Genomic DNA, 144,179 nt, shown 5'->3' on the forward strand with positions numbered 1-144,179 from the left:
ACAAACTCTATAAAATTGTCAAGATGTCTAATTCATAATCATTGTTTATAATATGACATATTACATATTATGTATGATCAACTATGTAATTAATATACCATGAGCTGTTGATGAGTTTGTGGTAATAAAATATTTAATGAATGGCTATTATCTATTTTGAATTTATTGAACCATAAAACTAATTTTTGACTCTTCACATTGAATAATCCGCGAAGCGGATTATGTTAAATGTGAAGAGTCAAAAATTAGTTTTATGGTTTAATAAAATCAAAATAAATTATTGCCATTCATTATAAATAAATTTCTATCAAAAATAAGGCTCAAAATAATAAAGAACTTTTATTTTATATTAACAATAACAACGTACACACATGTTGGCGTATGAATACACAACGTCAGAGTGGGCGTGTCGCCATCAAAATTGACAACATTGAAAATAAAACTAATAATTTTAACCAATCAGAAGACAGTAAAAACACCAAATTTATTTATTTACAAGTATTTGTATTATTATGTAAACAACTTGTGGCATCCGATTTTATTGACAATCCACAAATTATTATAGGCATATAATGTGTATCTATGGTGTATTCTAATCATTTCATACTCAGACACTTTGTCTTCGAATTTTTCCCCCTATATACTTTTTTTAATATAACCAGAGACATATAACACATTAAGGTATAGAGGGGGGAAAAATCTGAGACAGGTACGTGGTGCCTTTGATTTCATACCCTTGAACAATTACAATCAGGGCAAAATATAATAGCAGGTAATGATTTAATGTAGACTTATAATTGTTCATTTTAATGAAATTGGTTTTTTTTTCGTGTTATTAAGTGGAATTATGTATTAAGGAGATATGTTTAGCAGACGAATACACAACAACCGGTTTTTTATCAAAGTACTCAACCAATCAAAGGTAGTGTGACATTTTCATACCTATAAACCGGAAATAAAGACACACCTGAAAGAAATTGTGGAAGATATAACGTAAGAATGGTAAGAACACTAATATTAAACTATGTAGCAAGTTTTCAATAAATAAGTCCATAAACTCGCGAAATATACGGAAACATATTACACAAAGAAGACATCAAAGCAAATTATTTACCTGTAGCTACTTACCTTGGTCAATATTTGATTACACTATTTACCTTTTCAGTTTATACTGTAAATTGTAATCATGAAATTACCTGCAATAAACAGTTATGTAATAGGCCATGTACACCCTGCTATATACTTTTTTTGTATTTGTAGTCGAAGTTTTCACAGCAACAGCTAGAGGGTAAGTTCTTGTATAAGTTTCTGGACACCGTCAGTTTGGACTATTGAAGTAAAAAATGTGGGATTTCAAATCTTTTGTTTGTATAGGTCATACATTTAGGTTGTGATTAATAACACTTGGAATATGATATCCCAAATGGGGCCAGTAAAGTAGCAAGTATATAATATAAAGACCTTTTTGCCTGTTTGAAAATCAGAAAGCACTCTGACATAACTATGTATCTATATTTTTGAAATTTAGAAAAAATATTGACATACTGAAGGGTTTCAAACTTATTGAATTTAGTGTGAATTGCAAAAATCAGCTTCCTTTTGAGATCATTAAAGACATTTTCTGGATATGAGCCAGGATTTTAAAAATGTGTAACAATTTTTTTACCATTTATAGACTTTTTTTATTGTTTTCTTGAACATGTTAAAGTAGTGAAAATATTCTAACAAATTCTTCTTTTCGTCCTTTTTTTCTACTTACATGTTAGATTTGGTAAACAATTTTGAATACCATTACTGATTAGAAAATTAAAACAAATGTATATGTGGCCAAATAAAAAAGTATGTGTGGTTCCAGTTACATCTTAAAAAAGATAATGTAGGTAGGTAGGGATTTTTTTTTATTTTATGTTTTATTTTTACATTGAGTCTAAAGACTGGAACCACACGTATATTTTTATTTGGCCTGTACATAATTTAGATCACTGTATACACATTAAAATACAATGTATGTGTGGTCGTAATCAATCTTAATATATGGAGCAATCCTGATATACAATTTTTATTACAGAGCTGAAAGAAGCATTTATTATATTTGACAAAGACAATGATAAGAAAGTGAACATGAAAGAATTAGCAACAATTATGAGATCCATTGGCTTTAGTCCTACTCAGGCAGATTTACAGAACATTGCTCAGGAATATGGAGCTTCCCATGGTAGGTACTGGGTGACAGAAATCACAAATATTGAATAGCATGGTTACCATAAATGTATACATACCAACCAGAGTAACCATAACTTATACATCCCACCCTGAGAAACCCTAACTTATACATCCCAGCCTGAGAAACCATAACTTATACATCCCAGCCTGAGAAACCATAACTTGTACATCCCAGCCAGAGTAACCATAACTTGTACATCCCAGCCAGAGTAACTATAACTTGTACATGCCAGCCAGAGTAACAATAACTTGTACATTGCAGCCAGAGTAACCAGAACTTGTACATCCCAGTCAGAGTAACTATAACTTGTACATGTCAGCCAGAGTAACAATAACTTGTACATTGCAGCCAGAGTAACCATAACTTGTACATCTCAGTCAGAGTAACTATAACTTGTAAATCCCAGTCAAAGTTACCATAACTTGTACATCCCAGTCAAAGTAAGCATAACTTGTACATCCCAGTCAGAGTAAGCATAACTTGTACATCCCAGCCAGAGTAACAATAACTTGTACATCCCAGTCAAAGTAAGCATAACTTGTACATCCCAGTCAAAGTAAGCATAACTTGTACATCACAGTCAGAGTAACCATAACTTGTACATCACAGTCTATATAGTTTTTAATAACACAATATTATTACAAGGGTTTGTAACTTCCCCCCCCCCCTTTAATCAAAGTGATGGAAATATTAGAAGAGTAGTTTGAAATTTTTCATATTAAGGTAAGGTGAGGGGAAATGATCATTAATAAAGCACTATTGCTGAAAATTGCATTAACATCAGGTCCTTAGAAGGAAAAGTGCTTTTCCAGTATGAGATTAAAATGAGCTCATTTAATTTAATAATATGGGTCTCTTAATGTGCACAATTTTATTTAAACTGCAGTTAATATCTTATCAATATAATGTTGCCTGAGGCTGTTCTGAACATGTTTAAAAAAAACCAAAACAATTGCCAATCAAAAATTCTTCTAGTAAATGCTTCCGACTATCATTGTAAGACATAAAATCTAGACCAACAGCTAATAACTTTAAAGTGTCAACAAAAATAATCTAAATATGTTGTTTTGGGGCATTTTGTAAGTTGAAAAAGAGGTTATATGACATTGAAGATTAAAAAGTTGTAGCCTGCCTTTTGATTAATTTTTAAAGTATTTCTCAAAACAGGGCATTTAAAATGTACCTTTTCAATGTATACAAATTAAAAAAAAACTTATTTTATTCTAAATTGTTGATTAATTACAGATGATAGTATTGGAAATTTATGAAGTAAATTATAAGCCTTACTTGAATAGCTTTTATATATTCATATTTATATTCATATTTCATTTTTTTAAAAGATCTTTTTAATCCATTGATCATTAATCATTCAGACATAATTTACAGAATCACTTTTATAATATGTATTGTAGATGAAAAGTAATAGGCAATAAATAAATCTATCATCCATATATATCAAACATCTAATATGTACATTTGTATATTCAATTATGAGGTACGATATTTGTATAATGAAGGTTCTAATTATGTATGACAGGGGTTGATAAGTAATGTGGTCAATTTGATTGACAGTTTAGGAGGTTGGGCATTGTAATTAAAGGTCCACCTTGTCTCTGATTGTTTGGTGATAATGACAGTTGTCAATCATTATAGTATTGTATCAGGAACCAATTACCTAATCAAAATGTTATTAAAAAGCCTGCACATCAACAAACCTTAGTTAGATACATCCTTGGATGAACTGCTCCAACAATTTACCTATTTTACAGTTCATATGTGTATTATGTGCACATATATGAGAACTAAAGGGAACTATATTTCAGTGTGAATACATTTAGTAACAGTAGCTAACCTGTCGTGTTGTAAGTAGGGGCGGGTCCAGGTAAGGGCGTAATGGGCGTACGCCCCCCTTTAAAAAAAAAAAAAAAAAAAAAACTATCGTTATAATCTGCTAGTATTGTATTGAATGATGGCAATTTATCATATTCATTATTTAAACACATACTCTGATTTCTTTTTATACTGATTCCCCAATTTGATGGGTCATCATCAACCGTAAAATTTCGTTTCTCGGAGTCCGGCGTGTTCAACTCTGCGATTAGTATCCATTGTTGTTGATGTGATAAAGAATTCGCATTTTTTTCTGTGTTCATTTTAGGTTTTGCGTCAAGGTACATGTATACTAGAAATATGTATATTTCCACATTAAAGCAATACTCAGAACGAAAGAACTTTATTCTTCAGTGTTTATTTGTCTTGTATCATGTGTGTCGTTCAACGAAACCCGAACTTAATCAAAAATAGATTGATTACTTCATAATTTGATGCTAAATTGTTGAAATTCAGGAGCTTCTGAGCTTCCCCATGGACCCTCAACCGTAATCACGCCTCTCGTTCATAAAATCCTGGCCTAGGTATTGAAATGTTAAGTTACTCCTTATACCCTTGAGTTTGGAATTTCTCGTTATTGGTCTACTGCTGTTAAGATCCATCCAATCATTTTAATATACCAAAGACAATTAATGGAGAAAACTCGGCATAAAAAATGTCACACCCTGACACTTTAACTATAAAATATACATGCTCCAAGTCAGGAACCGTTACATGAGTGCAATTCTCTATTATTTTATGTTTTTAAGCCAAAAAAGGTCCAAATTTTTTTTTATTCTACGCCCCCCCTTTCAAATATCCTGGACACGCCCCTGGTAAGGGAGGCCAGTGCCTAAGTAAAGATTTAGAACAAGTTCTAATCTTTCCAAAAATCAAATGGTAGCTCCTGTAGAGATGTATTGTAGATTTTTCTGTACTCGAAGGTTAATGCTTTTAAAATGTAAACATATAAAATATTCTTCAATCCTTCATCTGTAATTTGTTTTTAAACTGCCTGGTATTTTTCTTTTATTTGTTTAGATGAATTAAAAATACATAACAGGATCTATTTTTTCTGAAATAAGTATTATTTTAAACTCCATGGTATATTGTTTCCTAAAATCTCATTTTTCCCTATTTTAGGTAATAAATTGTTTGACTTCAATGAAACACAAAGTATTATTTCCAAACGTGCACCTCCTCCAGAAAAAGAAGACACAATCAGGGACTGTTTCAGAATTTTTGACAAGGATGGCAACGGTTATGTCAGTGCTTCAGAACTCAGACATGTATTGACAAATTTGGGAGAACGACTAACAGACGAAGAGGTGGATGAAATGATTAGAGAGGCTGATATAACTGGTGATGGACAAGTAAATTATGATGGTTAGTATATAGGATATCATTTCATCATTATTTAGCACTAAGAGAAAAAATAGTACTTGAAGGGCTATACACAGTTAGTCATATGAATCAGAAATGTACCATATTTTGTTTCGAAGTCTAAATTGAAATATGAAATAAGAAGATGTGGTATGATTGCCAATTACACAACTATCCATTCAAGACTAAAGGAATAAGATGTGAAAAATTACAGGTCACTGAATGACCTTCAACTATAAAAAAAAAAAGCCCCTACATTACAAAAATATACATGTATTAATTCAAAGGCAAAGACAGTTTTCCTCAAGACACTTTACATTTTATGAGGCCAACACTTTAGAAAGCTGCAGTGATTATTTCATAAATCTTAAATAAAGATAGGATGACTATAATTTCGATTACATGTAACATGATTTATTTTTGTTATTTTCAGAATTTGTAAAAATATTAACAACTGGAAGATAAAATGGATCGACAAACTTTGACATTACATATTATAGTGGTTGTGTTCTATGCAGATTAGGTACTACACATTTGACCAATGGGATGCATGCAAACATTTTACTGCTGCATTATTTCAATAGACATGAATCTTTAATGAATTCCATTCAGCTTTACAATTGTTTTTAAAAATTATACACAATTTTTCTGAGGTGAAAAAAACAAGATCTGTATTTATTGCATTGTTTTTATATATATTTTACTTTATTAATCATTAAATATACAAGACATTCACTGCTTCTTTATATATAGTTCATTATTGCCTTGACCTTAAAAGATAGTTCATGTGACCATAAGCAATGTACTTGTACTTTTGTAAATTAGTTTATTAAACATCATTTTGTGCTACATTGTTCATGTACTTGTTAAAGTCAATTTTAACAATTTTTGGTCAAGATGGAGATAAAAGATGAATATTTAAATTTTAGTAGATATGTAGTATTATCATATACTTAGACTAAATAACATATGATTTTTACTGTATGATAATAGCATAAAATTAACGTAAATTTCATATTTTTCTAATTGGTGTTTAGCGGGCTGATATGAAAAGTTTATCACATGTTTGAACGTTATCACATGCCTTTCCATAACGTTATCGCATGGCATTCCGGTGATACTCTGCAAATTCCGGAAAATACCATGCGGCTGTTGGGCTGATATTGAACCTAGGCTTATAATACAAGCGATATGAAAAATGCCATGTAATAATCTGATAATATCAATACAAGTACACAAACATACATGGGCAAGCAATGATTACTAGCTTTGAATGTTTCCTTTTAACTTCAAAATTGAGAAAACATCATGCACCTCTGAAATACATGAACTATATTAATTAATTGATTGTTGGTAGTTAAAGCAACAATAAGCTACTTGTCTTTATCATGGTGGCAGAAGCGGAAGTAAATACTAAAAAAAGGAAACAAGTATTCAAAAACCTGTATTAACAGCTAATTGTGGTTATAATAAACATAAGCAAGACTGCAATTGTTGAAATGCCTTGTCTGTTTTACTTCTGATTTAATTCATGTTGAAAATCCGTAATCACTACAAGTATTACAAACTCAATATTATCAATGATCCATGAAAATGAGCCAAATATAGCGGTTCAACCATTTTCAGTACCAGAAGAAGATCAAACCACAAAATCTTAATATTGACGCATGAAAAAGATGGTCAAAGTCATATGAAACCTGCCAGACAGACATGTACAATTATTCAATACAACAAATATACTTCACCTATTGCTTATAGCCTGAAAAATAGACCAAAACCACATGGAACATTGTTTAATGAACCATGAAAATAAGATCAAGGTCAGATGAAACCTGCCAGTATTACATGTACACCTTACAATCATTCCATACACTTTATATAGTGAACCTATTTGCGTATAGTATCGAAGAAAAGACAAAACCTAAAATTGAGGTCAAGGTCAGATGAAACCTGCCTGTCAGACATGTACTACAGTACATCATAAAATCATTCCATACACCACATAAATTGACCTTATGCTTATCATAACTGAGGATTAGACTTGGTCATGTATCTTTAACCTTGATCACTCATCCATGAAATAATTAAGGTTGATGTCAGGTGAATTGTACGTGAAAGACAAGGAATCCATATACCAATAAAATTGAAAATGGAAATGGGGAATGTGTCAAAGAGACAACAACCCGACCATAGAACAGACAACAGCAGAAGGTCACCAACAGGTCTTCAATGCAGCGAGAAATTTCCGAACCCGGAAGCGTCTAAATATAGTTACCATAATACTCATAATGAGAAATGATTTCACTTAATACAAAAGCAGTAATTGTTTTTGTGTCACTAAAAAATATGTGGTCAAGGACACTGAACATATAACAAAGGGAAACTTCAATAATACCTTGAAATACATGTGTTGCATAATTCTTCAACTCTCATGGCAGGCAAAACATTATGGATTTTTTTTTTAGAAATTAGACAAGGTCGTAAGATGATAAAATAATTATTTTTGAACTGATAAATTATCTAATGTATCTTTAGTTCATATATTAATTTCAATAGGAAATAACATGTAACAGTTCCATTTTAATATTCTTTTATTACCTTTTCCACTCATAATCACTATTTCAACAATATACGATTCATGGTAATGCTATACATGTGAATACATAATACAAATTTACATAAATCCCCGATTTTTACAATATAGCAAATAAATGCTACAACCTTAAAAGGCATGACAGAATGCATTAATATACAGCCAATGATAACAATTTATTAAAATATTTCTATAATACATGATTTATAAAGTTTACACATTGTACATGTACCACAAATTTTTAAGAAATGATTTAACAATGTTGTATGCAATGCTAAATTCAATAGAAAAGAAAGGAACTTTTATGATAGTCAAAGAAAAATAATTTGTTTAAAACTGAAGAGGAAAATATTTTGAAATGATTTTGCCCTAGCAAGAACAGAAACAGACATTGAAAAGGTGAGAGTACAAAGTTAACACAATTACTCCGATCCTAATAAGCTGTTGAAGTATGTGTATAATCATACTACAGATGAAGAATTCCCAAATAACTTTAACTTTATAAAGCATTTAGCACATTGACCATTTACCTTTACCCATAAACAAAACCATTTCACAAAGGAAGCCCTGTATGTGCTTCATTACCATTCTTGACATAGTGATGTTTGTATTCAAATTCAGACAGTAAATTTCAAGATATGAATTGAACAGTATTTAAGTATCTAAACAGATATAAGTAGATGCGGTATGAGTACCAATGAGACAATTCTCCATCCAAGTCACAATTTGTAAAAGAAGAAGTAAAACTGCAATCTACTGCTCACTGATGATACCCACGCGAAACAGTTCAGTAAAAAGGAAGTTGTTGAGTGATGAATAATTTGAAAACACATCACACAGTATAGATGACTTATATAAATCCTGAAACCAAATTTCAGAAATCCTTGTATTGTAGTTCTTGAGAAAAATGTGACGAAAATTTTCAACTTGGCTATTATGTGTGAAATAAAAGTAGTGTTTCGACTCGGTAAACAGGAAGTTGTTGAGTGAGGAATATGAAACACATTGCACGGTATAAACCATGAAACCAAATTTCAGAAATCCGTCAAGTAGTTCCTGAGAAAAATGCGACCAAAATATTCATGGGACGGACTGACTAACAGATGGACTGACAGATGGATGGATTAATTAATGGATGGATGGACAGAGAGAGGTAAAAAAGTATACCCCCCTTTTTTAGAGCAGGGGTATAAAAACCTGTTTTGCCTGAAAGCATACATTGGGCTCAATGTTATCATACTTACAAAAGCACTCCTTCAAGGATGTTTAAACAATCATCTCCGTATGAAATGAGATGAAAGATTGAACCAATCAATTACGGTAAGTGAAAAGAATTATCAACCTGACCTTTTACTTGGATACTGACTTCATGAGATGAACCTTTATATATATTTGGTTAATGGTTGTATATTTTGCAGTTCCCAAACATTTATGTAAAATTAAATATAGCCCACCTATTATGACTGACTTTTTTGCAGTTTAATACTGAAATATTCATTAAGATCTAATTTCAAATCTGTAGGAAGAATTTATACTATAATTTAAATAAACATAATTAAGGGCTGTCAATTAAGCCTTTCTCAATTGTTGAGACAAAGCATGAATATTTATATATAATGCAAGTGCTAATGTACAAAGGCAATCTTAAGGTATGAAATTAAGTAAACATAAATGAAATCTGTACCCACAAACTTAAAAACTGGCATCTATGGAATAACATTACTAAGAGAGTATACAATATTAAGTGACATATGTACAGTACTGTTTAACAGTGTCAATGAACTAGGATGCACCAATTATTTAGTTTTAAAAGTGTCATGCAGTCACTGATGGCAGTGCTTGTAAATCATAAATAACACACATGTCTGCTGGCTTAAAGAGCAGGAGAGAGCAGAAGAACAGGTTTTACCAGCCATGATTTTAAAGGGATATAAACTTTTACTTGGAAGTTTTATCAAGTTATTATATTATTACTGACTGTTTATGGTTTTGTTTTGATATGTTAAATAAATTTGTATTTTAGTAACAGTTTTGGTTAGATAAAATGGGTGTGATTACTCATGAGGTTATTCAACAAAATATAGTGTCATACTCTAAAATAAATTTATCTGTATTAAAACTATGTAGTTGTTTATTTATTTATGAAAAAAATCAAACTACAACTGTTCTAGCACCATTTTTGCCATCAAGGAGAAATTGCTTTTTAAAGAAAACATGATGTTTATAAATTAAAATACACAATGATGAAACAAGTGCAAATGTTTCTTTTTTTACTTACATTACAAACTGGTGAGGTCTAAACACTTCTATTTTTTTGCAGTTGCTGCTTTTAATGTAGTGAAGACATTATGCATTTAATGATTACCCTATAATATATAATATAAAGTTGAATGAATTGAAATACATGATATGAATGACCTTGTCCCCCACTACTAATCAATATGCCATATATATAATTCAAACTAGCACCTGTGATTTACTTACTAGCAATATATATATATACTTTAACATCCACATATACCACTCCACACAATGGAATGTTATGTTTAAATATTGACTCAATATAATAATATATATCTATGTAAAACATAACAAAAAAAGACAAAAAAAAATTCATTCATGAGACATAATTAGTTTCTTAAGTACAAAATGTCGAAATTTTTACTGTCAGAAAAGAAGAAATAAATAGGTGGGAGTTATTTTAAGAATGCTGTTTTTTGAAATTCTGAACACACATTAAAACAGTAACTTTTCAAAAATGTTAAATCTATAAGAAAATAAAGAAGTAAGAAATACAATTACATTAAAAACACACACATCAAACTTATATTAAGTTTTTTAAAATTGCATGATCAAAATTTTGAAAAATATTAAATCATTTCATTATTTCAGTACTATTCTAACACACTCAAGCTGCAAAAAAACAAACTTAACACTAAAAATAAGCATCATCAAGAAATCTGATAAATTATAAAATAAACTTGCAAATAACTAATGGCACATATCAATTTTTGGTTTAAAACAAAAAGATGAAAAACAATTTTGTATTGAAAAAATTCTTTCAGACATAAATAAATCATTCAAGTTAACGAACAAATTTATTTGAAAGTGGACGAGCAGTAAACAAAATGAATTACAGATTTATATATATGAGAACACAAATTCTCTTCAACTGGCATTAGAATTTATATTGAATCAACTTCAGCAATAGTTACAAAGAACTTTGCAATTAAAACAAAAGCACCTAACTTACTTTTTACAGTAACGTTATTGGTTTTATTTCGTAGAAAAAAAAAGATAGGAATATAAACAACACAGTAATTACTATGTACCCCTGATTTAGTAAGAAAATGTATCATAAACCAAGAAATGTACTGAACATACAAATATTATGACATTACAGTGTAAAATATGATAATAAATTTCATCATCTATTTTTGTTGCACATTAAGATTTTCATTGTTGCACATTAAGATTTTCAAAAGCCAAATTAGTCTATCTTTAACACTTAAATTCATGAAACATAGAACATTAGAAGAAAAAGCAACGATAGAATATAATTCTTATTCAAGCAAAACAAAAGTAATGGAATTTATGTTGACAGCATCTACATAAACAAGGCATTGAATACAATAAAAATTTCATAATGCATATTTACCTATACATAATACAACAATTGCATAGATAACAACAACACAAAGATAAGGTGAGATCAAATAACTCCTATCATTCATTCCATAAATTGTATCATCACAGATAAATAATCACATTTATAATATTAAAATCTTGATCTGACTCAAGTTTGAGTTCAGAGCATATCAAGGTTAATATGAATGGTCATTGATAAAAATTTGCAACACACTGTTACCTAAACTGAAATTAATCTGCTTCTTTGCATCAACTTTGTAAGTCTCATCGTATATGGCTTGCGAAATTTAAATACTATATTTCAACTGATATATTCATTGACCAATTCCCCAAAGATAAATTTGACCAGATTGAACTCTACTGCCAATAGATTAGTACTAAGGGGGCTAAATGTGTAAATCAGGCCAATCTTAAATATAAACTTCTACAGCCTTCAATAAATTGGCATCATTTCAAAGTTACATTTCTACATAATGTTTTTGTTTAATCACAAATCAATAAACTTAATTTCCCTCTGAACCCTGTTATCACCCAAAGGCCTTACTATCAGGCTCAAAAGTCTGATATACTTGAAGATATTTTAAGGGGTTCAACTTAGGCATTGATACAGATCTAGAAATAAGCAGAGCAGATACAAAAAGAAAGGCTGAACAAATGAAAACTAAATCCTTTGTCACTAAAGTGTAAATGATAAGTTAAGTTATACCTTTAATTGAATGTTGACCAACTTTCAACTAAATGTAAGCAATAAACAAATAAATAGTGTGTTTTGTGTAGCCTAATTAACTATCAAAGTTATATAGGCTTTATTTTTTTTATTTTTTTTTTCAAACTAGAGTTTATAAAGAGTTTGCATATTTATCTAGATCTAAGCCCACTATTCACAATGGTCACTCTAACCCTATTTATACCTATTAATTTCCTTACATTAAGCTGTTGGTAGCCTAGGTATCTACACATTTTTTAATTTCATTCAAAACTGATCATTATTTTTTTTAACTTATTTGGTTTCAGCTGAATGGAATAAAAATTGCATTCTTCTTTATAGTCTTCCAATTATTAAACCTATGACATTAGACAAACAATAACTTTCTTCAAAAACAAAATTAAATCAAGATTTACCTCTTACAATAATATCATGCCAATAATCTACCTTATTACATTACTCATTTCGCATGAGCTACAAGATGACATAATGCTGAGCTACAAGACTGAGTGTTTTAATCACTGGCCTTTGAGTTTGACAGCAACATAAGTGACAGCCTATAATACTGCTATCAAGATTAAAATATCATACTACAGTAACCATAAATAAATAAACATTGAGCACTGACTAGAATAAATAAATGTACACTTCTAATTATCTTTTCCATGTGTAAATTTCATTAATCATCCATTTTTGTGATGCTTTACCAGGTTCACAGCGTTGTAGAAGTAGTTTTCCATCAGTCATTCCTTCAACACACTTATCATGATGTTGTTCTCTGATCACACCTGTATTCTGTTAATTAAAAATAAATATTTCAATTAATTGTTTTATAAATATGAGATTGAAGGTAGCTACTTTTAAGAAACTTATATTAATCAAATATTATCATACATGAAAAACAAAAACAAATAATCTTTAAACTATATTTAGGAGAACATATTTATGTAATAGTACATACATTTAGTTATCAAAAGTACCAGGATTATGATTTTATACGCCAGACGCGCGATTCGTCTACATAAGACTCATCAGTGAATAGCAGTGATCTGGAAGGTTTTTTTCACTATGGGCCCAGGGCCCCTCAAAAATAAATTCAATGGGCCATTTTAAAAAATGATGGGCCATTTGAATTGACTTCTGTAAAAAAAAAGTATCAGTATATTTTGGCAAAGAGGTGTTGATACTTACCTTTATGATAATAAATAAAATCATGGATATTGTTCCTGTGATTTTGTAATTTCAATTTCAATGAATATACAATAACTTCTTCCAACCCCAACAATATTTTAGTCAACCTTTATTTACAATGTTTAAACTGGTACTGTTGCCTTGTTCATGTTCATGTTTTTTTTTTGTACAAATGTACATTAAATTTGGGTCTTCGTCGATACCATACTTATTCCAGACGTTATTGATCAGAGGACATTTCAGGCATTTCCTCTGCACTTCTTGTATTATTATAACTTCATCAGGGTAACAAGAATAACAGTATAGAGTACCATTAATTCAAAGAACATAACAACAAATCGCTGAAGTCATGTTTACAAAATGTGAAAACGAGCCAAAGACCAAAAAATGACAAGGACAGTTAAGCGTCTTTTATGGAGACAAAAACTATATTCCTAAAAAGTCTTTGAGGTACGTTCTTCAATCGAAATAATAGCAAGCTAAACTAAATGAGATTATTATTAGAGTTAAATCTCATCTGTGCTAGCGAAATTTTACAAATTTAAAGTTGTTGTTAAAAAAATATATCATGAATGATGGTTAATTACGTTTTTCGGGTTTATCAGTTAGACCGCATGGTTCTATTATTACAAGAGGAAAACACTCAGGACGTTAAATCGCATGGTTCTATTATGATAGGGAAACACCTGAGACGTCCAAAAAATATATAGGTGCTCCTATTATTGGAGGAAAATTACACAGTTGTGTACACACACATGGCGGCACAGAACACGATCGGAAATTCATTTGACGATATCTAAACGTTTCGAAACGAAGTGAAAAATATCGTGCACCACGTGGGCGCTTACATTTGTCACTTTTTGCGCCATTTCTTGTCAATATGCGCTATAGGCGCAGGGCGCACGTCTTTCCCGATCACTGAATAGAAATGAAACCTTGCAGTAAGTGTGCTGCAGTAAGACAAAACAGGTTTTACTGTGAACAATTTCTGATTTACTTCTTTGAGAATGAGGAACAGAAATACAAGATGGGGGATGCTCCAGAGAAAAGAATTACTGGAACTTATTCTGACACTTAATTTGGCTGCAATCTTATTTTTATTATTATTTTTTTCTATTTTTATCAGGAGGGGGCTCACCATCTGAATACGCCCTTGCTGAGTAAATGCATTGAATATTATTTTATTGCACTAATAATTAGGAGATAACTGTAGTGTTTTAGGCTTGACTTTCATAAAACCTAGATTTTACTGTTGAAAATTGAGTTTACCAAGCAACTTGTACTCTTTGCATAATGTTTGTATAAACATTATGAAGTTGGCAATGAAGCTTTAACCTTTAATACTTGACCAGATGAACAAAACACATCAATGGCATATAATCTTACCTCATCCCAGCTCCATGGACCAGTGGGCTGTACATCACAGAAATGTAAATGTAGTGTTGACCCTCCTGATGCCTTGATACAACGTTCACCAACACCAATCTGACCTTTAGTATTCAATCTGAACAACTAGGAAACATAATAAAAACAGTTAACATTTGTATATTTGAATCAGGTATTTTATGATCTTTTATGACAAATCATTCCATCAAAATTCCTAGTTCTAACTATACATTTAATTTCCTTAAACTTTTTTTGAATTTTGTTATTATTAGGTTCACTGAAAGGACATGTAATTTTACATTTTAATAATAAAATTTTCAATGAGAAATAAAAATCTCATAGAAATTCAACGTCTGACTTTTATAATTAACATATTAGCATGTTATATAGCATCTTGATTTGTAGTAATTTTGTACTGGAAGTTCTGAAGAATTATGTCTATAAATTAATGCATATATTACTGTCTTTTCCATATCCAGTACACACTATTGTGCTGGACCCAATCGGACAACACGTGAATAAGAAAAACCAGTTCTAAACTACAGCTAATAATCTAAGCGTAAGCAATATCCAATGATATAAAATAGTCAAATATCCCATCTCTATGTATCAACAGCATTAGCAGTTACAACAAAGCACATAGTAATTATCCAAAATAACATAATTTGCAACAAAATATTAGTATGATATCTGTTTTTATGTTGAATATTTATTTATTTAAAGAAAAGAAACATTGGTTTTACCAACTTGATATAATCTTTTTAAGTTAAACCAGACTAATTTTCTATACTACATGATTTGCCATCCCACCACCTTTAACTGCTCTTGTTACCTTTGTGTTACTCCACTAAAGACAGATGTTATGTTAGTAATGTAAACATTATTCTAATAAATCACTGAAATGACAAAGATTTAGTGCAAGGTCATCCAGCTTACCAAGGTCACCTCTATAATGGTAGCCTTGTAAACTGGATGACAACATATAAATACACAAAATTGATGACTCAATGATCAGCTTAGTTGTGTGTTTTACAATCCATCTATATCAGTTTACAACAGTTCTTCTCCCAGACATCTTGAAAAAGAATCAGAAAGAAGCAGATGAGAGGAAACAAGAACTACATTTAGTACCATTCTGTTACAGATGTAAAACTCACATAAGAACCTGATTATTAAGTCACATGGTCACATGATCTCATCCATTTTACCTGGTTACCACCATAGTGATGACAATAACTTTGGCCGATAGGTCCACCTCCCACTTGTTGTCCCATAACATCCCAACACTTGTTACTTCCTTCCAACTTGAACTGAAAAATAAAGAAAATACATTAAACACATTGCAGATATAAACCAATCATATATGTTTCATAAAATTTCAGCTAGAATTGTACACAGGAGAGTGCTAACCATGCAATTTTCCATATAATTAAAATTTCCAAGAGGCATTACTCTTTAGAAAATAATTGATCGGCACTGATTTTTGAACTCATTCACCACATTGCTGATATAAACTCATGATATAATTATTCTGAAAATATGTCAAGAATTGAACAGATAAAGGAAAAGGATGCAATTTTCCATATAATTAATGTTTTCAAGGAGCATAACTCTTTTAAAAATAATTGATCCCCACTTATTTTCAGATTTGTCCAAGATATTGCTGATATAATCCTATGATATAAGTTTCATACAAAACTGGAAAGAACTGTAAACATGAGAACAATAACCAGTCTGGATAGATAAACACTCAGTATTTTTATGTTCCTGCAACAATTCATGTTGGGGACAAAAATCAAAATGTTTATGAACTATATATATATATATTCAAATGTTCAACAATGTATAAATTTTCTAAAGGATTATCAGTTATATGCAGATTTTTCCAAAACCACAAAAATTATAATGTTTCATCTATCCACAAAAATAAATTCTTACTTTTAAAGCTGTTTACTTTGTTAAAACAACAGAATACAACAGAAGTTTCAACAAAAAATTAATCAATCTGGAAGAGTCTTAGACATTCTATTGTGACAATCACATGTAGCTGATACGATTGTAAATAACTTCAGCACATGTAAGGTATAAAGTTCACTTAAGGATTTGAATGCATCCATTGTTTGGTTATTGCTTTAATTTTTTTTCAGATTTTTTTAAGCTAGAAGTTGTACAGGTAACTTCAATATTCATTTGTAAGATAAAAGATAATGTTAAACAAACCTCTCCCCAAGCCTTGTTGGGAGGTAATGGAGGAAACTTTTCATAAACTTCATAAGCTACATTCTCCATAAACCATTTAAAACTTTTACAATTGTGTTCCTTTTTAAACTGTAGTTGTTTCGATACATCTCCTATAGGATAACCTCTCACTCCTGGTTCCCTGGTGTAGAAATATTCTTGAAATTCTGGATCCAGCCAAACTGCAACAACTCTCATGTAATTCTAAAAACACCAAAAAAAACAATGGAATATGTGATGAAAGTGTAAAAAACATTTTCTTCAAAAGAAAAATACAAAAGATTTCAAAAAGTGATCTTAACTATTTCTAAGTTGTTGTTTGTTGATGTGGTTCATAAGTGTTTCTTGTTTCTTGATTTTTTTTATAGATGGGACAGTTAGTTTTCATGTTCGATTAGTTTTACACAAGTCATTTCTATGACCCTTTATAGCTTGCTGTTGGGTGTGAGCCAAGGCCCCTTGTTGAAGGCTGTACTGTGACCTATAATGGTTTACTTTTACAAATTGTGACTTGGATGGAGAGTTGTCTCATTGGCACTTACACCATATTTCTTATATCTAGTATCTGATAAAATATCAAAGACTTTCAAAGATAAAAATTGTTTCTACAACTTTTAGTGCAGCCTTAATAGACTAAAAAGTTATACTTTTTTAAATATACAGAAACTCACCAACTGAATAACTGGTATTTTAACATCAACTTTACCAAATCCATAAGGCATATGGTTTCTGTAAATATGGCCAACTCTAGAACACGGAACCCATTCTATACTACCTCCACACTGCCATAGCTGAAATATAATGCATACATAAAACATTTTTATTTCAAAATTATAAATCTAATATGAATTTTTTTTAATGATGAAGTCGGATAAAGTAGTCGTAAGGAATTTGGAAAAAAATCACTTGTATCTGTAGATTGTAATATTGTGCTCGTGTGTTATTTCACTAACATTAATAAGGTACTTGTTATAGACTGACATGATTTCTAAGCACCATCATATATCATTCTATTAATTTATGATATCGTAGCATGATATATTCTTATTTTACCTATAAAATACGAAGGACATGTTACTTACAGAATCTGAAAAAACAAACCTAATCACAAAAACATAATGTCAACTAACAACCATTCTATTTAGTCTTAGATGCATGATTTTTTTATTAGTTGTTAGTGGCTTTGAACTAGCTGTCAGATAACTGTGAATACTCTCAGATCTATTTCTAGTGTCTTTTTGTTGTCGAGGTATACAAGTACCCGGCCACGTTCACTTGTTTTTTGTCCATCTGATGAGTTAAGCCTTTTTCAACTGATTTTTATAGTTCCTTTTTATGTTGTACTGTCATACCACTGTCCCAGGTTACATTATGTATGTATGTGCCTACCCAAGTCAGGAGCCTGTAATTCAGTGGTTGTCATTGTTTATGTGTTAAATATTTGTTTTTCGTTCATTTTTTTATATAAATAAGGCCATAAGTTTTCTCATTTGAATTGTTTTACATTGTTATTTCGGAGCCTTTTATAGCTGACTATGTGGTATGGGCTTTGTTCATTGTTGAAGGCCGTACAGTGACCTAAAGTGGTTTATTTCTGTGTCATTTTGGTCTATTGTGGACAGTTGTCGCATCGGCAATCATACCACATCTTCTTTTTTATATATACATCAAATTAAGTTGACCAATTTACTTATAGTACCTATGAAACAGAAGCAATCAAGAAAATATTAACCAATGAGTCATGAAAATTAGGTCAAGATCAAAATAACTCTGTCAGGGAGCATCTGTATATAAGATAGTTATCAAAGAAACCAGGATTATAATTAAGAAATAGACCATCTTTCTTCTGAAAAATGAAACTTTATACAAGAAGCCTAGTCCATTGCAACATTTCTATGTTTTTGCATTATGCAACATTTATTGTAAGAGAAACAAATTGCATCTTCAAAACATCAGAAAAAATCCTTGATTTATAAGATTTTTTAATACAAGTAATATGAATAGGAGTTTGGTTTACCTTAAATGACAATTCAAAGTTTTCTCCACCCCAGATCTTCAATCCAGGATCATAAGCTCCCATCTCAAAGAAATATTTCCTGTCCATAGCAAACAGCCCTCCTGCATGTGTTGGTGCTCTATAAATAAATATAATAATCTATAAATATATTTATCATATTATGACACTTTCACAATAACTTAACTGGCTAAGGCTGAAGATACTTCATTCATCTATTATTTCAGTTTTGAAATTTTACATACACAACACACTAAATTACAAATTATTTTAATGGCTAAACCTATACTACTTTGATGTACAGTATATCCATAAGAAAGCAAAGCAAGACCACAATATAACCAAACAACAAAATGAGATTTTTCAGCTATGGGCAATCCATTCTTCATCCATTTGAATAAGCTAAAGCCTGTGAGCACCAAAGGACAAAGATTGTTTCGTTTTACAAGTTAACTTAAAATTTAAAACTGCATTGTATTATTAGTATCAAAACACATTTAGGCAATATTTTGAATTGGGAGTTATCTTCCATTGTCCAAAATTGTGATTGAATATGTTTTTAAATCAGATGTAATAATGAGATATAATAAGGATCAATGGATTTGAAATTTATTCATATAATTTTTCATGCATAAATGACAGTGCATCGTAAGCCTCTAAAGGCTGGTTGGTATAAATATACATGTTAATTGACTGCTTATGTTTAAAATTGTAATATATTGTATTTCATGTATATGTACCAAGTTGTACTTTAAAATAAAAATATCTGTCTATCTATCTATCTATCTATCTATATGATTAACTACACATATGAAAAAGAATGTGTCCATAGTACACGGATGCCCCAATTGCACTATCATTTTTTGTGTTCAGGGGACAGTGAAATTGGGGTCAAAATGTCAAAAATTTAAAATTAAAAATAGATAGATCATATCATAGAAAACATGTGTACTAAGTTTCAAGTTGATTGGACTTCAACTTCATCAAAAATTACATTGAGCAAAAACTTTAACCTGAAGTAGGTCAGATGGACTAACGATCAGAAGTACAAACGGACAGACAGACCAAAAAAACATAACGTGTTCACACAACAACGAAGAAAGAATTAAGAAACTATTACAGTTATAAATACATGATACTTACCTATAAGGTTCGCTGTTATGTTGTCTTCTGTCCAGTTCTTGTTTAGGTACCTGACTCTCCTTATATAGAAATCCCCACTCAAATATACCTCTGTGATGTGTAGTACTATATACAGGGTGGTACCCAAAGTTATCCCAGTCAATACCATCAATAGTTGGTACTGCCATAATAGTTCTGTAAAAAAGTAAGAGTCAAGTATCCTTTTTATGTGATCTATATAGTACTTAAATGGGTAACAGTACTAGAATGGTTACAATGGAAATTATCAAAACCTAAAGAAAGACTAATGTTATTATTTCTCTGTTTGTCTTGAAATTTCTAAGGATCATTCAAAGCATTGTTCAAATGCTTATTTTCTAAAAATAGAAATAATAACACATGCTATAGAGCATACTTCTTTATAATCTTTGAAATCAGCAATCCCATTGACAGGTACTTTTTAAAGAAGTAGATATTTACATTATTTTAGTTTTAAGCTATAATTTGTAAATTTATGTCTGTATTGTTCTTTTCAAAAACAATTGTGTAAAATTTCTCTAATGATAAGCCAACACACGCTTTATAAAAGAGAAATATTAAAGGTCTCTTCTGCATTTATTATCAGGATATTAACAATCAATATCACAGTTACCTCCCCTGACTTACCTGTCATATTTAATTCTAGCCAGCAGAAGGAACAAGCCAGTTTTTATTACATTCAAAGAGAGCATCTAATAATACAATGACATCCGCAGTGGACAGCTCAGCTCCTCTAGTTTTCATGATATTGACAATTAACATAATAGTTACCTCCCCTATCTTACCTGTCATATTTAATTCTAGCAAGCAGTGGAACAAGCCAGTTTTTATTACATTCACAGTGAGCATCTAAGAATACAATGACATCCCCAGTGGACAGCTCAGCTCCTCTTGTTCTTGTACCAATCAATCCCATTCGCTCTTTATTTCTGAATAACTTCACCTTTCCATTAAACTGTTTAATATATTCCTCTAATTTGCCTTTTAAATGTTCTGCGTAATGATAAAAGAACAATGGTTACAAACAGAAGTTTTATAAATACAATCAATAGTACAATTTTTCCAATATTTCTTAGATAATGTCAAAGTTTTCAGATACAAAACAGAATATTTTAGTTTCAGAAAACCTGTGTTTTTGGCATCAAAGCTAAAAAAATATCAATTAAGCAATTGTTTGTTCTGTCTTCCTTATGTTTTTCTATTTAAGCAAATGCACATTTTTCTCATAAATTAATAATTCTGACATGATTAGTTTATGATTAACAAGTGAAACTGCCAGCTACTGCTCACTGATGATACCCCCGCTGCAAGTGGATAATATTAATAGTGTAAAAATATGCAAGTGTTCGGTAAACAGGAAGTTATCGAGTGATTACTCTGAAAACGCATCACACAGTAAAGTTGACTTATATAAACCTTGAAACCAAATTTCAGAAATCCTTGTATTGTAGTTCCTGAGAAAATTGTGACGCAAATTTTTAACTTGGCTATCTTGGGTAAAATCATACAAGTGTTCAGTAAACAGGAAGTTGTCAAGTGATGAAATCTGAAAACGCATCACACAGTATAGCTGACTTATATAAACACTGAAACCAATTTTAGAAATCCTTGTATTGTAGTTTCTGGAAAAATTGTGACGAAAATGTCAACTTGGCTATCATGTGTAAAATCATACAAGTGTTCGGTAAACAGGAAGTTGTCAAGTGATGAATCTGAAAACCCATCACACAGTATAGCTGACTTATATCAAGCCTGAAACCAAATTTCAGAAATCCTTCTGGTGTATTTCCTGAGAAAAATGTGACGTACACGGATGTCCACACTATCATTTTCTATGTTCAGTGGACTGTGAAAATCAGGTAAAAACTCTAATTTGGCATTTGAATTAGAAAGATCATATCATAGGGAACATGTATACTAAGTTTCAAGTTGATTGGACTTCAACTTCATCAAAAACTACCTCGACCAAAACAACTTTAACCTGAAGCGGGACATACAGGCGAGCAAACTAACGGACAGATAGACGAATGAATGAACAGACCAGGGCTTCCAAAACGGTCATATATTCCGGTCATTTGTATAATGTCCGGTAAAAGTCCGGCTGGTCAAAGCATGAAACGGTCATATACTTTTTAGTTTTCAAGGCTTTTTCGGTCATTTTTACATTATTCACGATCTTTTTGACCCAACCTTTTGCCTTTAACATCATCACATTTCCGGTCATAAATGTGACATGATGATTAATTACTATCAAAACAACACCTACTTCAATACTTTCTAATTTTAATCAAGGCTAATTAGTAGTTGGACAGCTGAAATCTACCTGTTCAGGTGACAGGTGATCTATGTTCAGTAACGGACATCGTATAAATTGATCGGTTTATTCACTATTTTTTTCTTACTTTTCAGTGGTTTGTTTCTAATTGATTTAGTCCAAAAGATTAAAATTATTAGAAATTAGTTTATCAACATGATTTGATGAAAAATTTAAAAAGGTTTTAAATGAAAAATCGTCAGAACTACGTCGTATGAACTAGTACACGTGTGCGCATGTGCACAGGTGGGAAATTTAATTATGCATCCTACATTTCTTCAAAAATGCTAAAATTATCATTGATACATGTATCTAACGTTCATTTCAAGTATTTTGTTGAAGAAATAACGTGGAAAGAGCTTCTTCACTCAGTCGTGCTTTATAAACATACACGGATTTTACGTATCCGTTTATGGTCCATGTTTTACCATTGTCAAGTCAACATCCGGTTGACCTCTCCGGTTAGAACAATGTGAAACGAAAGTAAAGTTTTTGACAATATCATTTTGCACAAATAAAAAGTCTAAGGCAGATATGAACACGCTGATGTGCACACTTTGAATGATGCACTGCCAATTTAACAGTTACATCCGTACATCAAATTCATATCATATCAAAGTAAGTTTAAATTTTTTTTTTTAATGTTATGTCAATCATTGGAATGGCCATCTGATTACCATAATTGCCTTTTGTGACCAAGTCTTAAGGGATTAAAATCGGGATCAGATATGAAATGTCCGGCTGGCTCAAATATTTTTTGGAAGCCTTGGAACAGACCCACAGACCAGAAACCATAATCCCCATAAAAGGGGCATAAAAATATGTGTGTATCCTGTATATTCAAACCTTTTTCACTAAAGTCATCAACCATGACCACTTCATGGAGAAGATGTGGCGGTGAAGTGTCGATTACACTGTGTACAGTTCTGACCAATGTGGACCATCCTTCATTATGGAATACCAGAATAACACTAGCTGTGGGAAGATCTTCTGGGTACTGCCAATATTTACATCTGAATGTTTAAAGTTACAGTTTATTCAATATGATCAAGAAGTCTATATCATACAACAGGGTGACAATGGGAAGGTTGTTAACTCACTTAAATGCATCCAATCACCTAATAAAGGATTACTGTTTGAAAAATTAACTCAAATATACAACTTATATCAGTCAATGAATAAAATGTAGACCAGAATTACCTGCTGTTTATAGTAAGCTGATCCCAAGGATGCATTGGTTCATAAAGTTATATGATTGTTGGTCATTTAGTATATTATCAGATACCTGATATGAAAATACAACTTAACATGGGGTTAAAATTTCGTGGTTTTGTCTCTATATAATATTTCATGGGGATTAAATGAGGTTTTCATTAAATGGAAGTGATATTATGTGTAGGTTAATTTTCGTGGGGTTTTAATTTCATGAATATATTCTTTCCATAAAATAAATTAAATTAAATCCTCCACGAACATTTTTGCTTTTACAGTATAGAAATGGTGTACTGATATAAAAGGTTTCTATACACATAAGCTCCAAATAGAGCTTTCATTAGTAGAAGCCATATTAATTATTGTGCATCAGCGGCGAAAAATGTTAAAGCATAAAAATAAAGTAAAGTATATGCCAAAACACATAAATAACATTTTAGGGGATTAAGGAAAAATTGTATATTTCATTTTGTGGTTTTGCTAAGTTTGCATATGTTGTGTACAAGTTGTAATGTTGGTACAAATTCTAATTTGTACAGATATTTTGTACAATCTACCGCTTAACACAAACGGATGATGCAAGCACACAGTCTTTTGTTTTGCATTTTCTGTCATATTTCAACAACTTCATGGTACAGTCTAAAACTGAGCATTGATACAAACACATTATATGAACACAAGCAGACTTTTTACGGATATGATTTTGGTATAAGGAGAAAAATAACATAAGAACTTAAATCATTCAGGTATCCTTATTTACTGTTTTAGGACAAGGAGAATAGCACTTAATGTTAGGTTAAAGTATATAAATTTGAAATTAAGACATTAAACCGATACATTTTAGAAGATAAACTTTTATCACCTGGTGCAAGAAGGTGTGTATCAAAAAACTTATAACTTGTATAAAAACCCTGTACAAATTATAATTTGTACAAACTTACATCTTGTAAACAACACATACAACCCTATACAAAATTACTACTCTGTGGAAAATTTATATGCGTGGCTCATCAGAATCTAAAAATTTGTATTCCATGAATAATTATTAATCCACAGTACATAACTTACTCATCTAGCCTAGTATCTGGTATAGCTCTATCCATGGCAATTTTATCACTGTTTACCATATTAAAACCATACTCTCTAACAGACTGGTCAGCTCTGAGTTTCTCTTCCATACTGGTATATACAGCCTGTCCACCTTCACCTGCATAAAAAATGTTAAATATTTATTGGATAGGGGGACAATTATAATTTCCTACCTAGCCCATGGTTTATATATATCTAAAATGAACTAAATATTAAAGATAGGACTTACAAAAAGAAAATGAAAATTTTATAAAACTAGAGGCTCTCAAGAGCCTGTGTCGCTCACCTTGGTCTATGTGCATATTAAACAATGGACACAGATAAATTCATGACAAAATTGTGTTTAGGTGATGGTGATGTGTTTGTAGATCTTACTTTACTGAACATTCTTGTTGCTACAATTATCTCTATCTATAATGAACTCGGCCCAGTAATTACAGTGAAAAATATTTTCTGAAAATGTACAAAAATTTCCAAAAATTTATGAAAATTGTTAAAAATTGACTATAAAGGGCAATAACTCATTAAGGGGTCAACTAACAATTTTGGACATGTTGACTTATTTGTAGATCTTATTTTGCTGAACATTATTGCTGTTTATAGTTTATCTCTATCTATAATAATATTCAAGATAATAACAAAAAACTGCAAAATTTCCTTAAAATTACTAATTTGGGGGCAGCAACCCAACAACCAGTTGTCCGATTTGTCTGAAAATTTCAGGGCAGATACATCTTGACCTAAAAGACAATTTTACGCATGTCAGATTTGCTCTAAATACTTTGGTTTCAGAGTTATAAGCCAAAAACTACATTTTACCCCCATGTTCTATTTTTAGCCATGGCGGCCATCTTGGTTGGTTGGCAGAGGTCATGCCACACATTTTTTAAACTAGATACCCCAATGATGATTGTGGCCAAGTTTGGTTAAATTTGGCCTAGTAATTTCAGAGGAGAAGATTTTTGTAAAAGTTTACGAACGATGGACGACGGACACCTAGTGATGAGAAAAGCTCACTTGACCTTTCAGGTCAGGTGAGTTAAAAACATCTTTGCTCTTCTCAACCTTGCCATCAAACCCTTGTCTTCTATACACATGATATCGATTGTATATCTGTAACTGTCACCCAATGTATCTTTCTCTTGAAGAATAACATGACAGTGATTCATTAGAAATACATGGTACAGATTAGCAAGTATAGTACACTGATAAACTATGAGTGCCAGGCAATATCAGATTTACAGTGATCAATACTGAAGATAGAGTTATCTTCCTTTTATTTAGAGATATGATCTTGTGTAAGAGTCTACTGCAAATGTTTATAATCAGTGTTCCTTTCCTTTTCGTGTGTTTTAGCTATGCATTTTCTTATTTTCTGTCAGGGATGCATAACCTATATCCTGTGTTTTTTCTCATAAAAGTTGTTTTTCTTACTAACCATGCTAACCAAGGCTACTTGAAGCTGTTTTTTGTTTTGTTTTACGGTATTAAACTAGAATAGGTGATTTTCACTTGTCGTCATTACTTATCATAATCGCCAATGCTTGGTTTTCATTTTTTAAGATATTGCCTGCAGGTATTAAAGACGTTTTCGTCATTCCCTGTCTAAATGTTTCTTACCTGGACCACTTTTAGCTGGTTTCTCTTTGGGCTCAAAGTTACCCAATACACCTGGCTTCAGGACAGCAGTAGGTCCAAACTTCCTCTGTGGCTCGACTGGCTTTAAATCCTTAGCTTCCATTGGATTTTCTACCACATTTTGTACCACATCATTTTTGACAGGAATTCCAGTATCATGATGAACTCCCTAAAGAAATCAGAAAGTGCACATCAATTAGTTATAGTCAAACTTCCTTTTATCATGAGTATAAGGAGACAAGTACAGCCAACAATAATAATAAAGATTCTTGGTTTTACTTTAAACATATTTTTAGTGGGAAAATATTGCAAATAGGAAAAGACACAAGCGAAACAGACTTTATATGGAATCTTCACCATTGAACATATCTATCAATATAATGAAAAAGAACATGCAAGTATCATTTCAGAATTTGCATAAATTGGACAGAAATAAAACTGGTAGAATATAAAGAACAGACGCTGAACTTTGATAAAGATGTGCTGCAGCTGGTGATCACTTTTTACTTTCTAATCAGTGGGGATTTCTAATTTCATGTGTAACATGTACAATGTATAATACCTTTCTTTTACGCATACGTTTCATGAGAGCTTCACTTTCGCTACTGCTACCTTCTAATTTACTGATCAGAAATGGTAGAATAAAAATCAAGGCAAGCACTGCCACTCCAATTTTTATAGCCGATTTCTTTCTAATGTGACACCTCATTTTCACCTGTTATTATCAATTTCTTGATCTGAAAAATATTCAAATAGAAAAGTTATATATTAGCAGTTGGAATAATTATAATTTGACAAATTCAAGTGTTAAAATAGTTTATATCTGTGCAAAAAATCTATGTTAGATGTTACATCCCAGCTCATTTGTTCTAACAGGGGTGATCTGAGCCGGATCACCCCTACCAGATCACCCCAGTTTGAGTGTCTTTGTTATGCATGCTTTCCTTCGTTCTGAAACATTTTGGCGGGAAGGACACATCCACTGTAAAACTTATAATTAATTATACGGAAAAGACTATGTATCCAGTGTATATGCTGGGACTCGAACTCAAGACCTCAAGCCTCGACTCAAGCCTCGACTCAAGCCACGACACATACCACTACAGCAGGACAACTGGATATATGCGAACAGTAATTTAACATACTTAACGGAAGCAAGATCTTTTGATAAATGGGTCGAGTTGGCAGAACTTTATTCAGTGGGGTTTAAACCTTTTTCGTTAATAAGTGAGATATCAGACTGATTGTTCAATTTGATTTTACACTTTTTTTAAAGTAGGGAGAGTCGGTAAACAAGAGTGTGACAATTTTTTTTATAAAGTGGCGATATAGTGTGGGCCGATTTGCAAGTGGGGCGAGTTGACATTGTTTGATAACTACTCATCGTGTTCGGGGGTCACAAAGGTTATACATCATATAGTAATATATAAAGTATATTATAATGGTTGTGTGGCGTTCTAAACTAGATTTTATGAATTGTAAATGGTTTTTCATCTAATCTAAAACAGCTGGGATGTAAAATAGTTATCCCACTCAGACTTGGTGTGTCATCATGGGATAACTATTAAATACTGTTGTTTATTTGGTGAGTGGTAATCTCTATACTTTTGAATGATTTGTATTCACTCAGTGTTCTATCTAAGATTCAAAGGCAGAAGTAATGGTCATCCCATGAGGACATGGTGTGTCAGTGTAAGATCACCAAGTCCTTATGGGATAACCATTTTACGTTCCAGTTGTGCTATATTAAAGATAGATGAAGGACGCTTTATTATGATTTCTTGTTTGAAAAGGGACAACTTGATCATGTTTACAGATAAAGAATTTAAATGATTAGAGCATGTAGTCAAATCAAACGCAATTTAGAGCTTACATTGTATGTTACTTGGTGATGGGCATATTGATTTTAAGTAAAACTTTTGATATTCAATTTCAATATAACCAAAATAAAGTATAATATTTTATGAAATTCATATACATTCATGACATTGTAGGATGAATGAAGGTATCCTGATTATATTGACTAATTGTCCTTTTGAGAACCAATTTTGGATATTTATTGTAAACCCATGGTGGTCTGCGGACCACAATTACCATTTTTATAATTTCACAGTCAACAAATACAGTCTAGAGTCACTGTCTGTATTACTTGCAAAATTTTCATAAATCTTACAAATTTATCTCTTCATGTTCTATGCATTTGCATTTTAAAGTACAATGTAAAGAAGCCCAGTTGAAAAAAGGTAAGAAATAAGTGCTTTTGAAGTAAAGCCCCTTGACATGAAATTGTCCATATTTTGAGTTAGAGCTGGTACGGGAAACAACAAGTTACCAATCGAACTGGTAGATGGAATAAATCTGAAGGTAACTTTAAATATTGTAATTATCATGTTTATGTCTTTGTAACGAGATTGGTGATGAATTTCATTACCTTTTGCAGTGTAGTTCTTTGGTAAATTTTCGAGTGCAATATTTGGATACTTATTTCTTGCACAGAAGTAACATACTAAAGTTTGGAAAACTATTTCAGTTTAAAATAAACCAGATGATCCGCAGGGCGCAGCTTTATACAATGTACAACCGCAGAGGTCCAACCCTGAACGGTTGGGGCTAGTATGGACACAACATTCAAGCTGGATACAGCTCTGAATTTGGATTGTGATTAAATAGTTGACACAACATAGGTTTCTGACACAGTATGAATGTGGTCTAATGAACTTAAATTTTTTTTTTGCTTTTGAGCAATTCACTATGCTGTTGAATATTAATCCTCTCAACAACAAAAAATATTTGAAGAAATTTTCTTTTTAATTTCTGAAATCTGAATAATCTGTACAACTTGTCCAAAAAAGATATCAAAATAATATTTTATATCTTATCCTTGTACATGTAACCATTTAATTCATAAAGTCATAAGTTTGATCACCTCTAAAACTTTGATATAAACTTTGGTATCAAATTTATAACCAAGGATTTGTACGACAGTTCACTTCCGACTTTAGACCTGTTTCTTAGATAGGTCAAAAACAAAAGACGCTTGCTTTTGTCAACAAAGGTGCCATCGATCTACAAACTGTAATGACCTCAAATAAAAATATATTAGAGATCGCAATATATTTCAGATACAATTATTTTATGCACAATTATACTAGTAATTCTCAAAATATTAGGCATGTCTATGTTTAGAGGCGGATTTAGGGGGGGGGCCTGGACCCCCCTTTTTGGGGAAAAAATTGGTTGCTTATATTGGGAATCACTGAAGCGTGACTCGAGCGGGCCCCCTCTTAGGTCAATCAGTGGGTCCCCACTTATGAAAATTTCTGGATACGCCACTGATGTTCAAACATATAAAAGGAAAATTCAGAAAAATATATTAGTAGGTCGAAAATACAAATATACACCAGGATATATTATAAAATTCATATGTACAAAAATGGTATGCCCAAATTTTTTCCATTATGTTTGCTGTTTTGATATAATTACATTTATAGTACAGTCTCATTGGGGGTCATTAACCTAATTTGTATAGGATAGATTTATAAACAGTATTCAGTAACGGTCTCACTTATTAGCGACAACAAGAATTTTAGCGACAACAAGCGTCAACAAGCGTCAACAAGCGACAAGAAGCGACAACAAGAATTATTTTAGCGACAACAAGCGACAAGAAACTATTTAGCGACAAGAAAACATTTTTTTTTAATTAAAATGAATTATTGCAATAAATATTAAAAGAATATGCAAAAGAAAATAATTTTAGCGACAAAAAAGTTAAAATTGATAGAGAAAAAGAAACATTATTTACATAATATTTTATCATCTATTATGAATAACAGCCAGTATTACGTTTAATTATTGTATTATGAGATTACTTTTCCTTGTGTTTTAGAACATATTATTTATCTTATAATTTGTTTTTTAACTCTTTTCGTGCAATATATATTAAGCTCGCAAAATGAATTATTTGTGCATCATTGTCCTGAAAATATTGACACAAATTGTGAAATACAAAGAACTGAAATCAAACAGGAGGAAAAGAAAATTGAAATGTGAATGTTTTTAATCTTTTTATTTGTTTATTGCCTCATCAAACGATATATATCATGTTTATGCATATTGATTGAAGATGAAAGGAAATTAATGACAATCTTGAGTTTTCAACAGGTGTTCATTATTTACAATGATTGTATATTCTGGCGCGTGTAATTGTATAGTCTGACGCGTGTACAAAGTTGAAGGTGTTAATTGGATGTTATTGTAGCAATAAAACAGGGGACACGCGACTCGTTAATCTCATTTGATGTTCCACATGTTTGCTTATCAAAATGGGACCACCATGTACAAAATGTATAAATATTATGTTAGATAGGAATGTACATATTACTATATAATGACTAAAAATAATTAAAAAAAAATTAAAAAAAATATATGGACCCCAAGGTAAAACCACGTCCTCGTCGTGGGGTCTGGAAACACGATTAAATAATAAAGATGGCAAAGCGTGGTTGAGAGTTCTATAAATAAAGCATCGAATTGACATAACAAGAGTACATTTAGAGCATAGTATTAAGCAAATGAATCAAAATATTATATTCAATTATGTCCGCTCCATATATATCTCCATTCGTTTATTCATACTTTGACTTTGATGAAAACAGATACATACATTATCTTATACATATTCTTCATATTTAAAAATAAAAAAAGAAGCTCAATCTCTTTCTTCTTCACAAATGTTAAATTTCTTCATCTACCAATATACTAAATATAAACTTCACAATCTCTTTCTTCCTCACAAATGTTTCATTTCTTTGTCTATCTATATAATAAAACATTTTAATTAGACATATCTGCTCGTAAATTAAAAAAAAAAAATGTAATTCAAATTTCTTTATATCTAATGAAAAAAAATGTTTTCTTGTCGCTAAATAGTCTTCTTTTCGCTTGTTGTCGCAAAAATAATTCTTGTTGTCGCTTCTTGTCGCTTGTTGACGCTTGTTGTCGCTTCTTGACGCTTGTTGTCGCTAATTAGTGAGACCCTTCAGTAAAACTGTCAACGTGGCCTGAGCAGTTGCTGAAATGTTCTGTCACCCAAGTGACAACCTGCTAGTTTCCTCTTAAAGAAAACCCTTCAACATGAAGTTACATGCTTTTGTAAAAAGGTATGCCCTTAATCTCATTATTTTTACAATCAAAATTGTTCTTTTGACGAAAATTTAAAAAACACAAGAAACTTTACCGGAAACAGGTTACTGTTTACATCAAAACTGAAGAGGTAATACAAGGGAAGTAATCCATTATTAGAATCATTTTCATACGCAATTATCAAGTATTTTATAGTGTCTTACTATACAAATCCTTGGCAATACTTTTGTTGGTAATGATTTAATTTGGTTTTTTTGGTGTTTTAAAGCCACTTTAAGTACCGCTTTTTGGCTGTTTCGTGGCGCACAATTTAATTGGTTTTGATAGGAAAAGTTAAAGTGATAATCCTAGTCAATTAAGATTAAGTGGAGTCGAGTGCACCAGATTCTTTATTTCTTATAAAACCAAGTTAATGATACAAAGAAAGATATTTTTACATATAATAACATACATATTTTGCGCATGACAAGTTTGCACAAAACGAGCAACAAGAATGAGAGATTGGTGATCAACCCGCACGAGTGGGGTTCGAACTCACAACCTCAGTGTTGCCGGTTTGCTAGTGATTACAGTAATAACTACTAAAACTAAGGGGATTTAAATAGTATAGAAAAGTCAAGTACGACTAAAGAAGAAAAAAGCTTAAAGTCATATGAAACTTGCAAAGTGACCTTCGCGTAACCCGTCTCGTAAAAATCCGAAATCCGGTGATCGCAATACGCATGGATCTGTCACTGAAATAAGCTTATATCTGATTGTACATGTTAAACACGAGCTCAGTATCCATGCATTTTCGTTGATTGTTGACAAACGGGAAACAATCGTTAAACTTCAGCTTCAAAACACGAACTTTAATTATCTGCCATATTCTTTTCACAACAACACTGACCGATTGAAAAAAATGACTATTATACGAAATTTATGCGAAAAAAAAATGATAAAATCGTGCACAGAAGACTAAGTTGATGGAGTATGTATGCATTGGTTCAAGAATTGGAATAACATTCTTTTTCACGATTTAAAACAACACTCAACGTTTAGTTCTCTGCTAGTTATTACGATATTCTTTTTATTTGTGTGGCGTTTTTAATCTTGGCAACCCCACAGTGACAGTTTAAATGTCTATAACACCATGGCCGACACTCGGCTAACCGAGAGATTGGTCGGTTAATCTATATTGAGTATGCGGCTATATCGGCGGTTGGTCTAATCGGGTTGGCTAAAGTCTGTTAATCAGGTGTTATCGAGAAAATCATTGAAAGTTCAGCATGTTTCATTGTATAACTTTCTAAATATATTTTCATCATAAAAAGTATTCATGTCTAACAAAACAATTCAATGTACTGAATTCAGTGGTGTAATTATTATTTTTCTAGCTTCGATGTACGATCTATAAAATGAAAAGGCGGGTTACTCATCAATAAATTTATACACATTTTACACACATAAAATGTACACAAAATGACACAGTGGTTAAATTTACTTGCATTCAATATTTTGAACATCGAAAAAAGAAAGGCATTATGTTTGTTCACCATATTGATATCATTGTGTGAAAAATCTACACGAAAATCTGTATTTTGGTGACATAAATCAATCTTTATTTAAAACCTGGTCTGTTAATGGGTCAGATGTATAAAACCCGGTCTGTTAATTGGTCTGTTAAGAGTTATGAATGGCAATAAATGTATAATTTTATTGCTATATGGGGTGTTATCGGATCAAATGAGTAGGCTCAAGACGAGCGGCTAAAATATACGAAAACAACACATGAGCAATGAAACATAAAATATACGGAAACAACACATGAAATTGAAAATTGATAAAAAGTGGTTTCAAAAAGTGTAATATTAAAGTAATATTAATTTCATCCAAGAATGATCGCATATATCATGTTGATTCTGTTTAATTGTCATGAACGACACAAATTTGTTATCTACATTGGTAACCAGTATATAAATCAGAGATAAACGTCGTAATTTACCTAAACATCAGTAAGTAAAATATATTGGGATGACAAAATATGAAAAATAAAGAAAGAATAATGAGTAAGATAAATAAAATGTAGAAAAAAATGGCATAACAATTTAAAGAATACAGAAATTAACAATACCCCTAATCCGGACCCTCATGGTATAGACGAGAACCTGGATGAAAACGCAGAATATAGAATAATATATAAGGACAGTAGAGAGTGATACATTGCTAAAAACGAGAGAAAAATAATACTTGTTTAAGAATACACACATGAAACACCGATGGCTGTTGAAACAGTAACGGATTGCGATGTACTTATATTGGTGACAAATTCTAGAAGTTTACATGCGGACAACTATGGTGGCAGGTTAATGCCATTTTGCGTTTTAGCGCTTTAGCGTTTTCGCCTTACATATTCTATATGGCGAAAACGCGAAATTGCGAAGTCGACTTCGCGTTTTCGACTTCGCGATTTCCCGTTTTCGCCCTATAGAATATGAAAGGCGAAATCGCGAAAACGCGAAATGGACTTCACCGGCCACCATAGACAACTGTAGTTCTCCTCTGCACTTATGTAGAAAGGAACTAAACGGAATGAAATGAATTGAAACTTAAAATAACCAAATGTAACTGCATTCGCTCCTTTCCGTTTACTTCTTAGAGTGATTTGTAAACAACCTATGATTAAGTAATAAAAGAAAAGAACAAATTGGATGATGCTGACGAATTAGGGTTTAACGTCCAGTGACAAATATCATGTTCATATGTGAACGAGAACACGTTATATGTACCCTGTGTTGTATTAGAAAGACACTTTCAGTCGGAATTGAGAACGTGCTACTTCGAACAGACACAAAAATTAAGGCCGATTGAAAACGTCAATAAAAAATTCATGCATATTCCAGAGACCAATCCATATCACGCTATATTGAAGTGACACACCCTTTAATAAAATGAAAAGAAAGTCAAAATAAAAATGCTCTTTCTAGGATACTGTGGCACCGTAGTGTCATTTTTGTTTACTCAGGAACATCTCATTCTTAAATTTTTCAAGGGGAAAATATAAAGGTAGCAAAATTATTGTCGTGGCTAAATAACTCTTAACTGACACAATTTCAATTGACCAACCCATTAACAGACTTTATTCCCATAATTTTCACTAAAACGTGGTATTATTCACGTTATTTTACAATTATGAAATATTTACTAATGTCAATTAATTTTTTAGAACCACAGTACTATTTTTTGTCCTTTAAATGATATCTAAATTTGTTTGTTTTGCCTTTTATTAAAAAAAATTGCTATGCGTATAAGCATAAATACTACATACTTGCGCGAGCCTTTTAGTTTTACTGAAAACTGCGCAGATTAAGTAATGTTTTTACAAGAGCAAAATGTTCTATGATAGATATCATTTTGTCAGACACTTTTCTTTTTTTGATTTGGTTCTTATAAGATGCCAAAAATCTGTATATTTAATAGAGTTTAACATTAAATTAAGCGTTTTACTCTTAACAGACGTATAACCAACCCGATTAACAGACCAATCGCCCATATAGCCGCATACTCAATATAGATTAACCGACCAATCTCTCGGTTAGCCGAGTGTCGGCCGTGAACACGTACGATATAAAAAGTGGGCGTTACAGACGAAGGGCTGAAGTCAATTGATAACCTGAGCGCGTCAAGAAATGGTCTTGTCCATACTGTAATGAAAATGATTCTATTTACGTCGTAGAACAGGTTCACGGAGTCCATATCATATAGGCCTTCGTGATACAAAGCCGAAATTGTATACTAGTATTTAATACAATTCCACTTGATGATATATTGCGGATAAATTACATTTTAATAGCGACTGCAGTGGCGGATCCAGGGGGGGGGGGGGGGTTTCCGGGGGTTGGACCCCCCCCTTTATTTTGGCCGGGACGATCAATGCATTTGAATGGGAGCATATAGTTGGAACCCCCCCCCCCCCTTTACTCTGGGTTGGGAACCCCCCCCCCCCCTTTTTAAAATGGCTGGATCCGCCACTGGACTGACAAAAGTAATGAAGAAATGTCTGTGAAGTTTTCGAAAATGATAGGAATAACAAGCTTTTAACGTGTTATAGTAGTCTCAGTAATAATTCATTAATTTGCAAGGATGAACATTTTCCTTGCAAATTAATGAATTATTACTGAGACTACTATAACACATTAAAAGCTTGTTATTCCTATCATTTTCGAAAAACTTCACAGACATTTCTTCATTACTTATATATACTAATGACAAATCAAAAGCTGCTTGTTCTATACTCCAGTGACAAATGTTTCATATATGTTCAGGACGAGAACAAATTAACAATGTATACTATAGGTAACGTCCTGCAATCTGTGTCGATCGTTATGATGGGAAGCCCATTTGGAATGTCAATGAAAATTATGGTATATTGGATATGGGTAGGAATCTAGACATGCCACCTACGGACCCCGAGAGAGAGAGTGACACACTATGTTTCCATTCTGGACCAAATGCTGAAGTGTATTAAAAGATCAAATCCAGTTAAATTCAATCATAATTTGCCCGTCATGTGAGATTGTGATATCTGTTTTTATTTTAATTCTGTAATATATGATTGTGGCCGGATTAGATAATTAGATTTTTTCAGAATTTCCAGAATTGACAAAACAGATACCTAACATGACGGGCAACATATGATTGAGGCTTTACTAAGTTGGTCTATTACCGCAAACGTTATCATAAAAAGCTTCTACCAAAGTATAATAAAAAGTTATATAAAAGTTTGACAAATTAGTTTTTGTGTAACAAAAGTTTGACAAATTAATTTTTGTGTAACAGACCCGCAAAAAATCTACTTGTTAAATATTTAAAAAAAAAAAGAACTAACTTGTCATAAATCAATTAATCAAATGGAGAATTATTTTTTTTAAGTTTTCAAAATTTTGCCTTGGATTCTTTATTTTGGTCATAAAGTTAAAAAGCTTCTGTTTAATTTCCTAAAATTCCATAAAGGTTTGACATAGAATTGAATTAAACTGAAAAAAATAACTACAAACCACTTAAATATTTATAAAAGGTTTTAAAGTTGTGAATGCAGAAATTATCTTGAAGATCCTCAATTGAACGAAATTCGCTAAATAAATTTAAAAGGCATTTAGGTATAACCTAAGAAAACACCGGACGAGTTGCATGACCTGGAAAAAGCTTGAATTTTTGTTAAAATTCTGTATTGTACTGATAAATGGACTCATTTTTTACGTCAACAAATTTATAAACACTTTTATTAACACTTTAATACTGACAGCAGTGATCAGAGGCGAGATACAGGGTTCCTTTGAACCCCTTACGCATATTCTTGTTCAGGCAACTTTGGTTCTATAGCTCTTCACCTGTTTCGGTTCTTATACATCCTTGGCTTTCAACAGACAGTTAATTCTTAAGATTCCTATTCTGATCAATAAATAGGTCACCAAATGCACCAAGAGAATTATAGACGTTAATACCAAGTATTTAATATATCTTGATTTTAGACTCTACCATATAGTTTAGTTGACAGCTGTTCAGAGAAAGAAGTGACTGAGAGTGTCTGTACTTTCCAGGATATAAGTTTTAAAGCAAAAGGTATGTAGGTGTGATTAGAGCATGCAATATTGCACTATACATATATATATAGAGAGGTCGCAAATGAAAACTTTTGAAATTGTTGTCAATTTTGAAAGGAAATCTCCAAAGATAATTACCACCATAGTTCCAACTGCTGACATAAGTTACAGCTAAAATAAAACAAAATTAAATAAGAGACGAGAAACTGACTATCATGATGAGAATATGGGAGGGGTAAATAGTTTAAGTCTCACATACATCACAATATTACATAAAAATGTGTTGGTATTTATCAATAACAACATGTTAATATAAATGTAGGTCAAACTTTTTTAGAAGAAATATAAATAGCATTGACATTGTTTGCGTAGATACCACGGCGCAATTAACTTTCTTTTCATTCTTCTGTGATATCAGCATGACCAGGTAAGTTCTTAAATTTTACTTATTTCTCAATTTGTTCAAATTTTAAAGTACTTTAATAAACAATATTTGTATATTATCTAAAATTGTCTCACAAGGAAACAAAAATCCTTCAAAATTGAATTAACAATGAAATAACTATTTCATGCTCACGAGGTTTCATGTAAGAAACTGAAAATATTTGAATGAATTAAATGGAGAAAAAACGATCTCTATTTTTAATGAGGATTGTGTGGGAATAATATATATCTCATAACAGATTTGAGGTAAATTGTTTTAAAAAACTAGAGGTTTTAAGCAGTGCAAAGGTTACTAGACTTTATTCAGTTTACAGATAGTTGTAGCCGGATGTAGTAGTACATAAAGCTATATGGCCTGTAGTCAGTAAATTCTAACCTGACACATTGCCTAGCACATAGCGATAGTAACATGAGTAAGAGACTATTCGATATTTTTACAGCAACTTATTGTACCATTATACATACTCGCTCGAAATGTACAAATGTATAATATGTTCGTTTTTCAGTTTTTCAGTCAAGGTATAAATTTAAAATAAGCACTGATATACAATGGTATATGTATATCGATTAAAATGGATCTTTTTATACATTCTGAGGTAACATATTGCTAGGATTTATATGTTTTACATTTATTATTATTTCGCCGACTGTATAGTAAAATCCGTTTTGTGACTCATCCCAATCAATTATATTTATATGTTAATATTTTTAACATGTAAACAATCTCAAACAAAATGTAAATGGCCTTCAGAAGGTAAGTTATGATACGCTTCAAAATACTTCTACGTTTGAATGAAGCTTGGATTAAGAATTAGATTACAACATATTTGGAAAGAAAATTTTACGTTTTTATAGTGCATTATATATATATATATAAGCCTATTAAGAATGACGGATTATATCAAAATATGATACATATATGTTATTCTCTATAACATTTGTGATGTATTTGCTGTATTAGTACAAGACTGCACTACACGCAAATACATTTATCAAGGTTTAAGAGGAATCTATATTTTACTTCTTTTCCAGTTCTCACTTTTCAAAACCATACATTTATATTCCTCTGTTTTCACTTTGAGCTTTACAGAATATGACCCGACACGTAATCGATTCGAAATCAAGAAAATAAGACTTGAAAGTTAAAAAAATAAATACACTAACAATGACAAAACTATATTAGAACTTAAAAGTAGTTACATTTTTTTTGTCATTTTGTATGCTGTGTGTGCATGGTGTGGCTGTCAAAAGTCTAGAAAACGGCAAGTTAAGTGGTCGTCGTTGGTTATCGTCCGTCTGTTTGAGAACTCGCAGTTATTGAATCGACTTTAAAGCCAATAACAACTGAGAAAAAAAAGACAAAATTTAAGTTCGCATTTTGTCATGTCGGTGTTTTTTTTAAAGTTAATCGTGTGCGTTGGTTTAAGTCATTGTTGAAGCCGTGCAGTTCAAGACAAGTGCGTGCAGTGCCCTATAATTATTTACAACCACGTCCTTTGGTCCTTTGATATAGAATGTTCTCATTGGCAATCATACCACTTCTCTTTATTTTTATATTCAGTATTATATTCAAACTTCTATCTAACCCACGCCTCCTTCTTTTCATAGTTTTACAACCACACGTATGCAATGGTACGTTACCAGTGACAATGCACTTTAACTTTGTTAACAACGTAGACATGCTCTGGTACCAGAAATCTATTCACCAAACTATATAGATATAGATATATGTATGTGTTTGTATATGATTAGATTTTTCCCTAGCCGATTGCTTGTGTGTTTATGTGTATTTCAATCGGTTTATCAAAGTATCCTACTTTTTTAAATTAAAAGGAAATTATATATTACAAATGCATCGAGTATTAAATGACATATATGTATTATATATATGTATATATTGCATATAATTGCTAACATACATAACTTATTTGAACATTAGTGGGTAGTTGTCTCATAAAAGAAGACAATAACAAGAATATATTGATTAAAATGATAAATAGATATAGATCAAATATTCTGCATCCAGCGTTTTTGCGAAACCAGAAAACCGAGTTATTTTTAGGAGTACCGAAATTTTGTAGGCATTTATTGGAAGTTGTTAGTTTGCTGTATAGCACTATCAACACACAAAAAAGACCTGGCGGAATTGTGACAATATTGACCACTGTGACAGTGTCAATTGTAAGATAAATTAGATAAATTTATTTTATTAAAGTGTCACGTATTGATCTTACACAATAGTAAAATATTTACACAAGTACAATCACATGAAAAAACAAGATCAACACCCAGCCTAAAAAGACTTATGAGACACTGTTATATACATATAAAACAGCTCAATCACACATTGTAAAAAAAAAGGAAATAATAAAAAAAAAAAGGAAATGATAAAAAAAATCTCATGTTTTTATCTTGAAAACTTGATAAATTAAACGGACTAATATAAATTAGATTTTAAAGAAATTTAAGACTGTTATATACACCTAGTTTAAAAATTGCGTCTAACAACTAAAACAAAAGTATGGGTAAAACTGCGATAAAAATAAAATATAACTGTACGTATAAAGATGACAAATATTCAATTTTACATTTATTTCTATTGTTTTCTATTTATATATTTAGGTAACACAGAACCGTCAAGTACAAAGAGACAGAACAAAGCTGCATGTTTATCAAATGTTAATATCGTAACAATAGAGAAAAGTAAGTTGTTCTGTACAGACGGAAGTTCTGAATTTGATTCAAATTCTAAAAGAAATTGAATATGAACTGTTTGATCTGACCACGCAAGCAAAAATCAGACAGAAATATTTTCTAAATGGAACTTAGGATTTGTAAAAGAACTATCCGATTGTCAGATTGATGTGTAATCTTTATAAGTAATTTATATCGAAATTAAATAGCTTAAAACAATGAAGCCTGAAAAGGGCCAAAAATTGAAAATATCACAAATTTCATGTTTTCGAAGCAATATTATGATTTTTTTCTTCATCGGGAATGCTCAAACCTAAACATTCATACAAACGTTCCTAAGAAGTGATTGACACACAGAAACAGTTGTTCCTAAGAACTGATTGACACACAGAAACAGTTGTTCCTAAGAACTGATTGACACACAGAAACAGGTGTTCCTAAGAAGTGATTGACACACAGAAACAGTTGTTCCTAAGAAGTGATTGACACACAGAAACAGTTGTTCCTAAGAACTGATTGACACACAGAAACAGGTGTTCCTAAGAAGTGATTGACACACAGAAACAGTTGTTCCTAAGAAGTGATTGACACACAGAAACAGTTGTTCCTAAGAACTGATTGACACACAGAAACAGTTGTTCCTAAGAAGTGATTGACACACAGAAACAGTTGTTCCTAAGAACTGATTGACACACAGTTGTTTGGGTAACTGTTCATCCATAATTAATTATTTTTTAGCTCACCTGGCCTAAAGATATGGTGAGCTTTTCTCATCACTTAGCGTCCGTCATCGTTGACTTTTACTGAAAACTTCTCCTCTGAAACTGCTGGCCCAAATTTAACCAAATTTGTCTACAGTCATCATTTGGATATTTAGTTTAAAAATGTGTCAGACGACCTCGTCTGCCAAATAACATGACTGACATGGCTAAAATTAGAACATATGGGGTAAAATGCATTTTTTTGGCTTATATCTCGGAATCTAAAGCAAAAGTTAGATGATTGCATCGTTTATTGATTTGGGGATGTACGGTCTGGTCTGGCTGCCAAACAGTGTCCGTTCATTAACACGAAAATGCTTTGACAAATCTTTTCAAATTAGATATGTAGTTTCCTGTGACTAAATAAAGTAAAGTTCAAATTTCACGATTTTAGCTTTTCCTGTTGTTGTGGTTGTAGACCTTTCAGATATTTATTTTATTTTATTTTGATTTGAGTTATTTCCCTTTGAACAGAAATGGTGTAAAGTAACCTAAAGTTGTTAATTTTTGTGTCATTTGGTCTCTTGTTTATTTTGAGTAATATCCCTTTGCACAGAAATTGTGTAATTAAGAAGTAAATTAAACTTTTGTTTGATTTCATCAAAAATTTATTTGTGGTTCTTTGATATGCTGTTTCTAACAATGTACTTATATTTTTGATAATGAACATATTTGCTCACCTGCATGTTCAGAGTTCGGGCTCTGCAGGAAAATCCGGTTTGCTGTCCCTTTGACAGACACTTGGCTAACATTCAATTCGAATTTGTTATTCGCATTTCCTGTCTGTTTGTATCAGGTTTTTTCTCCATAAAGGTGAGAAGTAACCAGAAGTTGTCAAATATTGTCCCATCTATGCAACACGAATGTGTATCATCGCAACAGACATTATGTGATGTGGAGAAAGAGAGGGAAGAATAAAAACATGGTATAATTCTATATACTTAGTCTTGTTTTATTAACATACTACCGACATTTCTTTGCAGATTGGTATGGAATGTTTCCAAGGACTTTCCGACCGTGTGAGGAGAGTTTTCTCAGAGACAGTCCAGCTGAGACTACAGCCTACGTTAAAGGACTCTGATGTCCCACAGCTGTTCAGGGAACCAGGTGTTATCAACGGTTACAGAAAACCTCACCAACCATTCCGATATTATCTGATCAGTCTTTTTCAAATTCACAATGAGACTGTCAACGTTTGGACACATATTGTTGGTTTCTTTGTCATTTGGTTCACAATGGCAGAATATTACGAAAAACTTGATTTCTGGAATAATAAACATTCATGGGCTATGTTAGTTCTAGGATGTTGTGTTCTAATCGCTTGCTTTGTCAGTTCTTGTGTACATCTTTTGCATTCCAAGTCAGAAATTTGGCATTACAACGCATTTATGATTGACTATATCGGCGCTTCTCTATACGCGTACGGATCAGGTGTCATGGCATTTTACATATGCTCAGACCGAGAGACATACTATGCTATTGAAAAATACTACTTTCCAATTCTATGGTTTTATTCATTATTCAATTACGCTGCTATGTGCTTCGCTAAGGTTTACTACGGTTGTGATACACACAACAGGAATAGGAAACTGATAATGGTGACTGCCATGGCTGGTCATGCGATAATGCTAACGATACCAATGGGACCAAGATACATTAAATGCTATATGGATGAGACATGTAGTCTTTCATCTTTAAATCACCTAACACGTTGTTATATTCTCTTTGCACTTCAAGCCTTTTTCTTTGCCAGTCATCTTCCGGAGGTTTTGAGCCCAGGAAAATTCGATATTCTTGGACAAGGACACCAGATATTCCACGTGCTCTCGACCATTTGTCAATGCGCACAATTCAATGGAATATATCACGAAATACACACAGGTCACGCCGTTCACGGTGATCCTGATCTCCCACACTTGATATTTTCTACAATTATGTTGATAATTGTTCAGATTGTTGTGATGCAGTCTATGCGAAAGATGATTCCAGTCAAATCGACTAAATCCAGCTAGATTAGTATTTAGTCGGTGGTGCTAGATTAATCTTCAACAGCTTCCAAAACGACTGTTTGACTTCATAATACTTCATATAGAAATGTGTTTCACGAGCAAGACAATGCAGTTAACAGACATATAAGCTTACTTGCAGTTTTTCTATTTTTAAAGGTGTTTTTTTTTCTTTCGCTTCCTTGTGTTTCAATTTATATTTTTAAACGGGTTTTTATATATCTTTGCCTTGTCAACATTGAAAGTGTAAAAAAAGTAAACTATTTGGTTGACTGATTCGATCCATAAAAAACTCATTCTAATACAGGTAACAAGAGTGCACACGCTGAAATGTCTCGCCTTCTATACTAATCATTGATATTATGTTGATAGTCCTAAGTATAAAGCTAAGCTTTATAACAACTGTACCATAAACTTAACATTAACCAAGATAACTAAACAAAGACTAATAAACCTTGAAAATGAGGTCAAGGTCAGATGAACCATGCCAGGCAGACATGTACAGCTAATAATGCTTCTATACAACATATATAGTTGACCTATTACTTATAGTTTAAGAAAAATAGACCAAAACACAAAAACTTAACACTGTGCAATGAACCGTGAAAATGAGGTCACGGTGAAATAAAACATGCGCAGCTGACATAAAGATCATAAAATATTTCCATACACCAAATATAGTTTACCTATGACATATAGTATTAGATAAAAAGACCAAAACTCAAAAATTTAACTATGACCACTGAACCATGAAAATGAGGTCAAGGTCACATGACATCTGCCCGCTAGACATGTACACCTTACAATCATTCCATACAACACATATAGTAGACCTATTACATATAGTATGAGAACAACAGACCAAAACACAACAATTTAACTATAACCACTGAACCATGAAAATGAGGTCAAGGTCAGATGACACCTGCCAGTTGGACATGTACACCTCACAGTCCTACCATACACCGAATATGCTAGCCCTATTGCTTTTAATATCTGAGATATGGACTTGACCACCAAAACTTAACCTTGTTCACTGATCCATGAAATGAGGTCGAGGTCAAGTGAAAACTGTCTGACAGACATGAGGACCTTGCAAGGTACGCACATATCCTATTACTTATAATAAGAGAGAATTCAACATTACAAAAAATTTGAACTTTTTTTTCTCAAGTGGTCACTGAACAATGAAAATGAGGTCAAGGACATTGGACATGTGACTGATGGAAACTTCGTAACATGAGGCATCTATATACAAAGTATGAAGCATCCAGGTCTTCCATCTTCTAAAATATAAAGCTTTTAAGAAGTTAGCTAACGCCGCCGCCGGATCACTATCCCTATATCGAGCTTTCTGCAACAAAAGTTGCAGGCTCGACAAAAACGATGATTAGCATAGGTTTAACCTTTTAATGGGAAATCAAACAGACCTATCAAAATCTAAAAGCACGACGTGTTCGCTTTCTATTTTTGTTTATATCGGGTTATATGACCATCGACAGTCTTCGATAGTAACCTCTGTGATTAATAAGATGGCGTCTAGACTTAAATAAAGTAGACGAAATGTTAATAGATATTATCGAATCCATGCATCGTAAATTGTTTTAAGAATTTTGATATACGTTTTAGTATGTTATAAATCAATTATAAGTATTTGAGTCAAATCGGTGAAAATGATATTGATAGTTAATGCATCTATATTAGTTTGATCAAGAAATGTTATTTTTCTTCATGTTTTTGCGCAATTGTTAATAAAAATGTACAGGAAACAACTATGTATATACTTTTTCAATGTTACGAAAGTTCAATGTGAAGCCAGCAAAGAACAAATATGTCTTTTAGATAAATTCTTAAAACATGGTTAGATTTAGCATATCAAAGTACCAAAAGAATTAGACTTTTGATACTATCAAATTTAATTTTTTAAAGTTAAATTTTGGACCTCAATGTAAACCAATGAATTAATTGATAACGAGGCCTAAAATCTGCATTCTGAATACATGGTCAGATTCGGCACACCAAAGAACCCTACATATTGCTTCTTCGTTAAAAATCAAATAAAGTTTAATTTTGGACCCCGATTTAGACCAATGTGAAAACTTGGCCTAAGATATAAAAAAAAATCATAATCCAGACTTTGACTGAAACCAAATTCAAATTGGTCAAGAAATAAGCAATTTATAGGAAGTAAATGTATGTTTTTGGCTCCCAAATTCCTTAACAGCTATGCCAATAGACCCCCAGAATGAACCCAACCTTCTTTTTGTGGTATGGGACCTTTTTGGTACAATTTCTATAAGATCAATACACTTATTTTCTAGTTATTATTTGGAAACACGAAAACTGTTCATTGACCAATGAACCACAACAATGAGGTCAAGGTTGGATAAATAATTCCGAACAGGCATGTATACCTTAAATTCATTCCTTTCACCAAATATAATAGTTGACCTTTTATATAGTATTTGTGAATAGAACCAAACAACAGAAACTCATCATTGACCAATGAATCGTGAAAATGAGGCCAATGTCAGATGATACCTGCCAGACTTACATGTACACCTTGCAATAATTTCAAACACCTAATATATTTGACCTACTCGGTTAACACACAGGCGCTTGGGTCTAGGATACAGATTTTTTTTTTTTTTTTTTTTTTTATTAAAATATTCAATTTTCTATATTTATACATTTGTAATACATATCTATCACTTCTGTGCATGTCTCACCTAGTTTCGAGTGATTTAAACGACCCAGAGAAAATACCCAATTTTACTATCCATACTAAGAAACAAATTTGGTATGTTCTCTGGGTCGTTTAAATCACTCGAAACTAGGTGAGACATGCACAGAAGTGATAGATATGTATAATAAATATAGAAAATTGAATATTTTAATATAAAAAAAAAAAAAAAAAAAAAAAAATCTGTATCCTAGACCCAAGCGCCTGTGGGTTAACAATATCCGAGATACTGACCTATCATGTATCTTTAGCATAACTTGATCATTGATCCAGGAAATGGGGTCAATGTCAGTCGAGACCCATTTACTAATGCCTACCTATCGAAATTTTTGTATGGTGTGATTAGAGATTGCTCGGGTGCTCTCGTTGATCAATAACAAACAGTAATGGGGTAACCCAAGAACAACAAGTTACACCACCTGATTGTAATCATGTTTATAATCATTGTGTACAAGTTTCAGAACATTTGGTTTTATCATGAAAGTAAAATTGAAAAATTACTTCCATGGTTGTAGCAAGGTGACGTTAAGTGGGAAAACAACAAATTTGCTTAATTTTCCATTTACAAAGGAACATAACCGAAGAAGAGCAACCCAAAATAGAGCTTTTATCTGTGTTTTGTGGCAATAAACATTATGCATAAGTTTCAGAATATTTCGTTGAGGAACATTAAATTTAGAATCAAGTTCACTGAAGGGTAAAGATAGCTTTAATTTAACAGTGGGAAGTAAAATTCAATATTGCATTGTATAGAAGTAGTGTTTATAGTTTCTGGACAAAGGAAGATAACTCCCAATTTTTTAAAGATAACTATTGATTTTTTTAGACGATATTAATTTCCAGCACCTTGCAAAAGTTGTATAATTTTCTTGAGAAGAATAACATCATTTTGTGACTTGAACATATTTCCATAGGTAAATTTATGGAAATATATATGGAAATGATGTATAGAATGTTATGATCAATGTCCTATATTTTGTGTATCTTGATTTAGATATCAAGTCACTTCCATAGGGTTTGACTGCATACCATGCAATCTTTACCCCAAAAGGAAACCAATGTCATGAGATGGACAGACAGATAGACGAGAAGGGCTAGACCAGATAGACCTCAACACCAGCATCACTATGTTGAGGCTTTATTTCAAGCATTCACTGAACCATGACAAGGAGGTTAAGGGCAATAGTCTGTTGTTATTTATGTATTATTGTCATTTTATTTATTTTCTTTTGTTACATCTTCTGACATCGGACTCAGACTTCTCTTGAACTGAATTTTAATGTGTGTATTGTTATGCGTTTACTTTTCTACATTGGCTAGAGGTATAGGGGAGGGTTGACATCTCATAAACATGTTTAACCCCATCGCAATTTTGCCTCTGCCCTTTGTTAGTCTTGTATGATTTTTAATTTTAGTTTCTTGTGTATAATTCGGAGTTTAGTATGACGTCCATTATCACTGTACATATTTTTTAAGGGGCCAGCTGAAGACCGCCTCCGGGTGTGGGAGTTTCTCACTACATTGAAGATCAATTGGTGACCCTCAGCTGTTGTCTGCTCTATGGTCGGGTTGTTGTCGCTTCGACACATTCCCCATTTCCTTTCTCAATTTTATACATATGATAGCATAACTAAAGGTATATGTATAACAAGAATGTGTCCCCAGTACACGAATGCCCCACTCGCACTATAATTTTCTATGTTCAGTGTACCGTGAAATTGGGGTAAACCCTCTAATTTGGCATTAAAATTAAAAAGATCATATCATAGGGAACATGTATACTAAGTTTGAAGTCGATTGGACTTCAATTTCATCAAAAACTACCTTGACCAAAAACTTTAACCTGAAGCGGGACAGACGGACGAACGAACAGACGGACAAACGGACGCACAGACCAGAAAACATAATGCCCCTCTACTATCGTAGGTGGGGCATAAAAAGTAAACAGATTACATGTCTGAAATATAAAGCTATATTCAAATATCATATGCAACCATCTCACTGGATTGTAATTCCGGTATAACATTCGGAAGTAGACACATAAATGATACTGCCTGCCTTTTGTATTCCTCTTACATATTGTAAGTATTGCAGACAACATTGTAAATTTAAAACGTTTTTGACCTGGACCATAAAGACATTAAAATTTTATTTGATATGCAGAGTAATAATCTCCAGTATAATGAATATCCTCCAGGTTCATAAAAGTTTTTTTGAGAACAACAAGATTTTTTTATATTACAATGTCTGGTTTTAAAAAATGTTAACCTTGCAGACAGCCATTCCAAGTTTATTCAGGACACATCCTATGGTTAATACCCTTGAAGGCATTCAAAATTTCTGAACCATGGATAACCTAAACAGACCGTCACATAGTTTTTTTTTCTATATAAACACAACAGAGATACAGATATTAGATACAAGTGTGTACTTTGAATTTCACTAATCAATTTAGTGGTAAGGTTTAGTGCTATTTCCGAAACCACCTTTTCACTGTGTTCAAGAATACTTTTTTGCGCCTGTCTAAAGTCAGGAGCCTCTGGTCTTTGTTAGTCATGTATGGTTTTTTAATTTTAGTTCATTTATATGTTTTGGAGTTCAGTATGACATCCATTTTCACTCAACTAGATCACATATTTAAGGACCAGCTGATCTGCTGGTGCTGGATTTTCAAGCTGCATTGAAAACCCATTGGTGGCCTTCAGCGGTTTTTTGCTTTTTGATCATGTTGTGTCTTTGACATATTTCCCATCAATTTTATTTTCTATATAATTCGACTACTTCCTTATCCCTTCACATTTTTTTATGGCAGCAAGTTGGAAAGACAACAATAAAACAAAATTTTCAGCCCAATTTTTTTATTTAGATACTTTTCTTGTGTAAATCTGTTTAATTCATTTGTATGTGGTATTTGCATTCATATCTACATAAAATTTCCTTTTTCACAACATCAACTAAACAGTAAATTCTTCTGAAGTACCATACTAACATCCATTCAAACTAATTTTACTCGCATGCCAATAAAATTAAAAAATAAAAGGAAACAAAATAGTAACAATAGAGGTATCTCTGTCGACTAAACCTTTTTGTTATACATGTTGGCATAAAAACTGTACCAGAGGGAAATTTTTATATGTGAACATTTTCATATCATATAATATTAAAGCCTATGAGAATTTATTTCAATCGATATCTGCATGGTCTGTTAATTCTAAAGCTATTATTTGCAACTTTGTATTTCATGACTATTTAAAGTCTGTCCGTGTTTATCAAATATGTCAATTTGACATATCAGGCAAAATTTTAATCAGTTGTGCAGATTTTAATCTTATTCTCTGACACAAATTATCAAAAACTTTTTTTTTCTTTCTGCAATGCTATTTATCTAAAGGTCTAAAAAAAAATTGAAATGCATGACACATCGAATGTATTTGCATTTTGTTGTGTTGTTAAATTGATCACTCACACATAAAAATATCCCTCTCCAACCTGAACATCTTAACATTTCATATTTTCTTAAACTCAGCATAATTGTTCAGTGTTGGTCAGGTAAGCTTTTACACTTATGAACAAAAATAGTCCTCTACAAACTGAATGAAAACACTTCATAATATTTCTTATAAACACAACTATACCCAATACATTTTTTTTAAAATTTCAGCCAGTTAAGCTGACCACTCCATTTTTTTGTTGCTTAAACCAAAGTTCATTTACTTGTCAATGCAAGTTAGATAAATAGATTTTCTCTTTACAGATTTAACATACATCTGAGTAGATAACTTTACAAAAACTATACATTAACAGAAGATTACTCTTTATTCAAATAATCTTTTAATTTGTTCAACAAATTCAACAATAAAGTGAACTTATTTCAAATAAATTAAAATTTAAATAATATACTCTCAGAAAACAAGAAAATAATAACAATATTAAGTATGGCATGCGTTTATGCACAATAAATAACACAAACTGATCACTTGAATGTGTCAACTGACCACACTAGCGTGCTTTACACTTGTGTCTCAGTTGATTACATCAACGTGACAGTGACACACGAGATCATCACATTTGCTGTAGAAGATCTATACCTTTAAATAAATTATTTGGTGTATGACAAGGTTCAATTCATCCCCTCTTTTCTTCATGATAGTTTTGAACTCAATATGTTTGGGATAAAACAGTTAATATCCATGGTATAAAACAAACTTCTGTAGGTTAAAAGACAAATAAAACAGCTGATCTTTTTAAAACTAAGTTAAGATGTATTGTTAAAAAATTAGTTCCTAAAAGATACAATACCACTTTCAATATTTTGGAGTAATATTACTTTTCAAAATATTTTTTGGCCGTTTTTATATCCATTTTCTTTTTTTCAACATTTTCAATGTTACAGTATTTTTTGCTGCATTCATCTCTATGAACTGTTAAAAACCTTTGTTTTGAAGTCTGTTTGAAAATAAATAATGATGATATAATGAGTATCACAGCACTTATCGGAGGAATATGATATAACCATGTGGAGCCCTCTAAGAGCAATTTGATGATTTTGCTTATTTCAATTTAAATAAATTATACATTATGTGTGTTTTAACATAATTGCACATCACATTAAATTAATACATGACCAAACTTCAAATATCATGTCAGAAAGACTTAAAATTCATGACAGTATGTCATAAATGAACCGGCTACTTCTCAACGTGTCTCTCTGCCCTGCTTAAAATAATCTGGTTTACAGGAATGTTTCTAGCTGAACTAAAATTTGTTCATACCCAAAGTCTTTAAATCACATGATCAAATGTCCTATTTACAAATTCTCTCACGCTGCACCAATTACATCACCTGATGATTCATGATCATACTATGGAGATATCAAAGCAAATACCAACAGTAACTTATGCATACATTACATCTAGTGGCCAAGAGTACATACTTGTTAATGGTATTTAGATATAAAGGAAGCAAATCAACATACTGAACAAATAAAGTCAAGTAATGCAAAACTATTATTTGGAGAACCATGTACACAAGTTAAATACTGCTTCTGTTTCCTTGTTTTATGGTTTTGAGTTTTCTGATACAAATTCTACTCCAGTAAAATATGTACTCTTGGTTTTATCTAGTTGATTTAAGGTTACAAACAAGGACTTTTAGTGCTGAACTCATATAAATCCCTAAACCAACTACAGATTGAACAAAAATAACAGGTTTTTTGTTACCATATCATGAAATACCTTCAGACCATGTATTTTTCAACTGCATATACAGTGGAAGTTATACGAAATAGTGTAACAGTTAAATTTACACAACTTTTCTGTGGAATCAACGATTAAAAAACTGACAAAAGATGAAATTTTGCACTCTGTAATGGTATAATGTTAAAACACATGGAATAAAAACTAAATCTACTGTGATTCTACGAGATATATATACAAAATGGCTGAATGATATCACAGACATTTGAATAACTAAATTCATCTCCTCAATCCATAAATAAATAATTAATAATAATATATATTATGTATGTATATATATATATATTTATATATAAAGTATCACCTTTTCTCATCAACTCAAAAAAGCACTCTGCAAAATAAATGAAAATTTCTAAAACTGTACAGAAAATAATGACTATGCGAAATTGGCTTAGCTTGAAAAAATGTGATTCCACGTAATATATAAAATGTTCTATATTTCTATTCTATTTTTCATGACTGAAGGTATTTCATGAATGGGTCCTATCAACTTTTCTTCAAAGTTATTGACTCTCTTCTTAGATGGTGTTATTAAGAGTCCAGTTTTTGTATCATACAATTGTACCATAGACATATAAGTTAATTAACAACATAGAAATCACTAATTTGCATATCTTCAATCAACAACATTACCCATTACTTAAGAGGTAGTAGACTAGATTTCACTTAATGATTTTTGTAACAGATGAAACAGTGAACAAAATTCTCATGTTCTTCATATAGTATCTGCAGTTTCTGTGGTTTAATATGCAGCTTTTTCTTTCGAATTATTCTTAAATAACAAAAAAAAGAAGATAGGCTTAATATTTAAAATGTCAAATAGTAAAACAGTTTCCAATTTGGATTATTACAGATAAAATTATTAAAAATCTGCAATATGTTTTGTGTTTTTCTTGATTCTAAATTTTTACTCGTCTAAAACTGAAAACACTAACATTGTTTGTCTCAATGTCTCAAATTTACAAAAATCCTGTTTTTAAAAGCAAAGAAATGATATTTCTCTTCTGAAAAATTTACCAATAATACTGAAATATAATATAAAATAAATTGATACATTAAACTATACAGTTTATGTCCAGGTCATTTAAAATGAAACAAGTTTATCTATACAATATGGTCTGATGTAAAAATTTCTATAAAAGTACTCATTTTTGAAGAATTTATTGACTGATTGTTGTTTGCTAATGTCTAATGAAGAAAAAAAATCAATATAAAGAATGATCACATAATGGTCATCTTTATGTCAATAGATTTTTATAAATTACAATATGGATATTCCGAGAGAAAAAAATAATTGATAGTTATATTTTCAGTCCAATTCAATGCAAGCTTTTTTGATAGACTACTAAAAAATGCTATTTGTGTGTAGGTTCTGTTTCAACAGTAAAAGAATTTTCATTAAAACTTGAATGTTCTACAGTGTATATAAATTTGATGATTTTCCAAGTCAATATCCTTTCATTACAGCAAAAATGAGTACTTTTACAGTGTCTCATTAAATAAAAAGTTTAAAAACACCAGAATCATTCTGTTTCTTAAGTTACATCAAATATTTTTCAGATCTTTTATTCTCAACGACCTTATTTTGGCCACACCTCAACTTATAAAAACTTCCTATAAAACATAACTAGTACATCAGTTAAAACATACAAAAATAAAACTGCTGAACAATAAAAATCTCTTTCATAAAATGCATTTCCAGTAGAAAGTATGACATGCTTAAACTGTATAAAACTTAGGTTTTATCTTAAAACATTTGATCTAGTATAAACCTTGAAATGAAATGGTAATAATTTGAAACTAGGATTTCATTACATAAAAAAGTGATTAACTGTATAAGGAATTTTCTTCACTACACTACACAAATCAAAGAAATTTGAAAGTGAAAGGCAAGAAATGATGGATGATCAAGATCAGACCAAATTCTATGTGGTATCACAGATTTAAATATTCCATGAAATGAGTGGTCATTTGAAAATGCTGTATGTTCTGCATTGAATACTTGCACCAATTTGATTGGCTGGAATACATTTGATAGATGTAAACTGTTAACATACAATTACAGGAAAGTTTTGACTTTCACTGTCAAATTTCATGATTTGAGAAGTATGAGTGAATATGGAAATAAATAAATACTGTATGATATTGGCTAGTCTGGGGTCATATTAACCATGAAGTTTTGTACAGGAAACAATAGTTTATATGGTTTGAGATCAAAATTTTCTAATCTAAAGAAGAAATGAATAGGATCCCTGCCATTTAAATAACGATGGTTGGTCTAATATTATGTTGCTTTCCTACTGAGAATGAAAGTAGAATGACTAATAAGTTTTGAAAGTTTGAACATGTCATGCTTTTTAATGAAGATGTATGAATATGAAATGAAAAATTATATGCAGTTGCCTCAACCTAGACATTCACTGAATGCTTTATCCAACAATACAAAATGATAAAAAAAATTGTATTGCTTTATGATCTTATATGTTTTACTTATGAGCCTACAAAAAGGCGCGAGTAGCTATAATTCTAAGTTAACATTATATCTTTAATGTGTAAGTTTTGATGTTCACTGAAAATTGAAAGATTCAAGTAAAAGCCAACTGCACAAATTTTCCTGGACATTTTATTTCTGGCATAATTTGTATAAATAATGTACAATGTGAATGGGTAGAGTTTTTGAGTATATCTGCGATAACTCATCTGTCGTGAACAAGATGGGAAAGATGATTCTCTTTTCAGTGTGCGAAGTTAAATAAATTATCACAGTTGTCAATTTTTCAGCACCCAAGTATATTGACTGGTGAAGATATGAAAATTATGAAATAACTATGGACAATGTACTGATATAACAACTGGTCTCCAAAAAACACACACTTCATACAAAAAACTTAAATAACTATGTCATAAAATCTCAGTGATTAATTAAATAACTATTAATTATCAAATCATTATCACCACACACTAATAAATAATAATAAATGAAAGTTGTTTTATTTCTGAAAGTAGGGTAATTATTTGAAAGACTCCGTAGCTGGCACATCATTGAAATAACGAAGAAAACCCATGATTGATGCCAAGATGATCTATATTCATACAATGGGGTGACAATGCACAAGTTTGAGTTTTGAGTACAAGATGCATAATATAAAATCGGTGAAAAAAAAGCATGCTCAATTTTCTTGTGATGATAAACTTTGACAGATTTTTTGAAAGACTTGTCTTCACACAATGGGCTGAATAATGACAAAATATTTTATGTATTCAACAAGCACTGGGCAGGAAAACTCAGAGAGCAAAGAGAAGATAATAGATAATAATAGATCAGAAAATTTATACTAGCTCAGTTCACACCAAAAACAAAAAAATAAATATAATAACTAATTGTACCCGTTATTCAGGTAATTTTACACACATCTAACCTTCCACTGAATATTTTTTTATTTTATAACACAGCTAGCACAAAAAAGAAAGCTGTGAAATTCATCACCTACCACGCTAGTACAAATTCTAGAAAGTTATTCCTTTCCAGGTAAACCTGCCTTTTCTAATACATTTATATCTATGTGGTGTTATGGTATAATAAATTAAACGAAAAAAAAATTCTCCATTGAAAAGCTACATATGTTAAATGACACATACATATAACACTACTATAGTGTTAATAATTTTAATCCAATGATTTCAATAACAGGCTAAAAAAGAATCTGTTCACCTTTATACATAGGTAGGACTCTGTCATCATAGTTTACTATACCTACTTGATGAATCATCTACATGATCAATATTAAAACTTATCTAACATCTGTCACCTTTCAATGGAAAAACATTTTCAAAGACCATCAATCATTTGCCAGAAAATATTCTATAAAATAATCAAAATATGCTAAAAAGACAATTTTGTAAGACATTGTTTTCATTGTCAAATTGCATATATAAATGTTAGGATGTGGCTAGAAGCTGACAATTTCATTCAATTTTATTCAGTCATTTTTAAATGATTATGAAGAAGTCAGCATTTTCAAATTTGACTGGATTAAATTGTGTTTTATCTATATACAAATTTCATATTTATTGCCATGTTCTAAATAAGCCACCTATCTCTGCAAGAAGGTCACACTTATATTTATTAAGTATGTTAGCAAATGACCTGTTGCATTTCACTATTTAATCAATGATAAATGTCATTTAGTCAAATTTTATTCTTACATGAAAAATCATAGAGGGAAAACCACAAAATGTCATTATAATCAACAATTCTATTTCATGTAGATGATGTAAACATTTTAGAAATTTCTGTGTGCAAAATTTCCTGTAATTGGAAAAAATGTTTTGAAATTGCACTTGTGCAACATTAATTAAAGTCAATTTCAAATTAAAACAAAAATTTCTGGCAAATAATCAATGGCTTTCCTTTTTATAGAAAATTTGAACATTATGTTCAAAGGGTGTTTTATGACTATACACACATATATCTAAATAGACATATACATACAAATCGTTAACAACTTTTGAGTTAAATAATAATAACAATCAAATTTGACTAAAACATATGTCAACAAATCTTATCAGTCTGTCAAAAAGTTAATATAATATATATATAATTATATAATATTACAATATATCCTAATCACAATATAAATAGGGGAAACATTCATTCATTCCAATATAACCTTAATATATAAACAAAACGTATCACCCTCCACGTATTCCATATCGTGAAATGTCTTGCTTTTATTTTTACTCCCTAAAAGAAACTTTTGAAAATCTCCATTCTGTCTTCTCACTATATATAATTTCCAATGAATTGAAATTCAACAGGAGTTGTGTCCCCTTGATCACCACAATCATTATCGAAAAGATCAAGAGACATTTTCTTTCACAAGTAAAAATTTGCAAAACATTGCCAAGATTGAAGTTAACCAATCACATTACTTCTGTTTCTAGCGAAATGCAATAAATATCAATGCTCTTCTGACTTTCTACATTTGAAATGACAATGCATGTATCACAAATGTGCTATACTTCTATTTAGTATGCATGACTGTATCAGTAAATATATATATATATACAAAAACAAACACTAAATGTTATTAAGATGTTTCCTACATGCTTTAAAAATCCCATAACTTGGGAAAGAAAGACTTAAAAGTTCATGAAAAAACGAAAAACAAAAACACGTTAACAAACAAATATGGGCATGCAAATTTCCTGTGAATTGTGATTGTTGATCAAGTCCATGTTTGAATACTACTAACATCACAAATGGGTGCTGTTACATCTCTTCAACCACAATAATAAAATATTAACTTAATAAAATTTAAAAAAAGAAAACAACAACAGTCTTTTTGGGGGAATAATAATAAATTTCTTAAAGCCACTAATTTCAATTAACGAGACGCTTGTCTAGCACGTTTAAGTTCTTCTTGTTGTATACGCTGTTGTATAAGATACTGTGCTTTTCCTATATTTGATGGAGTACCAGTTACTGTGACAATACGATTTCTGGTACCAGGTACGTAAACTCCTTTCTTGGAAATCTGGATGTTGGTTTGTGTAAACTGCTGTAATTCAACAATTCCTTTTCCACCTGGACCTAAAATAGCCCCTACTATACTTTCTGCTACTTCCAAATCCTGTTTAATGGTTTGTTGTTTATCCTCTGTTGGACTGTACATACTTGTTCCTAAACCAAAAGAATTTTGATTCAGTGCTATGTTTGGCGGTTTTTCAGTCTGCATGGTTGGTGCGGCAAATGCTGTTGGAGTGCTTGTGTAATTTGTTGCTCCTGTAAATGAGTCATTCAACATGGGGCTCCCAACGTATCTCTCATTGGCCATACCTGGTGAGGAGCTCCCAAACAGACTAGAGCCAGCTCCAGTTGATCCAGAACTCCCCAAACCAGATGACCCACTACCAACAGGTCCAAACAAACTACCGGCACCAGTTGAGCTATTGCTCGTATTGAGATAAGAATTATTCTGTGCTGAGCTGGCAGGCGTGGCAGCCATCATTCCTTGAGCTCCAAGGGAAGAGTTCATGTTCATTCCTTGCTGCATGGTAGCCTGCATATTCTGCATGTTCTGCATATTCTGCATATTAGCCACACCTGCAGTCATCCCTGGAGTAGGCTGTCCCATATTTGCAATCGTTCCCATATTATTTACTGTAGGAATCTGATTCAGTCCTATCATTCCTAGAATGCCATAACTTGCCAACACGTTCATAGCGTTACTGATATCCTCTGTAGCCTGTTCGGAATACCCGTTTCCACGTAATGTCATTTTCAAATTTTCCAATGCTGAACTGGTCATGCTTCCACCTGGTTGCCCTAATGCAGCATTTAAATTCAAATTTGTAATTCCATTCCCTAAACTATTGCTAAAAGCAGTGTTCCCATTTATTCCTATGCCAAAAGCACCTTGGGTTGAATAATTGGTTGTGTTGACAACCATTTCTTGTCCTCTGTTTTGTGCAACATTAGGGTTTGCAAATGGGGAACCAGTAGGATTAGCACTTGCAACAGGACCAGTATAGTCTGCATAGCTGATATTTGGACAACTCCCACTTTGTGGATCTTCAACAATTTTCTGTAAAATTAAGTCTACTGCTTTTTTGTTGGATTCAACATCACCTGAAATGATTAAATAAGAACACTTTTTAATTAATATTATTTAGTAAGAATGTTCACATATCAAAATAAGTTATGAGCTGTATGAAGCATTTTACATTTCATAGTCTATATCCAATCTGAATGAAAACTACAGTCCCATGCTATGCTTTCTGCACATTTGATAAGCTGTAAGACAATTTTTATGCCCCACCTACGATAGTAGAGGGGCATTATGTTTTCTGGTCTGTGCGTCCGTTCGTTCGTCCGTCCGTTCGTTCGTTCGTTCGTCCGTCCGTCCGTTCGTCCGTCCGTCTGTCCCGCTTCAGGTTAAAGTTTTTGGTCAAGGTAGTTTTTGATGAAGTTGAAGTCCAATCGACTTCAAACTTAGTATACATGTTCCCTATGATATGATCTTTCTAATTTTAATGCCAAATTAGAGGGTTTACCCCAATTTCACGGTCCACTGAACATAGAAAATGATAGTGCGAGTGGGGCATTTGTGTACTAGGGACACATTCTTGTTTCTCACTAATTCACCTTCATTGGTCTACTGAGACTTATTGTGAATTTGTCTTGGATATAAATATTTGCAAACCTCAATCAATCAATCATTCACTTGTGTTTTGGTTTGAATACAATACCCTTTAGCAGGAATTTGATTGGGTCCTGTTCATCTTGTCATATATTTAGTTGTCCAAGAAAGCAATGGAAGATTTGTAGCTGTGCAATGATTTTCTTAAGAAAGACAGTGTAACTAAAGCATGATAAAGATTTTTTTTTTGTTAACTTGAAATCATTTAGAGAGATATTATAAATCAAAACCTCACTTTCAGACAAAAAATAAGAAAATATTTGATCTATAAATGCAAAAATCCAGTTTGGTTATTCATGTTACAGTTGGAATATGTATGAGCCACAGGAATAGATACCAACTCTGGCCAATTGATATCTTAATAGACATGTTATTTTTGTAAAGGCTCATTTGTACTTTTAATGTGATAATTTCAACAACTGTATAACTAGTAGTTTATTAGAGAACTTTTGTATCAAGTCCTGCCCCATACTCACTGAATTAATTTCAAGTATGAATGAGACAGAAATTTTCTTACCAGCTATTGTAACACATCTTTCTGGTAAATTAATTTCTTTAGACTTCTGTGATATCTGTATGTAGGCCCCACTTTCTTCCTTTATCTGTTTTATATAGTTTCCTGATTTTCCTATAATCATTCCCGCTGTGCTGTTTGGCACTAAAATTTTAACCTGTTCAGAGAAAGACAGATTATTAATACATTTTCATTTAATAAATTATGCAATATTTCATTAAACTGGAGTTATATCTTGCACTTTCAAAAATTATTAACTTATAGCATTAAACCAATTTAAAACTACCATAAAATTAATTCTATAATTAAAACCAATTTAAAACTATCATAAAATTTAGTTCTATTATTAAAGCCAATTTAAAACTATCATAAAAATTAATTCTATTATAAAATTTCTTTAAAAATATATTTTAATTTGATAAAAAAGTGTTCAGCTTTAAACTCAAACTGTATATCATCTTTTTTAATTTCAACAAATAAAAATATGAAGGGTACTTAAGGTCCCCCATGATGAATGATGCATGATAAGGCTGAAGAAATCCCCTAATGAGGAGAAAGTTGGGTAATTTTTCACAGTTCTCAAGATAATTATAAATAAAAAAGAAAATCATTGGAAAAAGTTTTACAATCAAACTGTTAACTCAATTGGACTGTACAATTTGCTTGAAATATATTAACTTCAGATATGGAATTCCAGTCATATTTACCAGTTATAAAGTAAAATCGTCAGATCCTGTAAAAGTTCTTGTCATTTTTGATTTTTTTGTTCCATTGTAAATATGTGCCTTTGAATCTTCAAATAAGGAAAAAAGGCTGGCCTTATATTAGTTACATCATTGGTGATACAAATATATTTGCACCAGATAAAATTGTGTTCTCCAGTAGAAAGCTTGAGAACTGGATAAAATACTAACAGCACAAAAAGATTGTCACAGAAATACATTCATCCTTCTTTTTCTTTTAAAATGAATAGCCTTTAATGAGGCTTTTTTAGGGGATTTCTTCAGCCCATAAAATTAATAATGATAATGATATCAAACCGTGTTAATTGGACGATAGATTACTTCATTACAAACCTGTCTGTGCCTCTCAAAGTTTTTATTTGTTTCTTCTAACTTTGGGTTGGGGTCTGGCTTTTCTCTAATTTTTTCCATGATGAATGTGTGTATTTTTCTGACTGAATCTGCAGCACCCATTATTAAGCATACTCTTTCTGTTGTGGCTGAAATGAAAATTTACAACATTAAGTTTGATATAGAAACATAGCTTTTACTGCATTATCAAATGCAAGATTTGCTGTGTTATATAGATATAAGCCTCAACCCTTTTTTTTTTTAAAGTACAGATTTATGAGCTCTGCCTTTGGACAATATATACACCAACATTTTTCCAGTTCAATAACATTATACCACCTACAGTCAATCCTGTATAAAAAGATCACTCTTTGGACCAGAGAAACCTTACAAAAGAGGCAACTTTTGAATTGAAGTATAAAATGTGCAAATATATCTCAAGTAGATCAAGAGAATGACCTCTGACAAAACTGGTTTTCACTAAATAGAGGTGACCTTTAGAGCAGGTTTAACTGTAATTATTCATATATATGTAGGCCTAGGATCTAGTGTTTGGGGATGGAATTAAAGTTCTCTCTCCCGAAATTTCAAAATTAGTTCCTTTAACAAATATATCTTGATTATACATGTATATACAAATTTAATATACAACCTTTTAAAAATTTGATAATCATAAATCTCATAAACAGGCTATATTTTTCTTATGAACCTGTAACCTATTTTGGACCAAACTTTTTCAGACAAGACTGAGAAAGAAACCTAATAATACTTCATCATTATATTAGCCAGCCATATTTAAGTACCCACATACTGAAGTTCAACCTCCTCACCTGCTAGATCAAAGGATTACCTGTGTATAACCTCACAGGTAAACAATTTATCATCTATCTATGTGCCGACACCCACTTTATTTTACAGTATTAAGTAGTATACATTGCTTTTGGCAACACACATAGACAAGATCAGATGAGGACTACATTATTTGTAGATGTAATACGTGAAAGAGGAAATCAACATTCATTCTGAATTATAGACTAACACTTGGCAATATGATTAACATAATTGAAGGTGGAATTAATTCTGAATAGATAGAAAAACAACCTCATGAATTTACAATACTGCTTCATATACAAATCTAATACATGTATTATAACAACACTAGACAATATGTGCAGTTGATACTCTTCAGACAACATCATAAGATACATTAAGTTATAGAAAGGTCCTCAACAGCCCTGTATGAAATGTTGCACCAGATTTGTATGGTTTGTGTCATATGAAGCCTCTCCATGTCAATAGCTTTCTCATGTACTATTTTGACACCCTTGAATAGTCATTGAAACTTACATCACTAATATTATTATTGCGTACAAGAATATTGTTTTTCCTTCCTGGTGAATTGAACGTAAAATAATATATGTCACATATAATAGGTATATCTACAAATCTATGTGACTATTCCATTTCAATGGATTGTGGCTGGATTTATTCAAGGAAATAGGTCCTTTGTAGATGATGTTCCTGTCAACACTCATTATGTGTAGCAAGGATATAAATTTTATACATCAAGTCAGTTTGCTAGAATCAGCCAATATTTCTACTCTGTCATGTGAGCTGAATACTGGATGTATTATCTTATGCCTGATTATGCTCACTAATTAATATATAGTGTTGTATGTCTTATATGATTCATCATATATCAAATTATCATCTAATACACTTGTTTTTCTTATTATAATAATGTTTTTGTCCTCAAATCAGGCTTTCTCAAACATGCAACCAAAAGAGCCCCCAAAACAATGAGTATTGCTAATCTATCAAAACAATAACTTAAAAAACATGGTCACCTAACATAAGAATTGTAACGGGACTCATCTTAAAAAAATATGCACAAAGAAAAAGTAGCATCTAACCTAAGTGTAAAATGAGTGGAAAACTTGATGGATATAACTGTTGTTCTTCTTATTAATTGTTTCACAAAGCAGTGAGCACACATATGCACAAGTTACATGTATGATAATCTTCCTATCAGTAACCGAAATCTCAATATACATGTCTAACATATAGCAACATGAAACCATCTAAGTTTGAACTCAGAGGAAAACTGGAGAACGTAACATATATCAAAGGCAATATTATATAAACTGCACCAAACCACTTCACTCAAAACTGGTCGGGAGTAAATCCTGGGGTACACATGTTTAACATGAAGGTAACAATATTTCCATGGTTTTATTTTTGGTATTTTCTATTCCATTCTTAAGTTACTCAATCTTGATATTCAGTGGAAAAAAAAACACCTCAGTCAAATGTCTGTGAAACCACCGACGTCAAGACTTAATGTCTGTTGAAAACCTAATCTACAAAGCCTCAAGTTATAAATTTCACCCTCAAAAATGTGTAAAAATAGTTAAAATACTATTATTGATCAAAGAATGTTTTTAAATACTATCTATCCAGGCAATTATGAATAGATAATTTGAGTTCATATACTTTGCCATCTTTAGCTTGCTCATGTGCAAAGGTACCAACACACTTGTAGGATATTCCCCTATGACACAGATATAACCTTGCTTCAGTCTTACAGAATACAAAGGTTGGCTAGCTTTGATGAGACAAAAACATATTCTAGAATTAGACATCATATTCTCTTCTGGTCATTGATCATTGATTCAACATTTCTATCTAATCAAATTAATAACAAACATTTGCTTAAAACCTTTCAGCCGACATTCTCATGAAACTTCTTTTTTATCATTGCAACTGCATTTAATCATTTTTCCTGATTGAACATGATATTTAATCTAAATCTACAGGAAAGAAAAGACAGTTGGTCGATGCATGTAGACAGACAGACTTGCAAATAGAACTTTACAAACAAGGTTAAACAAGGGTATCCAATCTGTTCTATTATAATGATATAGTATGAAGTAAAGCTTTTGATATGCGACACAATTATTTTCCTTTAAAAATTTGAAAAAACACCAGAATACAGGTTTAAGTAACAAGTTTCATTAAACTTTTGTGTTACACTAACAGCTTGTGTTGCAAGGGTTTCTTCTTTTAATTTGACTAAATATGCAGTCAGTTTTAAGAGTAATACATATATTTAATAGGGGTTTCAAGTTTGGATAAGGTAAGACCGCAAATTGTGAAACTTTAACCCTTCAATACTTAGTGAATGTACATGCAGGAAGTTTCTTTCAACTAAACTGACAAAACTTTTCCTCGTAATTCAAAAAATAACCAATTAAGAAAATGACTGACGAAAGATCCAATTTAAAAACATTGGCTAATTGACCAACTTTACAAGTTTTAGAGACAAAAGAAATGGACATAATTAAAAACCTAATTAAGCAAGTCTTTCAGGTGTCAGAATGTCAGAATTTGTTCAGTGGATCATGACATAGGCTTTGTCCTTCTGTCTATACAGCTGTGATCTGATATAGACATTTAAAATTTATTGCATCTCGTTGACCAAAATGGGTCAACACCTTCCAAACGATTATATATTTACCAGTACCCATTTTCATTAAACAACCTATTAGATAAGCTTATCCTCCTTAGACATCATTATTCAATTTACAAAAATTCCTGAACCTTAAAAGTCCTGAGCTACAAAATATCTAGTTTGAGAACAAGTGGTCTTGACACTAATAGTGAAATTTCAAGCTTATGGTTAATGGGTTTAATAGCAAAAAGTGTTTTCCCCAAAATGTTTTCTGTTCAAAATAAGAATAGAAAGATTTTTGTTTTATTTTTGGAGGTAAATATCCCCTTAGCAACTTCTAACCAATCAAATTCCAACATGTTCCAGCTTACTAAAATGTCATACTGATCCCATGGTTTGACATATCAGTTAACCACCAGTAGAATAGAAGATCTGATTAAAATTCAATTAAATTGACCAAGACAATGTTTTACATGGAACACCCATAAATCATTTCTGAAAAAGTCCAATACACAATTACAATCATTACTACTGAGCAAATTCATAATTGATTCTCCAAATCATTTTTTTAGGACATGGAACCCCCCCCCCCCCAAAAAAAAAAAATGCTTTAAAATTCTAACAATAACAAGACAAGAATATCAGTAAAAAGAACTTACATGTATGAATTGGGAATTGGAAAAAAAAATATGCATGAATTGATGGAAATATTTCTAAGGTTCAATATTTCAAAGAAGTAGGTCTGGTAAGGACCGATTTTAGCCTCAAATTTCAGGTTCATCTGACGAAAGATTTTGACCTCTTTTTAAACACTTAAGTGTCTATTTCATTTGATTCAGTTAGTTTTTGTGAAAGATTTTAACTGATTTAGTCATTAAAAACGATCCGATTCAAGCTCAAAATGAAAAATCTACCAAAATTGTTAAAAAATGTCACTTTTCAGATGTTTTTTGTCAAAAATGAAAGTGGCCGCATCCGTGTTCATCCTAAACCTTTATATATGTTATGTATTATCATAAAATACAACTCTCATTCCAATATTAAGGATGAACACAAATGCGGCCACTTTCGTTTTAAGCGAAAACCGTCTAAAATTTAACTAAAATGATAGAATTGTGAAGATTTCAGTAATTTAGCATGACTTAGTGGTGCTAGCACTTGATATATGTGCATTGTATTGTCAAAAACAGCCAATATTTATGTAGCAGAAGCATTCTACTGTCCAATAAATAACTAAAAGTTTACATTTTAACAATTTGGTAAAACTGCTATATTTTGGGGCCAAAAAGGGGTCTTACCGGACCTTCTCCTTTCAATAAGGTTTTAATACATTGGTTGCTGTTTCATGATTTTCCCATATTATCACTTAATTCCTTTGATTTTGGAATTTATTTGGATTTTAATTCAAACATGAAATTATTTTTTATTTCATACCAGTAGTATATCGGTATAAATATCTTAACGAAATAAAATTGTTCAAGAGTTCAAGATATTCAGACCAACTTATCCATGAAATGTTTTTAAACTACACAGATCTCGAATTTCTTTAAATTATACCCCTTTCAATCATAATTTTACAGAAATAGATGAAACCTACATATTTTTCTAGAGAAGTGAGATGTAAACAATTACTAGTCACTTGTCAACAAAAGTCTGTTAACAGTGCATACTACACAGTCATTGTTAACAAAGTGTCTCTGGTAATACACACGATAACTTTTACACCCCCAAACAATGTGTTATTGGTTTAAATGTTTCAATATTCCGATAAGATAAATAAAATATGTAGTTTCGGAACAATAACTGTTCATTTAAAAGAAGTTTTATGTATAATTTGCTGACATGAACGACTTTAAATTTTGGAACAAGAAAGCATTCATTTTATAAATAAGCCTTTGTTAAGTTTTACTTAATTTAATAACAACAGATGGTAGTTTGTTATTTGTATTCAATAAATCTTTAAACTAGCAGTTATTGCTTATTAAGAATGCTTCTTTAGGCACAAAACATTATATATATGTATATATTAGTTTTAAAACCAGAACACATCTTAGTACTCATGGGAAAACAATTCTACAAGAAATCAGTCTTGCTCATTGGCCACAAAATGTACTCTCACGGCCAATAGTTTGTGAATTTTAATTTCATATTTAGAAAAGAAAATTGTTATTAAAGCTACAAGTGATACCACCCAAACTTGATCTCAGTTTTGTGGTTATAAGAATTGTGTATAAGTTTTATAGTATTTGGTTGAAGCAAACTTAAGATAGAGAATAATAAAAAAGGGACATAACTCCATAATGGTAAAAGTGACTTCACCTAAATTCCAAATTGATCTGTGTTTTGTGGTAATAATCATTGTGTATAATTTTATAAGTTCCATATGATAATATTTGGTTGAGGCAAACTTTAGAGAATGGAAACTAACATCACAAGTAACACCAACAAATATGTACTTGATCTGAGTTTTGTGGTAAAAAGCAATGTGAATAAGTTTCATAACATTTGATAGAGGCAAACTTATGTTAGGGAACGAAAAAAAAAAATCAACAAGGTCATGATGGTGACAGTTTGTTGCAAAGCATGTCATCCTATCAAAATACATAACCAGTATTCTGTCTTCTACCTATCTAGCCATTGTTATTACACCTAAATGTTGTTTGCTAGGTAAAGTGGTATATGCCAACAAGTCTTTTGGATTGTATCTATGACCTAAGGTATGCAAACTATGACAAGAGCATTGATGTAGTTAGAACAAATAGAAATTAAATGGCAAGACAATTCAATTCTAATAAGGAAAAGTCTAAAAGGTGTAAATCAATATTAAGGAATATTTTCTTCCTTGTTTTGTGCTTATAGAAGCATGTTTAATAAGCAATAGCTGTTGATTTTAAATTCATTTTAATGGTTATAAAGGAAATTACCAACTGTTCATATCAAATTAAGTAAAACATAAAATGATTGCACAAGAAGACACAATCTATGCCAATTATTTGTTTTAGAGAACGTTGATTCTAATATAAATCACAGGTCTTTTTAGATTTACAGATTTCCCAACAAATCCCAGTCATCTACTATAATTATAAACAGAAACAATTTGAACATGTCTTTTCATTAACTAAGGTTGAGTAAAACAAGAATGTGTGCACTATTTCCATGAAAATCGCAATATTACTGGAAACACTAGCATATCAAGCCAAGAAAATTAATACCATAAGAATGAGCCAACTGAACAACATCAACATTGAAGGAAACATGGCCTTGTTTAGTTTCCATTCTGGTTTATAAGCTAGCAATGAAATAGTCATACATGTACTATTTTGGAAGGTAGTCGATTTAAATCTGCCTTATTGATCTACTATGTGGGATTGCAGACAATTCAAGTGGATTGAAGAAATTCAAAAAATTTCACTTTCATGTTATTTTTGTTGAAATTTTACCTGCCTTCTAAAAATTTGTGTGAGCTTTTGTTAAAACATAATTTTTTAGCTTATTTTTATGTTTGCTGTGTGCTGCGTACCTGGATAAAAGTCATTAGCCTTGGACATTTTAACGCGGGCTCCAGCCTCTTTTTGTACTTGAGCGATTGTTTCTCCTCCTTTACCAATGATGGCTCCGGCGGCAATTGACGGCACTAAGATCTTTAAATGTATGTTGTCACCTACAATAGAAGAATAGATCCATAAATGTTATATTCATGTGTACAAGTTTTACATACTATACAATTTAAATGATATATATGTGTATAATGTATGTATTTTTTACATTACTACACTCGTCCAACATACTTGACATTCTTTCAAATGCAATTTACTTACACACAATAACATTGGGTTATTGAACATATTGCTTAAAATTCTTTTTGAAATTAAAACCATGCAATAAATTCATAACATATTTTTGTGTTCAAACACAAAAGGATTCTCATGTATGTTAAAAAATGAAACTTTTTCTGAAACGTTTGAAGTTTATTTATTTTTCATGCAATACATAAAACCAAGCCTTAGAATTTATTATCTGATGAGATAGGATAAAGCATCATCAGTAATGAAATACTTCACATCATCAGACATGTGGAAAACACATATTTCTATAACCACTGCAAACCATATCACATGATTTTAAATGTGATATTTATAGCTATAAACCACTACTTTATCATGAAATGTTCTTCAATAATCATATTTTCAACACATTAACCAGGACGAAATTTTCATTGATCAATAATATACAAGATTTCATTTTTTATCAAGTTATGAAATGTGTACATATAATTTCAGTTTGTAAGTTATCTATAAATGATCAGCTGATTTCTATATGAAGATAACTGGGACAAGATAGAAGATTCACCCCACTGGTCCCCTGCTTGCACAGCTGATTCCAGAAATATGCAGAAATCTACATTTCCTCTTGATTACCATGTACTAAATATAACTTCCTCCTTCACATATTTTGCCAGATGCTAGAAACTGTCTATATATACATTCATAAGCTCATCTTCAAACAATTTATCTCTCTCAAAACTGTTTTAATGAAGTTACATACAGCAAAGCAAACCCATACCATACATTTTTGTGAATAAATAAACAGTAGAAACAATTGAAACATTATGAAACATATTTCAGTTCTACTTAACTGTGCATACCTTTGTAATTTATTATGGTATCTATAGAAGTGGCAACATTAAAATAGTTAAGTATACATGTATCCCTACTTTATTATTTGGCACACTTGTCATCTTTTTTTAACACAAACACACCTGAGAATTTGGAAGCAAAGCAAATTACCTTTAAGTTCTGCAAGTCATTATTTTGTAGACTAAATATAATTTCAGACTTGTTTAATTAATTTCACCAAGTAACCCCAATTAACTACATAATGTTCAAAGAACTTTTACAGAATATTTCTTGATTTTTCAGTATTCTTTTTAGTTATATATTGTTGGGGATGATGACCTGATTGGCCCAGTATGAGAGTAGTAGTAGTTATGGAACTTTTGAAGGTTTATTTAAATTATGTTCATTAGATTTTCACTGGCAATGCATATTGTTCAACATTAATTACTAAAATATTAAACTATTCAGTCAACACTACTGAAGATTGGGAAATTCAGTTGTAAATTCAAAATTTGAAGAAAAGCTGTAATCACCACTCAATCTCTTTCTGTTTCCATTATTTTTTAATTAAATATTCCTGGTCTACTCAAATCCTCAATGGTTTCTAGTTTCCCATACTCAGTGGAAAAACAAATGAACTTGATACTATTTCTCCAACTAAAACAAATATCTGCTTTCCATCATTTTCCAAACTTATCGAAATATTGATGTTTGCCTTCAGTCCTTGTCCTAGAAAGTACAAAATAACCCATCCTTTCCTTCATCAAAGATGCATCATAAATGGTTAATAATTGAGCCAACATGGGATCTATAAGAAAGTACTAATCAAGATACCAACTGACATGAAGTATTAGCAATTAATACAAACATTAATTAGGTCTCTCAGTTGTGTTCCATGAACAATTAAGTACCCTCCAGCATATCCATATAGAAATCTGCTTTGAAGTCAAACCAATGATATACTACGGTTGATGTGGAGAAGACACAGAACTGAAACAAGTTTGTACCAAGGTGTACACATTACTAAATAGACTGAAACAAGAGAATAATGGACATAAATGACTGAGCATACATAAGTTAGATCAATACAAACACACACAGGATCTTAATCCATTCATGAAAGATAACCAAGCTTTTGACAATCGTAACAATTAAATCATCTAAGCATTGTGTGCCATAACATTCTACAGATGTGCAATTCTCTGCAGATTACAGGAATTAAGAGTTGTCAAGAATATTATTTGTTCTGCAAAAATGCATGTGCATTAATGAGAACTAGAACTAGAAAATTCACTCCAGATGTGAGGGCTGTCCCAGTAACAATGATATTATCTAATTTGAAGAAGATGTTGCTCAAGACTTTGGACAATTACTAAATAATGCATTTTAAAACATTCGAAATCAAGAGCTTTTAAAATCAAGACAATACACCAGTGCAAGACGTCCCTGCATGCAATTGATTGAGGTTACGTAGATGAATATTGAACAATTCCTGATCATTCCCTTTCATAGAAGCCAAGAAAAAGTTGACCAAATTTTCCTTGTACTGTAGGGTTGTGAAATGTCAAACTAGAAGTGGCTGCATAGCAAATGTAACAATTGCTTACATGCATCAACCCAGCAATATAAAGCTGCATGCAGACCAAATATAAACCCATTCCCTTTCATAAAAGCCAAGAAAAGTTCTTACAAAGATTTGTCAACCCAAAGTTCTTCAGACAGACCAAAAGAGTAAAACCATATCTAGATCTATTTGCATTTTAAATGACACTTCTAGCTGGCTTCATACTTGTCACTTGTTTTTGTAGATTAGTTTTGTGTACCCTAGTCCAAAAAATAAGCATATTAAATAACGAAACTGTTAGAAAATTGCAATTCAAATAAAAGGAAATAAATGAAATACCTTTTCCTGGTGTTAGCTTGATTTTATAAAATCCACCCATGTTCATAGCATCAAAATGTCCATAAAATTCATCCATATTTTCATTTGAGTTCATACTGACACCACCTGATGAAACTGACCACAAGTATGTTAAAGTATGCTCAAATGTATCCTGTTAAATACTTTTTTTTTCAATTTTAACCCCTAGATTATTGTAACACACAGGAAGTCAATAGCAAGGTTCAATGTAGATTTCTGCAGAAAGGGTTTTATTATATCCTGATAATCACAAGATACTCAATTTTTTATCACATAAATTATCCTGAATATGTAAAAAAAAAAAATTGAACAATTGAAAAATACTTCCTGTTTAATCCAAACATAATTAAAATAGGTGAGAACAATAGAGGAATGTGTGGTTTTCATTTCTATCAGTTTTGTTATGAGGAAAATTGGTTTAAAATGTGCTTATATCAGCAAAAATGTTTTCCCTATTGCCCAAAAGTCTGTTTATAAATATGCTAATAAACAAAACACTTTCCACTGAACATTTTCAAAGGAAAAGATTAGTTTATGCAAAGACAAAGAAAATTATAGATTTATATTCATACTTTATTTCTTTGACTCCATTCATACAACATAAATATATATATCCTCTGTTTCCTTATTTGTAAATTCATTCAATTTCAACTAAATTTCTCTGAACAAAATCAGCTGTTAGATCTGAATGTTGTCAATGCAAATGACATTTGTAAGTAGGTCACTATGACATAGAAACCTTAAACAAGTATAAATGTAGATTATCCAGAGGAATAATTCAATGTTTTAAATTAAATGAAATGAAAAATTTCTGTTTATAGTTTGCCAGTATACTGTAGAAACATTAATTTCCGTGGGGTCAAAATTTCGTGGTTTTTTCTCTTTACAAGATTCCATGGCATGGGGATTTGATTTCGTGGTTTCCAGGAAATGGAAGTCATATTCTATGAAGGTTAAATTTTCCTGGAGGTTTCAATTTCATGGATATGTTCTTTCCACAAAATAAACGAAATCAAATCCTCCATGAAAATTTCTGCTTTTACAGTAATCGTTATTCCTTTTTTCTTGTTATGAAGAACTAATACTTCTTGATGGTCTAAAAATTCAACCCCCCTTTTCCTCAATAATATCATAACTACATGTATTTATATAGTTCAAGGAAGTATCATCATTACATTTTATAAATTATTCCCATCAAACCAAAAATAGATATGTTCCTCTCCTGTTTCTGTTTGGTATTTAGACTGACATGTCCGATTTCATACAACAATCAATTTCACTATGGTTATAGCAATCAGTGATCCCAGTTCATTCAAAGAAAACTTCTGATGAATGAAAATTAGCACATTTGCTATCAATATCCATTAAAAATTTATTTCACTAGTCGTTCAACTCCATTAATATTATTACTCTAAGTCAGCAAAAAATAAAGGAATGTCTAAAATTGCACGCAAGACAAATTCTTTGTTTTTAATTCTTTCTTTTAAAATTTCACCGAAAAATTTAGTCTTTTTTGAGTTGTAACTCATCCCTTACATATGATACAAATTCTGTAAGTTGAAAAAGTGACCAACCCCAACCCCTCCATTTGATCACCATATTTTGATGTCACTGGTTAATCTACCCTACCCAATAGATGGGAGCCTTGGACTATCAGCCACTAGTGACAAAAAGGTTTCAGAACATATAGGTATCCTTGTAAAGCTCACTAAAAAATATTCTATAAGTGGACAAATCAAAGATTTATTGTTGAATATATAAAACAATTAGAAAGTTTGGAAGGCAAAGATATAAAAATTTATGTGAAGCTTTTCATACCATAAAGGCCTACGTGGAAGTTAAACCATCTATCATTAACTTTGCTGGAGAGACTTTTATACAGATATATAGACCTGATCAAATTAATATCGTCAATCCTATAAAAATGATTACTAAGCAATTTGACAACCAAACCAAATCTATTTACACTTGGATTAGATTAAATACTTTTATGTACAAATTATATTTGACAAACAAATCCTATTTCTATCAAGAGTCAAATACAATATCATTTTTCTGCAGAAAATGGAAACATTCAGAAATTAGATAACAACCCTGATGGAATAAAATACTTAATAATTTTAAAATTAGTTTAACCATTTACTTTAGGGTAAAACCAATTACTTGTAAAATTGACAATCCATTCCTTTTGTCAATCAATCCATTTAAAAGCTTGTCATCCAATGAATTCCTACTATCTGATCTAATACCTTAAATTGGTATTATTTGTGAAATAGGTCTAGTCAAATTACATGTTACCTATTAGTAAAGGTACATGTATACCCAAAGTATGAATATACCCCAACAAAAATCTCTAATGGCTACAAACTTAACTATGATACCAAATCTAAGTATTATTAAAACATATGCCCTCACAAGTCATGTGGAACATTATTAAAGATTATTACACTGTACTATAGAAAAATCATATTTCATAATTACAGTACAAAGATATTTTATTCAAATACATGTGTGTTTTAGATCGCTCTTATCACTTAAAGGTTAAAACATTTTCGTACCCTACATGTATATTCTTGCATACGTAGACTATAGTACAAACACATAGCTTACATTATAGAAAGAAAAGAATGTACAATAGATTATGGTGGGAAAATACATGCTGAATTTACATTTTTCTCTTAGAAATCAGAAATTGTACCAGTGATACATCAATGGAGCTATGACTTTTGTCAAATATTTGCCACTGGCCTACAGGTTAATCAGGAGTAAGACCTCTTAAATTTAAGATGTTAATTATCTGATGTGCAGTAATAAATTATCAGAAATTATACTGCTACTTTTCATTCATTTTTTATTTCAAAATTAAAACTCTGCAACTGAAGGTTCTTTAATACTTGACTGACAATTGTAATAATATCTAAGAGAAGTCAAACATGGCAATATAATCGATGAAAAGAGATCTCATTGTAACTAAGTAACTTTGCAAGCATCTGAAGATTTGCTTAACAGATAATGAAAGGTAGAACTGTGAAAGCTAAAACCTGGACATCTAAGATTGATTGGTTGTTGGTTGCTTAATGTCCAGTGGGAAATATTTCATGCATGTTCAGGACGATGGACGTCTAAGACCATGAATTACTACACTTTCATACATGTAAAAAAAAATACTATCAAAAACAATTAATTTAAAACATATCTATATGACCCAGGTTTTATATACAAAGTTTTATTTTCAGTGATGACTGCTTAATGATTCTGACAAGGTCATAAAAAAACTTAAAAAAGGTTGATAGATAAACAATTCAAAACACATTCTATGTCATGGGCAATCATTTAAGTTGTAAACTAAAAACAAATATGTCTTGCAGCAGTTGAAATGGATCCCCTGTCCAGAAACAAATAATAGCAAGATTTACATGGCATCAATAAAACTTTGGGGGAAGACATTTACTAATCAACTGCTTTTTTATTTTTTTTACATTTAGCCTTAAATATGTTATATTGAATTTTTATAGGGTCTTTGGCGATTTTAAAAGTCAGAGCAATTTGTAACATAAACTTCTGTTACATGTACATGTATAAGGTTGATGTAACTACAGATAATAAATCAAATGTGGTAACACTTATCAATAACTTGTTTGACTTCCTTAAGAAGTGGACTGCCATGAACCCCTCGTTAACATCATTAAGGATTAATGGCAGTAAAACTGACAGACAATGGGTAATTATGGCTAACCAATAGATAATTAAAAAGATCAATGATTGCTTGATTCCTTCTAAAGCTGATATGGTTCTAGTTAATAAAGCTTGAACTCTTAATGACTGGCTACTGGCCTTATTACTAGGGGTAAATGATCCACAATCATAATATTGACCATTAATTATTGCTATCAATATGGATAATAACCAACTGTAACCAATCTCATATTATTTGATGAGTGTTTCTCTCAATACCACAATATCTAATTTGAATACATTGAACATCTACAATGTTTTGTAATGATAGAAATTGTAAGATAATGATGTTTTTTTCTTCTTTATATACCACAAAATAGGTTTTTAGTCAACAGTAAACTTAACTTCTAGATTCCATGTCAGTAGCATATAGAGGCAGAAATTATATAAGGGAAAATGTTTGGACTTAACTGAAGTCACACAAGACCCTATTTAAAGGTGATGCAGAGCTATATGATGTTGAATAATGCTTTACTATACCAGATGGGATGCAATATCAAGATTATACAAAAATGGACCTGATGGAAGAGTTTTAAAGAAATCAGAATGTTATGTATAGACATGAAGACAAGGATACATCCCATCTTAACACTTATGTGTCAGGGCACTACCCTTACTAGTTTTTTATAACCTTATAACTACAAGTATTGTACTTTTATCTGATGCATTATACTTATTAGGATGCAAGAATTCTGGTTTTTCCTGTTAGTATTAAGTTCAACAAATAATCAATTCATTATCGAAATATAATTTATAAGCATTTTTTTCATGCAACTATAAAACATGGAAATTTGAGATTTTTCTGCCAGTATTTCTTTAAAGGACAGTTGAAATCAAGGTGTTAACTGCACATACAAATGATAAATGGATTTTTCCACATAATGCTGAGCTGGCAATTTTGTATGACCAATCAATAATACACTATTTGGTATACATTGATGTTGTCAAGCTATAATAGTATTATGACTGAGGTCAGAGTTCAATGACACAAAGCTGTCATTCCCTATGTAATTAACTATATCAAGTTTGGACATCTGTCCATTTCATATGTAACTCTCTGGACTGTAATTTGTGAAATTTTTGTTTCCTAATGTATAGTTATAAATCACTTTTTACCTACACATGTACTAACAGATTATACAATTATTAGTCTTAGCTTAATGCGTCTTATTCAAATTGATGCATGTGTATGCTTACAATTCATTTGGAAATAGGATAAAACATTTGAATGTTTCTCAATGACTTACTAAATATTTCTTCAATATTCTTATGTTTAACTAAAATATATGTAGGAAGACAGTTTATTTAATACAAATAAGTACACATATACATATGTGTTGAATGCTGATTAGTTTAAATGACAATATTTTGTAAGGTCTCCTAAAGGGTTCAAACAGATAAAATCTAGTTAAATGTATAGCTATAAAAATACTTATTTCTATTGACTGATCTGTAAAATTTTATAACCTTAATGGACAACTGCTTTCTACTGGTCATTGCTAGGTAACAAATGTTGTAGAAAACAAATTTGAAGTTCTAAATTTTCCTTCCCAATATTATACATGTATAAACAAACTTTAAATTAGGACCTATTGGTGTCAAAACATGACAGGACAATTTGATACATTCACTTCGTCACCCCTCCATTTTACCTCTCAGAAATAAATAAATATACATGTATGCTATAATAGCTTGAAAACCTAAGTATAAACAGTATATATTTGTCATGAAGCCAACATTTTGTAAAAAGACGAAGTAAAATTTCTACTTGGCTTTATTGTAGTGAATCAACATGGATTGTGTGTACACACACACACATTTATATATATCCTATATATATTAAATACCAATAAAAATCTTTATTGTGAAATTTCACTTATCATGTTTCACAAGTTACGTCTTGTGCTTGAAAAAATATGTGACAGGATTAAAATAAAATACTCTGTCTGTAAAGACATCATTGTGGTTCAGGGGATTAAAACGTTTTGTCAAAATGATTAATGGCGATGTTATTCCCCTTTTTTAATTATGCATTAAACCAAATAAAATAAATAAATTATTTTAAAAAAAAAGCTGATTTGATGCACACGCTTATAACTTAATTATACACTTGTAATGTTTAAAATTGCATAGCTCCCCTCCATTTGTTTATTAGTTGATACAGATGATTAGGAAATTATAGTTTTGATGACTTTAGCAGGTTTCAATCAGTCAATAGGTATGGTTTCCAATACAAGAAAATTGATGACTTTGCATTTACACTTTGAACATTTTCAAGGTTAAAACTAAATTATTTTATGCAATTATTAGAAAATCATCATTGACTTCACTACAATATAACTTACTTTGAGGTGACGAATTAGTTTCAAATTCCATAACTTTCACAATGTCTGACGTTTCCTGTGTGGATGTGTTATCCTCCACATTTTCACAAATTTCAATTTGATTCTCCCCCACGGGATTAGTCCACATATTACTATTCCCAAAGTACTCTACTGCTGTATAGCCCCACATAGGTACAACTACCCTCGTCAATCCTAGAGGCTGATGTGGCTCATACAAACCCACCGTCCCAGAATGGAAGACTTTTGTTTCCATGCGAGTCAAGGGCGATTATTAAATATCTAAATGTTCTTAAAGAACACGTTAATATATAGTAGGTAGAAATTATAATCAATGGTTATTTGAATGTAACGTTAATATGATTAAAGAAAGAATGAATTTAATATGCATTAGAAGAATAGACCAATTACTAACATGTCTTAACATGATTATTTATACATGTAATAATCATAAGGTGTTATAAATATGGCATGAAGTAACAAGAGGCCTCAGAGGAGTTCTATTCAAAATTATTACCAGCGAACTAAATGTTCCTCATGTATAACATTATTTGCCTTATTGATTTTATATAATACCATATTTTAATGAATTTGGCATATAGGTACATAAACCTGAAAATCAATGTTTAAATCAGGATCATGAGTTCTAAAAGGTACAAAGTATACAAACATAATATATATTGATTATGAAGTCATTTTTTTAGTATATTCCATCTTCCTTGATCTTTTCTTTTTAATGTCTTGTTTCAACATTTACAAATATATACATTGGACACGTTTCAAATAGGAAGTAATAGCTCATTAACATCCTTCTAAAACATTAATCGTAGTAACCTATATTTCAAAACTAATTTAACTGAGTGAAGATCTAAAGAAAGTATAAAAGAAATGTGTTAAAATGACTCTTTCTAATTTCAAGAGACAAATGAATCTTCTTTTATGTTTTGCCATCATTGTGTGTTGATTAGCTGTGTAAATATGGCATTATAAAATACAATAACAGTTGACTTATTAATGTTGCTGATATTAAAAATTTTGAAAGAAAAAACCTTGAGCACATTTGCCAAGTCCTTACAGGGTTTTGTGTATTTTCTGAATATCAAAGACAAAACCTTCAAGGTCTTTATTTGGAAGCTCCAGATATATTTTTTAATTCCAACAGTCTGTCTTTTACTTGATTGATAAATAAATAATGATACATTAGTTTAGTGTAATTAAATAAGGGTCATGGGGTTAATTATACAATATTTGTTATATAACATGATCATAATCACTTACACAGAAGGGATGACATAATGTTAACAGAGTGATATTTTCAGTAATAATATTAATAAACTGTTGACACAGAGCCATGTCTTCCTGTATACAATTTGATAGTTAAATGCAAATGTAGAAATTAAAATAGCAATACTTAATAAACAGCCTTTGTTTTTCTATTAAATTATGCAAAATACCCAGTCAATGACCAATGACTGGAGATTAACAAGGGCAAATAATTTCTGAAGCATAATATATGCAAATGCCTATATACTTTGAGTTTCATTAACTTATTATAAGCGGTTACCCTTAAACTGACAAAATCCCAAACCTTAACAAGTAAACGATGCTATGCAATAGTTTCAAAGTCAATATTCTATGAATTAGGGCGCAGGGAACACAATCTCCATGGATTTGCCAATGCTTATAAATACAACTGGATACCAATTATCAATCTGACACTTATCATTAGGGGTCCTTTAGATTTGATTTTTTTTTTGGTGATCACAGATTTGCATTGGTCCTTCTTATATATTAATATGAATAAATAGGGATTGTGATTAAGAAACTCAACTGAACTTAGAATTTAGATAGACATCTAGAGGTCACTTATAATGTAGCTATCAACAATGGAAAAATACCCACATCATACAATATAAATAACCTCTAAATGTCCTTGAATAACAGACACATTTTGAACCAATTGAACAGATGACTAAATAATAAGCAAGCACCTTATGAAAATTTCAACAAGTTTGTTTTTAGCCATTTTATTGGGGGAAGCATTACCAACCAAGTTACCATGATATTTCATATTGTTGATCCATTTGACCTTCTGCTGGGAAATTTTTCATGTTATTCATGTTAGCATGTAATCTTTTGCTTGGTGCTGTGAATATTACACAATCTGTGCAGTAAATTCATTATTTCTTTAAAGACCAGGATAACATGTAAAATAGTGAATAACATTATCTTCCTGTCACCAGGGAGAGCTGCTTATAGAAAACCAATGCATGTCCTTCAATGTTCTGGTCTGATCAATAACATTTAATAGGAAATGAAAAACTACAACATGATTGTGGTTATTTTTGTATGAACTTGAGATAAATAAGTATCTATTTGTGGTGAACATTGTAACTGAAATTTAGAATTTAGACTCAGTTTGCGAACAATAGAATTCCTGAGGTGGCCACAGAACCTTGTGTCTCACCAGCTTTTATAACTGCTAATGAATCTTAAGGCGTAGCATTTCATATGTTTTTTGATGATGGATTTCTTGACTATGAGAAGGCTATATTCAGATTTGCCAAAGCTTAACATGGGTTATCAAATGTTGAAAGTGTCAGAAAACTGTCAATTTCAGTGAAAAACTACAGATAAGTAAAAAGTACTATGAAAAATTTACGGTAATATTGGAAAATGGCACGGTCAAAATGCAGAAGGAACATTTTTTTTGCTCATTTTTTTTTTAGACTGAGATGAAACGGCCACCGGAAACTTGAAAATACTCATGTGTAAATTTTCATGAATCAATATGGTCACATACTTATTACTCAGCGTACCATGCAAACCTTATGGTAAAGAGGACTTATCATGCAAGCACAAAATAAATAATGGTTTTTCAGCTTTTTAGACAAATATCATGAATATGGATCGCAAACTAAGTCACACAATAGATTTAAGAGTTCTTAACCAAATTATTAAATTTATTTTAATTTCACGAACAAGTATCTATCTATAATAATAACTTGAATAAGGGATGAACATTTGACCCATTCTTTTGAAGTGGGGTTGTTCAGACTTCCAATTTCAGTTAAGGATAATAATAATGCTCCATGTTTCGTTGCCACCACCAATTTAGTGAGTTCTGCATAATATACAGGTGTACTTTGAAGCTTTTTATATATTAAATTAAGACAATGTAAAGAAAACTGTCAAAATCTAAAAATTCTTTATAGAATTATATATATACTGGTTTATATAAGTTGTCATCTAATAAAATTAAATAGTAGAAGCTTTCAAAGTGTCCAAAATGAAAAAATACAACATGAGTGAGTTACCTCAGCTCTCTTCTTTGTTTTACAAGCTACAAATGTAGATGACAAACCTGAGCATGTCAATCATATGTACATATTATTTTGACTATTAATGAGATTTTGTGTATTATATTATATAAATATCACACCAAAACATAACAATGTTACACTAAACCACTACACTAAACAATGTGATGGAGACAGCATACAAAAGTGATGGCTGAATTGTACTTGGGTTTATAATCATTTGTCTATTTAACACTACATAGGAATGTAAACAATCTAGTTTTTGTTGTTTGTCCAAAATTCCTTAACCATGTATCTAAATTCTTTTTACTTGTACAGTAAATTGAAACACTGAGCACTTTCCCACAATTTAGATATTATGGTGCCTTCATTCTAATTTCTAACAATTTTGTTCTTCCCCTCCATTGTCTCAAATATTGACTGGCATATTCCAAACCTTGCACCTATGGCTGATTTGGTACAGACATGAACTCACAAGAATTTATGGAGTTCCATGGTATAATAAATTGAAGGACCACTCCATGTCAAAAAATAAAATAAGAGTATGTACTTATTCTACTTAAGCTTATACATGTAAAAGAGTGAGTTTTTTTTTCTCATTTTAACAACATATGCAACCAAAAGTCCATAAATTTAAGTGTTCGAAGGTTAATTTTGGCAGGTTAAACAAGTTTACATCACCAGAACTTGAATAAACAGCACATGCCTTTTTTGAAAAAAAATAAGTTCTTAAAGTGTGGAAGTTTTTTTTAAAATATTTTCACAAATAAATATTCTATTCTAACTTTACTGACCCAAAGCTTTTATTCACCCAAGGGACTTGCAGAAATGTAATAAGAACGGTTATTTGAATTTTATTGGATATGTTGTCCTGCAAGGAACCAATTTAAATGATGCCAAAAATCTCTATAGCAGTACTTAATGATGAACTCAGACTTTTCCAAGTTTTTTGAATAATTCAATTAAATCTTATTGGGCCGCAGTGAAGTACCGGTATATCTTAATAAACAAATCTGGGCGATTCTGGCTTGTAGGCAATGAATGTTTAGCTTACAGACTGCCAAATACCTGTACAATGACAGAAATAATTTATTAAAGTCTTCTGAGTAGGTAGGATCTGAATAACTTTAATAAGTACAAATGTACATGAATACAATGAAAACAAATATTTTACAGTAACCAGGAGTGTCTTCAACAGAATTTATACTCATCAGATGCACTAATTTTAACTTTTAACAAAGAATTCCAATTTTCCATAGCACCTGAAACCACTCGTAACATACATTAATCATGGTTTTACAATGCAATAATTTACTTTTCAATAAGCCATGCATTGAAGTTTTAAGTATACAAATTTGAAGAAAGGAAAAAATATGCTGAGGATGCAAAAATTTGTATTTTAAAGATAATAAACTTGCAATTTTTTCTAAATCTGGTTGCAACCTTCATGAAGATTTTTATTAGAATGTTCTTGAAATCAGTACACTCAAAAATATATTGCTGTAGCTTTGCTTTCAAAAGACTTTGGCAGACAACTTGTGATTATAATTACTTGATCTTAAATCTGTATGTATGGAGCCTGGAAAAGCCATCTTTGTGATGGCTTGTCTTGTAATCTCTCAAAAACAGATTTAACATTATAGTTATTTTCTATCCATTATAATTTTCAACATGAGGCTCCAAGGAGACTGAATTTCTCATATACCAAATACTCAATACAAACTATTCACATGGACCATAGTATCAGCCATGCTCAACAAAAGTTGGGGTTTCAACATTTTTCTAAATGTGATCAAATTTTGTTTGTTTGACTGAATGTTAGGTTGTAATTCCAAATTTTTTATTAAATTTTGAACTGAAATATTTTAGTGCAATCTCTAATGTGAAGACCACATTTGTAAGTTTCTGTGGTCAGTAACCACAGTTAATACCATTCATTCAGATGGGTTGTTAGCAGTTACAAGGTTTTGAAGAAATATTAGGCTGAAAATTACTGCCAGTCAGAAAAACCTTAACACATACTTTTTTTTGCCCAATTGAAGCTATAAATTCTTATATTTTCAAAAATAAGTGAAACTGTATAATTTACACAAAGTTTGGTTGACATAAGTCCTTAAATGAAAATTGTGCCATAGATTTTATCTTACAAAACCTAAGGGCAGTATCATTTGTTATTTTGTGATAACATTTACAAGTAAATTAATAAAATGTTTTTTTAATACATGTATTTACATGTATAGAACGTTGAACCTTGAATCAAAAGTCCAATTAAATCTGCCAATTTGACCAATAGAAAGGAATTTTCATTGAATCCATCGAGGTATGATTTTTAGGGGTTCAAAAGGCAAAACGTTTCTTGTCCTCACACTCCTCTTACCTCATTTGGTTACCTCATTTGAGGTAAAATCATGCAAACTTATTTGATAAACACTAACAGTTGCCTGTTCTCAAGGTTTTAAGATTTTGATATTTGACCCTGGTTAAAAAATACCAGGCCTAAGGAAAACTTATTCCAGGTTTGGTTCAGTAACCAATATTTGAAGCAGGATATTAATTTTTTGTAATAAACATTTCCCTACAAATTATTCCAAATTGTCCTAGCAGTTGTTGGTGTTTACAATGAAAAAATCTTTGTCAAAAATTCTGATTACAAGTAAGAAGAAATATTATGTTCTCAGTGGCTACGAAAGATTTTCAAAATTTATCCACATTTGTACGTTTATAAACTAATATTCTTTTATAATACAAGCTACACATTTCTTTATAACAGTACAATCGAACCAACCTTTTCACCTCATAACTGTTTAGTAGGAAACATTTTATTTTGAATTTTCATTAGTACAATTCAGCCATCATTTTTGTGGAGAAAAGCATTAAATGACAATATATACCCATGATTGCGTCACCGTTTGATTCTTCGGTCATCATGTGCTGCATCTGTTCTGGGGTGCCTACAACGAGTGAAGGTTGATGATGATAGGATAATGATTAATGATGTGAGTATATGAAGGAGGAGTTAACCTTAAATTAAAGTTTAAACCTATAACTCAAAATAAATCAAATGGCAATGAGCAAATAAAGCCCCAATAAGCTAACATAGTCTGAAAATATTAAACATGGAGAACCATTTTGACCCATGTACATACTGTAAGTTTTAAATTAATGTGTGCATTTATTATAATGTGCATCTTCTTATAATTGTAATGTTGTAGTAGAATACATTAGCAAGTACATTGTACATTTGTATATGCAAATATTTCAGGTATATTATATACACATTAAATAAATTATTGTTTTTTTCTTCTTATAAACCTAAATAAAATTGTTAAATTCTCAACCCATATTCTTGAAATTAGTACATTTTATAACATTGAAATCTGAATGTATTCATTCAACTCTCTTGCAGGACTATTGGAGAAAAATCTACTGTTAATTTGAGTGTCTCAACATATGTAAAATGATAATATTGTCAACATTTCTGGTACTTTTACAGTTAAGAAGAACCTGTTTATTGTATTCTGCTACAACATTTGTAACTGTTTTTAATCTTATAATTATATAGTATTTGACATTAGTATTAAAATACTTAAATTAAACAAAAGATACATCTATTCAAATCAAATCAACACTGAACTGATTATTCAAAGTAATTTTTCTTTTATTCAAAATGATTATATTCAAATTTTGTTCAGCTTTAAGAATAAGAGATTGCTCTTTGTGAGCATGAAGAGCTAGATATACATGTGCACTTAACAATTACATTGTATTCCACATCCCATACATAGTTGACATATTGCCTTTAGATTTTGAGGTACAAAATTGACCACACAAATTGTAACCTTGATCCAACATGAAGACCTTACAAGGATCATATATATAGCATATTTATCTCTATACAAATAATTAACACTGTTGCCACCAGATTAGCATCCCTATGTGTTGCATTCTACTACAAGTATGAATATTCAAAATAAATATATATCTGACACATTTGTTTTTGAATTTACAGTTTATAGTCTGAAGTTCAACAATCAGACAACAATGATTCATTGATTGAAATACTATATATATAATTTCAGTTATGAATATTTTGTTTATCAGTTTACAAAACCTAGCATCAATGCTGCCATCATGTTTAATAACAAACTATTCAACATGGTAAAGATCGTATTTAACTTGAAAGTTGATTTCATGATTTCCTGGTCACTGAAGAAAATCCTAAATGGAAATATTCTTAATTTCAAACGTGACCCCAAAATTTTTAATGTAAGATGGGTTTCATGTTCAAAATGTTCAGACCAGTGTTAGCTCATAAATGATAATAAAATATAACGCACAAACTATTCTCTAAACTCTCTTTAAATCTACATGAAAATAAAATATATATAACAGTACCCTCACTTGTATAACTTGTCTTTTATTTTTAACTTTTTTTAAAAACTCTGGCTACCAAGCAAAGATCACCAAATGCATGCTATTTTGCTGATAAAATTCACTGACACTGAATGAACAAAAATACATTCCACTAATGTGTCAACTATACATGTATATACCAATTTGGATATAGTATGTATTAGATACATTGTACGCCCATCTAAAGGCGTTACCCTGGTAGTGTGTATCTAGTATGCACCAAGTTTTTAATCGTCTAGATGAGAAACTTTAGACGATCTGTCTTATTTTAGTGTAACGCATGACAAATGCAGGATATTCAATTTCTTCAAATGACAAAATCAATCATATTTTTTTAACTAAAATTTCAAACTATTTTAACATGAACAAGATTATCTTATAAGTATAAAAATATATATATGCTTCTATACACTGTAAAATATCAACTCCTCACAAGATCAAGCACAGGTGAAAAGATCAACCTGTATACCAGATATGTTGAATATCTTAAACATGGCCATCTCTTTCCCCCTAACACAACTTGTTCATTTCGTAAAAAAATAAACAGCATTTCAGATATATGATATATTTATATAGATTTCCACACTTGAATTATTCCTATGAGATATTTCCTTTTTCAATAAACATTTCAAACAGCCATAGGATGAAATAGTTTGAACTTAAGTAATATTTTATAAATCAATTTCCTATTGTACAGGTTAAGATTTTTATAAAATTTTCAATTGAGAAATACATATTTTAAAATATATATCAAGTTCATTCAATGTAAACTAAATTAACATGTGATGTACATGTAGCATGTGATGAGTGGTATGTTTTACAAATGTCCTTTTTATTAAAACATTACTTCATTTACACTTGATCAAATGTATATATCCTTGAATCACATGAACTGTCTTGTGAATGAATAATTTCAGAAAAACAAAATTACGTCTATGAAATTGTTTAAAACTTTTAAAAATACATGTATATTAGTTAACCAATAAAACCAGTAAATTTTTATTGGTATGTATGTCTGAACTGATGGTACAAAATCTATGAATATATATATATATGTAGTTATTTCAATAGGACTTATGTCCAATAATAAAATAATTATATCAAAAAATATTTGTTTAGAAATAAAATCAAATCTATAAGTACATGTAGAATATAAATATTTAACATGAACATAGGAAATTGTTTTAGTAATTTACTGAATTTGTAAAACATTTTTTAAGAACATGTAAAAAACAGCCACATAAAGTGTAATACATGTACATCTATCAAGATTGATTAAACTTTAAACAAAAACAATAGAGTAAAATTGTTTTCATGTTTAGGGTGGATCTATCTCACACATGTATGTATATACTTGTACTATAGAATGTACACTTCTGTAAATCAATTTTCAAAGCAGAAAACTAATTGTACAAATATACTGTGTAATTAAGAATTTAACATCAATACCCAACTGTGAAACTATTTTGAAAGAATTCATCAGTGATATTACCATTGTTTACATCGAGCAACTCCCACACAACCTAATGTGTACAAGTACAATGTAATATGTAAAGCATAAATTTCTGATTTATTTTGGAAGGTACAGTTGTATGAAACTGCGTCACTAAAAACATTCCTGACTTCTGATTATATGAATTTAATAAATTAACTAGATTTAATCATTAAAAAAAGTTGTGGCACCTTCAACAAATTTTAGTGGATGTGGAACACTATGCCACATTTAGCACACCTTAAAACATGCATTACTTAAATTACTCCTATTGGATAGGTACAGTGTCCCTGTGTACAGTATAATTGATTTATTCAAAAGTAAGTTTATTCCTAAGGCAACTTGGTGGAGACCTAATATAGTTAACAGGGTTTATCTAATCATTATACATCATACATGTACATGAATCCACTTTATCTTACATTATAAACTCTTTATACAGAGATATATAATATCTAAGATGTCTTGCCGGCTTTCAACAAAAAATTATAAGAAAAAGTCAAAGCAGATAATCATTGGTTGAGGGGTACCATTACATGTACCTACTTGTAGGCGGTTCCTTTCCATGTATTCATAAAAAAATCTGAATTCTGAAGGTACTGATATAGGCAATATACTGTGTATTGGCATATACTATTTAATCTAATGTATACTATATTTTTATGAGGTACTGATATAATTTATACTTTTGAAGGGTCCATTACCATGATTACATGTTAACCTGTTGGACTTAATCTGCCAGAAAATAAAAACTGCCAACTGAACAGATAACAAAATATTTAGGACTAAATATAAGCCTTTCAAATTATACCAATAAAAAATGTAGTAAATGAACAAAGACCAGACTGATGCTGATATCTGAAATCCTAATTCCAAATATCATAACCGATACAATAAAAAACTTTAACATTTAAAATAAGGCCAAACAATCTCCATGGAAATAAGATCCATCTATTAGAATACATCTCCATTTGTGTGCCGAATAAAATTGACTTATAATAACTGATTTCTGTTACACGCTGTAGTCAATAAAATTTAACATGGAAATTAAACTATTAAAAATAAAAAATCTAGGACCATGAAAGAGGTGCTATAAAATAATCTCTTAGAAATTGAGATGTGCTGTGGTGTTACTTCTGCAGCAGTTGCATATGTTTAGAACAATCAACATGTGCACTGTACACATGTTCTAATGCATATGCAAACTGCTGCAAGAGTAACATTCTCTTATTTATAATGATAAGAAAATTTCCTGAAGTCTTGATTTAGACAAATGTATCAGTTAAAATGTAAAAACCTGGTTTAGTTCATACCACCTACTTATAAGGACATTGTGTGATAGTGGTAAGTCTCCATTCATCAATACCTAATTATTCCCAACATTTAAAGATTACATAATGACAATCAACAACTACAAAAAAACTCTCAAGATTCCTTTATCATACATCAAAGACAATCAGAACTGGTATTTCCAGAATCATCAAAGAATAAGTAATATATGACATTGAAATAAAATTGCTACATTATGATACACACATTATAACTAATCAATACATTTTACAAAATGTAATAGTCTTTATTACTTACAATATGCATATGGTTCAGCAAAAGAAGACATCTCCCCTATTTGACCAGAAAGAATGAACTCTGAACTGAATGGATGCATCATCTACACACAACAATATCCTTCAAGCTATCTAAAGCAGCTGACAGATGTGTAATGAATAATAACTACACATACCAGATAGATATAGATGTAAGTAAAGCCCTCCCATCTTTATCTATCATCTAATTATCTATGTTAATAATGATGATATGTAGAAACTATATCTATGGGTAGTTACCTCAGGGGACATTACAGCTTGGTAACCCAACACTTTACACTGACATTCGTCACACTTCACTGATTTAACATGTTTGTTGGAAGTTGAGTGTTTTAATAAAAATATTTCAAGTTTGACAGAATGAAAATAATACCATCAATGTGTATGGATGATGATTAAAATTCCTTTTAAAGAAAATATTTCCCCTGGTTAAGTTTGGACCATGGTTTAAAACACCCATGGACACACAGATAAACACATGTAAACTTGTCAACATATGCTTGTCTCAGCAGTTCTAACAATCCTTGATTACAACCATATAAGGCTTCAAAATAAGTTGAAGCACCTACAAATAATTCATTCAAACATCAATACACAATTATTAATTAAAAATGATGTTATGAAGTAAATAAAAGGACTTTATGACACGTATTCATTTTCCTCCATTCCCAATAGCAACGGGAAATTTTCAACGTTGATTTGAAGGTGTTCGGAAGTGAAAATGAAAAAAATAAAAGCATGAAAGGTTAAACCGTAAATTGAAATACCTCTCCAGACGTTAAAACTCATGTAATCTTGGGTTTCAGTCATTGGCTCGTCCAAATTATTAAGACCAGGAGACCGATGAAGGTCAAGAAGGGTCATTCTACAACTGTGTCAGACGAAAGAGAAGTTCCAAGAAGTTGACGTGTTCTTTGATGAAAGTCGACCACTCTCTCCGTTGTTGACCAAAGCTGTTTAGACCTATCCCGTCTCTAGTCGCACAAGGGTCTGTTTGTGTGTGCCAGAGCCGGTTAGTGAGAACGAATGCCCGGATTGGTGGCTTTCAACACATGTTTATACATGCATGCCTCCACTTGAAATCGATGTATGCCAGCTTGTCATGTGAATACATCGCCGATACGAGGCGATTTAATCCTTCAAACAATTGCAAATTCCACAAATAAATAGTTCAATCATTAAATTTAATATCTGAGACATTAAATGTAAGAAACAACTAAGAAATAAGACACCTCTCGAAAAATTTCAAGGCTAGTCAATTTCCTACCGGCTGTCAATTTGCAGCCATATTGATCCCGATCGTCTGCGCAATTTTGCTGTTAATATTAAATAATCATGTAAAAATGCTGACCTGCACCTTGGTTTGATCTCTTAGGTACCCCATTATCTATTTCTGTGTCCAATGGCCTTTTTCTTGAGTCGGAAGTGTCCATGTCAGTGCCATTCATGCCGTCGTAATTCATCGCCATTTTCCACTTCGTTCAGTTCTCGTGGGGTAACGTTTTGTATACAGTCAATGTCACGAGATTTGGTCAAGCGGAACAGCTAGATAAATATTGCATATTTTTATATGAATTACAATTATTTCACTTGTGTTTTATAAAAAGTACCGTTAGGTTTATAATTGGTATCCGAAAGGTAATGAAAGTATGCAACGAATCTGTCTATTTCCTAAGATATCCGATTACACATAACAATGTCAGAGCCACGCCCCCCAAATCCACGTGTTGAACTGTCAAACTGACATTTAAATTGTCAAAACATTCGGCAATACACAATTTACACATTTGCGCATGTTACTGGTAGGATGCTTAACCAACTTTAGAGATATGATTGATAAACCCAATAAATATGTTTGAAGGTTGGAATTATTTATATTATATATATTTTATATTATTAGAAGCAAAGACATATATACACATATTTATGTGTATAACCAAGGATTTCACTATACAAATCCTTGGTATAACTTATATGTCTCTCTCTGTTAGAAGCTAAAAAGAAGAAAGTTGACGGAAGTAACGAAAATTAATTATAAATACAAAAATTCTTTCCTCTCTATTATATTAATTAAATGAAATACATCATACTAGATTATGTGAATTAATAAGATGAAATTAATAATAATAAATGAGGGGGAAAGGACCTTTTTCGGGACTCCGGGATCGGGTGTTTTTAAGCTCGGGATTTCGGGATTGACCCTTTCGGGATCCTGGAATACTTTTTTTCGGATTTCGGGACGTCGGGATTTACTTTATTTAAATTCGGGACCTTCGGGATTTCGGGATCAGGCCCCCTCCTATCCCCCCTCATAAATTAAGCAAATATACAAGGCCTATTATTCATAATTTTGTGTATCAAAAAAAGTTTTTTTTAAATAAAAAAAAAAAAAAAGTTTTTGCGCCGTCTACAGTGTTATATAAGGGGAAATTCTGAAGCCAATTCATGCAGGTATATCCTTATTCATTATATTTTTAAACAGGGGCGTTTTCCCGGTAATATGAAATTTGATAATGTATATTATTTCAAAGATACTTAAATTTTATATATCGTGAAAAAGATCCATATCTCTTGCACGTTAAAGACACCCTTGTAGATTTCGAAAAAGAGTAGGCTAATGCCGCTACAAGGCAGCACTCGAACCCGCAAAGTGGAAAGGGATTAATATAAGTTGCAAAACTTGTTTCCAAATCCACTATAAATAAATATGTTTAAACTAAACTATGGGAGTTGGTGATATAAACATGTGCCTTCATCGACATATATTTCTAACCTCAATTTGAAAAGGGTCCGTGTTGCTCTTGCTTTGGTTTTCAGTTTTTTACTTAGGATTTATTTATTTACTGAAATCAGCAATACTTTACCGGTAACAGTCATGTCTATCCTTTGCTCTCACTCGTTTTCAATATTGTGAAATTTGATGTCACTGTCATACAAGTGAGAGGTTTAGCTAGCTATAAAACCCAATTTCTACAAAAGTAAATGCATGTTCAAAGTCAGGAATATGGCAGTTGTTATCCAAATGATGTGTTTGATCATTTGATGTTGCCATTCCTCGGAGTTCAGTATTTTTGTGATTTTACTTTTTGCATTGAAAAACGTGTTTCAATTACAAAAGAGTTCCCTATAAAGGTCATGTTATACTTATAGTGTAAAAATTAACATGACACATCATGGTTTAAGAATTTGGTTATGTTTTGGAGTTAGATAATGACTTGTTATTCAGTGGTTGTTGATTTGTTGCTGTTTTCATTTAGTTTTGTTACGTGTTCCCTTGGCGGTGTTTACGGAAAGGACAATGTCCTATGATTATAAGAAGACAGCTGTTTATGGTAAGTACGATGTCCTCAACACTTGGAGCTTAATTCTTGTCGGTGCAGTAGGTACTTACTCCTTTCTATGGGCACAAGGATTTTTTTTCGAAAACAATTTTTTTCTTTTTAGCATAACATATAGTGGCAGCTGAGGCTGAAACAAACAATTTATTTTTCTCAGGGTCAAAAACTTTTTTTTTCTTCTCCAAAAACTGGAAACAAACTTTTTTTTAACTCGATCTTATGATTCGCATCTGGCCAGCCCACAACTACTTGTGCTATATTCGTGAGAAATTCCTTTCACTCTTTTGTTTGTCTGACTTCTGATGCCCTAATGGTGCTGTTTATGGAGAAGTAGGCTTTTGGACATATTGCCAAAAGCTCTGTAGAAGTCTAAAATTCGCAGTTCTTATTGTTTTCCGATCTCTAGATTTTTTTTGTGATAGTCATTGGCGTCAATATTCATGTCACATATGATCTATTACTCGTGAAGTGAGACACCTACATACGAAAAAGTGACAAAGATGGTGTAACATCACTAAGAAGAAAACTGATACAATAAATAAGGCAGTCTACTAAACGATCAAGTATAATGTGACTTCTTTTATGAGCTCCAGCCTTCTAATTCTCTGCATTTCCGACATAACAGATCTACCAGAAACAATCAAAACCATCGTTAAAGGTCCAGATACCTTTTGTTGAACAAGTTTTCGTTACATCCCATAGTATGAAATTCAAAACAGTGTAGCTGTGGCCATTGATTGACACATTAAAATCATTCATTGACTGGGACAATTTAGGTGAACGTTTGTATGTAACGACCAATGCTCACTATGTACTTTTTAAAGACACTTAAACTATGGGGTCACCAAAGGTTCTCAACACCTAAATAAAGTAACTCGAAAAATTAATCAGAAATAACACGATATTTTGATTTATATCAATTATATAAATCAAAACACAAAGGTTATTCCTGATTAATTTTTCGAATTATTTTATAATTAAAGGCGTTAAGAAACCTTTGTTGACCCCACAGTTTAAATGTCTATCGTAGGTACGTCATGAACAGTGGTCGTTACAGACAAACGTTCGCGTAAATTGTCCCAGTCAATGGATGATTTTGATGGGTCAATCAATGGCCACAGCTACACTGTTTTGAATTTCATACTAATTAGTATTTCCTCTATATATATTTCCAATAAGCTTGCTTTGATATTTGATGTCTTTGATATAACATCTTAAGTTATTTATAGATTTCTTTTTTTATTTCAGAGACAAGCGCCTGTGTTTTATTTGGCTTTTTATAAAACCATATTTTCTAGCGTCACTGATGTGTGTGTGTTTTTTTTTTTATACATTTGCGAAACATGCGCCTGGCGTACACTATTTAAGCCTGGTATCTTTGTTGATTTTGTTTTATTATCTCCAATAGTTGTTCTGTTCTATGATACACTTCCAATACTAGTAAGCTTGTCTTGGTTTTCTTTTCTATTTTTCAGTTGCATATAAATAATTTGATATCAGTGACATGGTTTACTCTATATACCCATACCAAAAACATTCGACAAGGTACCACATAGACGACATGAATTATGCATGAATTACATCAATATGTAATACGGGTTCATCTTCATAGCTGGATTAAAGACTTTCTATCCGAAAGAACACAGCACGTCGTCCTCGAAAACGGAAGATCTAACACTGCACCTGTCCAATCAGGAGTTCCTGCGGGCAGCGTCTTTGGTCCCATCCTTTTTCTTATATATATAAACGTCTTTTCGACCATCCAGATTATACAGTCTACAGTCATCACTAACACTATTTGCCGATGACTGCGACCTGTACAGGGAAATAAAATACAGCACAGACGTAGACGACGCAGACCTACTACAAAAAGGTATGGAGACATGGACACATTGGAGAATTATTGGCTCATGGAATTCCATCCCAACGAACGTCAAGTTATTCAGGTTAACAAAAAGAGAAAACATATAAGAGAAATATATAACATCCATGACTATGTCTTAGAGGAATTAAAATTCGCAAAATATCCTGGAGCCAACATCTTCCATTCTTGAAATGGAGTACCCACAGAGACCAATAGTTAGTGAAAGCCAACAACACCAGGGCTTTTATGCAGAGAAATATATACCAATGCCCACACAAGACCTCTCTACTACAAGACCCCTGTGAGACCACAGATGAGTAAGCCAAATCATTGGAGATCCACACACTGCAGCAAACATTCATAACCTGGAGATGGAACAACGTAGGACAGCAAGATTTGTTACTGGTGACAACTATCGAACAATAAGTGTTACAAACCTTTTAAACCAGCTACAATAATGCCAACCCTACAAGAACGCAGAGCTGTGAACAAATTCATAATGATGTACCACAGTTAACATGCTGGTTGCAATACAAACATCTTGCCTAATTCCAAGAGCAGCAACATTAAGAGGACACAAAAGATTTCTTCCCACACGCCATCAGATTATGGAACAGCCTGTCATCAACTGCTGTAGCCTGCAACTCAATTGACACATTCAAGTGTGAGTTGCAGATTACAAAGTTGTGTGTTAAACGCACTGTGCGCGATTTTAATTGCACATACTATTTTTAACTGCACTGTAAATATTCGTTTGTCTGCATCACGCATCAGTTCGAAAATACACATTATGGTGATCTGAACTGTAAATGAAAGAAGGTTTGATTTCGTTTTCCTTTTTGTAGAATCCGGCTCTTGGCCTCAATTGATAGAGTTCGTGTTGCTGGGTCTTTTAAAGTTTTCTATGGTGTTTTTTTGGAGCACTTGAGCATTTGGTTGAGTCTGTGTTGCTTAGTCTTTAGTTTTCTGTCTTGTTTTGTGTACTCCATGGTTGGGTTTTTGTCATTTTTCGTTTTGGGAAATGCAGTTTTTTTTTTTCAACTTATGAGTTTGAAAACCCATTTAGTATCGTTTGCCTTTTTGTAATAATGATACTCAATTGATAGAGTTCGTGTTGCTGGGTCTTTTAAAGTTTTCTATGTTTTTTTAAACTTGTCAGTTCGTATTCGACTTGTGAGTTTCGTTATCCTTTTGTATTTTTCGCCTCTCTTTTGGTAATGAGAAGGTCCAGTGTGCTTTTAGTTGGCTTTGGTACCTTACTAGCATATCATACATCCAATATGGTTGACCTATTTTTAGCTCACCTTGCCCGAAGAGCCAAGTGAGCTTTTCTCATCACTTGGCGTCCGTCGTCGTCGTTAACTTATTACATTTTGAACTTCTCCTAGAGAACCACTGAATGGAATGAAACAAAACATGGCACCAATGTTCCTTATGAGGTGCTGACCAAGTGTTGTTACTTTGTAGCCGATCCATCATCCCAGATGGCCGCCAACGGGGGACTTAGTTTAACATAGGACCCAATGGGAAATGCATACAAATGACTTCTTTTAGAGAACCACTGTCAGAATGAAATGAAACCAAACATAGCATGCATGTTCCCGATGATGTGCTGACCAAGCATTGTTACTTTGTAGCCGATCCATCATCCAAGATGGCCTCCAGGGGGGGGGCTTAGTTTAAATTAGGACCCTAAGAGAAATGCATACAAATGACCTTTTTTAGAGAACCACTGAATGGAATGAAACCAAACATAGCATGAATGTTCCTTTTGAGGTGCTGGCCATGTGTTGTTACTTTGTAGCCAAATTTTAACTTTTTTTATATGATTTTAAAAACCCATGTAAAGTCAGGTGAGCTAGTTTTTTTTTTTGTAATTTCTGATAAACTAGTGAAACCACAAAAGCTATTTTTTTTTTTTTTTTTTTTTTACCAACAAATAAATATTCTTTATTCTTCAAATTGCTTGTTACATCTTTACTTCATTGTCCAAGCTTCAATAAAGTATCCCTGTGAATTACTTTCTGAGTATCAAGGAAAATACACAGAATATAATAAAATATAATAAAACATTATATTTTTTTTCCCATCAATTATATTAATCTTTTTAACTTTATGAAAAATACATTTTGAGATACTGTTTGGTTCTCATTCATAAACCTTCGTAAATCCTTTATAAACATAGCATACACATCTAAAAATTTCAGTTTTTGCTCGGATACATAGTACGACTTGTAAATACAAAAACCTATAATTGTCAAGAAATAATTAAAACCGTTATACCCTTGATCTGATATTTTGTATCCAAATACTATATGTTTTGCTAATATCTTGTTTTGAAAATTCATTTTTGCTAGAAGATAATGTACTTTCTCCCAAAAATCTTTCAAAAATGAACATGTAATAAAGAAATGCAAATAATCTTCTTCTTTTGTTTTACAAAAATTGCATTTATCGTTCTCAGATATTTTCCACTTTAATAGTAGCTGCTTTGTAGGAATAATATATTGAAGCAGTTTCCATCTGAAAATTTTTAACTTATTTTCCTTTAAAATTTTAAATATAAAATCGTATACAAATGACATCTGTGGTATGTATTCTAATTTTAAATATCTTGTCCAAATGTTGATACCTATTGGCTTTATATATTTTTTATCTACTAAAGTTTTATAGAGTATTTTATTGTTGATATCTTTTGTTTCAATTTGTTTATTTTGCCATCTTAATTTAACCTTACATATATTGATTATACTCTTAACGGAGTTTTCTTTTTTTAAAACTTGCATCCATTCTTTTGGGATGCAGGATTTTAACATCTTAAACTCTGCAATCCAGTTTGTTTTATTAATTAACATTTTTAAAATAAAACTTTCGGATAAATTTCCTTCACGATCGAATATGTCGTTAATATAAACCAATCCACTTTTAACCCAGTTCGGGAAAAATAAGCATTTGTTGCGACATTTAATATATTTATTTCCCCAAATAATCTGTTTTCTAATATTAGAAAAGTGATTAGAAAATGTTGATAAACCTCCTCCTGTTTTAACCCAACTTGAAATTACTTGTAAATAAAAATCGGGTATTTTTGCAAGTCCATCTATTGATTTAATATTATCTAAATTCATGTTAAAAACAAGAAAGTTTTTACCAAGATTGTTAAAATATTTAGAAGGAATAATCTTCCAGTTCGGCATATTGGTTGTTGTTAATTTAGAGACCCATGAGGCTTTCAGTGCTGTAAAATAACTGTCAAAATCGATCATTCTTAACCCCCCTTTTTGGTATTCGCCAATAAGTGTGTTTCTTTTTACTTTGTCATTTTTTCCTTCCCAAATATATTTGAAACAGCAGCTTTCAATTTCTTTCAAGTAAATATCTGGAACTTTGCACGAAGTAGCCAAAAATGTAAATTTTGGTAATATTAAAGATTTTATGATCAATATTTTCCCAACCATTGTTAATTTTCTTTTTTCCCATGTTTTAATTAATGATTTCATGTTATCTATTTTAGGTTCCCAATTTAACTTTTCACATTGAAGTCTATCGTGACCAAAATAAATGCCTAAAGCTTTGACAGGTTTGTCTGTCCAGCGTATGCCCTCAATCTTATCTACGCTGTTTTTAAGCGCCCCAATCCAAATTCCTTCTGTTTTATTACGGTTTAGCTTCAACCCTGAGAAAGAGCCAAATGTTTCAATTATATTCATAGCTTTAGATATATCTGATTTTGAACTACAAAACAGAGTTGTATCATCAGCTAATTGTGATATTTTGATGCTATGTGTTTTATTGTCTATAGTAATGCGAAAACCTTTAATGTCTATTTTTTTTTTTATAGTTTCTGATAAACTAGTGAAACAACAAAAACGTAACATTGACCTATGAACCATGAAAATGAGGTCAAGGTCAAATGAACCTATCAGAAAGATATGTACACCATGCATTTATTGCTTATAGTATCGAATAACATGGCAAAAACACAATAACATAACCTTTTCCGGTGAACCATGAAAATAAGGTCATGGTCATGAAGCCTGCCTGACAGACATAAACACTTTACTTTTAAAGTACCCAACCTACTGGAATAGATTCATGGTGGCCTGCCTGGAACTATCTGCAGCTGTTTCTTTTAGTATCTCAGATGTTTTTATACAGCTAAGTATTTAAACTTGTATATATGTTATGGGGGAGGATGTATTCAAATAAGCTTCGACTTTTATCCATTTCCCATCTACTTCCCTGCTACATATATCCCATTGATAATTAAAGAAGATTAACAATAAAATACTTGAAATGGAAATAAATATATTAATGAAATTACACCGGGAAGAAACACTATCAAATGACAAACATGAATGAAATAATGTCCAATAGATTCCAGATGAACCCTAGAGTTACAGCTAGGTCTCTGAAACTATTTAAATATTCTGTACCCACTCTTCTTGCATTAAGCAAGGTATGAATTTTGTTAAAAAAAAATCTAATTTATTCAAATTGGGACATAATGTATTATCCTCTTCCCAGATTAAATATTTGACTGACATAAGGGGGGCCCACTCCAGTCAGGCCGAGTTCCTATATAATCAACCAAATTTTCCCCACAAAAGGTGGGAGGGCAGAGCCTCCCAGGCCGCCTGGATCCGTCTATGTTAAGTATTGACTATTATTCAGTTAAATCTGTTTAACAGAGAAGACCCTATAATTCTTTTTGACTTGTTTCTTATCCAACATGTATTTGAGCAAATAAAATGTAAAGAAACGTAATTTGACCTATATGGATTTCTTTTACAAATTGTGACTTGGATGAAGAGTTGTCTCATTTGCACTCATATTTATACCACATCTTCTTATATCTATTGAACTTAACCTCATATGATCTGAAGAATCTTACAGAAAATCACATTTTCATCTTCTAAATGTTCTCGTGTTCATTACCATTTTAATCAAGTGTTAGGAATAGTACTGTACAAGGAATTTAAGACACTTTCATAGACAAAGAAACCTTATTTTATTGCAATTGAGACATTAAAGAACAAAACATAAAACAAAACATCTTATAAATTTAATTATACAATAGAATTATTTGCAAAGTAACACAAGAATAACACTCTTTATTCTGTCATAAATGGGCCAACAGAACTTAGTCAATCTACCACTCATTTATATACAAGTACATGATGTATACATGAAAACTCAGCAATATATTAGGAGCCTGAGGAGGCACAGAGAAAAAGATAAAGGGCAGTAACTCTGTCAACAGAAAGAGAGGCCAGAACAAAACTGATATTTAATTTTTAGTTCATGATAGCCGAAATCGTATAAAAAATCTAGATAAGTAACATTTTAAAAGCACAGTCCATCCATCAACCAGAAAGAATTACAAAACTTTGATATATATATGCAAAATCATGATTTAACTGCAGAAAAAGACCAGCTTAATATCTGCAGCTATATTGAAAGTTTCAGTTAATATATTTGAGAAAGGAGATTGTAGAAGACTCTCTCAGGCATTATAGCTAAATCCTTGGCTTTTTAATTGAAACTTGAATACGATTTATTAGTTTTTATTAATGTCATTTTCTCAAATTTTCCTTTAATCTTTTATTTGTATAATAATTTTCCATCTCACTAATCAAGTGATAAAGGTTTTGCTCAGACGAGTAGAGAAAGGCTTATGACATTATAAGTCTACGTCTTTGACATTGCCTAGATAAAAAGTGATAAACAGATTATTAATGGTCTTTCAAAAATTCAAACTCAAGGATACTTATCAGCTCCATCCCAACTCAAGGCTATCAATGAGATTGCAGCATTAAAAACTCTGTGCATAAGAATAAATCTCTACTGTTTCGAACTTCCGAACAAGAAGTGACAACAGCAACTCACACTGGACTTTGGTTCAGGTATGATGATAAGGAGGGCAAACTGTGAATAAAAAAGAATGAGGTGAAACCAGAATTCACCTACAAAATTATGATTTACCGTGCATTCTGTAAAAACAAATATCAAGAATAACTTATAATTGACATACAAAATAAAGTTTCAATTTCAAAATTAAAACTACACAATTTTTAATTGCTTATTAAATAACATACATTACTTTATGAATTGTTAGTCTTAATGGTGATGTGAGACCACAAACTTTTATGCCCCTCTGTTACCCTCGAAGGGGCATACACATCTTACTCATTTAAATAATGTTCTAAATTTGATAATCATCATAATTCTGTCTCAATTGTCCCAAATTGATAATTGTCCCATATTTGATCAAATAATGTTGCACAGTCAACCTGACATTCTAATTTGGCACACAACAGAAAAGATCCAGCCATTTTTCTGTGTAAGGAATAAGTTTCTTCTGGTGGTGGTGTGAGTCTATGCTTAGCCATGACAGGAATCTGGTCTTGTATCTGACTAGCTGTAGACTGTTTTCCAAAATCAAATGGTCCTTTGCTTGCAAATGCTCTTCCTAAAATCATCACTGATTCTATATGAGCTTTCTCCATAATCTGAAATTATAAAGGTGAGAAAAGGTTTTAACAGAACACATTTTAACTAGACTATAATAGAGTGGGGGAAGGACCTTTTTCAGGACGTCAGGATCAGGTGTTTTTAAGCTAGGGATTTCAGGATTGATCCTTTTAGGAACCGGGAATTATTTTTTTTTCGAATTTCAGAATGTCGGGATTTAAAATTTTTAATTTCTTTTTAAATTTGGGACCCCGGGATTTCAGGGTCAGGATCCCTCCGACCCCCCTCATAATACAGCTGGTGTCATTTGGTCTCTGGTTGAGTGTTGTCACATTGGCAATCATACCACATCTTCTAATTTTTATAATACTATGATATTTGTTCAAACGGCATAAATTCTTAAGCTTTTTTCAAATAGACTTGATCTCTGCAAAATTTTAATTAAAGATAAACCAGATGCTCTGCAGGGCGCAGCTTTATACAACCGCAGAGGTTTAACCCTGAACTGTTGGGGCAAGTATGGACACAACATCCAAGCTGGATTCAGCTCTAAATTTGGATTGTGATTAAATAGTTGACACAGCATAGGTTTCTGACACAGAATTAATGTGGTGTAATGAACTTAAAATTATTTTTTTGCCTTTGAGCAATTCACTATGCTGTTGAATATTAATCCTCTCATTTATGAAATCTGAAATGAGAAAAATTGAACCCCCCAAATTTTTTTTTCACATCCCCCCTTTCCCTTATTCCAAAACTGATCTCAATACAAATTTCTAATGGAGTTTGCAACAATAACTACTCATTTACATACATCATAAAATATTAAAATGTTAAAAAAGTGCTTGTTATCACTGAATGGTAAAAATTGTTTTAATTTATCAGTTGGTAGTAAAAGTGAATATACATTGTATATTGTATAAAACAATGATTTAAGTTGATTCAACTACTATTCTGGGCAAAGAAAGATAACTCCAATTGAAAATTTCTTGCTATTGCGCAATATTGTGCAATTAGATATTTCTTGCTATTGTGCAATACTGTGCAATTGAAAATACTTGCTATTGCACAATACTGTACAATTGAAGATTTCTTGCTATTGCTATTGCACAATACTGTGCAATTGCAGATTTCTTGCTATTGCTGAATACTGTGCAATTGAAAATTTCTTGCTATTGCACAATACTTAATATAATAATTTTGGATCCTGATTTGGACCAACTTGAAAACTGGGCCCATAATCAAACATCTAAGTACATGTTTAGATTAAGCATATCAAAGAAGCCCAATAATTCAATTTTTGTTAAAATCAAACATAGTTTAATTTTGGACCCTTTGGACCTTAATGTAGAACAATTTGAAAACGGGACCAAAAATGAAGAATGTACATACACCGTTAGATTTGGCATATCGAAGAACCCCAATTATTCAATTTTTGATGAAATCAAACAAAATTTAATTTTGGACCCTTTGGGCCCCATTTTCCTAAACTGTTGGGACCAAAACTCCCAAAATCAATCCCAACCTTCCTTTTATGGTCATAAACCTTGTGTTTAAATTTCATAGATTTCTATTTACTTATACTAAAGTTATGGTGTGAAAACCAAGAAAAATGCTTATTTGGGCCCCTTTTTGGCCCCTTAGGTAGCACTCCACAGTTAGAAAATAAAATTAAAAATGAGCCCCAAAATGTTTTATCATCTCCTATTCCTGGATTTTTAATACATTAACCTAACTGTTTGTGTTGTACATGTGCATATGTATGTAATCAGTATCTTCCATAGATTCAATTTTCCAAAGTTAAAAGGGTGAAAATTAATTCCTTGTATGTGTATCCATGGCAACATTCAGCATTTATTTACCATAAAATATTGCAAAAAGGGGGGTGAACATGTCATATATCCCCCCAAAATTTGGATCAAACTAGAATTTCAATGCCTTTGAGTGATACCTTTTTAGAAACTGTTTTCTTAAATCTTCCTAATGATCAAATAAAAAATGGGTGTCTTTCGCCTCATTTTTTCGTAAAATCCAATCACAAAGTTCGTGCGATAAAAAGTTGGAAAAAAACATTACAATAATTGCCGGACCAATGTATGGTATGGACATGCAAATACGGACTGTCATACAGAAAACAGCCTATATTACATACATTACATAACCTTGATGTTCATATAAACCAAATACAAAGGCTATTTAAATACTCAGCTATCCAAAAATGAATTTTATTGCACACTAGCTCTCATATTTAAAAAATCCACAGGGGCCAAAATGCGAAACTACACACCTAACTGTGGAGTGCTACCTTAAGGTGAATTTTTTTCCCTCCTGCCTCAATTTTTTTTATGTTTTCTGTGTTCTACTAGTTGTTACGATGAAAATGGTACCTTAGTTTTTAAAATTGGTTCAGTAATAAAGATTTTATGAAGGTTAGCAGTTGGTGTTGAAACGCGACAAAAAGTGATTTTAAAATAAATGCTGGATCATAGTGAAAAACTTCAAGTCTGTCTCATTATAGGGGTAAATTTCTAAAACTTTTCCCTTTTTTTTATTTGAAATTATAAAATTGCCTTAAAAGAGGACAAATTGTACATGTTTTAGGTGTTTGAAAGCACTTATAGGTAATTTTTGCTGTAAATAGCATACCTAACCTTGGTTTAGAAGCTCTCAAGCAGGGTATAAATTTCTAACAGTACTGGCATCATTAAATTTAATTAATGCCAAATTATGATATAAAATCCTGCTAAAAATGTTTATTTGACTTATTCGCATTCAAAAATATAAAGCGATACATTCTGAGATTATCATATAAAGCGCAATCTTTGGTTACAAGGGCAAAGCTAACGGGGTACAAATTTAAGACCGCAACATGTCTAAGTGTCAAAATGTGTATATTTGGTTGCTAAGGACAGTAAACAATAAAATTAACATAAATTGCATTCCTAGCAGTTTTTTTACAATCAGAACTAAAACAAGAACACAAAAGACTAAAGATTTGAGGTCAATTTTAACTTTAAAAGTGCATTTCTGTGCTTTCTGATGTGCCATAAGGTAGCACTCCACAGTTAGAAAATAAAATTAAAAATGAGCCCCAAAATGTTTTATCATCTCCTATTCCTGGATTTTTAATACATTAACCTAACTGTTTGTGTTGTACATGTGCATATGTATGTAATCAGTATCTTCCATAGATTCAATTTTCCAAAGTTAAAAGGGTGAAAATTAATTCCTTGTATGTGTATCCATGGCAACATTCAGCATTTATTTACCATAAAATATTGCAAAAAGGGGGGTGAACATGTCATATATCCCCCCAAAATTTGGATCAAACTAGAATTTCAATGCCTTTGAGTGATACCTTTTTAGAAACTGTTTTCTTAAATCTTCCTAATGATCAAATAAAAAATGGGTGTCTTTCGCCTCATTTTTTCGTAAAATCCAATCACAAAGTTCGTGCGATAAAAAGTTGGAAAAAAACATTACAATAATTGCCGGACCAATGTATGGTATGGACATGCAAATACGGACTGTCATACAGAAAACAGCCTATATTACATACATTACATAACCTTGATGTTCATATAAACCAAATACAAAGGCTATTTAAATACTCAGCTATCCAAAAATGAATTTTATTGCACACTAGCTCTCATATTTAAAAAATCCACAGGGGCCAAAATGCGAAACTACACACCTAACTGTGGAGTGCTACCTTATTCCGAAAAGGTTGGGACCTCAACTCCCAAAATCAATCCCAACCTTCCTTTAGTGGTCATAAACCATGTGTTTAAATTTCATTGATTTCTATTTTCTAATACTAAATTTATTGTGCGAAAAACAAGAATAATGCTTATTTGGGCGCTTTTTTGGCCCCTAGTTCCTAAACTGTTGGGACCAAAACTCCCAAAATCAATCCCAACTTTCCTTTTGTGGTCATAAACCTTGTGTTTAAATTTCATTGATTTCTATTTTACTTATACTAAAGTAATTGTGCAAAAACCAAGAAAATGCTTATTTGGGCCCTTTTTTGGTCCCTAATTCCTAAACTGTTAGAACCTAAACTACCAAAATCAATCTCAACCTTCCTTTTGTGGTCATAAACCTTGTGTCAAAATTTCATAGATTTCTATTTACTTAAACTAAAGTTATAGTGGGAAAACGAAGAAAATGCTTATTTGGGCCCTTTTTGGCCCCTAATTTCTAAACTGTTGGAACCTCAACTCCCAAAATCAATCCCAACCTTCCTTTTGTGGACATAAACCTTGTGTTTAAATTTCATAGATTTCTATTTACTTATACTAAAGTTATAGTGCGAAAACCAAATGTCTTCGGACGTTGTCGACCACGATGCCAACGTGATGCCAATATACGATTAAAATTTTTTCAATTTTTGCAGTCGTATAAAAATTTAAGTTGATAATCAACCAATGCTACTTATTGTAGGCATAAAAAACTTCAAAGATGTCTCATTACCTTAGTTTCGTATCCTGTAAGGAAGCCTGTGGCCTGAGACCATTTCAGTATTCCATCTCTGTCTTGATCTCTGGCTGATTTTATAATCCTGATGTAATCATCAACAAACTTTTTATGGAACTCTCTTGTAGCACCAAAATCTAACAAAATTACCTGTAAAATAGAACCTTTGTATATATGCTAAATTTTATTGATATATTAAAGGATACAAATTATATTTTTGTCAAAAATAAATCATAAAATAAAAGGATCCTATGGAACACAGATGCTCCTGAATGTAAATATGCAAGAGTGAATGTACTAATTCAAGACTTCTCATTTTCTTTGAATTTTTAAGACAATTGTTTCTACATGTTGTCATTAAGAGATTGCTTGGGTGTTTGAGAGTTCTCATTGTTCTCAATAGCGAACAGAAATCAGGTAACTGGAGAACAGTGTAAGTTATGCCACCAAAATCAAAACTTGATCTGTGTTTGGTTGAAATTAGCATTGTGTTTCAGTTTCATAACATTTGGTTGATGCAAAGTTAAGTTATAGAACGAAAACAGCAAATTTGCCAATTTTTTCCTTTAGTAAAGGTGCATTATTTAAGATAGGTAAAAATGAGGACACAAAATGTGCAGCTGTTGCATTTAATTTGGTACCGTATGTATTATTAATACCTGAGCCACTCAGGAGGGGCTTAAGCACAATTTATGATATAACTCAAATACTCAGCTTCTTTGACATGGAAAAAGAGTATTTGTTAAATATTCATATATTCTTAAAAGTATGAAGAGCTTGCTTAGAGTTTGCATTAAAGGTTGAAAGACACAATAACAGTCAAATACTATAGATAACTTTCCTTTTTCTCTCTCCAAACAATGCTAATTTTGTCAGTCATTTCTTGTTGTGCTGTCTTGTTTTATGAAATCTATGAGAAAGTATATCTACTGTTTCTGTGGACGTGAATGCTCTTGCTCATGCTTTGCTATTGTCCTAGTTAAAAAGAGGCATTACTCTTGAACGGTAAGAGACTAACAACCTTAATTTGAAATTGACTGCTAATTTTGGGATCTAACCATTGTGTCTGAGTTGCATAAAAGTTGGATATGGAAAACTAAAGTAAAAGTGCAAAAAAAAAAAAAAAGTAAGAATTTTCATAGTTTTGAAGGGACAAAACTCAAGAACAGTACTCACTGCCCAAATTTATTATAACTCTTGTCTGCAAGTTTTGGCTCTTAGCATTGTGTAAAGGTTTTATAAACGGGACGGACAGACAAACTGTCAAGGGTAACACTATGGCAGGGGCATACAAAGTTTGACAATCCTTGACCTTACCCTTTAAGATATGTTAAAACGTGAAATAGGCAACACCTGTCTGAAAGGCAAGTGTGTTTGTAAGATGTGCAATCTTCATTGATGTGTGTCTGTTTGTATTTTCTTTTTTTTTCTAAATGCTGTACATGTGAAAATTTCTTTTTTTCTAAATGATGTATATTTTACTCTTTCTTTAAAAACACTGAGTATTTTACTCTTTCTTTCTGAATGCTATTTCTATCTTTCTTTCTGAACACTATTTCTATCTTTCTTTCTGAACACTATATTTTACCTACCTTATCTGTTTTAGGATCATAGAAGAAATTTGACCAGTTAGGATCTGTCTGCATAAATCTCCATTCAAATAATTCTGTTAAAGTTAGATATAGTAAATTTTGACCAATCTGAAATGAGATGGACTTACAATTAATGATATGAAGCCAAAACAGTTGAGTTGAATACTGACTATCTTTTTTAAATTAACAATGTCACATCTTTGACTGAAGGATTCAGTTTGATTTGTAAATAAGGCAGTATTTTATTTCAGACTTTCAAGTGTGTATTTGAAGAAAATCAATTTTCTCCTCATTTCAATTTATAAAGCAACAATTAAAAGCAGTGACTTCAAAAGTTATGCAATTTCCCAGAAAAAAATAATGACAATGGCTATCAATTTTTTAAGGGAAAGTAGTGGTTTTACTACCAAAATTCCAATTAATCAATCTAATCATACTTTAGAAAAGGAGGTCCTTTCAGCTTGTCTTCAGGTTCATCTGACGAAAGATTTTGACCACTTTTTAAACACTTAAGTGTCTATTTCTTTTGAATCAATTAGTTTATGTGAAAGATTTTAACTGATTTAGTCATTAAAAACGATCCGATTCGAGCTCAAATATGAAAAATCTACCAAATATTCAAAAAAATGTCATTTTTCAGATGGTTTTTGTCAAAAATGAAAGTGGCCGCATCCGTGTTCATCCTCAACCTTTATATATGTTATGTATTATCATAAAATACAACTTACATTTCAATATTAAGAATGAACACGAATGCGGCCACTTTCGTTTTACACGAAAACCGTCTAAAATTTAACTAAAATGCTAGAATTGTGAAAATTTCAGTAATTTAGCATGACTTAATGGTGCTAGTAAGAGCCCATATTTATGTAGCAGAAGCATTCGACTGTCAATAAACCATTAAAAGTTTACATTTTTACAATTTTGTAAAACTGCTATATTTTGGGGCCGAAAAGGGGTCTTACTGGACCTACTCCTTTCACATTTTTTCATTTGTCCTGTTAACATTGTTTGTTAGGTATCTTCTACTTGTTATAGGGACATCAGTGGCTGAGTGAACTAGTATTATTTTGGGGTCTTTTTTTTTACTATGCGGGATTGGCTTTCCTCATTGTTGAAGGCCGTACCGTTACCTATAGTTGTTAATTTTTTTGTCATTTGGTCTTTTGTTGAGAGTTGTCTCTTTGGCAATCATACCACATCTTTTTTATATATATAGTAGTGCAATATCACTAGCTGGTCAACACTGAGGTTTGCAGTTTGAATCCCTCATGATGCAGGTGCACTCTACTTAATTGACTAGGATTATCAGCTTTCCTATGAAGGTCAGTGGTTCTCTCTTGTGCACTCCAGCTTCCTACACAAAACTAAATGACTGCGAAGAAAAAGCACAATGGTGCTGAAAGTGGCATTAAACACCAATCAATAAATCAACCAATCTGCTTGATATAATATAGCATATATAGTAAATCAATCCTTGGGTATGACTATATTGTGTTAAAATTGAAGGTATAATACATGTTTATGTTAAGCAAATGGACACAATAATGTGTGTGATGCAGTAGCAACAGCAACCACTGGTATACATCTTTGAAACAGTACAATCCATTCTTTAATTATATAGTAATTTTAAGCAAATGCTGGCAGAGTTTATTTCTAAGGAATTCAATTAAGAATGCACCCAATGCAACAAAAATATTAATTAAGATCAATAAGTGTCTTTAATGTGCATCATCAACTAACTTGTGTCTCAGAAATTGCAACCCTTAGAGCTAAATTGAATCTTTATTCATTTAAAGTGTCTAGAGAAACTTGAGGCTGCTAGGTATGATTTAAAAAATATGTTATATTGATATTCATAACCATCTTCTCTTGTTGCCTTTTGTTTGTTTGTAAACACAAATATCTTTAAATTTACCCTTTTATGAGAACGTTCATTTGAAATAAAAGCCAACAATATTTTTCTCTTACTTCAAAGCCAGGATAACATAACTTACATCCCAGCTCCTTTGTGTTCTAACAGGGGTGATCTGAGCCGGATTACCCCAGTTTGAGTTTCTTTGTTAAGCATGCTTTCCTTTGTTTTGTAATATTTTGGCGGGAATGTCAAATCCACTATAAAACTTATAGTTAATTATACGGAAAAGACTATCTATCAAAATTCACGTAGAAAAAAATCCAATGTATATGCTGGGATTCGAACTCAAGACCTTTAGCATATCAAGCCATGACACATACCACTACACTAGGACGACTAGATAGGAATTATCAGTAAATTAACATACATAAAGGAAGCGAGATATTTTTATAAATGGGGCAAGTTGGCAGACCTTTATTCAGTGGGTTTTAAACCCTTTTCGTTAATAAGTGAGTTGTCAGACTGATTGTTGAATTTGATTTCACACTTTTTCAAAAGTGGGGAGAGTTGGTAAACAAGAGTGGGGCGATTTTTTTTTATAAAGTAGCGATATAGTGTGGGCCGATTGGCCACTGGGTCGAGTTGACATTTTTGATATCTACTCATCATGTTCAGGGTCATAAAGGGTATACATCATATAGTAATATATAAAGTATATTATAATGGTTGTGTGGCGTTCTTCACTAGATTTTATGAATTGTAAATGGTTTTTCGTCTAATCTAAAACAGCTGGGATGTAAAATGGTTATCCCATTCGGACTTGGTGTGTCAGTGTTAGATCACCCTCTGGCCTCCGGCCATCGGAGTGATCTTACACTGACACACCACATCCTCGTGGGATAACTATTAAATATTTCCTAAATATCAGGTACCTAAGCAGGCATTACTCTATTAAGGACCAATAGATTGATAAGTAGATCTCAATTTTCTTGTTTATCAATTTTGCTATTTACTGTTTTTCTCTATCCAATTTGTTTTCAAGAAAACATCTAAATCAAGAAAACATAAAAAAAAAAGCTGAATCTTGAAAATGAAAAACAGGATATTTATTAGAAACTTTGAGTTTTATATCTTGGTTAGTTGGGTTTTTTGTGCTGTGAGCCAATCTGATCATCATCAGAGCAAATCAATTTTCTAATGATTTTTTTAAAAGTTTATTGTTAGGTTGTGTTACACCACTGTCCCAGGTTAAGGAAGAATTGAGCACTAGTAAAATGTATTAAACCAAGACTTTACATCCCAGTGCCTGTGCAGTAAGGTGTCTGTAATTCAGAGATGTCTTTGGTTGCTGTTCGTCATATTTGTTTTTCGTTTTTATCAGTTCTTTTATACAAAAGTCCATAACATCTGTCAGATGTCTTAGCTTTTTCCAGAATTCAATTTTAAGCGTCTGTTGACCCATGAACGATAGTTAATGAGAAACAAATCTGGACAAAACTCTGGACCATGTCATGACAGCAAGGTTAAACCAAGTTTGGTAATTATAAATTTATGATGAACTAGGTCAGATTCCGTTAATTACTTCCATGAACATTTTGTTTGACATTTGAGGTAGAGAGAACAAGTTATTTGCAACAATTTCCATATACAAAATATTTTAAAATGATTCTTTATTGTACTAAGATAAGAGATTTTTCATAAAATTCAGGGAAACACATCTACAAATTAGGATGTGCAATAAAGTATGTATGATACTACATTTGTAGTTGTTGATGTGTCTGTAAGATATGATGATGGACTCAATCATTGGTACTTTACATCCAAGTGAAATATCACAAGTGTATCTGGATAAGAACATGGTAATGTGATACAAATATAAACCTTGCTTTGTAAAGTACCAATCAGTAAGATGCTGGTTCAAATGGGAACAGTCACATTATTCTAACTCTGGGTCAACCAATATTTATGCTCTTACTACTAAATACAGCCTGCTAAGAAGCAGCAATTAACTTTTTTCAAGTATACCCAGCCAATGCAAAATAAAGACCTCACACATTGGAGGTTATGACAGGAGACAGGACCATCAAAACAGAGGTACAAAACAAAACAACAAACAAACAAACAGTTTAAATAGCCTGTCTTGTAACAGACACAAAATAAGATTGAATTCAACAAGCTTTAAATTGTCATTTTTTTTTTTTTTTAGTATTGTTTTTTATTATTTGTTTTAGATCCAACCAAACATGTGATCAAAGCATTTTTTCAGCATACTCGACTTTTGCAAGAATACTTGCAGCAGAAAGTTTAAAATTATATGTTGACATAATGATTAACAAGAATGTGTCCTCAGTACACGAATGCCCCACTCGCACTATCATTTTCTATGTTCAGTGGACCGTGAAATTGGGGTAAAATCTCTAATTTGGCATTAAAATTAGAAAGATCATATCATAGGGAACATGTGTACCAAGTTTGAAGTCGATTGGACTTCAACTTCATCAAAAACTACCTCGACCAAAAACTTTAACCTGAAGCGGGACAGACGGACGAACAGACGAACGAACGGGCGGACGGACGCACAGACCAGAAAACATAATGCCCCTCTACTATCGTAGGTGGGGCATAAAAATAACTTCATCTTTTCCATACATAACCTATGGGAGATAACTCCAAATATTTTGCTAAAAGATCATCTGGTATCTTTTGATTAATGAAATTTTGAAATTAATATATGCAAATGATCTCCAATTAAATTCAGTAAAACAAACCAATTCAAAAAGTTTTATTTTTATTCTAAAAGCCATAAATATAATTGGATAGGAAAGTAAATTAGTTGTTAATATTATATCTGAGAAAAATATGTTTAGAAGCACAATACAAATATATCTAACAAAATAAAAAAGTTAAGAAGAAATCTAATATATACATGTTGTTTTAAATTTATAGGAAACTAAAGTCTTGTAGTCATTGAACTGTTCATAGAACTAGCCGTATCACTTTTACTGAACGAGAATGTTCCATCATTGAAAACACTATGTGGTGTATCAGCATCGCTGGCGACACTTTGTGGTGTCTCACAATCAGATGCATCTCCATAAGATGATGTGATGCTATCACTCAAGTTAGATTGTAGAGGCTTAAGCACCTTTTCAATAGTAAACAATGAACTCTTCCTATTTTGAGATTTGTTGAAGTTGTATGTCCCTTTTATTCCCAAATTTTGTTTCATGGAAGTCATTTGCCGAATACTTGATGTTTTTCTACAACAAACTATTATGAGAAAGGCAGTTCTGAAATCTTCTCTAAGCCAACAATAAATGAAGGGATTTACAGCAGAATTACTCATAGCAAGAGTCAGAAAAATATTTTTGATCATTTCTGACGAGTGCTTATTGTTTGAAATGTACTTTATAATGCATCCAATCATAAATGGGATCCAGAATAGGTAGAATAGTATAGAAATTAGTCCCATCATCTTAGCTGATTTTGTATCCCTCTTAAACTGCCTTCGTCCAAACACCTTATTGGAGGAAGTGGACCTCCTCTCTAACTGACGTTTACTATAGCTAACAGTTTCTTGATAAATTTTGAAATATAAGTAGGTTGATATAACAATTGCTAGCATAATAACAACTGGTGTCGTAAGAACTGTATATGGCACAGGTAATACCGTGAAGAAATTACAGATGTGAGTTACGTTATTATTCAATTCATTGTAATGATTCCATCCAATTAATGGTAAGAAAGCCACAATCACATGATACATCCATATACCAACTATTATAAACATAGCTCTTCTTTTGGTCATTGTTACACGATAAATTAAAGGTCTTGTTATAGCAATGAAGCGGTCAAATGCAATGGCAACAAGGCTTATTAAGGATGCACTCAATGTTCCCAGTGCAAAGCTATACTTTACTAGACACAGATATTTTATTCTACTTAAAGCATCGCCATGGAAATAAAAGCACACGTACAACGGTAAAGTCACCACACTAAGCAGAAGATCAGCCATAGCAAGACTTCCGATCAATAAATTGGTTGTTGTTCTAAACTTTGGAAATCTGTACAATGTTATAATAACAAGAGAGTTCCCAATAAATATAATGGGAATCATGATTGCAACAACACATCCAAATATATCATCAGTTGAAATCGAGTAAACAGTGTCATCGAAACTTAAATTCCTTCTTTCAGGAAAACAATCCTGAGTATTACAGAATGGATCTTCCACCTTGCTAAGTAAATCCTCCATTTCAATTCTTGCTCTTTTAAGAACATTTGCTGGAGACTAAATGCATGTTCTTTATATTACCAACAGCCAGTTAATGAACTTTTAACAAATGCAAAACAATTAATCTTCCTCTCTCTACTTAATACATTATGATGTGGTATTTGTTTTTAACTGATAAATTAACAGAATGAAAGATTAACTTTCAAAATGAATCAACACTAATACTATAGATCTCCACTGACATTTAGAATAAGGGAATTTCCCTTCAACACAGTGAGTTCATTTAAGCTAAATTGTATTCATTTATAAGCCCAAAAATTTCAACTAATTAAATTTATCTAAATTCCATTATAACAATTTTTTACTTTAAAAGTTCTTATTATTTAAAACATAATTTCTTGACTTTTTGATGTGTATTCCATTTTAGATTTTAAAATCTTGCAAAAATTATTTTGTGTATTAATTTTTTTATAAATTTTGAATTTTTTGTATCTACAGTTTCTAACAGTCTTGAAAGGTTTGAAGTCTTACGTTGGACATATAATACTGAAGCTCTTGTCAAATTTCTTATCACACATGTGTTTTATCTCTCTGCATCTCATTGACCTTTTGTTTGCATATAAAAATAAGACAATAATGTACTTTTAAATTACATAACTAGATCAGTCATTGAATATCAAGATAAAAACAGACTGAAAACCTATCAACACAAGTAAGATCTGTTAAAGCAGTCACTGCATAGTAACATAGTATACTTAACACCTGTATAAAATGCACCTTCTATATATCAAATATGTACTTTTATATAGTACATTATTAGCTGTACTAGAATTCCATTCCAAACAACTACAAGGAAACCAAAACACAGATGATTTTTTATTATGAAAAGCTGTCTCTATTAAAAAACAGGTAAAACAGTCATAATACTTAGTCTCTAAGAGCAGTAATACAATAATAATGGTAAGTTAATCCACATGAAACACTCATACTGACACAGTGACACTTAGTCTGAAAGTCAGCAATGACTCAGCATCATAACAATCAGCACACTATATGTTAACATCTCAGGTGCTGAAGATCCTGTACTCACCTGAAAAACTTATATTGACCTCATTAGAGCACTAGAAGTGTAAAGAGGAGGCTCTCAAGTCTAAAGAGTGCCTCTCTTTTAATGTATCTATGCATACAGTCAACAATGACAAACAAGAGGAACCTATAATGATCTGGATATTAATATTTACAAGAATGGTAGAGTTCTCTAGTGAAAAACAGTACCCTTTTAATATAATTTAAAAATAAAAAATATAGACCCTTTGGGTTATTTAAGTAAAGTCTAGATATAACTTTCAAATTTTACACAGTGGTAGTAAAAATTGTTCCCTGTTCCCATCCTATTCCTTATAGCTATATGTACAATTAATGGCAAAACCCATAAAACAAATCAAAATTCCTGCATCCAACTTTAAACAAAAGGCTGTCAGAGTGACAGCAAACTGGATTTTTCAACATTTATTTGTGTCCTGGCATTTTTTAATATCACCAGGACCATAACTTCTGAATGCTAAAAGTGACAATCATCAATATCAAACTTGACTTGCATTTTGTCACATGTAACAACATTAAAATTTGAAAAGCTTTGGTTGGACTGTCCACGAGTTAAAGCACAAGCATGACTGGAAACACCATTTTTCAATCTTTCAAGAAACACAACGGTGAAACTGATAATCGACAATATCAAACTTTATTGACCTCCATTTAACCTCAATTTTGTCATCAGTATCAACAACTGTCTTCCTTTCCTGCTTAATAATTGTTTCAATAGATTTTTCGCAAATAATAAGTCGGTTAAAGTACCAATATTAAATGGGTTTGCTCAGTTTCTGTGAAATGTTATATAGACAATTGTTTGCCATCTACTCCTTTGGCTGCAATTGATTGATTCAACTTCTTTTTTATCATCACCATGGTATTTTCTAACTTTTAACTCAAGTTTCACCAAAGAACAGGTTAAATAGGCACATTTGTTTTAAGAAATGACTTGCAATGTACTGGTATAAGGGGAATTCTTTATCAAAATTTAACTAGACCACCATTATAGAATTGAGGAGAGGTAGACTAATTTCATAAGAGAAAACTACCAACTTGACACAAAAAAAAAACAACTGCAAAAATAAGAAAAGTCATTCCAGCACGACATATACCTGTTATTGTGACTCAAATGAAGATACAAAGTGTTGTTGTACTCTATAAGGTAAAATAGCATAAAACAATGTTGATAAAACAAAGACACATCAGCCAATGGTCAGCATGTAAAACATGCATACAAAGTTAAATTAACATTGTCCAGAGTCCAGAAATATTTGTGGTAAGACAAGCCATATATATATTAACAAAAATATAGGAAAATTGTCAGGTGAGGAAACACTTTTGAACTGTGACTGTATGAATTAAAGATGATTTTTATCTACATTAATGATACACCTATACAAATAAGTAAGATCAGCAATAATCATTAAATGATAAATATTAAATTATCAAATTTAAACACTTTATAGATTTGATTTTGATAAAGACCTGATCTGAAGTAGTGATAAAGTCAGAGGCATAATAAATATATGTAACATGGCGACATATGTACCACAGGAACAATGTCCTTCTTTATGCCAGTTGTGTAATAGAGATCCAAAAATAAAATGGAAATGTGTGGACTGTGACCTACTGATGTGCATACAATGTAAAAACAATATACATAATAAAATTAAAACAGAGCGACAGCACAGAATCATGGACATTAAGGAAGTAAGCAATGTACCACATCAAGCACCTGCTACTGATGTTAATATAACTAGTGACAAGAAATATTCTACTAGAATGGATTACATCAGGTGTTTAGATGTATCCTTGGATGGTTCTTTGTGGATTGGTGATGGAAAGGTTGTATTTCACCCCTTTACCTATGTCACTCATTCTACAGCATTGCAGAAAGTGATTGTTGAAGATGATAAACTAAAGGTAATATCTAGTTTTAATGTAGCAGTGCTAGATGTCGCAGTTACTCCTACAAATGATCTCCTTCTAGCTACAGGGGAATCGAGACTGAAGCAGATCAGCCAAGGCTCTAGTAAAATTATAGACTCTAGATACTGTGCAGATTATGCTAAGTTAGAAAGAGTTCATGTAGATGCCAGTGGTCTAGTTGTAGTTACTGGAGAAGCTCCCTCTCCATATAAAGTTGTAGTTCTTATTATGAATACAGACGGCAGCGTTGTAACTGTGTTTGACAATGATAAAAACAATAAACCTATAATTGATAGCTACTCACAGTCTATTACAAGTACAACCAATGGCAATATTTTTTTAGTGGATGGAAGTAAAAGAGTCTTGGTGTTTGGAAAGACCAATATATCTTTTTATAGAGGACAACATGACACTAAGTTAGAAGAATATCCTTTTGATCCACAGTCAGTGGTGACTACCATGTCAGACAATGTTGTAGTAGCTGACTTTGTCAATAGTGTATTACACATAATTAACAATGTTGGACATCTCTTGACCATCTGTGATATAAAAGATAAAGGGATATTACATCCAATCTCCTTAGCTATTTGCTTGGTTGGGAAAAGCAGTGAGTTGTTTATAGGATGTTGGACATCAAAAGACACTTCTGACAAAGCAAACTTGTGCAAGATAAATATATCAGGGCATTACTTGTGATTAAATTATGTGGTGACAATTTTCCGTGTGTATGATTTTAAGGCAAAATTCAAATGGTTCTGATAAAAATTGGTGGATTCACAGACTGAGGGAAAGACAAAGTGACAACTCATTAAATTATTGACATTGAAATTAACATAGATCCCAATTTACCATCAAATTTAATGGAAAAAAGTCAATTCAGAACTGGAATAAATTGCAAAGAAGTACAAAAAAATCTTTTTAAATTATGTTTGTTAAAAAAAAACAACCTATGTGACTTGACAACATACCTATACCATTACACAACAACAAAAATATGCGGTCATATAAAAAATCATTTCAGCTTGGCTATAAGCTCTGAAAAAATAATCAAAGTTGATTAATAGTTTGTTCTTAGTAAATAATTAGAAATCTTAAGGAGTTATAAGTTGCTTCCTGTACATTTTTTTGGTTTTTTAATTTATTTTGATTGCTAGGGGACACCTTCATGGTTAACCATTGATTTTAGACAAGAACATGTAATAACAGGTAATAACAGGTGTATAACACTGACATGAGACTCTACCTTAGTGATGATGAGTTGGATATATACTGTCTGTCTGTATCATACAGAAACTTATTGTTACTGAAATGGTGACGAACAAACTTAGGTTGTAACATATCATTGTCTTGAAAAAGTGCAAAAAGTGCAAAAAGTGCAAACAATGGATTATTCCTTCAGACAAGATGAACTTGGCATTGACCAGTACATTTTGTGTTATTTCAGTATAACTTATAACAATGATTACAAGACTATCAAACCCATAACTTGTTTGTAATCTTTTGTTTTTTAATTTTTTTCTGTTGAGAACTGTAGGTAGGTGTATGTCCTTTGTCTAACTTTTTTGTTAGTTTATTTTATTCAATATCATCAGCTAAAGGCTGGTCAGATTTGAGTCAGAATAATGTATCCAGGTTGGGTATAAACATATCTTCCTCATAACAATGTAAACTAGCATATCAAAATTCTGCTCAGTATGTCGATGTAGTAAAAAGAGGGGTTCATGGTTCATGCTCTTATCAGATTAACTTGTTCTCTTCCTGAATATGCATTTTACTTGCATATAAAATTCAAGCAATTAGTGAAAATTAACATTATTTATTCTTAAAGCAACAATCAGGTAATCTCAAACTCAACCTGGTGAAATTAATAATCAAGAGGTACACAACGAAATGTAGCATAAATTTATTCTGTCAAATTTCTTCTATTCATATATTCCTAGGCACATTAATATTGTAGATCCTTCTGTCTTTGATTTTCTAAGTATTTTAAAACCCAACATGTATTGTAATGATATACCCTAAAAATATACTAATAAGATGAGGGATGTGGCAATTTCTTCAGATTTGAAACAACAAACTAGTAAATAGATATTTGGCGGGTTGAAGTCATAAAACTTTGCTCAGTGCTCGGAGCACAAAAATCATGCTCGAAACATGAAATCAAGCATTTTGATTGGTTGATTCTCGAGTCTGAGTACAAAAATCGTGCTCGAAAGTTTTATGATTTTGGTGTGTAATGTGCTCCAAATATCTATCATCGACATAGTACCTTATACATAATGGAAAATAAAATTTTATAAAAAATCTTTGTAAAAAGTGTTCTTATTAATTATGCCAAATTTATGATTCTTTCAAACTGATTTTTAACACATACATTTTAAATTGAGAAAAGGGAGATAACTCTAATTAGAATCATTCAAATACTTCATGAGAGTGTTCACAGTAGTTTTAAAGGCCAAGATTCCCCTGAAAGTTTCATGAACTATACGATAGATAGAAGTGATATTAAGACTGAAACAACAGAAATACAATGGTAATCTCTATGTTAAAAAATAATGGGCTGGCATGAACAACCATTAACATGTAAACTATGGAAACAACTTTCAAGTCAATGAACATAACAGAGTGGAGGTCTGGAGGAGTCAAAAAGATTTCTTTGGAAATGAGTTATACCAATGATTATACAACTGTATTTAAGGTTCATGTGGACCCTATGGCTAAAATGGCCGTATTTTCACCTCAAAATTTACTCTGAGTACAGACAAATCTGCGCATCTGTAAAAAGTTTCAGGCATAATTTTAATTTGCCAAAATGAAGATTTTACTATGCTCTTTTCAAAAAAATTAATAAAAAGTATGGGTCACCGTGCTATGAGTCGTTGAAAATTGCCCAAATTTGGTTAGTTTGTTCATGAAAAAAAACATTAGTGTGCATAAAAATTTTTCTATGAGACAGAATTTTGAAATAAATTGTGAGAAGAAAGGTTTCATAATATGTTTTAAGAAAATAAAAAGAAAACATGGTGTCACCGAAATTGTTTTCTTGCTACAAGTAAAAATAAAAAAAATCCCTATTAGCCCAGTATAAATTTTGTACTAAAAGAGTTATCTCCCCTTAAATGGCTCATTTGAAAAAAATGATTTTAAAACTAAAAAAAATGATAGTTGTTAAAATATTTTGTATAATACTAATAATTAACAAGTTTTCTTTATATGTAAAAAACAGTCTTAACCATTGAATTACAAATCTGTCTCCAAACTTGCAGATTTAGGCAAATAACTAGACCAATTTTGTACTGTGATTGTACAATCCAAGATGGCGGTATACCATGAATCTACCTTAACACAAAGAAGTAATCTATTTTCATCATAAAACAAACACTTTGCATCTTCTAAATTAAATTTCATGATATTTCAATTGATAAAGTTTGGTCTTGTAGGTGTCTGGACTTCCTTGTTCACAGGTACCTCCTATATATAAATGACCTGACAGAGACATAGCTAGAGAATATGGATAGTTGATTCCTATGTCCAATATATTGTAGCAGATAATGAACTGTCCATCATTATCTAAAATATGTAATGTTTGGGTTTTAGTATCTGTAACAATGATACCACCTGATGAAATTGTTGATATATCTCCAGGTATAAATGGTCTGCCAACATTGTTAATATCAGGATGACCAGAGTATATCTGTATGACATCTCCTCCCGGTGCTAAAACTACTATTCTACCTGTTTCATCAGTATGACATAACATAATGTCCAAGACACATATATTACCATCTTTAGTACTAGTTATGTTGGCAGGGTGTGTAAATAATGGTATTTTGTTATTATCATGTTCATATTCCATTAGGCAATTCCCTTCTTGATCCATGACAATCACAACACATCTTCCTGTGGCACCAACGTCTGCTTCTGAAGATCTAACTCCTATTATAACTCTCTGATCTTGATTTACATGTATGGAACATGACTTTAAAGGATGTACACTGTATGGTGAATCTGTCATCTTTCCCGTCTTTATATCAAATACTTTCAGCATTGTGTCACCAGTTGATACAAGTATGTCACCTGAAGGACTGACTGCCATGCCAAATATCTGGATAGTAAAGTTAGCTATCACTTTGGCATTGGTTTCTTCTAATTTCACATGTTGTAGTACTTCTGATTGATTGTCAGATATCAACAGTGTTTGATCAGATAACTCAGTTAGGAAATGAATACTCCTAATATCTGTAGTATAGGTTTTAACTAATTCGGTTGCCTCTGAATCTGAATCTGTTCTTTCTGAATCTGATGCTGCTGTATTTTGATGATCAAACTCACTGACTATAATATGCTCTTTAATAAATTCAGATATTGATCCAAAATGTTCTTGAAGTGGTTTAATGTCACAAGTCAATGATGCAATCAATTCATCAAACTTCTCAAAGAACTGACAGAAATCTTTTGAACTTGTTATCATGTCAACAATATCTATAAACTCCTTAACTTTTCCCTTTTCTCTATCAATGTTTGTCAATTCTGTATCAATTGTCAGATTTACTGATTTTATTTTCTCATCCAATTGAAAAATTATATTAGAAAGCCAATCCATATCCTCTCTAGCTTTCTCATGGATATCTTCTATTGCTTTACTATACATCTCACCCTCCAATTGTTTAATATTTTTCAGTTTATGTTCATCCTTACAGAGTTGATCTATTTTTTTCACTGCACTTGTTTTTCCTTTCCAAATTTGCTTTTTCTTACAAAGAAAATCTGCTTCATCTACAAACTTATGTCCATTATGTACTGTCATTAAACATTTTACACAGACAACTGTATTACAAGAACTACAGTACGAACAGCAGACCTGATCAAAATGTTCCTTACAGTGTGTGTCACTAAAGTTAAAACTTTCTCCTGAATCTAGCTCCCCTATATCACTAATACTTATGATTTTGTGGTCTTTAGCAATTCTAAGATGAATGTTGTCTTTACAAATGGTGCACATTAAAAACTGACAGTTCACACATTTCCACTGAATTCTATTTCTACCTTGACAGAGCTGACACCCAATGGGAACCTGACTTCTCTGGACTGAACTTGCAGTCCCCATTTAAAAAAAAGATCTTTAAAACTGTTATTATAAATAAGTCCACTATCAGATGTTTAAACAGTTTTATAGTATAAAGTTAGTAAGATTGATAAATACCAAGCTGTCAATGGAATTTAAAAAAATCATTGTAGCTGTTTTAAAACTTATCTTATTTATCTATCAATTGAAAATTTGATAACAAAGTACATACAATGTGTATATACTAAATGAAATCAATATAAAATCAATAATTATGTAACAGTAATATATTGAACAAATTAAAGAACCTTAGTGAGCACGCTCACATACCCCACGTCCCCACATTGTCATTGGAGAAATTAAATAAGTATAAGAAAAAAAAATTGTATAAGAAAATATACTGAATAATAATTTCCTGTCAATATACACATCTACATAGTATGTCCTTATTATCTACAAAATTTCATGAAATTCTGTTGTGTATTTTCAGAGGAGTTGAGATGACAAACTGTTGCAGAAGTACATTGAAGCAAATAAGTTCAAAGGGCATAACTCCTACAAAAAAAATTGAATCGTAATTTCCTGTTGATATGCACATCTATGTAGTATGTTCTTATTATCTACAAAGTTTCATGAAATTCTGTTCTGAGGTTTCAGAAGAGTTGAGATGACAAACTATTGAAGTAGTACCTTAAAGCAAATAAGTTCAAAGAGGTGTAACTCCTAGAAAAAAAATTGAATCATGATTTCCTGTCGATATGCACATCTACATAGTATGTCCTTATTATCTGAAAAGGTTTCATGAAATTCTGTTATGTAGTTTCAGAGGAGTTGCGATGACAAACTGTTGCAGTAGTACATTGAAGCAAATAAGTTTAAAAGGGCGTAACTCCTAGAAAAAAAATTGAATCGCAATTTCCCGTCGATATGCACAACTACATAGTATGTCCTTATTATCTGAAAAGGTTTCGTGAAATTCTGTTGTGTGGTTTGAGAGGAGTTGCGATGACAAGAAACAGGACTGACGGACGGACGGGTCAAAAACATTTTACCCTCCGCAACTTCGTTGCGTGGGGTATAATAAATTTGAAATGTGTCCATGGGAAACAGACGATGCCCCCACTTGCATATCATATAAAGTTATAAAGGCACATAACTGAAGAAAGCTAAAAGTGAAGGTATCAAAATTTGTACTAGATCTGAGTTTTTGTGGTAATACATTGTGTATAAGTTTCATAAAATTTGGTTGACGCAAACTAAAGTGACAGTACAGGAACAAGCATAATTTAAGAACAGTAAAACTGACACCACCAAAATTCAAACTTGATCTGTGTTTTGTGGTAATAAGCATTGTGTATAAGTTTCATAACATTTGGTTGTCGAAAAACTAAAGTCACAGAACAGAAAAGAACCAGATGCTCCGCAGGGCGCAGTTTTATACGACCACAAAGGTTGAACCCTGAACGGTTTGGGCAAGTATGGACACAACATTCAAGCTGGATTCAGCTCTAAATTTGGATTGTGATTAAATAGTTGACACAGCATAGGTTTCTGACACAGAATGAATGTGGTCTAATGAACTTAAAATATTTGTTTTGCCTTTGAGCAATTCACTATGCTGTTGAATATTAATCCTCTGCTTGTTATCACTGTATGGTAAAGATTGTTTTAATTTATCAGTTGGTAGTAAAAGTGAATATACATTGTAAATTGTATAAAACAATGATTTAAGTTGATTCAACTACTATTCTGGACAAAGAAAGATAACTCCAATTGAAAATTTCTTGCTATTGCGCAATATTGTGCAATCAGATATTTCTTGCTATTCCGCAATACTGTGCAATTGAAAATACTTGCTATTGCACAATACTGTGCAATTGAAGATTTTTTGCTATTGCGCAATACTGTGCAATTGAAAATTTCTTGCTATGCTGAATACTGTGCAATTGAAAATTTCTTGCTATTGCACAATACTTAATATAATAATTTTGGATCCTGATTTGGACCAACTTGAAAACTGGGCCCATAATCAAAAATCTAAGTACATGTTTAGATTCAGCATATCAAAGAAGCCCAAGAATTCAATTTTTGTTAAAATCAAACTTAGTTTAATTTTGGACCCTTTGGACTTTAAATGTAGACCAATTTGAAAACGGGACCAAAAATGAAGAATCTACATACACAGTTAGATTTGGCATATCAAAGAACCCCAATTATTCAATTTTTGATGATATCAAACAAAGTTTAATTTTCGACCCCGATTTGGACCAACTTGAAAACTGGGCCAATAATGAAAAATCTAAGTACATTTTTAGATTCAGCATATCAAAGAACCCCAAGGATTCAATTTTTGTTAAAATCAAACTATGCTAAGTTTAATTTTGGACCCTCTGGACCTTAATGTAGACCAATTTGAAAACGGGACCAAAAATTAAGAATCTACATACACAGTTAGATTCGGCATATCAAACAACCCCAATTATTTAATTTTTGATGAAATCAAACAAAGTTTAATTTTGGACCCTTTGAGCCCCTTATTCCTAAACTGTTGGGACCAAAACTCCCAAATCAATCCCAACCTTCCTTTTATGGTCATAAACCTTGTGTTTAAATTTCATAGATTTCTATTTACTTATACTAAAGTTATGGTGCGAAAACCAAGAAAAATGCTTTTTTGGGCCCCTTTTTGGCCCCTAATTACTAAACTGTTGGGACCTCAACTCCCAAAATCAATCCCAACCTTTCTTTTGTTTTCATAAACCTTGTGTTTAAATTTCCTTGATTTCTATTTACTTATACTAAAGTTATTGTGCGAAAACCAAGAATAATGCTTATTTGGGCCCTTTTTTAGCCCCTAATTCCTAAACTGTTAAAACCAAAACTCCCAAAATCTATACCAACCTTCCTTTAGTGGTCATAAACCTTGTGTCAAAATTTCATAGATTTCTATTTACTTAAACTAAAGTTATAGTGCGAAAACCAAGAAAATGCTTATTTGGGCCCTTTTTGGCCCCTAATTCCTAAACTGTTGGGACCAAAACTCCCAAAATCTATCCCAACCTTCCTTTTGTGGTCATAAACCTTGTGTTAAAATTTCATAGATTTCTATTTACTTATACTAAAGTTATAGTGCGAAAACCAAATGTCTTCGGAAGACGACGACAACGCCAACGTGATACCAATATACGACCAAATATTTTTCAATTTTTGCGGTCGTATTAAAATTTAGCAATTAATCCATTTGTAAAGGGGCATAACTCTAGAATAGTGAAAGTCACACCACCAAAATTCAAACTTGATCCATGTTTTGTGGTAATTAGAATTGTGTATAAGTTTCATAACATTTGGATAAGGCAAACTTAAAGGGGCACTAGCTACGATATATATAAAAAAATAAAGTATGATTTTTTTTAGATCAATCATTAATCGAATTGGAATAATAATATGCTTTTAGCAATCAATTTCCTTTAATTTTGTTGAAATAAGCGATTAAACATAATTTTTGACTGATTCACTTGCAAGTGAAAACGTCATCATCATTCTAACCGGTATTCATGTGAACTTCAAGTTAACCCCTAGCTAGAGATTAACAACGCATGCATTGTACGTGTACTGGTTATTTAAAGAAAAAGAATGTCAACAATGAAAGTGAAACCACGGTAAATCATTTGATTACTAATTCGATGCACATAAAATCATTCTTATATGGTTAAAAACAATGAGAAACATCTATTTTTAATCTATAAAATAAAATCAAACAGACCTATAAAAATCCAAATCCACGTGTTGGTTTAATCTATTCATATCTTTATTTTTGTTTACATCGCTTATATGGTCATCTGAGGTCAAATTGATAGTTAATTAGATGGCGTCTGGACTAAAATACACACGAAACGAACCTATATATTATCTACCCCATGCTCTGTAAACTGTTTATTTTAGACTTTTGATAGTTTGGATAAATGTTTTACATGGTTATAAACCAAATATGAGAATTTGAGTCAAATCGGTTACAATGAATTTGACAGCTAGTGCCCCTTTAACTGGTGGAACGGAAACCAATTTTTTGACGTACAGACACAAATACAAAGGTTAAACGTAATGCGTCCTCCACTATGGCGGGGACATGAAAAGCAAATGCATCTACAGTAATATTGTTTGCCTCAAATAACAGCCGAAATTCGGCCTTTTCCCCTAGAGAAAATTCCCAATTACTGAAAAAAATGGCTTAAAATTCTTCCCAAAAAGTTTTACATTTTCCCCAAACAGTGATGGCATTGGTAGTAATGTTCGTAAATATCGTATTCATGTTATTATTTTGATATTAGAAAGCACTTTTGAGATCCAGTTTTCTGATCAGAATCATCATGGTGTTTGTAACACATGTAGTTTTGAATGTATTAAGTACTATCATTGCTTCTGTTTCTTTCCCCTCTCTGAAAAGTATCTTTCAGGTTGAAAATGTCTGACAACCAAAATATACATGAAAAAACAGTGCAAAAAGACAGCAAAGGTCAGCAAAAAATCGGAGATGTGTTCAGAATAAAATATACAAATTTCCCAATTTCAATAAAAAATATGCATTTTTCCCAATAAAAAACGGTAGAGGTAGTTTTGAAAATAGACAACAATATCACTGATCTATCATGGGAATTTATTAAAAGGTGGTTTAATGAGCTTTATGGGAAGCTACAATCTAACGATACTTTTTTTTTCACAAAATATTATATGAAATATGTATGTGGATACTAATGTTATTATGTTCATGAATAACCTAGACAGATTGCTTTTTTAATAACAAACACTGAATGTATTTTTTTAATTTGCTAGTTTACAAGCTTACATCTAAACAAAGACTTAGCATATCTGCCTCATCAGGAAAATCTATCACCTGTTGTTAACTATCAATGTGCTTGTTGAAATTTGACTAAAATTTTATACCAGGATTTGACAAGTTAGATAAAATTTCACCAGCATAAGATTTTAAAATTATATCACCGGTGACCATCCTCGTTGGCTAGGAATATAGGTATTGCAAAACAACTGATAGGACCACTCTTCAAAATTATACATCATAACATGGGCCTGGGGAGAACACTGAGCAAAATGAGTCAACACAAGTTTTAACACACAAAAGTAATGTACAAGATGTCAATCAATCAAAGATTGACCTGCCTTTGGTAAATGTATGTATGTGAAACTTTTATGGTAGAAAAGTTATAAGCTGGACATGAAGGATATACTTCAACATATTAGATAGGGGTAAAACTTCAGTCCGGGTGACCTGATTTTGGTATATGGCACACCCCTAGGCCTAAAATGAATCTGCTAATTAAGTTCAGAGGTACTTCAGTAGAATCAATATCTACAAAAATGTTCAAAATCAATTATAATTAGTTTTAACAAGCAACATACATATTAAGAAGCCAAGGTTGAATGCAAAATTTTAGCAAAAACAGTGACATAGCCCATTTACTGTTCCTTGACCATAAGAAGGTTTCAGAATATAACTGAAGTCATTACTTATAATGAAATTTTCATCTTTAATAAACTCACATTTTCTACTTTGAATGTAGGAACTTATCTCCCTTTGAGCACAGCTCGCTAAGAATAAGCTACTGTGGATTCATTACTATTCCTTGGATACCAATTTAAGTGGATTTCATGAGTACAAATGAACAACCAATTGAAGTTACAACGAATTTGCAAATTTGCTATCAGGTTGTATGTTGACTTTAGCAAAACCGCAAAATCAAATATCAACTCAAAAGACAGTTTTTTCAAACCACGAAAATTGGTACCAATGAAAAAATCTTCAGTATCAGAATTGCGTGTCTAGAAAATATGGGGTCAATAAAAAATTTAAAAAAAGAACCAAATTCAAATTCTCCATGGGATGCAGCTTGATACAACAGCAGAGGTCAAACAATGAACAGTTGGGGTCAGTATGGACACTACATTTTAGCTTGATATAGCTCAGAATTTGGATTTTGTTTAGATATTTGACAAAGCATAAGTTTCTGACACAGGATGAATGTTGTCTAAGAACTCAAGTTATTGTTTGGAAACCAAATGTCATCGGAAAAGAATGATAACGTAATGAATTTTGTGTCAATCAACGTCAAAAATTTCGTGGTCATATAAAGCGTAAATTGAAGTAAAAGTAAACATTTGTTTGTTAAAAATTGACTTGAAGTGAAACATCAAAACATAAAAGCACAACATTAAGATTATATTGGAATCTAGACAGCTAGTATGAGCTCTATATAATCCTATATGCCCTGTTAGTCACTTTATTACTAATACTATACAATGATATGAACAATAACTCACTTTATTTCTGGTTTCTTGGTCTAGGTCTACACACTGATCCAAAGGTAAACCTTCTACATATTCTGTTGTTAATATTTCTTTGGTGCTTAATTCATCTATCACTTCAGGTACATAGAAACTATCATTATCTTTTAAAAAATTCCTGAAAAATAAAATACTGATCAATGTACTAAGTACAATATGGAATTTATTTTACACACAAATGAGTTCATGGGCAAGACAAGATTTTTCAAATCAACCATAGAAAAAAAAACTCAGTGGGGGTCATTTCAAATTCTAAAAATTTATATTCAGACAGACCATTATTCAAGTTCATTTAAGTTCTCAATCACTTAAAATTTATGGGATATCAATAAAACATTATATTCAGAGTGTAGTAAGTAAATTCACTTCAACAAAATACATATAACTTGAAAAAATCTTTAATCACCTGAAAATTGAAATAAACAAACAATTTGACACCCCTATAATTATAAATCAGTAAACAGTTGGTGGATGATCCATGGATTTGAAAGGCATCACAAGGTGTAGTACTCTCACATGAAGCTTGGAACAAAATATCATGAATCTTCAATTTTTAGTTGATGAAAATTATACTGTCCCCTCCACTATTAACGTCAGGGATATAATATTATCAAGAAGACAATTGAAAGCTTTGTTTTTTTTCTTTGAGTGTCTATAAAGTATGATTTTTTAGATGTACCTACTTGAATTTTCTTCCACATTCCGCCTCCCTCACATAATCAACTTCCCATGCTAATTCTATTTTGGCTACTTCCATCACATTTTCTACATAAAGACCTGAAAGTAAAAATGTGAATTTGGAAAACTGTTTTTTAAGCAAGAAAACCATACACCATTTTTTACAAAAAGTTCATACAGACATAATGCCAGCTTTGTAATTTAACTAATGACAAGCACAATACTAATCATATTTTGATAAATTTCAGATCTTTTCTAAAAATTAAACAAGATTCCAACTTTTTAGCATCACAAACTAGAAGTCCTAGAACCTTTATTCATCTGACATATAAGTTTAATACTGTCTTAGTTTCAACTTCAATCGTCTAAGAAATTATCACTTATACCAATGACAATCATCTAAGAAATTATCACATGATCGTTATTTTAGCCTGAAAATAACACAGGTTCATCAAATCATGTATATTTTTGTATAAACAGACTGTCAAATGACTATTAGACAAGTTATTGTACAACTGCCTTTTCAAGTTTATATGGATACATGCATGTTAAATGATATTATTTTGTCGTACATGTAATAAATGATTCAAACCATTTCAGTTTACCATATACTGGTTCAACTGTTCTCTGAATATTTTTTTAGTCTTTTTTCCTTCGCCCTACATTTGTATTTCAAATACAACTCAAGTGAGATGATCCAAGGCATTTTCATGAGAGGAATGTCAAAATTCTTTTTTTTCCAGCTTATTTATATTTTTAAATGTAAATATGAAGTTCACAAAATATTAGCTACGGTATGTATTTCATGATTCAGATCTAGAGTAAATATTAACTTACCTTTAGGTAGAATATTGTAGATGTTAATTACTGACATCAGGTTGTTTATATCACTGTTAATGCTTTTAGCTACTCCTGGATACTGTAAAAAATATCACTTAGTCACAAGATTCCTATAATATTGTTGTTAAAAAGGCAAAGTAACTGTTCCAATAGCATTTAAGACAATAATTAAAACTGTAATTTATTTTTGTATGAAACAAATTTTACAGATGTGTAATTAAAACTGTAATTTATTTTTGTATGAAACAAATTTTACAGATGTGTAAACCGAGTACATCTTGAAAGTATTAAAAGAAAATAAGTAAGTTATTCTCTAGATTTGTATCTTTTAACATGTGTGAAATGCACCATTATCACTTACCTGTATTTTTATTGCCACCTCTCTACCATCATGGAGCACACCTTTATGAACCTGTCCAATAGATGCTGCAGCAAATGGCTTCTCATCAAAGGACTCAAGTTTATCCTGCCAGTCATTTCCAAGTTCCCTTCTCAAAACTTTCTGAATAAGTTTTTTTTATTAGAAAAAAATTTCATATTTATATCTGAATTCTTTTACTAGACCCCAAATTTGGGATTGACATATTGATAGTATTGACTTTTGTAAATATATACCCATTGACTTTATTAAACATTGTTTATGAAATTTAACTCTTTTTCCTAACAGTAATGTTAACATGGTTATTGACATAATTAAATACAGCTTCACAGAACTCCTACACTGTTTCACATCCAATATTAACCAAAAACCTTTTTTCTGTGATATAGGTTTATGTATAGTGGTATTACCTAAAACAGATATATTTATGTATATTTTCACACATAAATATGTAGGACTCTAAAGTGCGATGGGGACGCGAAAATACGATGGTCACGCTTAAGTGCGATGGCCTAGGCTAAAGTGAGATGGTTTGATAAGCTAAAGTGCAATGGCATGCGCTATTTAATGAAACATGCTAAAGTGCGATGCTGCAATGCGCTACAGTGCGTTTTTCCGCGAATGTATGTATATGTGCAACGTTAAATAGCACTATGACGCTACAAGCCATTTGTACAAACAAAAATGGACATGCCGGAAACCAGAATGTGTGTGCAGATGAAGGTTTTTACTAGACAAGAAAAGAGAAACAAATGATCCCAAATCGGAACATTTTTTTGTCCGTGCTAGAAGAGTTTGTAGGAAGAGGAGTCATTTCCCAAAAAATCATCCTCTGTAACAGAAATGCAAACCTTTGACCCAGCTGTGTCGGCAGGAAAAAACGAATTTCTGTCAGAATACTGGGGAAAAAATACTTCTCATAAACATAGAAACTGACGTTAGTAAGGACAAGGTGTATACTGTCAAAGAGAGCGAAAACGGCAAAATACTCCAAGGGTCCAAATTTGATTTAAAAACTCCATTTATGTTTTTAATCCCATGTCAATTACTTGGATGAAATAAAGCTAACTTTCTAGTTATAATTGAATTATTTAATAAAACTTTTTTTTTTCAATATGGTTCATCATGTCTGTGAAAGAGACAGATACTTGTCAACAACTTTGAGACAGTAACCTAACGACCAGAGGTGTAGTATCATAATATGATTACCTATGAGACAAGTCTCTATCTAGAGCTAAATGTCATTAATGTAATTAACTATAGGTTATCGTATAATAACCCCGCAGATAGTACTCTATAACGACCAAAGGATATCTAAACCACCAGTGTAAAGCAATTCAAACGAGAAAAATAACGGACTGATTTATATACAATATAAACAATAAACAATAAACAAATAAGAAGATGTGGTGTAATTGTCAATGAAACAACTATCCACCAAAGACCAAATGTCATTGATGTATGCACCTAATAACATTATGACTTCAACATGGAGCCTTGGCTTACGTCGCATAGCAAACTATATATATGATCACTAAATGACTAGTGTAGAACAAGTCAAAAAAGAAAGACAAGACAACGGCACGATTTATAAACAAAACCATTGCCTGAACTTCATTCCCGTTACACCATCGCAGCTTTAGGGTGTTCAACCAACACACTTTAGCGTGTCATATACCATCACACTTCAGCGTGTCATACCGTCGCACTTAAGGGTGTCATCTGTACGCACTTAAAAAAAAAAACATCACACTTTAGCGTCTGACACCATTACACTTTAGCATAGACCATCGCACTTTAGCATGACCATCGTGCTTTAGTGTCCTACAAATATCTTATTACTTTTAGAGAAAAATACTCAACAAGTTTCATATTTTTTTCCTTTTTCTATATTTATTTTCTATATAATGCATTTTGTTGAAATATACTTTTTCACTATTTTGGTCTTTAGAAAATGTTGTTTGTGCACGTGCTGTATTTAGACAACCTCAACAACGAAATTTGTTTTACATGCATATGTATAAAAATTGCGGTTTTTATCCAACGCAATCATAGGTTTGAACATTGATTTCAATTTAGACTTGTTTATATTTATTTTACATATACACTAACCATCATCTGCCATGTGGGCATGAAGTCTGCACTTTGTCTGACCCTGTCAAATATCTTAGTTATCTCTGGGTTGATTAAAGAATTGTCTGGAAAAAAATATTATGATTTATAAGACTGTTAGTAAATTATGTTTTACAATCCAGAAACATTGTAAAATAAATGAATTGGGACTTCTTGTCAAATAACATTTTGAAAATGTCCCAAGTTTAAGTTTTAAAACTGATAATAGAAAATGCTGACTTCAATTCTGTATTTAAATTTTTAATAACATTTGTCAATAGCAGTGAGATTTGTTCTACTTTAATTCATTACTATGAATAAAGGTACTTTTTTCTGTTTAACTAATAGGAGAAAAAGAGGTAATATCGAGAAAAAAAACCCAAACCAGATGCTCCGCAGGGCATGGCTTTATACGACCGCAGAGGTTGAACCCTGAATGGTTGGGGCAAGTATGGACACAACATTCAAGCTGGATTCAACTCTAAATTTGGATTGTGATTAAATAGTTGACACAGCATAGGTTTCTGACACAGAATGAATGTGTTCTAATGAACTTAAAATTTTTGTTTTCTCTTAGAGCAATTCACTATGCTGTTGAATATTAATCCTCTCAAAAAAATGTTTGAAGAAATTTTCTTTTTATTTATGAAATTTCAAATGAGAAAAATTGAACCCATTTTTTTTTAATCACATCCCCCTTTCCCTTATTCCAAAACTAATCTCAATTAAAATTTCTAATGGAGTTTGCAACAATAACTACTCATTTAAATGCATCATAAAATATTAAGATGTAAAAAAAATGCTTGTTATCACTGAATGGTAAAGATTATTTTAATTTATCAGTTGGTAGTAAAAAGTGAACATACATTGTATATTGTATATAACAAAGATTTAAGTTGATTCTGGACAAAGAAAGATAACTCTAATTAAAAAAAAATCTTGCTATTGCACAATATTTTGCAATTAGATATTTCTTGCTTACTATTCTGGACAAAGAAAGATAACTCTAATTAAAAAAAAAATTTGCTATTTCACAATATTGTGCAATTAGATATTTCTTGCCATTGTGCAATACTTTGCAATTGAAAAGACTTGCTATTGTACAATACTTAATATAATAATTTTAGATCCTGATTTGGACCAACTTGAAAACTGGGCCCATAATCAAAAATCTAAGTACATGTTTGGATTCAGCATATCAAAGAACCCCAAGATTTCAATTTTTGTTAAAATCAAACTAAGTTTAATTTTGGACCCTTTGGACTTTAATGTAGACCAATTTGAAAACATGACCAAAAAATGAAGAATCTACATACAGTTAGATTTGGCATATCAAAAAACCCCATTTATTCAATTTTTGATGAAATCAAACAAAGTTTAATTTTGGACCCCGATTTGGACCAAAATGAAAACTGGACCAAAAATCAAGAATCTAAGTACATTTTTAGATTCAGCATATCAAAAAACCCAACCAATTCATTTTTTGTCAAAATCAAACTAAGTTTAATTTTGGACCCTTTGGACCTTAATGTAGACCAATAAGAAAACGGGACCAAAAGTTAAGAATCTACATACACAGTTAGATTCAACATATCAAGGAACCCCGATTATTCAATTTTGATGAAATCAAACAAAGTTTAATTTTGGACCCTTTGGGCCCCTTATTCCTAAACTGTTGGGACCTAAACTCCCAAAATCAATACCAACCTTCCTTTTATGGTCATAAACCTTGTGTTTTCTACTTATACTGACGTTATGGTGGGAAAACCAAGAAAAATGCTTATTTGAGTCCCTTTTTGGCCCCTAATTCCTAAACTGTTGGGACCTAAACTCCCAAAATCAATACCAACCTTCCTTTTGTGGTCATAAACATTGTGTTTAAATTTCATTGATTTCTATTTACTTAAACTAAAGTTATTGTGCGAAAACCAAGAATAATGCTTATTTGGGTCCCTTTTTGGCCCCTAATTCCTAAACTGTTGGGACCAAAACTCCCAAAATCAATCCCAACCTTTCTTTTGTGGTCATAAACCTTGTGTCAAAATTTCATAGATTTCTATTAACATAAACTAAAGTTATAGTGCGAAAACCAAGAAAATGCTTATTTGGGCCCTTTTTGGCCCCTAATTCCTAAAATGCTGGGACCAAAACTCCCAAAATCAATACCAACCTTCCTTTTGTGGTCATAAACCTTGTGTTAAAATTTCATAGATTTCTATTCACTTTTACTAAAGTTAGAGTGAGAAAACTAAAAGTATTCGGACGACGACGACGCCGACGCCAACGTGATAGCAATATACGACGAAAAATTTTTCAAATTTTGCGGTCGTATAAAAACTTAATTACAGAAATCGCTTAAATTTTACAATTATTTAGTTAATGTAAAGCTTATTTGAAAACAATAATAAACAAGAATGTGTCCAAAGTACATGGATGCCCCACTCGCACTATCCTTTTCCATTTTCCATGGACCGTGAAATTGGGTAATTATCTAATTTGGCATTAAAATTAAAAAGATCATATCATAAGCAACAAGTTTAATAAGTTTCAAGTTGATTGGACTTCAGCTTCATCAAAAACTACCTTGACCAAAAACTTTAACCTGAAACTCCCACTTTCATTTTTTATGTTCAATGGACCGTGAAATTGGGGTCAAAAGTCTAATTTGGCTTAAAATTAGAAAGATCATATCATAAGCAACAAGTGTACTAAGTTTCAAGTTGATTGGACTTCAGCTTCATCAAAAACTACCTTGACCAAAAACTTTAACCTGAAACTCCCACTTTCATTTTCTATGTTCAGTGGACCGTGAAATTGGGGTCAAAAGTCTAATTTGGCTTAAATATTAGAAAGATCATATCATAAGCAACAAGTGTACTAAGTTTCAAGTTGATTGGACTTCAGCTTCATCAAAAACTACCTTGACCAAAAACTTTAACCTGAACGAAGCCACAGACAGACGGACGAACGAACAGAGCCACAGACCAGAAAACATAATGCCCTTCTACTATCGTAGGTGGGGCATCAAAATATACGTCACCAATGAGTAAAAAAAAGATATTTCAAATTTAATGCCAAAAAATAGCATTTTTTCACCAAAAGGAGATAATTTGGAGCTTTTTCAATTTATATAAACATTTTAAAAGTCATCTTGGGCCAAATTGGTTAATTTTTGTATCATATCATAAAGTAATAACTAATAGTGAAATAAATAAAATTTGTTATGAAAAAACAAATGTTTAATTTTTTGCTGAAATTTTTCTACCCGCGAGCCTGCTTAATGCTTTTTCATGTGTTATCAAAACATACCAGTATAAGGCTGCATACTTTATATAACAAAAACTAGTTTCATCTCTTTAAAGAATATATACCCTGAATGCTGAGCATCTGTCCCAGTTTGAGTGCTGCTCCCCTAACACGACACAATGTGTTTACAATTCGTTCTGCATTAGCTTCAGTAAGAAATGGATTGGACTTGTCTAATATAGCTCCAGCTGTCACACCTGTAAAAGAAAAGGAGAAAATTAAGAGACCAGATATGGATCAGCAATACAAAAGCCTGTCATCTTCTCTATTCATGAAGAAACCACCAATTAAAAAATCTTTTAAATAATCAATAATTAGTTTACATAACGATACATTTTTCAAGTCAGCAAAAACCAAACTGGATCTATATATTTCCATCTACATGATCTATGACACTGAAAATCAATTTTAGTAATTTTACAAAGCACTTTGATAAACATTTGGAAACATCAAAAAATTTACAATTCTTTAGAAGAACCAAATATCTCATTAGTTTTCTATTTTCAATAATAACTTCTCTTTGATGATGAATTCATTATTTTGTTGTTCTAATCTGTCCATAGTCACTTGATGTCTTAATTGGTAGACACATAAATGTTGTTTAATCTGTTTTCATGCATCTGTTATTTTTTAATCTTTTTGCATGTATCTATCCTTATAAACCTAATTTGAGACATGAAAAATATAGCTACATGTATCAAGCAGGTGACGATAGATGGTAGATGCTTGATTATACTTACTCATTTTCTACACTTACAGCTTAAAATAAAATGGTTTGCATGGTGCAGCTTGATACGACCGCTAAGGTTGAACCCTGAACAGTTAGGGCCTTTTACTTAAAATAACAATATTCTAAGATGTCATTTTTTTGGTTGATTGAATACTTCTTCATTGACATATACCCTAATTCATATCAATTTTCTTAACAGATCTCCACTGTTTTGCCTGAGATTTAGATTAGACCACAATTAAATTCTCTATTAGTTCTTTATAACATTTTGTTTCATTAAAAAAAAAATGCATCTAATCTTTTTGTCAAATTTTGTGTGTGTGTGTAAAGTACAGTTCTAAAAATATATCCAACATTCAGAAAGATTGCTCTGCTGTATTTTACAAATTTAGCCAATACACATCCATACCCCTATGGACAAGTCAAGAGATGTTCCGAAAACTGTAAATATCACCTTTTTGCACCTGGCCTAATCACTCTTTCCATATCAAAATCAGTTAAAAATAAAACATCCAAAAGTTTATTTCAGCTCTCTTCTTTCATTTCCACCCCAGAAAAATTAAGAAATGTATGAGAAAGGGAAAGTAAAAAAATAAAGAAAAAATACACTATAATAAAAGGGAAATATATTCGTGAACAACGAAAAGCAGGGTCATTAATTGTGGTCTTGGACCATTAAACTTTTAAGAAAAACGTCCATCATGTTATGTCATTACATCTGAATAAGTGTACCATTACCTCCATTTTGTGAAATTCCTAATGTTCTTCTTGTCTGTTCAGCTAAAGCTCCCATGCCTAGACCTGCTGTTAAAGCTGAAAGTAAACCAGTTTAACATCAATATAATTGGTTCAAAACAACAACTTATGACTGGCAAAGTGGCTTAAATTTCAGGTTACAATTATATATTTTGTGTCCTATTTGTGTCAAATTGCTGAACTATTTCTGAGTTATGTCTCTTACTGTACATTTGTATTTTGTTTAGCTTAGGATTGATTGATTGGTTGTTGGTTTCTTAACATCCAGTGGCAAATATTTGATGCATGTTCAGGACGATGTTTAGGCTTATGTATGTCTGGAATGCAATATAATAAAACATCTGTATCCTATTGATGCATTCAAGTTTTATATATTTTTATCCATAATCTATAACATTTGTCCATATGTCATGTACATGTATATTATCAAATAATGGTGCTACTACATTCTCTACTTACCCCCATAGTTCATAAGTCTGCCAATTCTAGAAGCTGGAACTCTTCTTTCTTTTGCTCTCTCACTTAACTAAAAACACAAAAAGTCAGAACATGTTTAAAGAAATATGCACAAATAAATGTGAAACCATGATAAGATTTTAAACAAAATGACTAAATCTCATCTTTTTAATTCATGCATATCTTTATTTTCTAAAAGTTGGAAGTTGTTAACTATCGAAAAACAAAACTGACATATGACATGCATTTCTTTAAAATATATGAAAACCTGTCAAAATATTTAATGAATTCATTACAAATGTGCATAATTCCTCCATTTAGGATTTTCTTTTTACCATGTACATGTATATTAAAGTACAACTGATAGAAAACAAGAAAAGTATATGAAAATCATTTTCCCTTTTCAGTAAGTGCTGTTGAATTTCAAACAGTCTGCTAACAGGAAAAGGTTTCAATGCTGATATAAATGCTTACTCATTGCAACTGAACCAAATCAAGCTTCAGACCAAAATTTTAATCATTCCATTACAAAGAAAGTTTTCTTCCAATTACCCAAAGGTCTTTCAGATTTTCAAACAAATGAAGTGGTTTCTACATCTGACTTTGCATGTTAAAACCTTACTACAATTTGCCTTAGTACAAGAACCTGGTTTATAGTATTATGCAGTATATGTTGTGTACGCTTTTTATACAAATCTATATATTTCATAAAAATTGTTCTAAATGCATTTTCACAGCACATTTTATATCTTTTTTATGGACTTTATAATTTGTATGTATGTACCTTTGGTGAAGCAAGATTAACAGTTCTTTTTTGACTAGATGCTAATGGTTTTGGTGGAACAGATTTAGTTTTCTCTGTTGTTGCAGAAGATATCTCAGGCTCTTTTAATCCTTCAACTTTTGCAGACTCATCTGTATTCAGATCTATTGCAGCTGCACTCACATTGGCAAATGGGTCAACTGTTACCCCATCCAATTTACTTCCCTTGATATTGATTTCTTTTTCAGATGAAACTGGTGAAATAAATTGTGAAACTGGATTAGGTGACGGTTCAACTGTTGCTGATTTTATATTATGTAATGGATCTTTGTTTAGTTGTTCATGACCAACTCCTTTTATGTGTTCTTCCTTGAAAGCAGCTGTGTGCAATTTTTGGTCTTTTGTTTCATTCTTCATTCCGATTGACTGTTCAGCAAATAGCATTTCTCCTGGAACATCTGAAAGGTCAAAGTCATCAAATAGTTCTTCACTTTTTGGATTCATAAATCTTGATCCTGTTGATGTTTGAGATCTTGCCATTTCTAGAACTGTTTTAGCTTGTGTTGCCATCAGTACTATTTTATCCTGGACACTTTGCTGATAAGAAATAAAATAAAACATAAGAAATCAGTGATTAAATTTATATGGAAAAGAAACAGTTGTAATATTTCTATTAATATAAAATTACTTCTTTTTGGCAAATTACATTTCACATGCAAATAATGATGTTACAACCCCTTGAAATATGCATTTAATGAATGCAGTGTTCTCCCCAGAAATTTTGGATAGCATCACATTTTGCGTAAAAAAAATAACTGTATTTTTTTTAATGTCGTTTGTCGCGTCGCGTTGAAACTCTATTTCATTTATATGTTTTAGTTTAGATTGTTCAATTCATAACTGAGAATACAATTAAACTATAACCACAAAAACAGTTGTTTCAGTTTATGTTTTCTTTATTCATTTATAGTTACAGAATTATTTTTTTCCTCTTGTGCCAAATAAAAATAAATATGTGGTTTCAGTTACCCAACAATAAGTCAAATGAATGAATGGTTCATTATAGATCAACCTGTTTATATTTAAAACTAAATATCTAGTACACAAAATTAACTATTTTTTATATTATATCAAGTAAAGATAAAGTAGCAAAAGTAGCCAAAAAAAAATCAATTTAAAAACTTTTTTTTATCATGTTTATGAAATTCATCGTTTCATGGCACTCAATGAATTAGTCCCAGTTGTTTCTTATCTTTACATCAAAATGATATGTATTTTTAACAAAGTTATCTAACAAATAGTCTGTTAATGCGTAGTTTTCTCTCTTGGTATATTTTTTCTGTCTACTGTCCATCTGTTGTCATTACCGTGAAAATGCGGATTTTTGTCATATCTGGTCCGGTTCCGATCTGCAGTTTACACAAAAATGTGCAATGGCGGCCGTAGAAAAATTTACGAAAATGAGTCCGAGAATAAACATTGTTTGACAAAAGATTGCATGAATAAGACGCTTTTAATGCATTAAATGGATTAAACATAAACTTAAGCCAGTTATGATAACTTTTTAAAGAAGTATTAAACTTAGTTTAGCTCTAAACCAAAATTCTCACTCTCGTATTACCGGAAGAGAAAGAAAGTAATTTTTGGAGAGATGCACAAATAAACGACCTTTTTAAAAAAAAATAAAAATCGTTTCAATCTTTGAAATTTCGAAATACAAAACGTAGATTTCGAATTGTTTTGTGATTGCATTTTTCTATGTCGAAATTGGTGATTGCAGACACGTGGTATTAGTCATGTTACAAGTGTCAGCTTGGGACATTCGCATCAAAACAGTTATCAGCCTGAGGGCAATTAACACCTAGCTATTTAATCTCTTAATTGCCTTTAGTGTCCGACTTAAAGGGATTACAATTAAAGATGATATAATTTTTATCATCATAATCGATAATAGATGAAAGTTCAAAATTGAGGACAAGTAAAATAGCATCTTCAAAATAATTATAGCGTCGCGGGAATTATTATAGCATCACGGTGAAAAAATATAGCGTCGCGGTACCGCGACGCTAAAACGGCCTGGGGAGAACACTGGAATGGCAACAATTTATTTTGACTTTATTGAACCCTATCATTATTTTTTGACTTTTCACATTGAATAATCCATGAAGTGGATTATGTAAAATGTAAAGAGTCAAAAAAATTTTTTATGGTTCAATAAATTCAAAATAAATTATTGCCATTCATCAGAAATAAGGCTCAAAGAAACTTTTATATTATTTATATTAATAACAAAGTCCACACTTTAAAGTATATATACACAATTTCAGAGTGAGCATGTCGCCATAAAAAATTGACAACATTAAAAATAAAGGTAATACTTTTTTAAGTTTTAACCAATCAGAAGACAGTAAATACACCAAATTTATTCATTTAAGTGTGCAATAATGCAGTTTTGTTTCATCTTTTAAATAAAAATAGAACATTTACTAAGACTTTTATGTCTATAGATTCAATAATTAAAATATTATAACATATCAGTAAATGTAACTACAACATTGGATACTTTACATTTGAATAGAAAAATAGAAATATCATTTACAGACAGAAGTCAAACTGATTTAGTTTATTTGAGTGTTGCTTGCTGTACTTACATCACAAACAAATGATTTATAATATATGTCAAATCTGTACAAACCTGAAACTCTGGCTGTTTAGATACAGCATCACTGAAAACTTCTTCACTTTTGACTTTAAGGTCTTTAACAATAGGCCTTAAAGTACTGTTCTTCCATGCCTGTTGAACTTCACCACCCTGGGTCTCTATTAGAGCTTTTGTTATGCTCTCTAGACCTCTGATGAATCCTACTAGGTCTGATCTCCTTGCCATCCTTAAAATATAGATGTGTATTGTAATAAAAAGTATACATTTAATGCTTCAGATTTAATATATACTTACATAACATGTAACAAACAGCTAGGGGGACTTCAGTGTACATGTTAAAATTTTAAGTCTTATTTTTTATATCTGAATTGCAGACACTGTGAGGCTTATGATGTGCCAAGAGAACCAAACAATCAATACATTAAAGCACAATAGCTTTTGACCTCATGAATCTATTTGTCATTTTAATTTTTATTTTGCTGTTAAATTGTGTTTAAATGTCCTTCATCAATTAATTGTTTTCAAAATTAGTGACTTTTAACTGGAACTTTGATTTTATTACAACCCATTTATCTGATTGTTTCCCATGGTGACCTGCATAGTTTCAGTTTTTTAAAGTACATTGTACTATAAGGAAAATTAAATTTTGCATTGCCTTTGAAAATACATGTACAAATGTACATGTACATGTAGGTAAACAACTTATCTTACATTTAACTATTATTTAGTCTACAAAGGATTACTATGTCAATCTGCTGCAGTATGCATGTATACACAAATCAAAAAGATATAGCATGTATATCTGCAAGTAGTCATCTTTGCTAAACCTAGAAAACTGAATATTTACGAATGTAGCCCTAGCACAGACAATGACATACACCCTACATGACATGTAGTACATGTATTGATATTCTTTAGCCAAACACCTGATCTTCAACATATCAATTAAATGTAGCATTCAGGAAATTCTTCTTCTTAAAGATTCAATATTTTATTAGAGTCTTACCACTTGTAATACATATACAATCATGAATCATCATAATATATACATTGAATAAAACAATAATTTTATAAAATAAAAAACAAGTGCCATTCTATAAAGAATTATGAGAGACTATATAAATCAATATAAATGATAACTATATATTTTTTTTTATTTATCATGTCTATAAAACATTTCTGTTATGTAAAACCATTAAACTACAATTATCATGTCTATAAAATATTTCAAGTTTATAAAAACATAACCATCAATCAAGCATATAAAAAACTATTTCTTCTACTTAAAATGTTAAAGCAGGTCTTGGCAACCACATCAAAACAATCAGTATTTTTAAAAAAGATATATAAACTTATCATCATTAGATAAAATATTAAAATCACCATTACTTCTTTTAACTTCATAAAATAAACTTTCACGTAAATCTGCATATAAAGGACAGTCTAAAATAACATGTTTCTCATCTTCAATTTTATCATTGCACACAAAGCAAACTCTTTCATTTACAGTTTGATTTTCATAGCAGCCTGTTTCTATTCGCAAGGGGGCAACGCCTCACCTAAATTAACCAAATGCACTTCTGTATCGTATTGAAATGTTCTTCCTCCAATATATCTCTGTTTTAAAAAAATCTTTTAATAGTTTGTAAGTATGTTATTTTTTTCCAACATTTTGTGACAATATTCTATTATGCCAATTTATCTTATAATTTTCAAATAAAAAATCTTCTAACTGTGTAATAACATTTTTATGCAACATGCAACACATTATCTAAATTAGTGTATAAATCTACATTACATTCTCTAAATTTTGTCATAATTTTTAACAAACAAGGAATTATTTGAATCTAGAATAATTTTGAATTCTAGAAAATTGATCAGAAATGTATGATGAAAACTAACCCAACTAAATAGGGTTAGCCATGCGCGCATGGCTAAGGGGAGTTAGTTAGTTCATACTGAAATGATAGTGAAAGTAAAATTAACCTTAGCCATGCGTGCATGGCTAACCCTATTTAGTTGGGTTAGTTTTCATCATTTATTTCTGATCAATTTTCCAGAATTCAAAATTATTCTAGATTCAAATAATTCCTTGTTAACACCAGTTTTTCATTTTATTAATTGCATTTCTAAATGCCCATTGAAATACTTTATAATTCACCCTATCTGTTGACATAACATTACATCTAGCCCAATGTCTAAAACCACAACTCCACTGCTTCGCACATGGAGGTTTCCAGCCCATATCCCCATTAATGGCATCACTATATATATAGCTAGGTGTATATTTACCAAGACCAATAAAAAAAAACAATAGTTCTGTGCTGGACAGCTTTTATACAAGAAAAATCTCTGGTGCCCCATATGGCTGCACCATAATCTTAAATGAGAAACAGGGGCAAGTTCGTTAATTAAAAAGTTACAATGTACATGTAAATGTAGCTGCAATTAGTTTGAAATCTGATTGACCTATATTCAAAACCAGTGCTCTCATTAAGCCTTTAAAGGATTTTTTATGGCACCAGGGATTCATCATTTTTGGCCATGGTGAGTCAAACAGTAAGAAGAAGATATATTATTGCAACATAATTAATCATTTTAGTCTTCATGACCAAGTAGAGCAATGAAATGACATTATATATTCAGATTGCTTTTAAACTTGTGCTTTAAAATGATGATACATGAACTAAACATTGTATGTGTGTTCAGTTTATATAAAATATTTCAATCTTGATGCATATATTGACTCACCAGTTTTGAAAATGGTAAGTCCAAACAGATTTTCATGAGTCCAGGACTCGCCTTAGTGAGAACCCTGAAAACTGTCATTTGCAATTTGCAAATAGTCTATAAGCATGAATAATTTGCTTTTGTTATTGTAGTATAAGGGTACATGTAGGTCATTTATTCAAACAAAAAAAAATAAGATACATGTATGGCTTTACACAGTACCTTGAGGCACTCCAGTAGCCACTAGGACAGTTGTTCAGGGGCTGCTGTGGCTAAAAAAAAGTTCCAGATCGATTGGTGTTAAACACCACTTTCAACACTATTGTGCTATAACATGGCTGTTTGTTTTTATACGCTTTATTGCTATTCTCGGCTGACCCTAGAATTTGTCCTCTTGAACTATTGATGTCATACAACAATCACTTTTCCATTGTGGTGTCAGATATTTTGTATTATGATGTCAAAATTTTACGGGAACCTGTGTGAAATCCAGTAATGGCGGACAGATAGCAATAAGGTGTATTGGTGTAGAAAGTCACAGTGCCTGGAGAGAATCACCTACAGTAAGAAAACTGACAATCTTAGTCAATTAAGATTGGAGTTTAGTGCAACTGGCCCATGCGGGATTCAAAATCATAACCTCAGCATCAGGGCTCACACTACTTTAGCATCATAGGGAGAAGTTGTCAGATTTGAAAGAGAAGTGCTCCTTTGCATGCTGCGCTTCAGTATAAAGGGCCATACATGTATGTTTATATTTTGTTCAATTCATATCTGAGTATACAATTAAAGTAACAGTTCGAATTCAAAGTTGTTTTAGTTAGGTTCTTGTAAGAAACTACTAACTAAATATCTTGCTCTAAAAAGATTTCTTTTAATGTCAAAAAGTTTAAGAAATTATAATTTATCAATTACAGTTTTATTAAAAACTATCTTGTGTATGAAATTTAGTGTTTCTCATCAAAAGATATACAAAGTTAAGCTGGAATTATATATATACCAATCAATTAGATGTAACCAAAAGTCTGTTAATGCCTATGGAATGCATAATTTTTCCTTTTGAGATTAATATTCTTCTGTCATATGTTCCATCCATGCGTCCATAGTTATTATTGTAATCAAAGAGCTGAAAGCTCTGAGGAAAAATGACGCCACTGTCTCTAATATTGGGATAGTTTTTATGCAAGTCTTGATTTTCACATACCTTAATTAGTTTAACAATGCAACATGTCTCGTAAGCATATAATTGATATTTGTATATGTGTGTGTGTGAAGTGAAGGTGACAACTGACTGTGTTTTTTTTTTAAGACAAATGAATAGACTACCTGAATTGTACAAATAAATACCGTAGAAAAGCTTGTATATTTCTCACTGGTACATAGTCTGAATCTGTGTCCGTTCGCGCCCATTCACTTTTGCGCCCACTCATGTTCGCCCCCTTTCACTTTCACACCCTACATGTTCGCACCCAATCTTAATTGGTTTTGTGTTTAATAACTCTGTAAGCAAGTGTTTTCTTATAAGTATAATTGTTGTCATTGTCTCAAAAATAAAGTGTTGAATAAATCTTAATCATGTTTTGGATAGGGTATTGTTAAAAATAATAATAATCCTTTCTAAATAAAGTGGTATTTTGTCAACGTTTTATTTTGTGTTGAATAACTCTTAATCATGTTTTGGTTAGTGTATTGCTATAACTTTGTTTCATTGACTTGTTTCAAAATGAAGTGAGATTCTGACTATGTTTTTTTCTGTGTGTTGAATAAATTTTATCATGTTTTGGTTATAATAGTGGATTGCTATATTTTGGTTCCTATATTTTATTGCTTCGTTGTTTCAGATCAAAGGGACCAAGCTGTTAAAAACAATTATCTTTTGTGTTTTTCCTTTAAAATCTTCAATGTTTTACTCATACCAAGCTATAAATACATTCAGTATTTACACCAAAGCAATTTAAAACAACAATCATGATTTTCCAATTATTCAACTTGAATTTGAATTAAAATTGGGCGCCAATGAGTAGAGTGCGAACGGACCTTGGGTGCGAACGTGTGAGCTGCGAACATGTAGGGTGCGAAAGTGTATTGGGCGCGAACAAACCTGATACCACAGTCTGAACCCCCTTCTCCCACAAAATATTAAGTAAATAATCTTTTTGTTACTGTTATCAAAGGTCTAATGAAACTCAGGTAATTTCAAACATTTGTCAAAGAATTCTAGTCAAACCGGTACCTGGTTAAATTGGCACCTGGACAAATCAGCACCTGGTTAAATCGACACCTGATATAGTCAATTCGTCACCCATGTTAAATATATATTTTAAACAGTATTTTAAGCAAAAAGAGTAAAAATAAGAAAGAGGTTGCCAGAATTTTTCAGTATTTAAGCAAAAAGAGTTAAATACTAACTTTCACATTTTTGGGTGTTCATGTACATTTTGTATATATTTATTTTTCTCAACTAAATGACTTTTTTGGTGTATTTTTAATGATATATATATATGAGTAGTCCAAATAATTATTACGTCTGGCAAGGCTTTTTTTATTTCATTCTGGGACACCGCAAGGCTATGTTAATTTTTTTCTGGGACGCCCAGAAAAAAAAAATATCCTAGCCAGACGTCATAATTATTTGGACTAATACATGAGAAATTGGATAGTTTTATGCATTATTTTAACCAGTTGAGCATTTTACAGGATTGTTGGTTTAATGCTGTTTAAATTTTACTGAAAAAACACCTTAAATTTGCTAATTATTTGGCATGAAAGTTTGATTTATTGAAAGGGACTCATAGTTTTCCATTTTATTTTAATAAATGTCTAATTGTTAAAACAACAGTTGGGTAAGGGATTCGTTGTTTACCTTTATACACAACAACATATTCACTTTGGTTTCCTTATTTACCTAAATACACAACAACATATTCACTATGTACTTGGTAACAGTTATTAATTAATTGAATAGAAAATATTATAACAAATATTATTGGATGCCGAATTGACGTCAAATAGGTGCCGATTTGACTAGATGCCAATTTAACCAGGTGCCGACTTAACTTGTACGTTTCAATTCCTCTGCGATCGTTTGCGGTATTTTCTTGAGAAAACCTATTTTCCATCATCAAAGAGAAGAAGAAACTGCTTGAAAATGATTCTGGAACGCTTCATGATTGTTAAAATAAGTTTAATTCACTAAAATAACAATTTTGAAACTTGCGATGTTTAAACAGGAAGTTTCAAAAACATGTGTAAAAGAAGAAACTAACCGGTGAGAGTGGAAATCCGTACATGACAGATATCACTATAGTACGACTTTGAAAGTAAAACAGTCTTTAATATACCTATCACATTAATGTTTGAAGGGTCTTAAGCTTATTCAAACCATATAAGTGGGTATGAAACATCAAAACGGAATGAACAATAACCGATTACGTTTTGTAGTTTACAAATTCTAAACTGGTTCCCGTCAAACTACAACACTTTGTTCGAGTGTAGTGGAATACAAGCAGGAA

General features: G+C 31.5%; 7 protein-coding genes across 32 annotated transcripts in view; 2 read left to right on the forward strand and 5 right to left on the reverse strand.

Annotated features, from left to right (window-relative positions):
- Positions 1 to 899: 899 nt before the first annotated feature.
- On the forward strand, positions 900 to 6,211 carry LOC139514455 (calmodulin-like). Its single transcript, XM_071303738.1, has 5 exons — positions 900 to 1,002; positions 1,261 to 1,288; positions 2,069 to 2,215; positions 5,237 to 5,479; positions 5,910 to 6,211. The coding sequence occupies exons 1-5, from the start codon at positions 1,000 to 1,002 to the stop codon at positions 5,939 to 5,941; spliced, it is 453 nt and encodes a 150-aa protein (XP_071159839.1). The 5' UTR covers positions 900 to 999; the 3' UTR covers positions 5,942 to 6,211.
- Positions 6,212 to 8,049: 1,838 nt separating this feature from the next.
- LOC139514456 (N-acetylgalactosaminyltransferase 7-like) lies at positions 8,050 to 31,989 on the reverse strand. Of its 2 annotated transcripts, XM_071303741.1 has the most exons (14): positions 31,906 to 31,989; positions 29,593 to 29,739; positions 27,229 to 27,403; positions 26,649 to 26,835; positions 25,008 to 25,146; positions 23,574 to 23,740; positions 21,199 to 21,406; positions 20,396 to 20,569; positions 19,256 to 19,373; positions 17,910 to 18,029; positions 17,221 to 17,442; positions 16,209 to 16,310; positions 15,001 to 15,126; positions 8,050 to 13,218 (listed from the first exon to the last, which is right to left on the reverse strand). In XM_071303741.1, exons 3-14 carry the CDS (start codon positions 27,373 to 27,375, stop codon positions 13,078 to 13,080), a joined length of 1,851 nt encoding a protein of 616 aa, XP_071159842.1. In that variant the 5' UTR covers positions 27,376 to 27,403; positions 29,593 to 29,739; positions 31,906 to 31,989; the 3' UTR covers positions 8,050 to 13,077. The 2 variants fall into 2 exon arrangements, with proteins under 2 accessions (XP_071159842.1, XP_071159840.1); XM_071303739.1 differs by lacking the exon at positions 29,593 to 29,739.
- Positions 31,990 to 37,373: 5,384 nt separating this feature from the next.
- Positions 37,374 to 45,070, forward strand: LOC139514457 (membrane progestin receptor alpha-like). Of its 7 annotated transcripts, XR_011662619.1 has the most exons (4): positions 37,724 to 37,820; positions 39,446 to 39,567; positions 40,460 to 40,540; positions 42,276 to 45,070. XR_011662619.1 is itself a non-coding variant. In XM_071303744.1 (3 exons), the coding sequence occupies exon 3, from the start codon at positions 42,282 to 42,284 to the stop codon at positions 43,302 to 43,304; it is 1,023 nt and encodes a 340-aa protein (XP_071159845.1). In that variant the 5' UTR covers positions 37,374 to 37,412; positions 40,460 to 40,540; positions 42,276 to 42,281; the 3' UTR covers positions 43,305 to 45,070. The 7 variants fall into 7 exon arrangements, 6 of the variants coding, with proteins under 6 accessions (XP_071159845.1, XP_071159843.1, XP_071159847.1 ...); XM_071303744.1 differs by lacking the exons at positions 37,724 to 37,820; positions 39,446 to 39,567 and adding an exon at positions 37,374 to 37,412; XM_071303742.1 differs by lacking the exon at positions 39,446 to 39,567 and having other exon boundaries at positions 37,618 to 37,820.
- Positions 45,071 to 48,882: 3,812 nt separating this feature from the next.
- Positions 48,883 to 88,864, reverse strand: LOC139514459 (RNA-binding protein Nova-1-like). Of its 18 annotated transcripts, none has more exons than XM_071303751.1 (6): positions 88,337 to 88,634; positions 82,362 to 82,421; positions 67,057 to 67,197; positions 60,077 to 60,234; positions 59,016 to 59,169; positions 48,883 to 57,927 (listed from the first exon to the last, which is right to left on the reverse strand). In XM_071303751.1, exons 1-6 carry the CDS (start codon positions 88,446 to 88,448, stop codon positions 56,684 to 56,686), a joined length of 1,869 nt encoding a protein of 622 aa, XP_071159852.1. In that variant the 5' UTR covers positions 88,449 to 88,634; the 3' UTR covers positions 48,883 to 56,683. The 18 variants fall into 18 exon arrangements, with proteins under 18 accessions (XP_071159852.1, XP_071159851.1, XP_071159854.1 ...); XM_071303750.1 differs by having other exon boundaries at positions 88,331 to 88,633; XM_071303753.1 differs by having other exon boundaries at positions 60,089 to 60,234; positions 88,337 to 88,631.
- Positions 88,865 to 97,168: 8,304 nt separating this feature from the next.
- Positions 97,169 to 144,179, reverse strand: part of LOC139517138 (atypical kinase COQ8B, mitochondrial-like) — a 49,396-nt gene continuing 2,385 nt past the window's right edge. For both annotated transcript variants that reach the window (XM_071307844.1, XM_071307845.1), the window contains exons 2-14: positions 137,971 to 138,163; positions 135,297 to 135,872; positions 134,516 to 134,582; positions 134,039 to 134,113; positions 132,636 to 132,767; positions 129,265 to 129,350; positions 127,135 to 127,275; positions 126,771 to 126,852; positions 125,939 to 126,032; positions 125,232 to 125,373; positions 104,724 to 104,831; positions 103,129 to 103,281; positions 97,169 to 98,693 (exon numbers count right to left, since the gene is read on the reverse strand). In XM_071307844.1, the coding sequence (XP_071163945.1) occupies positions 98,403 to 98,693; positions 103,129 to 103,281; positions 104,724 to 104,831; positions 125,232 to 125,373; positions 125,939 to 126,032; positions 126,771 to 126,852; positions 127,135 to 127,275; positions 129,265 to 129,350; positions 132,636 to 132,767; positions 134,039 to 134,113; positions 134,516 to 134,582; positions 135,297 to 135,872; positions 137,971 to 138,162 (2,139 nt within the window). In that variant the 5' untranslated portion in view covers position 138,163 and the 3' untranslated portion in view covers positions 97,169 to 98,402. The remainder of the gene's footprint in view (positions 98,694 to 103,128; positions 103,282 to 104,723; positions 104,832 to 125,231; positions 125,374 to 125,938; positions 126,033 to 126,770; positions 126,853 to 127,134; positions 127,276 to 129,264; positions 129,351 to 132,635; positions 132,768 to 134,038; positions 134,114 to 134,515; positions 134,583 to 135,296; positions 135,873 to 137,970; positions 138,164 to 144,179) is intronic.
- Positions 105,927 to 113,350, reverse strand: LOC139517141 (adenosine receptor A1-like). The gene has a single exon (XM_071307847.1). It carries the CDS (start codon positions 110,834 to 110,836, stop codon positions 109,532 to 109,534), a length of 1,305 nt encoding a protein of 434 aa, XP_071163948.1. The 5' UTR covers positions 110,837 to 113,350; the 3' UTR covers positions 105,927 to 109,531.
- LOC139517140 (E3 ubiquitin-protein ligase TRIM71-like) lies at positions 114,960 to 119,066 on the reverse strand. The gene has a single exon (XM_071307846.1). It carries the CDS (start codon positions 118,938 to 118,940, stop codon positions 117,231 to 117,233), a length of 1,710 nt encoding a protein of 569 aa, XP_071163947.1. The 5' UTR covers positions 118,941 to 119,066; the 3' UTR covers positions 114,960 to 117,230.

The sequence above is a fragment of the Mytilus edulis genome, chromosome 3, assembly GCF_963676685.1.
Source record: "Mytilus edulis chromosome 3, xbMytEdul2.2, whole genome shotgun sequence".
In the NCBI taxonomy this organism is placed as follows: domain Eukaryota; kingdom Metazoa; phylum Mollusca; class Bivalvia; order Mytilida; family Mytilidae; genus Mytilus; species Mytilus edulis.

Coding starts and splice junctions, on each gene's coding strand:
- LOC139517140 (XM_071307846.1), bottom strand. CDS start 118,940: ATGGGGACTGCAAGTTCAGTCCAGAGAAGTCAGGTTCCCATTGGGTGT.
- LOC139514457 (XM_071303744.1), top strand. CDS start 42,282: ATGGAATGTTTCCAAGGACTTTCCGACCGTGTGAGGAGAGTTTTCTCA.
- LOC139517141 (XM_071307847.1), bottom strand. CDS start 110,836: ATGGAGGATTTACTTAGCAAGGTGGAAGATCCATTCTGTAATACTCAG.
- LOC139514456 (XM_071303739.1), bottom strand. CDS start 27,375: ATGAGGTGTCACATTAGAAAGAAATCGGCTATAAAAATTGGAGTGGCA. Junction 26,836..27,228: donor AACGTATGCGTAAAAGAAAG/GTATTATACATT, acceptor TGATTTCTTTAG/GGAGTTCATCATGATACTGG. Junction 16,311..17,220: donor CCAACAAGGCTTGGGGAGAG/GTTTGTTTAACA, acceptor TTTATTTTTCAG/TTCAAGTTGGAAGGAAGTAA.
- LOC139514459 (XM_071303748.1), bottom strand. CDS start 76,406: ATGGAAACAAAAGTCTTCCATTCTGGGACGGTGGGTTTGTATGAGCCA. Junction 59,170..60,076: donor ACAGACAGGTTTGTAATGAA/GTAATCTATCGT, acceptor TTCTCTGAACAG/GTTAAAATTTTAGTGCCAAA. Junction 57,928..59,015: donor AAGATGTGTTACAATAGCTG/GTAAGAAAATTT, acceptor TAATCATTTCAG/GTGATGTTGAATCCAACAAA.
- LOC139514455 (XM_071303738.1), top strand. Junction 2,216..5,236: donor GGAATATGGAGCTTCCCATG/GTAGGTACTGGG, acceptor TCCCTATTTTAG/GTAATAAATTGTTTGACTTC. Junction 5,480..5,909: donor TGGACAAGTAAATTATGATG/GTTAGTATATAG, acceptor TGTTATTTTCAG/AATTTGTAAAAATATTAACA.